This window comes from Embiotoca jacksoni, unplaced genomic scaffold (assembly GCF_022577435.1).
Source record: "Embiotoca jacksoni isolate LCO1_2020_lvr unplaced genomic scaffold, fEmbJac1.0.p SCAF_10, whole genome shotgun sequence".
In the NCBI taxonomy this organism is placed as follows: Eukaryota; Metazoa; Chordata; class Actinopteri; family Embiotocidae; genus Embiotoca; species Embiotoca jacksoni.
Window position 1 is genome coordinate 13,630,875 of NW_027185230.1, and position 144,179 is coordinate 13,775,053.

General features: G+C 43.1%; 4 protein-coding genes across 5 annotated transcripts; 2 read left to right on the plus strand and 2 right to left on the minus strand.

Moving 5' to 3' along the window:
* Window positions 1-2,591: 2,591 nt before the first annotated feature.
* foxd1 (forkhead box D1) lies at window positions 2,592-8,434 on the minus strand. Its single transcript, XM_069168394.1, has 2 exons — window positions 8,352-8,434; window positions 2,592-4,496 (listed from the first exon to the last, which is right to left on the minus strand). The coding sequence occupies exon 2, from the start codon at window positions 4,199-4,201 to the stop codon at window positions 3,143-3,145; it is 1,059 nt and encodes a 352-aa protein (XP_069024495.1). The 5' UTR covers window positions 4,202-4,496; window positions 8,352-8,434; the 3' UTR covers window positions 2,592-3,142.
* Window positions 8,435-11,615: 3,181 nt separating this feature from the next.
* Window positions 11,616-17,604, plus strand: btf3 (basic transcription factor 3). Of its 2 annotated transcripts, none has more exons than XM_069168419.1 (6): window positions 11,616-11,680; window positions 13,549-13,617; window positions 14,004-14,117; window positions 14,213-14,414; window positions 14,570-14,626; window positions 15,561-17,604. In XM_069168419.1, exons 2-6 carry the CDS (start codon window positions 13,549-13,551, stop codon window positions 15,605-15,607), a joined length of 489 nt encoding a protein of 162 aa, XP_069024520.1. In that variant the 5' UTR covers window positions 11,616-11,680; the 3' UTR covers window positions 15,608-17,604. The 2 variants fall into 2 exon arrangements, with proteins under 2 accessions (XP_069024520.1, XP_069024530.1); XM_069168429.1 differs by lacking the exon at window positions 11,616-11,680 and adding an exon at window positions 11,766-11,786.
* On the minus strand, window positions 16,944-20,560 carry ankra2 (ankyrin repeat, family A (RFXANK-like), 2). The gene is made up of 9 exons (XM_069168407.1): window positions 20,451-20,560; window positions 19,754-20,106; window positions 19,465-19,623; window positions 19,266-19,331; window positions 19,023-19,120; window positions 18,799-18,924; window positions 18,581-18,647; window positions 18,379-18,459; window positions 16,944-17,777 (listed from the first exon to the last, which is right to left on the minus strand). Exons 2-9 carry the CDS (start codon window positions 20,052-20,054, stop codon window positions 17,722-17,724), a joined length of 954 nt encoding a protein of 317 aa, XP_069024508.1. The 5' UTR covers window positions 20,055-20,106; window positions 20,451-20,560; the 3' UTR covers window positions 16,944-17,721.
* Window positions 20,561-26,561: 6,001 nt separating this feature from the next.
* On the plus strand, window positions 26,562-71,449 carry arhgef28a (Rho guanine nucleotide exchange factor (GEF) 28a). The gene is given in 38 exon segments (XM_069168443.1): window positions 26,562-26,795; window positions 29,932-29,986; window positions 35,881-36,025; window positions 36,136-36,498; window positions 39,867-40,056; window positions 40,892-41,081; window positions 41,704-41,776; window positions 43,764-43,810; window positions 43,962-44,031; window positions 47,270-47,379; window positions 47,485-47,756; window positions 47,841-48,012; window positions 48,215-48,326; window positions 49,000-49,086; window positions 50,346-50,388; window positions 52,117-52,218; window positions 52,869-52,992; window positions 53,780-53,915; window positions 53,999-54,054; window positions 54,140-54,200; window positions 54,331-54,466; window positions 54,569-54,684; window positions 55,695-55,835; window positions 56,068-56,318; window positions 57,099-57,224; window positions 57,317-57,434; window positions 57,555-57,809; window positions 57,923-57,999; window positions 58,102-58,280; window positions 58,874-58,965; window positions 59,092-59,277; window positions 59,652-59,893; window positions 60,564-60,611; window positions 61,183-61,518; window positions 61,520-61,702; window positions 64,098-64,383; window positions 69,488-69,558; window positions 69,560-71,449. Coding segments are annotated over 37 exon segments (5,340 nt in total). The 5' UTR covers window positions 26,562-26,795; window positions 29,932-29,938; the 3' UTR covers window positions 69,656-71,449.
* Window positions 71,450-144,179: the final 72,730 nt, after the last annotated feature.

The window sequence follows — 144,179 nt, forward strand, 5'->3', positions numbered from 1 at the left end:
AAATATAAATAATGTCACAATAATAATAATAATAGCCCTAATAATAATAATAAGGATGATAATAATATTTTTTTAAATGAACAACCGTGTTTGTCACTACACCACTTAAATTAACCAAACAAGTGCAGATAGATAGATAGATAGATAGATAGATAGATAGATAGATAGATAGATAGATAGATAGATAGATAGATAGATGCGCGCGCACTGCGTCTTTCTTTTTTCTTTTTTTTAACCTTGTCTCGCGTCTTTATTTATAAAGCCGCCTCACTATATCTTTGACAGGACAAAGAAAACAGCCTGATGGTTAAAATGGCAGCGGGGGGCTACAGTCTACACAGAGTAACTTAAATATATAATAACGTACAAACACAAATTGTGCTGAATGTGGCGTTTAAATGCTCGTTTCCAAACGGAGTATGACTTACTCCGACCCCACCCCCCCCCACCCCCATCATCCCCCCCCCCACCCCCTCCCCCCCTTGTGTGCCAAGCCTGGAAACTTAGCATGAACAGCCTCCAACTTCTCCTGTTTATGGGTTATTGTCAGAGCATTTACGCGGAGACAATGGGTGAAAAAGGGCTGCTAAACTGACTCTAAATGTAGTAGAACCCACAAGACGTCACAGCACCCGAAACACGCTCCACGATCCCACAGAGACAGAGAGAGAGAGAGAGAGAGAGATGATAGAAATGTCTCAAGAGAAGACCATCAGATGTGATAAAACACACGACAAGACTGCAGGACAACGAGAGAGGTCGTACTCATAACGAATACGCACAGGTAACACACACTGTTGGGCGTATCAAACTGATATATAAATAGAGATATGGCTACCAAAAACAAAAACAAAAAAAAGCACTACAGGCCTGAATTATAAACCACTGCTAACAGACGCAATATAAATCCTCAGAACTCTTGGAAATCGTTATTATTGCAGATATTCATCGCCTTCTCCTCGTTTCGCCTATTTGTAAACAAGTCCATACAGTACAACTGACCTCCTTCCCTGCCGCTCTCCCTACTCCCCGGTTATATGTGTAGGCCGGCGTGCGTGCGCGCGTATACGTGTGCTTGTGTGTGTGTGTGTGTGTGTGTGTGTGTGTGTGTGTGTGTGTGTGTGTGTGTGTGTGTGCGCGCGTCTCCCCTGTCTCTCGTTGCGTGTTACATCATCACGCAATCGCTGTCCTCTCGTGGCCTAGTGAACTGGCTCTAAGCGCTGCACCAATTTAGCCATCTACTACACACACACACACACACACACACACACACACACACACACACACACACACACACGCACGCACGTTGCTTTGAATCAGGGGGAGGCAGACACACGCAGTCGACGGGCGCACACATCCAGTCACGGAAAGCAAGCCCCCCGTACAGTATGTGGGCGACATATACACAGCTGATGAATAATTGAAAATAGGAGGGTCTGACCCCATGCAGCATCGCACGACAACGCAGGTGGCTGCAAAAGCCCCGAGCTCCACGGCTCCACTTTATAAAAAAAATAAAATAAAAAAAAATAAAAAAGGTTATCGGGTTTTTGGGGGTGTTTTTAAACGCGTAAAAAAAAAATTAAAAAAAAAAAAAAAAATACTACGTCGTTTGGCGTTTTATTCCAACGGTTTCCTGCATGGTAGAATTTCCATAAAGCCCCCCAAAACTTAAATGAGTGGATGAAGGTGATTTTTAACCTCCCAATATACATCCTCATCCACGAGCCTCCCTGTTGACCCCCGGAGGCGAAGACTTTACAGCAGCGACGTTATTTTTCTCTGACTGAGGGGATGGAGGGAGGAAATGGGGGGGGGGGGGGAGGCTAGACTGTGTCGAATAAGAGCAGATAATGAAATATTATGACGAGGAGTGTTTTCTCAAGAGGTGGCCAGCTGTCGACATCGGCACCGGTGTAATCACCGACCTGAAGCAGGCAAAAAAAAAAAAAAAAATACAGCCCCTGTTTCAACCCCTCTGACACCCACCCGTCCGCTCCGCGTAATTACGAGGATGAGTGTGAGAGAGGTCAGACGGACACACAGGAACCCGTGTGCGCATGTTCCAAAGTGTGCAACGTTGACATGAGAGCGTGCAAACATCTGAGCAAACAGTTTGATCACTGCAAATATTTTTGCGGCCCCTGACGGACACACACACACACACACACACACACACACACACACACACACACACACACACACACACACACACACACACACACACACGTGCGTTGTTGTTTTATAAAGGGGTGAAATCGTTTTTTAGCCTCCACTCAAAGCCATACAGCTGTTCTCCTCTCTATTTAGACTCATTCATTAACACAACAACAGTGTAAAGACACAATAACACCATTAACGTGCCCATCTTTTGGTGTGTTGGGTTTTTTTTGTTTTTTTTTGGCACCACGGTTTAGCCTCAGCACCCTGGAGTAGCAGTAAAGGCCCCCAGGAAAGGGGTCGACATGAATTAATAAATTTATGCCCAAACAAATTAGCTTTTTTTTTCTTCTTTTTTTTTTTTGTAAAACGAAATTTATTCTTGTTGAAAAACAAACTGTGTAAAAATATCACACTTCAATTACACAATACTTGCCAAAAAAATGTACAAGGTTTTATTACTGAAATAAACACACACTGCATATTATTATAAATGTATGACTTTGCTCTGTTTTCTTTTTTTCTTCTTCTTCTTAATACAAAGTTTAAACCAAAACCTTCAAAACCTTGTTTTGATTTGTCAATAGAAAAAACATGGATGTGTTTGACACAAATACATTATTAGCCTATTTCAAACATGTGATCATTTATAACCTGTCCATTAAAGTCGTTATATCCTGAGACGCCCTAAACAGTGACTGAAAACGAATCACTTCATGGAAAATACAAGGAGTTCAAAAGTCTGATTCAAAAAACAAAACAAAAAAATTAACATAAATATATCTTCATAGACAGCATGAATATAGGCACAAATAGTGTTTTTGTATGTCCATCATTCAGCTGCGTGCTATCAAACAAACATACAAAAATAATCCTACCTTCAAAGAGGGGCGTTTTTTGTTTTTGTTGCTGTTTCTTTTTTTTTGTCTTTTTTTTTTTGTTTTTTTTGTTAAGTTTCTTGGAAAGTTTGTAGTTAAGACATTTAACAAGCGCTCGTGCCGCTGACAACTCTGCTTGCAAAGTTTTCAGCCGGGTGTAAAACGGCTCCGGGATGCGCGCTCTGCAGCTGGCTGGCCGCGGGAGGCCCCAAAGCGGACGGTAAGACCGGGACAACGACCGGGGAAGTCCTGGAAGGGCTCAGCGACCCTCCGATGATACTCTCTATGGAGAAGGGGGACCGCTGCACCGGGGAGCCCGACTTCTGCACCGGGGACGCAGCCTGCACGCTGGCTGAGCCCAGACTGGAGCTCAACTGGGGATAAAACCTACTCCTGGCTAAGTCCGTGGTGCTGGCCATCAAAGACGGCGAGGGGATAATGGTTCCCGTGTGTGAATGTGAATGCCTGGAGTGCTGCTGCTGCTGCTGCTGCTGCTGCTGCTGGAAGGCAAAAAGCGCAGAGTGTGTGTGGTAGGACTGGAGCTGGATGCCGTATCCTCCGCAGCCGTACGGTCCGTAGCCGTACGCAGCGGCGGCGGGGATAAAACTGTTATGTTCCCGCAGTAAGTCCTGCGTCTGCTGCCGCTTGAAGCGTTTCCTCCGCCTCAGAAAGCTCCCGTTGTCAAACATATCAGCCGACTCCGGGTCCAAGGTCCAGTAGTTGCCTTTCCCGGGGTTCCCGGGCTCCCTCGGTATCTTAACGAAGCAGTCATTGAGGGATAAGTTGTGTCTGATGGAGTTCTGCCAGGCCGGGAACTTCTCCCTGTAGTACGGGAAGCGGTTGCTGATGAAGTCGCAGATCTCGCTCAGGGTGAGACGCTTTTTGGGGCTCTGCAGGATGGCCATGGTGATTAAGGCGATGTAGGAGTACGGGGGCTTCACCAGGGTGTTCTTGCCCGCCGGCTTGTAGGTATCCCTCGAGGAGGTGGAGCCGTCCAGGCACGGGGGAGGAGAGCCGGCCAGGAGGATGCCGTCGTGCATCTGCACCACCTCGTCCACGTAGGAGCGCGTCTGGTTGTCCCCATCCTCGCCCTCGCCGACCACGTCTATGTCGGTCTCTTCCGAAAGGATGGAGGCATCCGACATCTCTGAGCTCAGAGTCATGGCTCACACACACGGCTGTGCCCCTCCGACAGATGAGGAAGACGATGAGATGCACAAGCTGCCCTGCCCTCCCTCTTCAAAAACTCATATGAGGAGGGTGGAGAGGAGAGGAGCACGTGTCGCCGCCGCAGAGAAATGTCCCCCTGTTTCTTCCGCGCTATTTCCATATGTTTTCAGGTTTTTTTAATCGCCGACTGAAGGAGCGACCCTGCCGATTGCCGGGCTGAGAACTGAGCCGGGGGAACCTGCAAAAGGGCCAAACCTGAATCACACAGGGGGCGGATCCTCTCTCGGCCTTTATACCACCGGGGCGGTCACATGGTGAGGAAACGTCACCGAGACAAATGAAAAGGGAGAAAAAAAAAAAAAAAAAAAAAATTAAATAACAACAAAAAAAAAAAGGTCTTTGAAAATTAACTGCGAGTGGTTTTTGGAAAAAAGTTTGGTGTGGCCCACATCCTTTCTAGTGGTCATTCATGGTGGCCTGCAGTCCGCAAATGACTAATCTGAAGCTTTTATTCCACGCGATGTTTTGCGCAAAAATAGATTTTTTTTTTTTTAAAGAGACAAAAAAAGGTCTTTAGGAAAGTGTAATTGCTGGTGTGGTCACTGCTAAGAACGAAGCGGATATTTTGACAAGCTTTTTTTTTATTTATTTAGGCTTCTAATGCGATGCATTAAGGAAGCGCGTGCACCTCTTTATTTTATTATTATTATTATGTTTAATTTGCAGAAACATACCCCCCCCCCAAAGCACTTGGATGAAATACAAAATAAAGTTATGACGAAAATGGACTAATTTACATAAATATAATTTTTGCACAATATCATTTTATATTTAATAGGAACGCCTTATGAAATACTGACGGAGACTGGTGCACCATATCCAGGCAGCTCAGTTTGCGTGATCCGGTAGTTATCTAGATTATCCGCGAGCCATTTGTAATGGAAAAGAGTCAGCTGTTAACTCGAATCAGTCACGGGTCACGCAGAGCATGCGAGCCCCAGATATAAGGCCTCTGCGGTGCGTCTGGAGCATCATGCTGCGTGTGTGTGTCTGTGTGTGTGTGTGTGTGTGTGTGTGTGTGTGTGTGGTGTGTGTGTGTGTCTGTGTATGGATGTAGCCTATCTGTTAATTTCAATTTATTTTACTGGGTCAACGGATAGACTATTTTCATCGTGGTTCTTTAAAAAGTCACGAAAAACGACAATGAGTTTTGCAGTAAACACACAGGAGAAAAAAAAATAGTGTTAAGAAAGTGTTCATCTAATGTCAAGTGGAAATTGCACAACTTGTGTAAACCCATTAAAAAGCTTGATAATATATAATCGTCCGGGTTGAATATGACTTTAAATAACACACGTGTTCCTTGATTTTAAAAAATAGTTGTATGGTTCACAAAATTGAGAGTAAGTGAGGTATTAAAGTATGAATCTAGATTATGATTTATTCAGTTTTACCTCTGGGCGACCATCTTTCTGCAGCTCAGCCCTCAAATATGACAGTTTCACTCCTTGTCACTCTTTCCCCATTTCTGTTAAAAAAGGGATTACAGCAGATGGTGCTCCCGAATTTTTTTGACGAAATACATCGAACCAAGCAAACAAAATGATCAAAACACTGAGTTTAATCAACTTATTCATGAAGAAAAAAAATAAACTTTTGTTCATTTTAAATCTAAATTTTTCTGTCCTAAGAATTAGAAGTCAGCTTTAATAAATCCAGTTGGCCCCAAAAACACGTTTCGACGTATGATAGTCATATCAGACTGATGGATGTGTTAGTTAGGTGCTCTGTGTTCCCCTCTTTCCGGAGGTTCCCATTAGTCCAGCGCCATCTAGTGGTGAAATTACATCACGATTACCAAAAACACGTCTGGTCCATTAAAAATAGAAGCTGTTCCAGCTGTTGTGTCACAGCCAGAAACATGTAGCTAACTTTCCTTAAACTAACATTGTTTTAGAGAATAGAGGTTAGAGAGTATCGTGCTGGCATAAAACTATTCAAACAAACTCATCATTTATTTTTATACAAATAAGCACCAAGAGATGTTTGGCGGGAAAAAAAAAAAGGCCAACAGAATATAATTATTTATTCGGCTATTTATCATGTCTGTCTCTACTATCACCAAATCAGCAGAAGAAGAAGAGGATGAAGAAAAATATAAACAAAGAAAGTTAAATACACACACACACACACACACACACACACACACACACACACACACACATACACACACACACACACACACACACACACACACACACACACACACACACACACACTCCTAGGCAAGTACTGCATAAATTATTATCTAAAATAATGAATCACTGTTGTTTATAAATGCAGAGAAGAGTTAAGCTATTATTGTAAAAAAAAAAAAACAACTAATACTGGTTAATGCTGACTGAAGCTTTTTTTTTTAGTTGATTTTTCAGCAATTTTCCTCATGTGTTACCATTACCTCAATAATCACCTTACAGTTCAGAAGAATTGTGCCATGATTTCGTTTTGTATTTCATCCTGAATGATAAACATTCCAAGTTATCAATTAAAACACCATTAATAAAGTGTTCATGCGCCTGTTTTGTACAACTTTGAGAGGGATTTTTTTTTTTTTTTTTTTTTTCTATTCAATCATTCCGTTTCGGCTACGTTTGTCCTTTTATATCATTCCTCAGATTTTTAACGGACTCTCCAACGTTTGGAAACCCCCAAAACTTAACATCAGCAGATACGTTTTTCTGATGTTTTGCACCAGGGAGACAGTTCATCTGCGGAACTTATCCAAAAATTCCACAAGTGTATTCCAAAACCCAATAATTACCACAAAAAAAAAACCATACATTTATTCACGTTGGTAATCAACCCTCAGTGAGTTAATTGCCTCACACTATCAGAAAAGAAAATTTAAAAAAAACAACAACTCAGCATTAAATAAATGAGGACTGGCCTGTTTTATTACTTGACCCGAGGCTTCCAACAGCAGCCCTCGTATGCGGTAAACCACCTCCAAAGCGCGCCGACGGTGTCTCCGTGCCACGGGGTACCAAGAAAGCACTTCAGCTGTTTCAACGCGATGCCCTGCCTACCTGGCTGCTCTGACAACCCCTCCCTCCCCGAGTGTCACCACAACGGTCAGCCTGAGAGAGAGAGAGGGGGGGGGGGGGTGTCTGCGGGGCATGTGATCAGCTAATTAATCAATTAATTCCGCATGTGATTCACGTCACGAGCAGAACAAAAAAAAAAAAAAAAAAGGCGAGATAACTGAGCAGCAAAAGGTAATACTGGGCGTGGGGTGGACAGGAAGGAAGACGAGGAACATCAGAGTCAAACAGAATTAAATAAATAAAATACTTTTTTTTTTTTTTTTTTCATTAGTAAATCTAAATGGCAATGTTTTCAAATATTATTTCACTCCAAAAAAAAGATACAAACCGAATTTTATTTCCAACACCTATGCCAGTGGGGTTCAATATCTCCTGACTGTGGGGAAGTTTTAGTCATGGGGGTGGGGGGGCCATGTGATTATCATGGGGATGCACGAAGAAAACAGAAGGTAAGATGAATTAATATGTCAATTTTTGCATTGTATTTACAAATAAACATTTATGCTATACTGTCTGTTTAATTGGATTAGGTGAAAGTCTTCTATTTCCACATATGCATGTTTGTTTTTATTGTTATATATTGCTGGAATTCAGTGTTGGAGTGTGTGTGTGTGTGTGTGTGTGTGTGTGTGTGTGTGTGTGTGTGTGTGTGTGTGTGTGTGTGTGTGGGCGGGAGGGTGTTGAAGGCTGTAAGTACATCAGCAAAAACAGGGAAACATTTAATTTAGCAATTGTTATGCTTGTAAGAAGTGTATTGTGGTAATTTATTCCTGATTTATTTTGTTGTTGTTGTTTTTTCACAGAATATGTTTAAACGTGTGTAACTTTATTAAACAGCTCTTGCTTTACATTTTGCATTACCGGTGTTGTGATATCGTGTTCACAGGCCATAACTTGATGACAAAAATCCTTCGTCGCAGTTGTGTCGATTTGTAAAACCATCTTACAGACAGATCTTCAGAACCGCGATTCAGAGCGGACAGTTGAATAAGACACAGGTTTGTGATTTAAGAAAAAGATCCAAGTCTTCCCAACTTACCTCTCCCTCCTCTGTGTTGGAGGTGTCCGCCTGCTGGTCATCGGTTGAACCTGTCGAGGGCCTCGAGCCGAAAGGTCTGAAATTAAAGTTGTTCCACATACTGCGAGTGTTGGCAGAGTTTCCTTCCCTGCGTGTACTTCGGCAGTAGGTGAAGTTGTGTCACGAAAGTCTGCCCGGGAGATCCGATCACCACCTGAAAGACAAACACGCAACTAAATGAAACACTTGCTCGCACATTCACACACAAAAGAAAAAGCTGACAAAGCAACTCTGCGGTGAAATGAATGAGTAAAATGATGTGAGGTCAAATCATGTCCGTCTGTTTGACTCATCAGCAGAAGAAAGTCTTTTCATTCAGACATGTTTACTTCCCACCATAGCAAACATGAGAGCTTGGACTGAATGATGAGAGCTGGAAGGATTGCATGAAGGGGAAAGTTTTTTAATGAGATGACCAGTGTGCACATTTGGACGTGATGGACATAAGTTGATTTTATGTCCTAATGTAGTTTATGGAAAACAGAGCATAGGGATAATGATTAATTTGAGCTGTTTGGGATCACGACTCATCATGTCAGAAGCTACTAAAGGCGAACATGTATGTCTGTACTTTTGTTTTTTTCTGCCATGAAAAAAATACTGTATTGGAAAGTGGCTTGATAATTTAGGGTCTACCCGGAGTCGTTCCAAATTCAATTAATATCGAGCATCTCTAAAAATAACTTTTTGTTGCCGTAATTTAGCATATTTATACAGGCAACGTGTCAACACTGCATTGCTCGATGCAAATACACTTTTCTCGAAATAAAAATTGCTACTTCACTTGCAGGTGCCTCGCATCTTCCCGTCTGATGCCACATAGTGTCTCTGAAACAAACTGGCTCACCTACTTTTACAAAAAAAAAAACAACCCACAAACGAACAAGATGGTGGGAAGATTTCTCAGTGGTTTCTTTCTGATTCGCTCTTCCTTTGAAGGATGCCTGTAGATAGACTTGAGACCTTTTTAAATCATAGCCTTGTCATTTAACGAAGGGAGATGTTTTTCCCCCACAAAGGCAACTTTAAAAAAACATAAAAAAAACAACTGTGAATTTATAATCAGGATCCGGGTGGTCGGTCGGTTGGTCCCTCCCTCCCTCCAGAGGGTCAATGCCTTCAGTTGACTCTCTGGTGTATTTGGGTGGAATTGTGTGTTTGATGTGTAAACTTTTTTTAAATTTTTATTCCTTTAATGCAACAGTGTGAAAGGTTGCTCCATCAAGTTCCTTTTCCGTTCCCAGTGACTCCCAACTTGATTTTTTTTTTTTTTTTTTGCCATTTCTTGTTTTCTATCATTTTAATTGACTTAGTAGGGACTTTCCAGTCTCCAGAGGGCCCTACTTTTTTTTTGCTTTATTTTTTTTGCATCGCATGCAGGGCTTCTTCTTGATTTCCCAACTAGTGACCCCTATTTACCAGGTTTTGTGTTTTTTGGAAATGTAACATCCCCCTAAAAAAAAAAAAAAATCTAAAGATAAAACTTCTGCTCTGATAACCGTGCCATTAACTGATTTATGTCTATGGCCTAGAGGACCTCGACTCCCCATGTTTTCCTTGAGTGCACTACTTACAGGCTTGTCTTACTGCCCCAAGGTGTCCACCAATTAGCATCTCCCACTTTGAGGAATTTCTCCTTCAAGGTTGCAACTAATCCTGAACCAATTAATGGATCTTAAGCAGCAGTTTGGTTGTAATCCCTCATCTTTGTCTATCCGTTGCAATGACCTGACAGCAGAAAATAACCTAAAGATTTACGTTAGCCAAGCAATCAGCTCCCTTTTGAGGTTATCTCAAACATTTACGTACACTGCATCTGCTTCAGAGTATAAGACTTTTATCCTTAAAGGTGGAAAATCTGAGAAAAAGTAATAAATTCAGTGAGGAGGACTCACTCGGAGGCTGTGAGGCAGCTGAATGATATTGGTGGCCGTATAATGACAAAGGCATGAATATTTCTTGGTAAATCTAATCAGATTGTTCTGCTTTTAGGTCATTAAATCAATCTGTCAGACTGATGCACAGTAAGGACACATACACAAAGCCCAGTGAAGTTACAGTCCATTTTAGTCTTTCAAACTATGCAGATAAATTTAAAAACATACATTTTTGACCCAGAGGGAACGTTAAAATATCCATTGACTTATACGACAATGACAAAAACATAAGCAAACACAAGAAAAAAAGTGCATTCAAATGAAGTTCGGTGAGCAACCATGTCTCATTTGCTAAAAATCCTCTCCTCCCATTTCTGTTTGTGTTTTTGTGCTTACTATATTTGTGATACGAGATCTGATCACAGGTGGTCAATCGAGACGCATGTGGAGACCATTGACTGTATATAAAAGTGGACGTAGCTTCCAGGTCCGAAAAATGAGGTCAATGTGGAAAAGCCTTAAACTGCAATACCACGATGGCCACTAGAGGTTGGCTCCAAAAAGCCTCCCGCTCCATTGACTCCCATTCAAATTGTCTCATGAAATACAAAGTTCTTGTGATGTTGTTAGCTAAAGTCTCTCTTTCTTTTTAGTTTTTCAGCAGTCCATCTGAAAATAATCCCATTATTAATGGGAAAATAGGCCCCTTTTTTTTGGGGTGGAGGGGGGGGGGGGGTGGTCGTGTGTTTGATTGACAGGCTCGTGGTGCAGTTAGGTTTAGGCTATCGGTCGGAGGGACTTAATATCATTGGGTTTCCAATCAGATTGAGTCAGGTCCACCGCTCGTCCAAATGTGGTGACTTGTGGCCCGAAACTGCTCCAAGCTATGCCGGCAGCCAAAATCCGAAAACTCCAGGCCTCATAACGATAGTTCACAAACCAACGGGGTCAGCTTGGTGGAGACTCACAAACGCCAGGTGCGATCAGATCACACCGGGACAGATTGGTCATGCCAGGCGGTCTTATTGACATGCATTTGTTTGACGAAACACCAAACGGATCTTAAGTGCATCACACCGGTGCCATGAACCCAAAGCGAAGACAAATATCTTCAAATAAAAAGCGGCAAACCGCGGCCAGTGACTGACAGTCCGGCTGCCCGGCGATACAGTAAATATTGCACATTTTAATAAATAAATAAATACCAGATTAAAACAATTCTCTCATCTTGAGCTCTCGTGTTTTGTTTAAGGTGTGGCGAAAGCGTTGCCTGCCAAGCCAAACTCAGGGCAAAGAAAAAAAAAAAACCAACAACCCAAAACTCGCTGCACTTCTCGCCCTACGTCACTTCCTCCCTCCCTCTCCGCGCTTCCATCTTGCTTCCCCGCATGTTGTCTGCTGTTAAGTGTACAGGTCAGTGAGGAGCTTTAAATACCTTTCTTCCCTGCACTGTTTCTCCCCCCCCCCACCACCTCCCCGCACACCCTCCCCCCCCCCCCCCCCGGTCCGACGGCGAGAGGTAAAACGAAAGCCTTTTTTTTTTTTTTTTTTTCTGATTAAGACGGCGGAAATCCGCCGAGATGTGACCCTTAAACGCTCGCTGACGGGTTTTGGTGTGTGGCAAGTTGTGTGTGGGGGGGGGGGGGGCTTGTTGAGTGACAGGCCGTGCTCTGCACAGGGCTTCCCCGTTAGCTCGGGAGCTAAAGCCTTGAAGTTAGCCTGCAAAGTTGTTGCACGAAAAAGCTGAACCACGCCTCGTCTGGGGGGGGGGGGGTCAAATTAAAGCGACCCGGCGCCAGCTGAGGTGCATTTTTCTTTTTTTGGGGGGGGGGGGGGATCGTTTTGTTTGCTTATGTGTTATTTTGTCTTCGCTTTTTTTTTTTTTTTCTCTTTCTCCACAATATAGATATCAGCCGTTCGCTTGCGACAGCTGATGCACATATAAACTGAGCACCGTTTACTGACACTCTCCCATAATGACTTTTTTTTAAATTTCTGTTTATCGTTTTGAGTAAGATCTTGACGCCTATTACCACACCCTCACTGAAACTGCTGCTCCCTGCTTGTGTGTGTGTGTGTGTGTGTGCGTGCGTGTGCGTGTGCGTCTTTAAACTTCCGTTTTATCTTCTGCATCGTTTGGACACAATAAGCTTTTTGCGAGTTTTTAAGCCAAATTCCACACTCGCATATTGTCTGGATGTACATATTTTGTGAGCTGGTCATATTTAACTGGTGGTAGTAGTAGTAGTCGGGTCAGATAGGGATTCATATTAAATGAAAGGTAATATATATGTATTTTTTTGCTTCAATTCCCAGGGAAGCAGGTGTGTTAATGTGGTAGCAAAATAACTGCAAAGTTAAAGGCTGCAAATAGCGATTATTTTCACCATCAGTTAATGTGTCAATCATTTTTTTTTTTTTTGAAATATTCCCCAAATCTCAAAGGTGCAGCCTAAAGTGTTTTTTTTTTTGTCGGCATAATATTCAGTTTATCACAGAGGACTCGAGGAACTGCAGCGTATTTACATTTTAAAAGCTGGAATAAGAGAATTTGTATCATTGTTTTCCTCAAATAAATGACTCAAAACAGTTTTTGAAATAACTTCAGAAGAGATGTTGGTGGGGTGTTGGATATCCTGCTGGCAGTTATTAGTAGACATACATTTTGTGTGTGCTCGTTGTTTATTTTCGGTGAAAAGTATTCCAGCGTCGTAGTTTGAATGCATATTGGTTGGCGAGTTTAGAGTCTCCGGTCGGTGCATGGAAGAAAAAAAACACACACACACAAAAAAAACAGCTGTGCACCAGAAAGTTACCTTGTAAATAGCCGGGTAGATAAAAAAAAACCTTCAAAATTTTCAGGGACACAATTTTTCTGTTTTAAAGATTATACATGACAGTTTCTGCGAGGTGTGTAACAATGCGGCTTTGCGCGGTCGTGATATAGAGGCGATCACTTTGATTATAATCTGGGTCCAATGTCAACTCGCACAATAGGTTGTAATTGTTTCTAATTTGTTAAGATAACCATTTTGGAATTGGTACAAATGGGCACAAAGGTCTGACCATGTTCTCTCCTCAGCTGCGTGGTGTGCTTCGTGTCTCTGTGCCTGCTTTGTTTGTGTTGTTTTTGGCAACCGCATTTACTTTTTTAATAATATTAAATATGTACATTTAAAAAAAATAACAAAAATAAAGTGTCTTGACGTTGTTTGTGTGAAGATCAGCTGTTGAGGTGTCGTCACCAACATAACCGTATGTAATATTCTTTCTTTCTGCAGATGAAAGAAGCAATTATGAATCAAGAAAAACTCGCTAAACTACAAGCGCAAGTCCGCATCGGCGGAAAGGTAACTGGCAAAATGAACTGCTAGATTTTTTTTGCAAAGACCTTCCTCTGTGTTTTAAGACGCAATGCATCCGCATCAACTATCCTCACGAAGGCAGTGACGCCACTCCATACTTTAATCCACTCAAATAAATATGCAAATTATTGGCACAAAAAAAAAAAAAAAAGAAGAAAGTGTGTAAACATCTTTTCTATTGCTGGTCTCTATGACAACAAGCCATAGTATTGATGCATAGCGGCAGTAATCACAGGCAACGGAGCACTTTTGGGTCTTTTCGAAAGTCCCACATTCAACCTACAGGTTATGTTGGCTTCCAGAAAGCGACGCGTTGTCACCAAGAACTGACGTTTTAATGCCGAAACATGTTCGCGCGAATGTCGCCGCAGGGCACCGCTCGCAGAAAGAAGAAGGTCGTCCACAGAACGGCGACCGCAGACGACAAGAAGCTCCAGTTCTCCCTAAAGAAACTCGGCGTCAACAACATCTCTGGCATCGAGGAGGTAGGCGCGACGCTTCGTCTCCGACTCTGGCGCCGCCGCCGCGATTCCGGGAGTTAACCGCGTCGTCGACGCCGTGTGAATTTGGTCTCTTCCAGGTCAACATGTTTACAAATCAAGGGACGGTCATCCACTTCAACAATCCCAAAGTGCAGGCCTCGCTCGCGGCCAACACCTTCACCATCACCGGCCACGCCGAGACCAAGCAGCTGACGGAGATGCTGCCGGGCATCCTGAACCAGCTGGGAGCCGACAGCCTGACGAGCCTCCGGAGACTCGCCGAGGCGCTGCCCAAACAGGGTCGGTCACCTCAACGCCGTAGATTTAAAAACAAAACAAACAAACAAACAAACAAAAAAAAACCTGACTTCCAGAGATGACGTTTTGACTCCAGGATCGTTGTGATTGTTTTTCTGGCCACTTCAAGCTTCTCACATCTTTTTCTGTTCTTACAGTTGCGGACGGAAAAGCGCCGATTGCGACAGTAGAAGAAGAAGACGACGACGTTCCAGGTGGGTGCGCCGCCATTCAAAATGAGATCACTTCAACGTTTCGGAGGGGGAACAAACAAAAAAAAAAAAATCGAGCCGTCTCACGTGGAACTCGTTTTTGCCGCCTCATTTGGAAATTCTCCCGACACTTTTGTTCCCCTGCCTCTCCGTTAAATAACCGTTTGCTTTTCGTTCGGCCTGCTGAAGAGGAGTCACGCGAAGGGGATTCATCGGCTCCATCTGATGATGGTGCAACGCTGGGATTTTATTTTGTTTTAAATTCTCATGTTCATTGTTTATAAGATTGTAAGATTCGGTTTGCTTTTCTTTGCGAAGAAAACGGACCGAACACATGAGGTTGCCATTAGAATAATCTCATCTTTTCCCAGGCCTTCCCTCCCCCCTCCGTCTGGCCCCCCGAGTTCTCGCTAATGTAACAAACGATTACACATGTATTTGGCACTTGGAGCAGTTGAAGCCTGATGGCACCGAGGTTAAAAGCCACTGCCATCACATTGTTATTGGAGTTAAGTTTCCTTTTTGTTCTCCCACTGAAGGAACACGATTGCCCAGACCTTTCCAATTGTTTCCATTCTAACCCCCCGACCCCTCACTCAGATGGGACGATTTCTCACATTTCATGGCGTAATTGAAGCCAATTTCTTTCTCTTTTTTTTTTTTTTATGCTCTTCGCTGTCATTTTTACAGCTGCTTTGTGTGTGTGTGTGTGTGTGTGGGGGGGGGGTCCTCATATGTTGAGCACATTGGAGCGGGAGAGATGAGCAAAGACTCGCATTACACCTCGGATCGCGTTTCGGATAAACACACTTTTCCTGAATTGCGCTCCGGCACCTCTGAGAGTCATTTGCGCTGATGGACGTGCCTTTCTCTTTCGCCACTCCATCAATTCACCACTCCTGTCTTTTTTCTTTTTTTTTTTTCGTTGTTGTTTCAGATCTGGTGGAGAACTTTGACGAGGCATCCAAGGATGAGGCCAACTAGAGGGAAAATGGGGACTTCCCTGGAGTTTTGACAGGACCACAAGGGGCACAAGATGCTGTAATGTCTATTTCAAGAGGTGGAAAGTGTAACAGTTTAAAGTACTCGAGAAGATGAATAGTGCGTCAACTTTTCTTTGGCTGTGAGCATCCGTGATACGCGACACCTGAACAAAAGTACTTGCATACTCTTAAGTTGAGTTATTTGCGAGTAATTTTCTAGAATAGTGCTCTGATGTATTTAAGTGGAAGGTATTTTAGTACTCGTTCCACCTCTTCTTTTCCACCAGACTCTCCAAACGCTTTGTTGTGCTCTGTGTGTCCAGTTAAGAGTGATTGTGAGAGATTGTGTGAAATGTGGTGTTTAAAGCTCCTGCTGTGCATCTGTTTCCTCCATGTTACTGAACCTTAATTCTGTTGCCTCCAAAAAAAAACAAAAAAAAAAAATACCCAATCTGGAAATAAAACCTTTGCTACTGTCAACAAACAGCGAAAATCTTGTTTTTTTGGGGGTTTTAATACCAATTCCACGTTAAAATACCTATAAATTAGTTAAAAAGTAAGCAGGTTCATCTTTTTGTAAGATTGGTTTCCTCATCACAGCCTAATTACAGGAGAAAGAAAATTAGACACTATTTTCCTTAAGTGCGTCACGCTAAGATTTGCTGACATAGTATATTGTTAAGATTAAGTATTCTGCATTAAATAAGATAAGATATTTTAGTAATAACAAAATATATTATTTCATAATCAACAAATTTGTTGTAGGAAAAGAATACTTTTTTTTTTGCCAGACTGAAATATCTAAAAAAAAAAAAAAAAAGTTGGATTGCTATGAAATTTTCTACAGACAAACTACTGACTGGTGATCCTGACTTTTAATCTACTGCAGTCATAAAAAAATATCCCTGGTGAAATACCATTAATGATTTGAGTTTTTAAAAGATTTTTGGGATTATTTTCCAGCTTGGTTAAATGTTGCAGCTGAATTTAATCATAATGTTTTATTAAAAAAATTAACCATTTACCTGTGTAGGTAGTTCCTCCAAGAATTATGGTCAGTGGAGCACAGAAATATTTCCCTGCTATTGAAAGAAAAAAAACGTATTTGATTCTTGGCTCACAACTCCGTAATCTTAAGTGTTTCTCCCATAAATATGCTGTTGAATGCGATGTAAAACGACCGATCATTTAATTGAACAGCTTAATTTCAATGATTATAATCAGAAGTCTTACACTCGCAAACAGATAAATATCTGTACAGTTACATGACTGTCAATATTATTTTCTTGATACACCACTTCTTATGACACGAGGTAAAAAAAAAAAACACAAGCACCTTCATACACAATATCCGTGTGGGGATATTTAATTGCGGTTTGAGGTCTTTTAAAATTCAAAACACATCTGGACATTTATCAATACACAGACACACAAAACGGACTTCATAACAGTGTAAATGATTTAAATAAATAAATCCAGTACAATAAACGAGCTTGGCGACCTCATAAAAATCACAGTCTGCCTCAACGACTGTGCTCACGATGAAGACCAAACTGCATGGACACGAGGCAATTCAACCATTTACATTAAAATTCTTTTACTCTTCAAACCGGTTTGTTATTTATAATAGGTCGTTTTTTTTTTTATTTTTTTTTTAAACCACAATAATTGGAAGAGGATATTAAATTATTACAACGTTAAAAAGACAAAACCTCCATGCTTAGTTCAAGCAAAATCAAGTCCAAACTTCACTGCATTGTTTGGCAGCTTCTTACAGGTGGAGTGCAGTGTGTGCTGGGTTGTAGTGAAACATCTATGAAAACCAGTCACTGTGTCCTGATTAGATTTGCTACTCCACAATGTAAAAAGAAAAAAAAAAAGTGCAGAGTATAAGCTTCAAAAGGGTTAAAATTGAAAATGAACACGGCAAGAAAAAGCATTAGGCCCTCAAAATAAAATAAATAATATGATGTAATGCATTTGAAATGTCTCTTTTTTTTTTTTTTTAAAAAAGGAGCATAATTCACCTGTCGGCCGACAGCTTGGGCATGCTACATGATTGTCCCAGTACCCAGCAACATCCCTCCAGTATTTGTTCTCCTCAAGTGCAACGCTTCACTCTCGGATTCCCATCAGTAACTTCAGTAGGTGTGCCTCCATCACCTGTTGAACTAAACAGAGAAACACTGTGTGTTATTCAACACAGCTGAAGTGTTTCTGGAGAGAAACACATTGTGCACGGTCTACGCTCACTCAGGCATTACAATTGAATATTAATCCAAATATTTACATTCCCACTTGGCCATCTTTCACTCTGAAAATGGAGAAGGGGGGCGGGGGGGGAAGGAGGGACTTGCCAGGAAAAGCAACACTCTGTTTATCTTAGCAGCACTTTTTTTTTTACTTTTCTTGAAAGCACCAGCACTGTCGACGCTCTCCGACTCAGAGGTGTTGTTTTTAAAGGACTGGAGTTTGTCCCGTCTCACTTCATCGTGATCCCGAGTTCAGCAGCAGGTCAAAATGTCATTTTTGATAGGTTCATGTGATGATTTATAGATCGAAATACATATCCTCCAAGTGTGTCACTGCTGTCTTTAAGTTGTTATTCATTTAAATATCATCTAAAACATTTGTCTCTTTCCGATCTTTGATCGGACCTTCCGCCTTGATGACGCGAGGGAATGTTTCTGCACGATTCTCAGCCCGTTCGTCTCTACGTCTCTTTTAGCTCTAAAAGAAGGCATATACCAATTTTATGTATTTGTTGCGCACCATTTCGATGGCCCATAGCCACAGCCATGTCCATTGCATTGAAACCAGAATCGGACTCTATGGTGGGGTCGGCGCCGCTCTCTGGAAGACATAAAAAACATATAATTACTGTCAGACAGCACTTCCTCGACACAATGGCTGTGTTTATCCTTTTTAGAAATATTTAAACAGGTTTCTGACAAGTCAAAAGATTTACTCTCACCTAACAAGATTTCGACACAGCGCACGTGGTTGCCATGCACAGCGTAGAGCAAAGGGGCTCCTCCGTTCTGAAACCCACAGAGGTGACATCACTTCATACCAACGTTAATCCTCCGGAGTCAAAAAAAATAAATCTCTTTAAGAACAAATTAATTTTCCCGACATATTTTTTAGTTAACCAAGCCCAGTGAACTTTAAACGACAGCTTAGTATTCCTACCCAGTCATATTCATTGACGTCCACTCCGCAGTCAATCAGCATCTTCACGATATCTGTGTATCCCTTGCTGCAGGCCAACGACAACGCACTTTCCCTCCCTTTGGCCAGGAGGTTGGGGTCGGCACCCTGCGGTGAAAAGTGACGCAGAATGACTTAACAATAAATGAACAAATAAAGAAGGCTTACTCCATTGTAATAAATTAATCGAGTAAACGACACGGTACATTTTGGAGCAGAAACTCAACAACGGCGATTTGTCCGTGCGCAGCGGCCCACATCAAGGGGGTAAAGCCCTCCTCGTCTTGGAGATTGATTACAGTCTCTGATATAAAAGAAGATGTAAAACTCAATTATCCCTTGACGAGTTGAGGATGAAATCGGTCAAGTCACCGAAAGCTGAAATATTTGAAACGCAGCGGAGACGAATATTTCACAACTGCGTAACTATAAAGAACTTGAACGCCTACCTTGTTCAATCCTGCTGGCCAAAAACACCATTTCTCCTTGTGCTGCCAGCTGGTGAATGGACAGAGCTGAAAGGGGAGGAATTTTTTTTAAATTTTTTTTTGCACGAGTTACAATTACAATGCGAATATTTATTTAAACATTTAATTTTTAACTTTAAGTTTAAAAAAAAAAACAAAAAAAAAACACGGCGGTACTTACAATGGACCAAAAGAGGCGTGGAAGACACCTCGTTGCCGCGGTGTTTATTGGTGAGTGTGGTGGACTGTTTGATGGGGGAGAAATGTTTGGTGGTGGACGGCGTGTACACGTGGCGCACTTGTATGCCCGGCGAAGGCGAAGTCTGGATGTTGCACTCGGCTGAAATAAGGAAAAACAAAAATTTGACGAACAGGGGCGTTCGTTCCCCTTCCAGCACGCGGGGGTATCATCACGAGAGCCGGTCGGGCGGTCGCTTCGGAATAAACACGGATTCCGCCCCTTTTCTCACCTTTGAATAAAACAGAAGCCACCTCCAGGTCGGAGTTCACCTGGTCCTGGATGTTCTTGCTGTCCTCCTCGTTGAGCGACTTGACGAACCTGGAGCAGACGTTCATGTCGAAACGGTTGGGCAGGATGAACTTGATGCCCATGGCCACGTTCTGGGTGCCCGTGTTGTCCGGGCTCACGCCCATCGACTGCTCGGTCTTGATGGCGCTCAGGTCGGGCATTACGCAGATCCCCTCCATCTCCTCGGAGGCCGGAGGACACTCCGAGGGCCCCTCCGAGGTCGCCATGGTAACGTTGTTCATCTTCCAGTCGCGCTCACTGTCCCGCTGAGGTTACGCTGACGTCACTGCGCTCCTGAAAAAAAAATGTAACGACAATTTGAAATTGAAATCACAAACTGATATATATATAAAAAAAAAAATTAAAAAAAACCCTGAATTTTGAACCCGTCGTCATCTTTATTTAACTTTGCCGGCGGACTTATTGGACACGTAAAATGGTAAAAAAAAAAAAAAAAGAAGGTGCAAAATGTTAAATGTTCAAGAACGACTGGCTGTTAGCCACCAGGTAGCATGCTAGCTATTGTTATCGTAACCTTTCCGTTTGTCACACTAACTGTCTGGGGACGTGAAATTGTTGACACGGAAACACATTAAACGTTAATAAATGACAATTCACCAAAAACAACAGTTTCTTACTCCATAGAACATAGTTTTACGAGAATAATCTCATAAAATCATCCCTCTTCTATCGGTGTTTTGATATACTCGCACATGCGCACTCGGTCGTGTTTGCAACATCGGGTGCATCCGCTATCAACTTCCCCGTTTTTGGTTCCGGCCCAGTGTCACGCCGAGTTCTGCTTGCCCACCAGGTGAACCGCATTGCACCTTACATCTCTGTCAAGCATTTGCACTGTGATTTTATTTTTTTTCTGGAAATCTGCGACTCGTATCATTTTATCAGCACATACATTTGGCCATTTACTCAGTAAATGAATTCCATACATTATTACATTACATTTCATTTAGCTGACGCTTTTATCCAAAGCGACTTACAATTAAGTGCATTTCAACCACGAGGGTACAAATTCAGAACAACAACAATCAAGAAAGTACAATTTCTTCAAGAAAGCCAAACTTCAAAGTGCAATAAGTAAGTGCTACTAAAGTGCTACCTGTTCAAGGTATAGTCGGAAGAGGTGTGTTTTTAGTTTGGGGCGGAAGATGTATAGACTTTCTGCTGTCCTGATGTCATTGGGGAGCTCATTCCACCATTTAGGAGCCAGGACAGCAAACAGTCGTGATTTTGTTGAGTGTTTAGCTCGCAGTGAGGGAGCGACAAGCCGATTGGCAGATGCAGAGGCGAGTGAACGGGCTGGGGTGTAAGGTTTGACCATGTCCTGAATGTAGACTGGACCCGATCTGTTCACAGTATTACTCTGCAGCAACAATAAATTCCTCCAAATCATGCATGCACACCCACCCAACTAAGTAAAGACATTTTTAATCAAAGTTTGATGGGAATGAAATAGTTTTATCAGCGCACACTTTCCTTGATAAACTTTAACAGAGTAAATATTACACCCCAAATTCACCTAAAACTCTATTAATTCTTTCCATTTATTTTCAACAAGTTACATTAATTCTGCAGTCATTTTGTACCGCTAACTCTTTCAAGTGTTTCAGGAATATTAATTTATACATTTGGCATAACTTGAAGATGTCTTACCTGCAAAGTAAACAATCCAGTCTGTCTGTCCAGCCGGTGCTCCTCCTAAGGGGGTCCATGAAGTCAGTTTTTAACAAGTACATTTTACAACAGTGTTCCTCTAAGTTGCTCAGTACTCCAATGATTCAGTTTTCAAAGCCATCCAAAGGTTCAGCTTTCCAGTTTTTGTATAAGATCAGTTCCCGTCAAGTCCAAGTGCAAATGAGAAATTTGACAATTCTGCAGGTTTTTTTTGTATCTCCATGATCAAACGTTCCTTCTGTTAGCCAGTGAGAGAATACATATAGATCATATCTATTGTCGAACTTATGTGTGTATACAGATTTGTGATATCTGTAATTTTCAACTGGTTCTGCAGATTTTCAGAAACATTTTTAGCACTTGATGCGCTTATTATGATTAACACGCATCGCCAGGCCATTGAAATTCACACCATCTTCACCCAGAGTACAAAAAGGGTTTGCATCTAAAAATGTACCATCCACCCTGCAGCTCTGATGTAACTAGGGGACCTTGAAAATAAAAAATCTTCCAGGTCAGTAGCATCCAGGAAGTTACCTCGTTCTGTTGAATTCAAGATGGCATGCAGCTCTGGTCTCCATGTGAGCCTCTGTGTGTCAAACCTTACCCATTTTGCAATTCATTTAAGATATTTAAAACGATGCATGTGGAATAATATTTGAAAATCCTCCACATAGGGGCAGTATTGTAAGTTTATTTACTTTTAAATTACTTCTAAACGTTTGCCAACAGATGGCGCCGTCGTCTCATCAGTTATAGTTACAGTACTGGAAGTATTGTTGTTTTTATTCCTCTCCCGAATAGACTGTAATCCTTTCATCTTCCTAATTAAGCAAGAAAACACTTTCTGGTGGAAGTAGTAAAGTTAAGTGGGGTTGCTGACGGTGTTAAAAGTAAGTCTGCATTGTTGGATGTAGCCTGCCTGCTGTGACCTCCTTTCATTTAATCCATAGCTCATTATCACTCAGTGGGATAAGTCTGGCAGAGAAATGGTGAGAAAGTCTTCTTTTTGTTACTCATTATTGTAATTTATCTGTGAACGTCAGTCTTCTGTGTGTTTGACTCTGTGGATGAACTCCAACTGAAAAATGAAGGATGTTTATATAATGGAAGGGAATTGGGAAGTAAAGAATCACATGCAAATGTAACGCTGATATGAAACAGATATGCTTACTGCACTGCAGTTCTTTGTTTGAATTGAAAACCCTCATTCCAACATTTATGATCCTAATTCAAATTATATCCTTAGCATCATACCTTCATGTTATAGGTCACAAAAACTCCACATTTGCTGATGTAGTGATATCAGTTTTGAAAATACTTGATACCTTACCGTAAGGTCACTATTGATTGCTGCTGAATGCCCCCACATAGCAACATTTATAATGGCATAATGATTAATGCTAAAATAGTTTAGTTAAAATAGAGAAGAATCATAAGGTCAGCAAACTAACTCAGGACTATACAGCAGTATATCTTAAGTGTCCAAGCGGTAACTAACAAACACATAAATAGATACTTTTATTGAATTTTGAATATTTTATTTACAAAAAAAAAAAACAGTTTTCATTTATCTCGACATTTACTTGTGGTACTATAGTACAAAAAAAAAGAAGAAAACAAGATAATTCAATTGTTCTTTGAGGTGGATAAACGATGATTCTGCATGTAGCCTACCAGAAATGTCAAAATAATACAGTCGCCTATATACTGTAGATCTTTAAAACACTTGTAATGTACTCCCAAACGTATTAGACAAACAACAGAAATACTGTAATGAATGAAAATAATTGTAAAATTGCAGATTTTAATTAGTTACTAGTTTACTAAACTAGCCAGCGAAACTAGCAAACTAGAAACAGGTTAAAATTGGTTAGATGAAATAGTAACGCCTGTAAAGCTATATTTTACTTTTAGTGGCAAAGCACATGATACACTGGACTGTGATGATGCAACACAAAATAGCATTTGCAGTAAATTGCAGGGCTCGCGACATCCCGTCGTCCTGTGGGTATAAATAGGTTTGGGATGCGTGACACATAAATTGTCAAAGAGTTTGTAGTGTGAGGAGCCTTTAAAAAAAAAAAAAAAAAAAAAATAGACTAAATGAGCAAGCTACAACTGTAGGGGCCTGTCGTCAACGAGCAAAAACACCTGAGGCAGGTAACCTCAGTACATACTGCACCCTACTATGGAGTGTGGATCAGAATTACCCAGAAATACTTGATAATAGTGATACAGTGGGTACGGAAAGTATTCAGACCCCTTTACATTTTTCACTCTTTGTTTCATTGCAGCCATTTGCTAAAATCAAAAAAGTTCATTTTATTTCTCATTAATGTACACTCAGCACCCCATCTTGACAGAAAAAAACAGAAATGTAGAAATTTGTGCAAATTTATTAAAAAAGAAAAACTGAAATATCACATGGTCATAAGTATTCAGACCCTTTTGAGCTAGTACAGCCATGAGTCTTCTTGGGAATGATGCAACAAGCTTTTCACACCTGGATTTGGGGATCCTCTGCCATTCTTCCTTGCAGATCCTCTCCAGTTCCGTCAGGTTGGATGGTGAACGTTGGTGGACAGCCATTTTCAGGTCTCTCCAGAGATGCTCAATTGGGTTTAGGTCAGGGCTCTGGCTGGGCCAGTCAAGAATGGTCACAGAGTTGTTCCGAAGCCACTCCTTTGTTATTTTAGCTGTGTGCTTAGGGTCATTGTCTTGTTGGAAGGTGAACCTTCGGCCCAATCTGAGGTCCAGAGCACTCTGGAAGAGGTTTTCTTCCAGGATATCTCTGTACTTGGGTGCATTCATCTTTCCTTCAATTGCAACCAATCGTCCTGTCCCTGCAGCTGAAAAACACCCCCGTAGCATGATGCTGCCACCACCATGTTTCACTGTTGGGATTGTATTGGGCAGGTGATGAGCAGTGCCTGGTTTTCTCCACACATACCGCTTAGAATTAACGCCAAAAAGTTCAATCTTGGTCTCATCAGACCAGAGAATCTTATTTCTCATAGTCTGGGAGTCCTTCATGTGTTTTTTGGCAAACTCTATGCGGGCTTTCATATGTCTTGCACTGAGGAGAGGCTTCCGTCGGGCCACTCTGCCATAAAGCCCCGACTGGTGGAGGGCTACAGTGATAGTTGACTTTGTGGAACTTTCTCCCATCTCCCTACTGCATCTCTGGAGCTCAGCCACAGTGATCTTTGGGTTCTTCTTTACCTCTCTCACCAAGGCTCTTCTCCCACGATTGCTCAGTTTGGCTGGACGGCCAGGTCTAGGAAGAGTTCTGGTCGTCCCAAACTTCTTCCATTTAAGGATTATGGAGGCCACTGTGCTCTTAGGAACCTTGAGTGCTGCAGAAATTATTTTGTAACCTTGGCCAGATCTGTGCCTTGCCACAATTCTGTCTCTGAGCTCCTTGGACAGTTCCTTCGACCTCATGATTCTCATTTGCTCTGACATGCACTGCGAGCTGTAAGGTCTTATACAGACAGGTGTGTGCCTTTCCTAATCAAGTCCAATCAGTTTAATTAAACACAGCTGGACTCCAATGAAGGCGTAGAACCATCTCAAGGAGGATCAGAAGAAATGGACAGCGTGTGAGTTAAATATGAGTGTCACAGCAAAGGGTCTGTATACTTATGACCGTGTGATATTTCAGTTTTTCTTTTTCAATAAATTTGCACAAATTCCTACATTTCTGTTTTTTTCTGTCAAGATGGGGTGCTGAGTGTACATTAATGAGAAATAAAATGAACTTTTTTGATTTTAGCAAATGGCTGCAATGAAACAAAGAGTGAAAAATTTAAAGGGGTCTGAATACTTTCCGTACCCACTGTATATTTCACTGAGCACTAAATTCTTTTGACCAGGTCAATTTCTTTCAGATACTGGAATAGACTCCCCAACCTGGTGGTAAATATTTTTTAGACTCGGTTCTTCCTGTCCAAGCATACGGATTTCCCTCTTTAATGTTTCTCATTTTCATTTTGTCATTGAAACATTACATGCTCCACTGATTCTTCTGTTGAACAGTGCAGTATTTTTTTTTTAGTTTTCTGCATGTCCTGTCTTGACCCTCGTTAAAGTGTTCTCCTTTTTGGTGCTCCTTTTAACAATCCTCGCTGTGCCCACTTCTCATTTTATTGCATGAAGGAGTTGTCCTGTGTTTAAATGATGCGACTTCCTGTATCTTGTAAAAGCTAGTGTTTTATACAAGGTCCCGCCATGAACTAAATTTTGGCCTTGACACGTTTTCCCCTTGATTAAATAAACTGGTTGCGAACATAATCGAGAAAAAAACCCCTAAAATAACTAAAGTAGCTGAGCTGAATATTATTACATCTGCTGTATTGTTGGGTTGTTGTAATTGTTTAGCTTTATTGACAATAATATTCAACTTCTACTGTTGCTCCTGTTGTTTACACAGTCCACCAACCTCAACAAGAAGGTACACCATGTCCAACATTCGGATATGAAATAATAAGACTTTAAAAAAAAGTAAAAAGCTGTAACTAAATTCAAATACCTTCAGTACTCTATAATAATGCAGAACATTTTCATTTTTGATCAAATGTTCTGCACGTAAAATTTTAAACCGCAAAATGTTACACATATGTAAATGTGTGAAGTAGCCTACACATTGTGGAAAAAGAACTACAATATTTCTCACCAGTGCAGCTGTAGCACCTGCAATTTCTACTTGAGTACTTGAGCAAATGTGCTTTCCACCCCAGTGCTATTTGTTTGTATACAAACAAAGCCAAAGCCGCAGAGCGCGGGTCAGTGACGTCACTCCAGTTTGTCTCCGATTTGGAGGAAATTTAAATTACAACGGACCCGCGTTACAGCCGAACCTGTAATTAGGTACGCAGCTGTTACGCAGTAAATATAAACCAACGGAAAAAAAAAAAAAAGGTATGTTTAACGCATTAAATGTAAACATAAGCTCACAATCCCGTGGACGTAATGAATAATTTGGGCATGTGTCCGCGTCACGAGACTGGTCCTGCCTCCCCGACAGGCTTTTCAGCAGCCCCGGTGTGTGAGGGGGCTGGACCAGAAGGGCAGACCGCAGAGGAGAAACAAACTCCGGGCGACACCTGCAAATAAACTCCCAGCCGACTCTCTCTCGCGGAGCACAGGGGAGCGGGGAAGCTGAAAACAAACTCCTGCGGAATAAGGGGCGAGACAAGTGCCGTAAGTGCCGCTGCTGAGCGAGCGAGAAACATTTGAACGGGAGAAAGTCGCGGGACCGAGCGCCGATCGCCGAGAGACGACAGCAGGTAATGGCAAGCTGGTTCATCCTCAGCGGGGAAAAAGTTCTGCTGATAAACCGCTTTTAATGATATCTTTTAAGAGGGCTACACTTTGCAGTCTGTTATTAATTGATTTATAGATGGATCAAAATTGCTGGTGCGTTCACAGGTAAAAAAAAAAAATAAAAAAAAATAAACGTGGCAAGAATTTTTGGTCTTCAGCCCCGAACTCATAAAATGTTGTTGTTGTTTCGGTCTCCGTGTCGCAGTTGTGATCTTGCAAACATCTTTTTTTTTTTTAATGTATTTTCATCTCCGATGCATTTAGGGACTGTATTTGATTGTTGCATGCAGTGGTTTCACTTTCCCGTGAGAGCAGTAGAGGTCATTTATCGTTCCTGAAGGATACGTTTGAGGGCTGATAGTGTGAGTATTACTTGCCTCTTTGTGTGACCAGTGCTTCCAGCGAGGTTATTCCTTTAAATCCTAATGACAGGGTATGAAAAATGTAGCTTTAATCTATTGTTTACCTTTTGATTAAAGCCTTTTTTTTTTTTTTTTCTCCAAGGAAACTCTGTAATTGCTATTATAGGTTGTCTGAAAGGAAATATTCATACCGTTGCATCACATGTAGTTACAGTGGCACAGTTGAAAGGATGCAATGCTTAGTGGGATCTTTTTTTTTTTTTTTAGGTTTCCTGGGTGCATTGAGCATTTTCTCCTTGAAATGTGTGTAAAATGTACAGTAATGCATCTTCTCATCCAGCCTATGATTGCAGTTTTGTCATGTGAGAGGAATTAGATTATTCAATCTCATGCATCACCTGACAAAAATCTACGGACAGCAGGATGTGCCTGCTCACGTCTGTGAACATGTGCCTACTGTGTGTAGATGTCAAAGTGTTTCCCAAATGCTTTTTGACAGCGTGCGTTCTCTTGTTATGCGTAATCTCTTTTCTCACGCTCTGTTCTGGATCGCGTGGCCACGAGCCAGGTCAGGTTGTTCCTTCACACCGAAGATGTCAGCATCTGAAGTCAGGCTGAGGACAATGAGTGACACAAATTCTTTGCGGGACTATAAAAACTAGGCTATTAAAAACCTCCGATTTAACGTTCATCATCACAGGTGCTCTCGTCTCTGTTTGGTTTCCTGATGGCAGTATCTGTATTATATCTCTATTGTAACTGATAAATCACAAGTTGTTTTTGATCTCGAGAAGTTCAAGTCCAGACGGATCTCGATTGTTTCTACGTGTGTGTGCTCGGATTATGTGTTTCAACCTTTTCATAAAGGAGAGACAAGCACAATATTCACATTTGTTGACCTAATGGGGCGCGACCTGCCGACCTGGGACAATGTTTACTTTCCAGCATGGCACGTAAACCTGCTCCAGTTTCACACCACAATAGTGTAACCCCATTGACACAAGCGGGATTAAAAGCAGATAGACGCCCAGGCCTGTGGTGCTACGCTCTTCTTTTGATAACGTGTCCTTTGGACACAATGTTACAGTGTGCGAATGTGATAAGTGATATTACCGTGAGATAAACCCTCCGGACATCTGTCAGTGTGTTACTGTATAATGTAACTGGACCTGCTGTTAGGACATTTGATGGTCTGGTTGTTGAGTTTTTTTTGTGTGTACTTTCACAGGTTTATTTTCACATAATAACATAAAGTAATCTTTGCGTTTGACACCGATTCAGAGCAAAGTGCACTCTGCTATTAGAAGGATGATTTTACATTTCCTTGACTATTCATTTACATATAACTTATTTTTCGCCCCAGTGTGTAATACACCCGCCAGGCCACCAGAAGGTACTCTGTCACGTTGCTATGTGCTTTTTCGGACACAATTTGCTGTAGTAGACTGACGTGTGTACTACGCACTAACGCGGGATAGCTGGTTCTATTGTTGTTTGTTTGTGTGGTCGGCACAAACCGCTGAAGGTTTTTCCCTAGTTGCGGAATAATCGATTAGATTGACTTTATCAGGGTTAGCGCTAAAGCGATTAGTCCAATAATCGACTCGCAACTCGACAGAAAATGAATTCAACGCTTTTTATATAACTTAATTACCTCTATTATTAAACATTCTGTTATACCTGCTTCTCCTTTGTGAGGATTTTATGCTCATAATTGTGAGAAGATAAAAACTTTTGGGGGATTTTGGACTGTTGGTCAAAAAACGAAACATTTCAGGACATCATCCTGAGCTATGAGAAAATGTGATGGGCACTAATTGATTTATCAATTAATATAGGAAATTATTTATTGCTTGTTATTAGTTCCTAACTGGAACCTCGAAGATGAAAGAACATTCTTTTGCAGTAACTGTGTCCAGTATACGCGCAAAACAAACACGTAAACAAAAAGCAACCCGCTGGGCCGCAGCGTGAAGCCGTAATGGCTTGTTGGAGTGATGCCGGCTGATGCCGTCTAGACAAAGTGAGTCCTGCAGAGCTGACGCTGCCGTGCAGCTTTGAAGTCATGCACTATTCACAGCTGAGGGCGAAGTCCACGGCGGATCAAGTGTGCACTGATGATACAGTTACTCTTCCCACCGCTGCGGCGTGCTGCCTCGAGAGCTGGACTGCATGTACCTACTTGCGGCTTCATCCGCACAGGCGGTTAATCCCAGTGACCGAAAGGCTGTGAGCAGAGCGTCATTTACAGATTACACATCGCATCAGTTCAGGGAAAGTTAAAAGACAGTGATAAGAACTGCTTGACTTTCTATGACAGATGCGAGTAGTGTGAGCTTCATCGATTTGAAAATGCATACAGAAAAAAAAAAAAAAAAAAAAAAATGTGCACATGCTGCCAAATCTGTCGTGATACAAAATGTGTGTGTTGAGGCGCAGTTTGTTTTTGTTCACATGCAAGTAGATTAGCTGGTTTGGGTGGAGCTCAGCTACGTGAGTAAATTTTTATTAAACATGAGTAACCTTCAGAGGGGAAAAAAAAAAAAAGGTTAGAGACGCCTAGTTTACACCAAGCTGTCCAAGGCCTAATAAAGCAAAAAAAAAAAAAAATTAAATCAATGATTGTGTTTGTGTTTACTAATTACAGCACGGTTATAGATTAGAACATGTGTGTGAGCCACCCACTGGTGTTGTTGTTGACCTGCACATTGTCGTAACATGCCTACTTCCTGTCCAGGTATCTGATGGATGGAGAGAACATGGAGGTGAACAGAAGAGAGGTGCCTTTATATGTAAGTGACAGCATACGTCTTCTTTTTTTTTTCGCTCTACTCTCTCAAGTGCCTGATGTGTAGGTGGTCTGGTACAGCTGCTGATCTGTTTGGATGTTGTGGTTTTTTTGTGTGTTTTTTTTAGTTTTCTTAGAGGAAATAGAGTGCTCTAGCCTTCCTCTCTCTCTCTCTCTCTCTCTCAGTCCTGACTCTCCCTCTGTGCACTGGTTGACTGGTGAGCCTTGTGTCGCAGGTGAAACCCAAGCCAGGAGCATTTCAGTCCCCGGGGGAAGCCAGGCCTTTACACAGCCTGCTCACCAAAATGACAAGGGCCTCTGAAAGCATGGCCTCCACACTGCAGTGAACATGGGAGCTAAAACAGGAGAACCCGTTTGGTTGTTGGCCTTTTTATTTTTCAGAATTATACACGCCCCATTTAGTTAAAAAAATACACATTTTTCTTTATGAAATGCAGGGTGTGTTTGGATTTATGTTTTTGACATTTTGGAACGTTTGGTTCTCTCAACTGCTTTCATTTCTTCCATCTGTCTTCCTTTTCCTTGTCCGTCATCTCTCTCTCTTTCTCTCTCTCTCTCTCTCCATCTTTCTGGCTCTCTCTTGCCCCTATTCTCCCATGTGTGTGTCGAAGCCTGGGTGGGCCAGGCACCGAAGCGTTGCCAGATTTCTAGTAAGCAGAGTGTCTGCTTGTTTTGCTGTGTCACCAGTTTCAGAGGGGGGGGGGGGAGAGAGGATGGGAGGAAGGGGGGCTCGCTCCCAAACACCCCCCCCCCTCCCCGCTTTTCTTTTCTTTTCCTCGACTCGCTCGTATAGAGGCCGATGGATGGAGGACCGCTCTGAAAACCCAGACATGTGAATCATTACGAGCTCTACCACTCACACATACACCTCTCCATTGAGAGGAAGCGGCGACTCCACCCTCTAAGGTCACAGCTCAACAGCAGCAACTCTCGCTGCTGAATGAGATCCAGATTTCAATGCCGGGCTTTGTGCGGACAAGCTGTGGCACACTGCTGTGATTATAAAGGCTGCTATTGTAACACGGCTGGTAAACTTTTATGGTGCACCCTCCGCGCATGCAACATGGCGCGTCAGGCCCACAGCAGATACTGTTTGGCAAGATCAATGGATAAATGGCTGCATTGAAAGTGTTGGCGGTCCTGTGTTTAAGGAGGTTGTTTTAAGCAGTAGTGCCAGACTTCGTGTCGGAGGGATGTTGTTCGTCCAGGTGTGTGTGAGTGAGAAAAACAAATGCCTCAAACTATCAAGTGGGATGCCATGAAATGTCCCTATAGAATTTCATGGTTCCCAGAGGATGAATCAAAATTTCCCTCTAGTGCCAGTAGGTTGAAATTTGTTTTGTTTTTTTAGATTGAAAAATTCTGCTGTTGCAACTATTGAACAGATTACTCAAAATTTGGTTCAAACATTTGGGTTTCTCAAAGGATGAATTGTAATCTAACATTTGGTGAGCTATTAAACTTTCAGACAAAAGTTTTAGCTCATTCAATACTGTAAACCCAAATGGTGAGCACAATAAACATTTATACTTGCTCCACATCAGAATTAGGAAGGCCATCATGAGCATGTTAACACCGTAGACTGTATATAAAAGTGGATGTAGCCTCTGGGTCGGAAAAGTGAAGCCAACGTAGAAGTGCCTTAAAGTGCAATACCGCTGTGGGCCGCTAGGGCCTGGCTCACAAAACAAACCTTTGGCTCTAATAACTTCTATTTAAAAAGCATCAACTTCTCTCACAAAATACAAAGTCAGTTAATTATATTTACAAATAATACAATAAATGATGGTGTCATTTGCTAAGTGTACTCTTTCTGATCTGTGGTTTGGTCGCCGTTCTAAACATAATTCCATCATTAATTAAATGTTAGGCTTCAAAGAGAGGTATGTTTTCAGGCTTGTCTGGTTTAATGAACATACCTACAGTGCAGCCAGGTTTTCCGTATAAGTGGGCGGGACTAGTGTCCTTGGGTTCCCAGTGAGATCCACCCATTGCTCCTCCCATGTTCGTCCAAATATGGTCATCTTTTGGCTAATAAAAAAAAAAAAAAGAACAAAAATGCCAGACTTCTCGGTGGGTGGCCACTTTGTTAGCCAGGCTGATGTTGGCATTCAGTGTGAAAAGGTTGTATCCAAGTACAGTCTCCTACGCACAGCTCCAGATAGATGAGGTTGTGTCCTTTTGCTGTGCTGTTTGTTGAGTTGCTAATACGGTTTGATAGTGTTGGCTGTCTCCGTTCTCTTTCAGCGGGCGGATATCTCTTGTGCTGTGGTTATGACTTTTTATTCCCTCTAAGTGCTGCGGTGGTGATTGTGTTTATCAGTGTAGCGTCAGTCATAAAAGAGGAAAAACATCTTTTGCTCGGGCAAATAGACGTGTCCTCTCATCAGCGCAGATTTCTCAAACGTCGCAGGCTTCAAATAACAACACGAGTCTCGATTTAAAAAGAAAAAAAGGTCAGAACACGTACTTGTTGATATTATTATGTAACATTTAGGCAGCACACGGTACTTGTGGCACCGCACCAGTTTTACTCAGCCATATCTGACATGTGGACGAGTTATTAGTATCCCATTTGCACAGCAGATTGAATCGGAGGTATGCGTCTCAGCTGAGTCTGAGAAAAGGACTGCAGCACAGAGCTCGCTGTCAGCCTCGAAAAACTCCAGTTAAATCTCAGTTTGTTTTAGTTCAGAGCTGAACAGCATAATCACTGTGACATATCTGAAAATGTTTTCGCTTTGAAACTCTCTTTCGAGTTTGACAAATGCTTTGCTTGATGTGTTTGTGGAATTATTGGAGCATGTGGAAGTTAGCAGGCCGGTCCAAGCATGCAGCTTTTATCAGTCCTCTGTTGTATTTTTTTTTAATTTTTTTTTTTTTTGATCAAAGCAAAACCATTAAGTTACGATGATCTATAGTGACTGGAGCTGAATTCTTTTTTTCTTTTTTGGGAATTTCATATGAGGATTATGGAAAACTTCGTTGTGTTGCTTAATGAGACCAAATGACATTTGGATCTTCACTGAAATACTATCCTGCGAAAAGCTTGACGTCAGCAGGCTGTCTCCTCATTAAAGAGAACTGGCTGTTATTGGAGCTGTTTTTGTTGTCGCGGTGGCTCTGATCTCCCCTGACGTCACCTGCGCGTCGCACTCAGGAGATCGCGGCAAAGAGGTGGAGAGCCGACGACCGCCGGTTTCCTGGAGACAGGGGCCAGCGGATCTGATGTTGTTTTCCTCACTGAACGGACAACAATACGTGGAGGTTATAAAATCGGGTCAACGGTGTGTCCCTGGACATCGTGTTATAAAACAAACAATTATTTAACAGAATACCCACCAGTTATGCCACATTTTTAGATTCGTATCATGTTCGGACTGCATATGTAAAAAACAAAAAAAACAAAAACCTCCTCATGCTTATATTCCATAATTACACTCTGCCTAACCCCAAAACGGCCCATATGGGAGGCCTGAGGTAAAACTACAAGGTGTTTAATATTTCATTGTTACAGGATCAGGCTGTGTCATGATAACACTGCAGAGTAAAGGCCACAGATCACATCAGTCTGTCGTCGTATCGCCGCTCTGCCTTCCTCCTTCCTCCTTCTTCTTCCCCAAAGGCTCACAGGGGTGCAGTTTGGATCCAGCAAATTCTGTCTGATCCAATTGTGCCTGTGTAAAGCAACAATATCTGAGGCTGCTGCAGACTGTTGGGGGAACAAAAAAAACATGTCAAAACTATGGCCTCTGTGGAGAAGTGAAAACAAAGTCAAAAATATATAAGAAAGAAGCGTTAACATGCACTATGCTCCTGTGGTTTTTTTTTTTAAACGAATACCTGCAAGACAGTTAAAAACAATATGGATAAAACTCTTTGATCTTTATATAATTAATCAGTATATGACCCGTCTAATAATGATACTTGGGAAGAAAATGAAACGAGTCTGCATCCAAATGAATGCAAATACACAGCAGAAGAAATCCCACCAATGCCAAACGGTATTAAGTTATCATATATTGAACACGTTTAAAAAATATCCCATCCCCATTAAATACATATCAAATTCTACATTTACTTTCCTGAATCGTTATTAACGCCATGTGCCCATCTGGCCTTGTAAGGACTCGGGGAAACCTGCGCAAACCTCAGGCCGACGTCTTATCTTTTCTTTCTTACGTGGAAAAACAATTAGCGATAACGTAACTGTGCGCTAAGTGGTACTGCAGCTGACCACTTAGCGCACACAACAAGCTGTGAAACTGCAGCGTGAGTCATACCTCTTTATCAGTCCAAACCAACAGCCTTGCCAACAGGGAGGTCGTTTACATTTCAACCCTCCGAACCGCGATGGACGATGGGCTCAAGTGTCCAGAAACCTTCCAAGAGTTTAGGGGCGAAAAGAAAAAAAAAAAGGGTAAATACAAGGAGACTTTTTGTAGTTTTTTTTTTTTTTATTGACCGGTCGAAGGCTAAATAATCCATCTAAATAAGCAATCCTTTACCTGTAATTCAGGTGAATTAAGCTTCTCCTCCTAAAATGGTTTAAGACTAAGCGTGGCTCAGGGAAAGGCCATAAAAGCAGCGTCACGGCCTGAGACGGGAAAAAAAAGAAGACGCTTTTAGTGTTAAATTAAGCTGATGCCAGCACTAAAAATACATTAAAACGTGATTGATGCCCGAGCCAAAAGTATAACGATAACAAAAAAATAAAGGATGGCCCCCCCGTCCCCCATCAATCACGAGATAAAATCCGAGGCCTTTGCAAAAGAAAACAGAAGATAAGGATATTGCACAATCTTGGAACTTAAAATATGTGATCCCAGATTGGCTGCGCGTTAACCCTCTTTCAAAGGTCAATCACTGCTGAAAAATAATACAGTGCAGATTAACTAAGCGATGGGATTTTTCAGTGTTTAGCGATCTATATTGATACTGAGGACAGTGTCCGCGATTAAGAAGACCCAACAGTCGCTCTTTCAGCACATTTTCTTTTTGGTTCCTAGCTGATTTGGTGTCATCGCATCGCTGGTTAAATGCTGCAGAAGAGCCACTCTGTGAGAGTGATGGAGAGAAACTCTTGTTGTTTTGTTGTCTGTGGTTGTGTCTGTGTGTACACACACACACACACACACACACACACACACACACACACACACACATTGTTAGCTTTTATGCACTTAAATCTCTTTTGGGGTGATGGAGAAGAAAAAAACAAAAAACAGAGTGTAGTTGAGGTGAATGATGCAAAATAAATAATGGATCTCATTGTGACGGTGGATTGCAAAATCGCTCCTCAGTAGGGTGCAGTTCGCTCCCACTGTGCGAGAATAACTGGTGTCCTTCTTCCTGCTTTTTTTTTTTTTTCTTTTTTTTTTTTGGCGTGCTGCCCCATTTCTCCTTCTGCTATTCAGCGCAGCGAGTGCAGTGAACTTTGTGCAATTGACCTGAAGTTGTCTGCAGTGATCAAGAAAATTACCCATTTTCCCTCCACTGAAAGGGTGTTTTATATTTCAGGGCTCTTACAGTGGAAGTAATTCTGCCTGGTATCACGCCAAAGCTTTCGACGCACCCGTCCAGTCCACTAGATCATACCGCGTCATCGTCACGTTTTTCTTCGCCAAAGGCGTGAAAAGTACACATTTATAATGCAGACGTTCAAAGGTGGAGGTCATGTGACAAAGTACAAGGAGTGATAAAAGAGGATTAGAGCATCCGGTGGACTGATGGGTGTATTACCCGCTTCGACCTCCTAATACAGGGAGTTACACCGAGAGTGAGAAATAAAAAATAAAAATAAAAAAGGCCTCAATTCTGTTATCAATCACATATTATGGGTGTGTTGTAAAAGAGGTTTTATTTTTCTCATCTCAGGGACAAGTGGAGGCCCACGTGAGCTTACAAGCCAGAGCTCCCGAAGATGCGGAGTTTTACGTCATCGTACAAGGGTCAAGACTTGCACATGTGACCGCAGCCAAACGAGGCGAAGACGGGCTGACGCTCGGCTTCACAGTTCCAGGTGGGTCCTTCAGTCGACTTAGCAGCACCTCTCAGACTCAGAGTCTTTTCCTGTCATTGTCTCTCAAACATTTTAATGATGTTTTTTTTTCTTTCTTCTGTCTCCCACAGGCCATGACGTTGTGGAAGTTGTCTCTGTCACACCCTACTTTTACAAAGAGGACCAAGTCGTGCCGTGCGAGGGTGTAGCATCTCTTGAGTACCGCGGGGACGTTGCCCAGGAAGCCGCAGAGTATCTGAGTGCAAACAGGGACCAGCTCGGCCCGCGGAGCTACCAAGAAGTCCTGAAGAGGTTTCCTACGTGGGCGGCTGATGAGGAGCTCCGTGCGGACTGCGGCGAGCAGGAGGCGGGGCTCCGACAGAGCTCGGGCCATGAAGCCGGTCTGAGGCCGCTGGATGAGAAGATCACACAGGCTCTGGCTAACATAGATCACCCTCAGCAGTGGAAAAACACCGACAGCGAGCCGAGAGAAGGTAATGAAACAGGAAATGGGTGTGTAAATCACGAGCTGGGGTATTTTTTTTTTTTTTTAACAGAGTAAGTTTGTGGACCCTTCAGTCGCTGCCTGCCTGTCATTGATGCTTCGTGACACCTCTAAAGCACAACGGAGCTCATTCAGGAGGTCGACGTCTGTGGGGATTAAAGTCAGTCTCTCAGAAGAGTCGAGCATGTTTAGCCTCAAAATCCAGGAAGCCCTCAACTGGTCTCAACTCTCATGACCCAGTTTATGCTCTCCTACATCCTGGATCATCCGCAGAGGTCAAATGTCAGGGAATCCCCTCTGCTCAGCAGATGTGAGTTTTTGCATTTAGATGCAAAACTCTGCGACTCCTCGAGTTCCCAAGGATGTCACAAATGTTACGAGGATGCTTTTTAAAGAGGCATCTCAAAAGGTTTGTTCACCCAAATACAAAAAAAAAGAAAAAAAAAAAAGAAAAAGCAGATGATTTTCTAACTTGACTTTAATCATACTTTTGGTTTTATTTTCCCATGTTTTTAGATATTTGTTTTCATGTCGACTATTTCTTTAGTAGAAAGTGTCTGCATCAACCAACGATGCACAAGTACTTGAGACAAAAGACCAAGGTGAAAAAAAAAGGAGTAAAATCATACTTTTTTTCATTAATAATAAATATATACTACGCTACCTTCATTGATGTTACTCAAACTAATTATGCATTTCTTCACCAGTGCTATTTAAAGTCTGTAACGTGTCATTTTCACCATCAAATTATCAAACAGAGTCCATCTCCGCACGTTATGCTACTTAGCTTCAAAGCTAAGCTACTTGTATCGATAGATAGAAGCTGATGTTGCTCAGCTGTTTGATGATAATTTGATTGGAATAGCAGATTTACTTCATCAGATGCTAGTTTCAGTCGGTGATGTAAATCTTTCGGAGGTGAAAATATGCCTTTAGATATCAGATGCATCTGCACGAGTGAGGCGTAATGCCGTGTTCGGATGTGGCCCACAGTAAAAACTCTATACGGTAAATACCCTGACAAAAAGCATGCCTATTATTTTTCAACAAGAAATCTCAGACATGTAAAAAGCCTGAGCAGACTAAAACTATCTTACTAGCTTGAATATCAGGACAGTTAAAAGTGAGAAAAATAAATAAGATTATTTGGCATTTTGATTGACTTTTAACAAAAAAGCAGCAGTCCCTCAGGTTAATGCCGTTGCTATGGTGCTGTGGTGTTCAGTAATTTCAAACCCGATTCGATCTGACTGTGCAGCACAGCTCTCTCATCACATGACACACAGGACCAGCCAGCCGGGCAGAGGCCCGTGTGCTCCAAAAGACGGAGCAATTACTGCCATTATTCCTCTTCGGTCAGATTAGAGTTGTCTTTGCAGACCTCTGTGTCCGCCGACTCCCCTCCCACAGTCCTCCTCTGCACCACACTGCTTCACTCCACAGCTGTGTTTGAGTTGTTTCTGGCTTCTCGCCTCAGATTTAGTTATTTATGACGTTTCATTATTTTAAAGCCGTAAACTCTCCCTGTTGTTATTATTATTATTATTAAGAAAGTGGGTGAAAAGAAAACACTCAACAGTGTGACAAGGTACAAATTTAAGAGCTATCTTAATATGGGAAAGTACAGTGAGCTGATGGAGTCGGTGCAGATGCTTCACGTTCTCCTTACAATCCCAGACTGTTTGTATATTCAGCATGGGCAGAGAAAAAGGAAATGACACTGCAGACAGACCGGAGCCAACAAATTCGCATGTCCTGCCGAAGTCCGCGAACAGTCTCGGTGTGCGTCCTCTCATTTAGACGGCGGCGTATGTATCGTCGTGGGTTTGCTTAGGGGAAAAAAAAAAAAAAAAAAGGCAAATGTCCATGCAAAAAAAAAAAAAAATCACGTGGCAAGGTGCAAATGCAAAGTAGCTGCAGGGCCCGAGGCCCTATGTGCAATAACAACAATTTTGACAATGACATTCTTGTTTGGGGAACTTTGCACGAAGAGTATGTTCGGCATTCTGCTCCCCTCCGTTTGCTGAAAGTGGGTCACAATTAATGGCGCCATTGTGGAGGTGGCGGGGTGCGCGAGGTCACGTCGGGGCACAATTCAGAGGGGAAAAGTACGCGTCGGATTCTTCTGCGCATTATTTCTGGACGGGAACGATAGCACTTGGGCAGAACACCCAAGGATAAAGTACCTCTGGTCCTTTGTAAAACAGACTTTGTCCCGCTGTTTTCCAACGCAACGACGACGTAAATGGAAGAATATTGAGCCGCGGAAAAGTGTTGCAGCTGCTTTCCAGTCGACGGAGCGTATGCTGAAGCATCATTCAGAGTCACAGAGGAGAAGGATGGTTGATAGGCCTCCTTATACTTTACTGTTTACACTCCTTTATACTCCAGTGAACACGAGGGAAGGAGGCAGCAACCGTTTCCCAGCAGGTGTTGGTTAAGTGAAACATCCAGTTGTTTGAGGTTGTAATATCGTTGATATACTGCGAACCGTGCATAACTCGGGAGTCCTTCATTCCTCCATGTGCACCGTGTGCTGCTGCTGCTGCTGCACATTCCATACATACAGCAGATGAATGTGTTCACCTGCACAGAGCTAGAGGTAGCATGTGGAGAACATCACCTCACGAGCTACTTGAAGGTTGAAAGTTTACACAAGTGAAGAGTAGCAGGACCAAATCTGGATTTTCGAGGCTGATACTGATCTTGGTATTTGGGTGTTTTCATATGACGATAAAGTGAAAGTAACTTTCTTGTATAAACAACAATCTTGGAAGACACAAACTAAGAAAGCTATTTTACACTTGAAAAGTTATTTTGCTCGTGATGTTTGGACAAACTATATCGGTCAATCAATCAGACTTTATCTTCAGCGAACTTTTCATAGAAATACAATGCAACACGAACTGATTTACAATAAAAAAAACAAAACTGAACTGTACCTCCCCCTCCCCATTTACACTAAAACAGGAAACTACTATTTTAAAAAAAATATGTTATAGATAAGACTCAATAAAACGGGAGCAGAGAAACTCAGGAAATGCCATAAATCACACACATTAGTAATGAGGAAACATCAGAGGAAAATAAGAGTAAAAGGATATACTAAGAAGTAAAAGCAACTAAAATGTATAAATAGACAATTAATTAAATAAATAAAATACATATTGGTGACTCTTTTTCTTCTACATCAAACTCAGTTCGGTATTTCTGAACTGAAATGGCTCGTTAATAACACGTCTAAAAAGGTATTAAAATGTATTAATGTCAAATTTTGTTCAGGTAAACCGGCAGTTTTCAGTTTGTCTCTCCCGGCACGTGATTCCCTCCCTCATCCTTTTGTCTCTTTCTCTCCAGCTGACGAGCATCAGCCCAGAGAAACCCTCCTCCACCTCGCGGTGCGCTTGGGTTTGGTCCACCTCGCCCGCTTCTTGATCCACCAGCCGAGAGGTCAAAGGGCGTTGACCTCACCCAATCAGGAGGGAGACACGCCGCTCCAGCTGGCTCAGAAAGACGGACAGCATGCCATGTTCAGGGCGCTGGCAGCGTAAGTCTTATGATTTTATCGGAAGCGCCGTAATCGCTTACATGCGAGAGTATTACCGCAAAAGCGACATTCATATCACAATATGTTATTCTGTGGTTACTTGCACAAACACTTTTAATTGCTTCCAGCAGCCATTTTAAAGGAAAATTCTCAAACCTTTTAGGGAGTTTAAAGGCTTTCTGGAAGTTGATGCACTTAATTCCTCATTTGATGCTGGAATCAACACGCTGTTGACACATGAAGTAAAATCTTGTTTGTCATGGCTTCAATATTATTATTATTATTATTAGTGCAGGGATTTCTCCATTATGTCTCCACATAGAAAATATAACAGCCGAAAGTTCAGCGAGCACATGCTCATTCAAACATGTCTGTGTTATGACTTGATAAGAACCATTTCTCCTATGTAAATATTCCATTGGTAAATAACGGTATTGTATTATAATATTTTTCCATACTACTGAAATCTACTCATAGCATACTGTTTGTAGACCACACTCTAAATTTCTTCACATTACAAAGTATTATAGCTACCATTTGAAGATAACATGAGCTGCATGTAAATCGTTAATAAAGGAGGAAATAGACACAAACTACTGATGCATTAAATGTGAAGAATCTGCGTAATGCACGATCCGCCTGCAGTCGTAAAGTTGTACCAGTAAAGCTCGGGAACCTGTTGGTGGAGACGACACACACCAGTGAAGTAACAGCTGGAGCACATGAAGACAAAAAAAATACAGAGCGATTAAATGGGGAGGCTCCATCTTGTTCTCATTAAATTCCCTTCCGTCAACAGCGTCAGCGTCACACAGTGTCTCTTCCTCCCCATCAGTCCTCCAGGTCCCGCGCTCGGCCCGGTTCCCGGCGTGCGGCGCCTCTGGTCCGACAGCTCCCGCATGCTGACGTTCTGTCCCGGGACGGATTCTGTGACCTTCACGGTGCGGCAGGTTTCCGGTTGCTTCCCCCAGGACGGCGTCGCGGCCCTTCGAGAAAGACTAGGAGACCACAGCGTCCTCGAACAGGTGGGCTCAAACCACTGGGGAACAAAAAAAATCTTTTAATACGGTCATATCTGTTGCAAAAAAAATACCTAAAGAATATTCCCGTAGGTCTTTTGCATATCATGTAATGCGTCATTGCTGTTGAGATATTTGCATAGGTTATGTTTGGGCTTTAGCGTGCGATCAGATATTTAGCTGAGCAAGTAACAGTTAAACACACCTTTGCAAATAATGCAGCAAGTAAACGGACAGGTCAAGTTGTCGTGATATTAGCATGTGCACAATGCATGATGTTATTTCAATGTTTCAACAACCATGCAATTCAAAGTAGTCTGCATAAAAATATTAGAAGCGTTAAAACATCGAGCGAAAGAAACACACCATAAAAGACATTTACATTTTTTTTTTAAACAGCGATTTAAACATGACGATAAAAGAAACAAAAACAAGCTCAAATGGTCTAAAAGTTCAATTGCAGTAAGATGTGTATATCTATAATACAGAAATAAGTAGCAAGAAATTCATCAAGATCCTCAAATGTGGTTCAATGAAAAGCAAACAGAGAAGTTAGTCAGCAAATAATTGCATCGCATGTATTGTTTTGAATATGACGGTTTTAACATAATCAAACGTCCGATTTAAGATCAATGTGCTCCGGGCCGACACCGAGGTAGACGAGAGAGACAAAGAAGAAGGCCCCCCCCCGATCGACGAAGGTAAGGCGACGTTACGAAGTCTGTCTAACACGTTAGAACTGGAGATTTGAATTCGTGCTTATTTCCCTTCAGACATTTGAAAACATGCGACGTTGATTAACTGCAACGCTCCATCCAAACTGTCAGATTAGAGTCGCCGCTTTTTAAAGAGAAAGATTCCCGAAGCAGGTACTTTGATTCACACTTAATCATAAGTAAGTATTTGTACCGGTTGCGATCGAGCGTCTGTTTACCCGTGACGCCGCTGCATCAGGGACGGATGAGCTCGATCCGGACACGTGAGCTATCGACGTCTGCCCCTCAGGTGCCGCATGCTACCTCTCACACGGACGCTCCAGCTGTGTAACACGAGCTGAGAAAAACAAAAGCAAAGTCGCACGTGTGCCTAAAAACAAAACACGGAGACCTGAGTGCACACGAACTCGCAGGAAAAACATAAAAATCAACTGCTGGTTAAATGAGAATCGGTTCATATTTGTTATCATCTGTGAAGCAGTTTTTTTGTTGTTTTTTTTTTGGTGTCGCTCAGTGTTGTTTATGTTTTGACCGTTTTCTCAAACAGAACTTCTAATTCAAACGCTTCACCTGAAGTTGTGGGAAAATACTCTTTTTCAGACTTTTCTGAAACCTTAAAAGTCGACGTGATTATTGGATTCGTCAAAAATAATAATCAACGCCTTGTGCGATAACACAAATGATCATTTTATCCAGCTTTCCAGTATCGCCGTCGTACTGGTCTGTGCGCAAACAGCTCGTGCCGTATGTGTCGTGTGCGTGCGTGTGAGAGACTTTACTGTGGAGCAGTGGAAAAATGAACCTCCGCAGATTGTCTTGAGCAAACACTGCTATGGTCCGACATCCATCACGTCCAACCTAAAGAGACAAGAAAAACACTTCCAAGAGACTCCATAAAAGGCCCAACGCTCCTCTACATGACTGTTTGTTCTTCCTTTGAGACTACAGAGAAAACTGAAGGAGCAGATTGGTTGTTTTTTTTGCGTGTTTTTTTTTTCCCCCTCCCCTGGGTGACATGCTGGGGCTGGCATGCAACCACACACAGACTCGGTGGCAGCACTGAAGATCTGCAAAGATCTTTCTCTCTCGTGTCCAGACCGCGGGCAAATCGGATTTATTTCGTCCTCAAATCAGATCTTTAGGACGGACTGGATAGATCGGATTTGGTTCGACGTATCCGGACATCACCAGCCCTTTCTGCGTGGGTCGCTGTGGCAACGACGTTACGAAAAATCGACACTTCCTGATAGCGCTCTGTTAGCGGTAGCGTAGATTCTGCTCGCTCTGTCTCTCCGAAAATGACGTTGTCGCCGTTTGTTCGCGTTGCGTGTGACGCAAAAAAAAAAAAAAATCGTATCCGAGCCAGGAGAGCTGTAAAACAAGATCTGATTGGAATCGCATTTCAAAAACCGCCTGCGAATGTGGTTTGGATCCGGAATGCAAAAATCGCATTTCATGTGTTTTTGGTTTTTTTTTACATTTTTTTTTATGCTGTTCAGATAAAAAAAATAAATACACAAAAATCTGGATTTGACTAAAAATCGGATTTGGGCTGGCAATAAGTCTCTGGGTCTCCTCCTCACACACTCACGTTTTGTATCTCTCACCCAACCCGTGGCCACTCTTCTTGGTTACCATAGAGATGGCAGAAGGCAGTATCGACTCATAAAGGGAAGCAGGAAGTGTGCCTCAGTGTTGACCTTAACCCTGTCCCGACTTCAGCAGTCGTCCATTAGTCCTCTGGAGCTTCCCAGTAGGGAGCGTGTTGCTCTTTCTCTGGACCTGTTGCTTTGGACGAGCGCGGCGTCTGATTGGTTAATTTTCCATTCCTGGAGAGCAACAGTCCCATCCAGAGAACCTGATGTCCACACAACTCTCTGCTGGAGGAGGAGGAGGAGGAGGAGGAGGAGGAGGAGGAGGGTGTTACTGTGTCATGCGTCAACTTTTGGTTAAGTATTTTTCCTCCGCACAGGCGTCAGCAAGCAGCTCCATGCGGAAGAGCATCTGCTGGTGGACAACGTGAGTATTCTACAGATCTACGTGTTGTGTGCTGCAATGATTTATAGATTCGCCTCTCACGTATTTGTATTTGTGTTGTTTTCAAGGAAACAGTACTGAATCTTATTAAAAAGGGTGCTTGCTTTGTGCGTTTTCTCTGGATTGTTTCAAGGTTTTTGAAGAACAGCTCGTTCTGTCTTTGGATGATGACGAAGAAGAAGAGTACCCATCCTCATTATCTGGTAATGCTCCTGTCATGTCTTCTCTTGTCTCTTTTTCTCTTCCTTTTTCTTCTCTTCTCCTCTTTTTCTCTTCCTTTCTCTTCTCTTCTCTTCTCTTCTCTTCTCTTCTCTTCTCTTCTCTTCTCTTCTCTTCTCTTCTCTTCTCTTCTCTTCTCTTCTCCTGTCTTTTCTTTCTCTTCTTATTTCTCCTCTCCTCTCCTCTCCTCTCCCCTCCCCTCCCCTCCTCTCCCCTCCTCTCCTCTCCTCTCCCCTCCTCTCCTCTCCTCAATGAAGGATTTATTTTGCTCAGCAATCTGGCTCGGCAAACACAATAGCAACTCATCCAGACCAAAATACTTCTTTTCCATTTTAATATTATGGCAATAATATTCTGGCGGCTGGCTTCAATGATGAATGGGTAATCCATAAAAAAAAAAACACAATAACATATTTGTGGCTGCCCTGAACAGCAGGGTGTGGGAACAACACGACACATAATATAAGCTGTTTCTCATGCTGCACTGGCTCCATATGCAAAGCCATATTTTGAATCACATCGTTGGAAATCAATAGAGTTACTGCTTCACGGACACAAGACAGGGATGCACCTCTCAGTTTGCGGTACAGGGGCAGTTCTTTTTTCTTTTATTAAATGGAGGTATTAACCTTCAGGTCCTTGCCTCCACAATGACTCAGTCCGGGAGTCCAGGAATCTGCCCTGTCACGGGGACAAAGACAGGAATGGGGTCAGGCTCGTCCCACTCAAACTCTGTCTGAGATGATGCCCCCAAACTGGCCAGCCGCCCTGCCGTCCCCTCCCCCCTGCCCGATTCCTCCCCCCCCCCCCCCCCCCCCCCACCTCTGGGTCAGACAGTGGCGCTGTGTACTTGAAGCAGAAGAGATGGAATGTTAACAAGCTAAAACGTTGCGGGCTTACAAAAGTTGACATTTTAGACGAGACGCATGCATTAACCTTGAATTTCTTTTTCTTTTCTTTTTTTTTTTTTTTTTAAACACACCGGCGTGCACGCGAGACTGTATAAGCTTAGTGAGCGCAAACACTCACTGGCCAGTTAAAAAAAAAAAAAAAAAAAAACTTTGAGGAGGATGCTCGAATGTTTCAGGTGTTGCCACGGTTACGGTGAATGTTAATTTCCTGTGTGTTGTCGCGAAAGAATGAAGAGTTTGTTGTAAACTCTAGAGAGACTCCAGTGGCGGTGAATGGAGCTCGTAAACAGCTGTATCTATAAACTGAAGTGTGTGTGTGTGTGTGTGTGTGTGTGTGTGTGTGTGTGTGTGCGCGTGCACGTGTGTGAGTGTGTATGTATATCGTGAATGGGCGCGGATCTCTTCTGTATTGCTCAAATTATCAAGCTCATTGCTGGGCTGAATACTTGTGCTGTGATGACAGCGTCTCGAGGCCGCTGTGGTCAAAAGACAAAAAAAAAAACAACAAAAAAAATAATGTCATCCAGAGTTATTGTTTTTTCCAAATCTGTTGAAATGATCATAATAGTCTCTGGTTCCACTGACATAACTCACCAGTGTCAGTTATTGTTGGAGCTAGCCGGTGTGACAATTAGTCTAGCAGCTGACACTGGTGCTGCATCAATCTGTCACCACCCTTCAAGTTATCGTAAATACAGCTTTTCTACATCTGTGTGTGTAAACTTTGAGTTGACCAAATAAGATAAAAGCAGGCAGATAGAGACATGTAGAGAAGAACAAGATAAAAGAAATAAATGGGTATTCAAATTTTTTTTTATTTTTTTAAAGTCCATGCTTGGAGCTCCACCGTAACGTCTTCGCCGTGTGAGAGCGAGCAGAGAGGAAATGCCTCTGTGATGCCCAGGATTTCCCTTAACATTAGTGCAGCCGTGGCCGGTCCAGACATCAAAGTCTGGGTGGAAAGTGCACTCATCAAGGGAGGCAATTTTCCACATTGTCATAGCAGAAATAGCGTCCACCACTCCCATAGATATGCCCCCGGGACAAGCAGCAAGGTACATGCTGGATATACTGTACACTTCCCACTCGAGCAGTTTGTCTTTGTGAAAGTAGATTGCCTTTACTTTATGGTACTTCTTCATGGTGTTTACGATGTGTTGCTTTACAGATTTAAGATTTTATTCATGTCATAATATTTATAATGCATCGCTTTGGATGCACCCATCTCTACATAAAGGAGTTAAACCTCAGTCAGCTGCGACATTTAAAAATGACTGCGTTATTCCATATCGTGACATATTGTGTCGGCTTTTTAATACGAAGGAGATAAGTTTCGCAAGCCAACATGTTAATTGCAGCAACTTTTTTTTACCACGTTTATCAACTTTCTTTTATGCTAATATTCGATGATTAACACTAAACACAAGGTTTAGATAAAGCACCTGGGAATATCATTAGTTTTGTAGTTATTTGGTTAAAACCTAAAGTACTGGAATTAGTGAAATTTTGACACGATAAAGCTATTTACCTAGTTTGGCTAAAAAAAATAAATAAATAAAAAAAATACGATTCTGGGCTGAAGGTTTCTCCGTGATAATGATAAACACTAACTTTTTTTTTTTTTTTTTAAAGAGTTCAAACCTGAAAGTGTTTAAATCATGGACAATAGCCCATGAAAGCGAGAATACGACTCGACGTCAATAATCCACTCTTTCCCCGAAAACAGTCAGACAGCCTGCTGGTAACTGTGAAATGTGAGGGTTTCTACGAAAAACAAATCTTTTGAAAGGTCAAACATGAGTAGGTATGCAGTATCTCATCACATTTTCCTTTTTTTTACCACTCCAAGCTTTGACATTCGGGCTATAAAAGATGAATTACTAGAATGAAGTGGGAGAGAGCGAAGTAAATACGACTTGCCAGTCCGATATTATGACATGTTTGGTCATCCGTTTCCTTTTTTTTTTTTTTTTTTTTTGTTTTTACAGTTTTTGGCATGTCACTGTGAAACTTTCTAGATTAATTTGTTTAAATTTTTTTTTATTATAGGCTGTGTTATGAAATGTGTTGTCTGGATAAGTCGTTTGATTGTTTTACGCTCCTCTGAAAGCCGCTCTCTTTGTTCGCCCGGACGTTTAAGTATCTGGTTGATGCTGGGGATGAATTATGGTAATCACTAGTGGCTTCTCGCTGTGCTCCGTGACAGTAAATCATTTCGTGGTAAGGCGGGGGTGGTGGTAGAAGTAGTCTGTTTGACTTATTATAAACTATAGTGAAGCCATCCTGAGATCGCGGTGTGTGTTTATCACAGTGAATGGGCATCCCATGCCGTCCAGCGGAGTCCAGAGCCCGTCCACGCAGCAAGCTACGGATCCTGTGATGATCAACGGCGGCGATCGGACGGTCACGCAGCCAACGCAGGTCAGCCATCGTTTTATTTAAACCGAGACTAATCCGTTTTTCTTTTTCTTTTTTTGACTTTTTAAATGTTCGACTTCTTTTTCCGTTTTGTAATTTTCACCTCAGGCGGACGATCTCGACTTCAAGTACAGAGTCAGTGGAGCGGCGCGGGGCAGCACGGGGACGGACGGCGGTTTATGGGACATAGTGGACACGGAGGATCTTCTGCTAGCCACCGACACTCCTCCACCGTACTCGGAAGGCTTCTACCCTCCCTCCGTGCCCTGCTCTCCCCAACTCTCCCCCGTTGACCGGGCCCTCACCAGGCTGAACGGCCCTGCCTCCTCCGAGCGGACCAATCGGAGAGACAGTCCGCCGATGGACACCTGCGACCTCAGGTACTAAATATCTTCAGCGAGGTTTCTCCTGCGAGTTCTCGGCCCCCATTGTGTGTCTAACTAACTCGTTATTTATTCCTCCAGTCCCAGTCTGGTGGCTCTGGAAGTGGACAGTGAAGACGAGAGCGCTGAATCAAAGCCTCCACTTTCCCCGCCCTCCTCGGATGTGGAGAAAAGTGAAGACAAGAGGGAAACCTTTCCGGATCTCACCTGCACTCGCAGCCAGTCGGCCTCAGCCTGTGAACCCGCCTCAAAAGTACAATACCACCTCAGTTGTCACGTACCCTCATTAGCTCTCTATTGTCTCCAGACTGTTTCTCTCCGCTCTGTTGCATATTATATATGTACGGATTCCCTCAGAGAACCAAGATTACAATGTAACCACATGACACGTCCACTTTTCCTTCGAATTATTTTACGAAGTCTTTTACTTTAAATTCTGTTTTGTCCTTGTGTAGGAATCGGGCGACCAGGGGATTCGACTGCGCTCCTATTCCTACTCGTCCTCCAAAATCAGTTTGCGTTCTGCTCGTTTCACCCCGGACAACCACTCTTCAGACGTCAACCCTGGTCAGTAGCGCTCAAGACTGTTAACTACCTCGCATCGTTAGAAATCCACGCGACTAACAGCGTTTCCAACTAACTTTACCAGTGTTGTCTGTCACTAATGGCGTAACCTCACGTAACCGGTTGGAGCGTATTTTATGGTCTTTAATTCATAAACTAGCTTTCAAATGTCAGTAGCCTTTCTACTAATATAAAGTACAGTCAACTCCAAGTAAATGTTGCATTAGTGGTTTGACTTTCAGGGAAAATAGGTCCCTCAGTCCATCACATCAACTGTTTCAGAAAACCACAGCTTACCAGTTTTAAATAGTTATTTTTGTGTGGATTAAACAAAATTAGATGGATTTTTGTTCATTTTGAATAGAGCCATTCTTGCCGTTTCCTGTATATGCTAAAACTACGCTTACTGGCTGCTTGCTCCAGCTTCATACTAAAGGGACAGACATGAGCTCAGTTAACAGCCAAGAAAGCAAATAAGTATAGTTTCCAAAATGTGAATTATTCCTTTAGCAGTTGTCTTCAAATAGGGAGGGTTTCTAGTTTTATTTTTATTCAAGTTTGTATTCCCAATAACAGCCGTTTAGCAGCTCTCGGCTCAGAGTTGACTGTACTTGGTGATAGTTTGCAGCCTCTGTAGCCGATGTGTGAGCAGCCCTGTGTCCACTGTGCCCCGTAGATGCCGCTCTCCACAGTGTCAGCCACAGCCGATCTCTCCTTCAGGCCCTCTCTCTGTCTAAATCTCTGTCTCTGCTCCACCCTGGTAGTAAGTACTGGATACCTGCCGCCGTCACACTGCGCTCTCAGGCCCAGCACACCTGGCACGCCACTGTCACTGTCAGCGCTAATGTGTGTGTGTGTGTGTGTGTGTGTCAAGGTTATTATTGTAAACTGATTCATCTGTTTAAAAAAAATTGGAAGTCGAATCAAATCCAAAATCTATGTTTTCCATCTCATGGCTATTCGTAATGAGGGAACTGTTGCCCGTAGTGACAGAGACTCGCCCACCTCTGCGGTTCCTCTCAGCATTATGGAGCTCTATAGCACATTTTAGCAGATTGTTTTTTTTTTTTTTTAAACTTAATTTCCAGCTTTCTTTTTTTTTTTTTTTTTTTTTTTTGTGAAGAAAAAGATCTGATGAACACACTGACGCCACCTTACCGGTGCTACACAGCAGACACGCAAAGTTAGCAACTAACTAGTAAACACAGGGAAGCATTAGGGCGTTAATGAGCAAAATATTTTCTTCAGAAGTTGGTGGAGACCAAAACAGACCTGGAATGAGGCCGAATATTGGACTTCCATTCATCGTGTGGCCAGAAATACAACTTTAAGATCATGCTGATGTTGCTTTTGTGTCTGCCGAATATGTAAATAAACAAGCTGGCTCGCCACGGCCATTGTTCCTCTAATGGTCTTAAATGGAAATTGTGACTTTCTAAGTGGGGGAAAATGGCTCATGATAAAGAAAAGTGAAAGCTAAAAATTTTTTAAAATAGAAAGGAGAATTGAAACTCCTGACGTAAGAACGAAATGAGAATCGCAAAACCGTAATAACCTTGGCATGTGCTTATATGGCTTACCTAATCGTGACTCGGCTTTATTGGATGAAATCAGCTTTGCATTGATGAAAGGAAACGTTAACTGATTGCCTTGCAGCCTGTGACACCATGTGAGGAGTCTCTGAGGGGTCATCGCTGTGTTTCTGTCTACGCTGCTGCTTTCATACGTATCGTCCTGCCCTCATTATTACCGTCTTTGTCACTTTGCATATGATTTGTGGTCGTATGCAGATGTCATCATATCAGCCTGTTCAGAGGGGAAAACAGCTCCTCTGGCATGTAAATGAAACCTGTTCAGGCTTTTTCTATATTCTCTTTAAATCTCGTTCCCTTTTCTGATTGAATTGTCTTCCTTCTGCTTCCTTTCTCCTTCATCTCAAAGGAAGTCATCTTTCATGTACTTCTCCTTTCCTTATTAAGCAATTACGTCACCAACATGTTCCTATTCTTTTTATCTTCACAGAGCAAAGAGCCTCCGGTATATCCGATCAGTCCCACGAAAAAAGGTATTTATTCTTTACAAGTAATTAATTCAAGTGTTATCTGGATTACTTTGTATTCCAGATTCTCTCTTTTTTTTTTTTTTTTTTCTCTCTCTCTCTCTTTCCAGTATCTCGGGGGTTTTTGCTCTTAATTAAAATCACTGTATGTTTCATCAGACAGATAATCGCTAGTGCCAAGGGTAACATATGTGGGGTATCCACGGTGACCAGGTTGCTTGGTGACAGCTGGCCTTCTCTGAAGTTTTCTGTTCTTTTTTTTTTATGAGGCTGTTTAGTCGTGATGCAGAGCTGTTTTTTTTTTGTTTGTGTTACTGGTGTTTTGATCCCCCCCCCCCCCCCCCCCCCCCCCCCCAGAGACAACAGAGGTAGTGACAGATATCAATGTTACCCTGTTATTTTGGTATTGAACAAGGATTTCACCCTGTTTTTCATCTCGGGCTCATCATGCCTCTGTGTTCCTTATTTTCAAATATGACGTGCTTTATCACGGACACGGACGCATGTTGATGCATATTTTGTGATTTGAATGAAAAACACGTCCGTGTTGGAGGTTTTATGTGGCCTCTGTCTTCCTCTAAGAGAAGTGGCAAGGATATTGTTTCCCCTTCCTGCTCCACTCCTGCTATTTTCGCTCTTGTTCTTTTAGGAACTAGAACAGCACTCAGAAAGCGCTGACCTCTGCCAAAACCAACAGTCCCTTCTTCTATGATATCCACATCTGCAACTGCTTCCCATTATGCTCGTTCCAAAAACTCGTGCCTCACTTAAACCTCACATCTCAGCTGTGAAACCATGGATCCCAGGTGCTCCATAACGACTGCTTCCAGTAATAAGTTTGAAAAAAAAAAGTACATGTTTGTGCGCCAGCTTGTGTCTCATCAACGAATGGTAGATGATAAAATGGTCTGCACTTCTGTATCGTGCCTTTTTACCTCAGTGGACTTTACAATTTGCCTCCTATTCACACACACATTCACACACCAATGGCTCGCCACTTAACTTTGGGTTCAGCGCCTTGCCCGTGGACATTTTGGCATGTTGACAGGAGGAAGTCGGGATTTGAACTGCCAACCTTACGATGAGTGGATAACCCGCTCTACCATCTGAATCACAGCCGATATGGAGTCTCGGCCTTTCTGTTATGGCCTGTGTTTTTCCTGTTATTGAACTTCACGACCATCTACTGAATTTTAAAGATGTATGGCATTTGTAAGGCCGAATGCTGTGTCTCGCATGTTAAGGCGAATGAAAAATAATTACTGGGCCGATCCACTTCATTATTTATTGGGTTCTTCCTTGACCCATGCTGCACGCTTCTGCCAAGTTTCCTTCTAATCCGACCGGTCATTTTTCTGTAACCCTGCCAACAAACACGAAATCAAACCGCAGTAAAAAAAATAAAATAAACACATCCCCCTTGGCGGAGGTAATGCTATTTGGCATCATTACCTCCGCCAAGGAGGTTATGTTTATTCTTTTTCATCTGGTTATTCCTCCATTGAACTGCCACATCTCAGCAGCTCCCCCTTGTGGAAGATACCCGACAGCGTCCGGGCTGAAAAAGAATCGCGGAAAAAGCTGAAACGGCTAGCGGCGTTTCTTATTATTTCCCATTGATTGAGTTGAGCATTTGATGTTTGTTTTGTTGTGTGTTGGTTGAACAAGCAGACATTTATGGCTTCCCGTCTGTGATAAAACAGTGTGTTTGTGTGTGCGCGCTGTTCTTTCCAGGGAGATTAAGTTCCGTAAGCGCGCCCAGTCAGCTGATGAAGAGGGCAGCATGGAGCTGGCCGAGTCCCTCCAACATCTCACCCTGTCTGAGTTTCTCAAAGAGTACGTGGGGGCGTGGGGGGGGATTGACCTTTTCCAAGCTACCCCTGACTGTCCGGTCCAAACGAACTAACCCGAAACAAAACTTGCGGCACGATTCCCTCCTCACAAACCTTCCCGCAGCTCCTCTAACAGCAGAACGATATCGTTTCGGCATGTCTGTTGCGTCTAACAATTTCATGAATTTTGACTTGCTTTCACAGCGCAGAGTTGCAGAGAACAAACACCGTTTTTTTTTTTTTTTTTTTTTTTTTTTTTTGCACTGTTTTAGCGACTAACAAAGAATCTTTATGATCACAATTTTGATTTCAGTTGCTTCCCCTTAACATTTTATGTTTTACCAAAAACAACCAGCTGCAGATGAAATTATAATTCTTGGTAAACTGTTGCGGTTTGAACTAACCACATTGTGAATCACTCACTGTATGTTTGTGTACTGTAAGCGTGTAAGAATACACAGCTGTGTACTCGTACTCACATGGACGCGCCGCCTGCGCCTTCCACAAGCCTGTTGCTTTGTTGTCTTGTCCGACTCGCCGAGAAGAAAATCAGGATGTTGTGACTAATGCCTGTCTGCAAACCCGACTGCTATTGTTTTAAGCGCACGAATCCGAAAGTAACAAAATGCCGCTGATGATTTCAAATTTTCACAGAATTGAAGAGGAGGAGTTGGATAAGTACAACATCCCGACCAAGGCAGAGTCGGAGAAGTACAAAGTCATTCGCACCTTCAGTTTTCTCAAGAGCAGGATGTCCAGTACACGCAACAAGACCAAGGTAAACCCAGACTACAAACAGTCCACTCCTTAGCTGCTGCACCTATCAATGAAACTCAGAAATAAAAGTAGAATATAAGGAATAACTGGTCTAACTTCATCTTGTTGTGAACAAATCTAGCAAAAACAACAACAACAACAACTAAGCTTTAAATCAGCTTTCAACCTAATTTAATAACTTCAAAATACATTTCCAAATGTGTGCTCTATAGGTACAGGTGTGCTGATGCATATAAAGTTCAATTTAGCTATTCATTCCCGTAGAAGTATTAATAATGTCGGACATTTAGAGACACTTTTTGGAAGGCCGAGACTCAGGTATGAAGTACGTGACTCCTTCTCTGCCTTCTGGGACACACAACCAGGAAAATGTTTCTGGGAATAACTCAAGGTCGCGGTGACAGACCAAACATGGTGTCTGGCCTCCTTCCTTTTTTAATGATTAATTCCCCCCCGCCTTCGTTGTTGAGTCAGCACAGAGACCGACCGGGAGCCCTCCCCGACATGCATCTGTTATTTACGCTACGCTCCCATTTCCGTGTCAGTGGACTTTCTTACGGTTAGGGGGTAGAGGGGGGGGAAGGCAGGCGCTCCTTTCACACTCATTTATCTACTTGAATGCGGGAAAGTTTGCTGCGCAAATAGAAGCTTTACAAAGATCTGGTTAATAGAAGTCTGAACTGAGGCTTGTGTTGACCGGAGTTCAGCTGTCAAACAGCTGTTTTTTTTTTTTGTGTGTTCATATGGCCTCTTTGCTAACGCCAATGTCTCTGGCGTGGTTTTCAAAGGGGAAAGGGAAGGACAGGGAAGCCAAGGACAGGCAGCTGAATGGACACCGGTTTGCGACAGGTTCCTGTTTAGGCCCTACAATGTGTGTCGTGTGTGACAAACCGGCGTCTGGAAAGGACCTTCTGCACTGCTCGGGTAAGTAAAAGTTTACATTTATAGTTCTTGGAACAAATCCATTAAATACAACTTTAAAAAAAAAAGATATGCCTCTGTCCCAGGTTGCACTGCCATTGTCCACAAGGGCTGTAAGGAATCTCTCCCCCCGTGTTTGAAGGTGAGTCTTGCTCGTCTCGACTGGACTCCGTCCCCGCGTCTTGTTGTTTGTGCTCTAACCAGACGCTCTCATTTGTATTACTTAGAAACTTCAGGACAAATATGCCGTGACCATGGTGAAGAACAGAACAGCATCCCTCCCACAGAGTGAGTTTAAAAAAAGTCAGGTCGCCGACGATTAAGGTCACATCGCGCGAGAAGTTTCCTGTTTGTTCCGCTTTTCACTGCGGCAGCACCGGACGGGGCGATTAATCGTCTCTTTTGTTTTTGCCTCAAGACTTCACAGTGAGAGACAGTCCGCCTCAGTCTGCGAGCCCCATCTCTACCTCTCTGCCCATCACGACCCCTAAAGAGAGGAGGGACGCCGGGACGCAGTCGCTCTCTCTCTCTGGAAGTTTCCCCAACAGTGACGGGTCATTAAGAACTTTAAAAAAAAAAAAAAAAGCAACATAATGTGGTGTGAGGATATTGGTCACAATCGGTGTAATGACGGCGTGTGTTTCTCGATGATACAGCCGCCTCAGTGAGAGTTCAGAGACGGAGTCTGATGCCCTGAAGTCGACCAGCCAATCGGAAGAGCTCCTCCCGACTCCAGTGTCCTCCACCTCCACTGACTCATCCTTCGGAGAGGGTATGAGATGTTGTTATTAAAATACCCCAAAAAGAAACAGATCAGTTAGTCAAGTATTACGCAGATTTGAATGTCCCCCATGTGGCCAAATGTTGTGTTCCTGCTGCGAGAAGATGCTGATGAATGTGGCTTATATGGTCATCTTGGGATAAAATTGTCCAGAAATAGAAAAGTGGAGAGGAAATGTAAATCAGCTGCAGAGTAGAGATCATAGTCCCACAGTCCTGTCAGTTACAAAACAGGAAATGGTTGAAAAGAAAATTCACTTTTCCCCTTTTTTCTCAGATTATATTCAAATTCTTTTTTTTTAATGGATTTCATCTTTTTAACTCTCCAAACAGACTTTTTAAAAAAAATAAGGAATTCTATTTTGTGAACTTACTAGTGACAAATGAGACACAAATTCAAACAAAATTTACAAATGTGTTAAAAAATAACTTGTGTGTAATAATAATCAATGTAAAAACACTATTTTGAATGTTGATCCAAGAGTTTGATCAAAAGGAAACTGAGCTATTGTATGTTTTGGGAAAAAAAAACGCCTTATCTACTTTGACATTCCACAAGAATTCGGTGGGGAAAAAACAGACATCTGAGTTTTCCACCAGCACTTGAATGCAACATGTTTGTGGATCATAGACTGCAAAAAACCAACTTAAATGTTACCCAGTCCAGCCACGTATAAATAGTTTACAAATATGTTTAGACTTTAATATGCACAATAAATGATACTGCGAATCTGAAGTAGAAAACCGACTTTTAAGTTGTTTGTATTCATTTAAAAAAAAAAAAAAAAAAAAAAAAAAAAAGGTTTAAAATTTATCAGAACATGATTTTTGAGTTTGAGGAGTGAAAAAAAACAAATTTCTAAAAACCATAAACGGCTCTCAAATGTTTACAACATATTTGTAAAGCTTCTTTTTGTTTGTGCGAGATGAAATATGTGCTTTGGCACCTCTCTCTCTCTCTCTCTCTCTCTCTCTCTCTCTCTCTCTCTCTCCCCCCCGCAGACTGCGTGGACTCGTATATCCACGCCGACATCTCGGCTGATTCTGTGGATTATGAGGCCGAGTCGTGGAGTCTGACGGTGGAGCACAAGTTCTGCAAGAAGCAAGACAAGCGAGCTGTCAAGAGGCAGGATGTTATCTACGGTGAGCAGATTGTGTGTGTGTGTGTGTGTGTGTGTGTGTGTGTGTGTGTGTTGTGAAAGACAACCACTGGAATGTGTCGTTTCCAGCAAGTCTCACTGTGATTAAAAAAAAAATGACTCACCGGATAGCAATTTTAAAAAACGATTATAAGATTGAGTAACAGCTGATAAAATGCGCGTCTTTTTTTTTTAATGCGACGCACTAATTTGAGTGTCTTTTATCGCCGGCGCAGAGCTGATGCAGACGGAGCTCCACCACCTGCAGACGCTGCACATCATGGCCGAGGTTTTCCGGCGCGGCATGAAAGAAGACGTGCAGCTGGACACCGACGCGGTGGAGCGGGTCTTCCCCTGTCTGGACCAGCTGCTCCTCTTCCACCACGCCTTCTTCGCCGCCATGAAGGAGCGGCGACACGGCTCGGCCCAGCCGCCGGGACACCGGAACTACCTCATCCGGCGGATAGGAGACGTCTTGCTCCAACAGGTGAGCCGGGACTTCTACTTTGATCTTTTTTGGAGCGGAAAACAAACGACTCTCTCCGTAGACTTCAACGTAAAAAAAATAGCGTTACAAAACCAATGCGTTTTAAAACACCGGATCGAAATGACTTTAGAAATGACCACCATGTCTCGGGGTTATATTTCCACTCTGCCTGCCACAGAACACGCTGGACAGATACAAAAAAATGTTGTCCCACGTCTATCGAGTGGTGCCATAGAGCCCTTCTATCAGGATCTTTTTTTTTTTTTTTCACATCATTGTTGGTCCAACTAACTACACAGCAAACTCTTCGACGTGGCGTTATTGTTTAAACCGGTTAGTTTAAAGCAGACGTTTGGAGTGGGAGAAATCACCTGAGCACCTGTCGAACTGGGAATTTCCCAGTAGGAAAGTGTGAGTTTATTGAGAGCTCGGAGAAGTCGGTCTGACGTCCACATGGCAACATCAGGGGTGAAAGGTGGAGATACACTTGTTCAGCCCAAAAATAAGTCACTTCCTGGTTTATTTAGGTTATGAAATAATAATGACTCCATTTCGTCCCTGCGATGGTCTACATCTGTGACGACGAGGTTGTTTGTCACTCTTCTGTATTCAGAAAGCAGATAGCGCAGATTTCCTGGAGGCTGCCACGTTGCCGCTTTTTGTTGTTGTCGCGTAAACGCTCTCAACCGGGAAGTCGGAGGTTACCAAATCGGAACTTTCCCCGCTAAGTACAAGTACAGGAATCTGGTGCGGTTGTGAGTCACAGTTTTTTTTCTGCAGTTTTCAGACGAGAACGGAGACAAAATGAAGCAGGTGTACGGAGACTTCTGCAGTCGTCATAACGAAGCGGTCAGCTTTTTCAAAGAGCTGCAGCAGCACAACAAGAGATTTCAGAGCTTCATTAAGGTATTTTAACCTTTTGTGTAAAGATTTTTTTTTTTTTAGATGCGAGCATTGCAGCCGTTCTGCAGCGTAACTATTCATCTTACTTTTTCAAGCTACAAGGTAATAATTATTTGGTGCGACGGAGGGAGATCCCAGAGTGCATCTTGCTGGTAACCCAGAGGATTACAAAATACCCAGTGCTGCTGGAGAGGATCCTTCAATACACTCAAGGTCAGTCGTCTGCTGCCCTCTGCTGGCGGTTGCAAAAAACAGCCCAATAAAAACACAGAAAATATACAAAGTGAAACAAAATATCCGTTTCAGTTTTCTTATATTTTTTTCCCCCCTCAGAGGAAACACAGGAGCACGCCGACCTTTCCAAGGCCCTGGCCCAGATCCGAGAGGCGATAGCAGCCGTGGACCTGAGGGTCAGCGAGTACGAGCAGCACCAGCGGCTACAGGAAGTGTGGAACCGCATGGAGAACCGCACCTCCGCCAAGCTGAAGAACGGACACACCTTCCGCAAGCAGGACATGATGGGGCCGGGCCAAACGCTCAAACACCAGGGCCTGCTTCTGTGGAAGACGGCCACCGGTCGACTCAAAGGTGCCACTTTATAGCATTCTTTTTAAAAAATTTTTTATTATTTTTTAACAAAGGAAACAAACGATCAAGACCAGTGATGTAACCGTTTCCCTTCTTCTTTCTGACTTCCACAGACGTCCTGGCTCTCCTTCTCACAGACGCACTCATCTTCCTTCAGGAAAAAGACCAGAAGTATACATTTGCTGCTGTGGTAGGCATTCAGTGATCAACCATACAGGTACTCGGGTGTAGCAGTAATCGGCAAGTGAGACAGATGTGTGTGTTTTTTTTTTTTTTTTTAAACGCCCTTCAGGACCAGAAGCCGCCCGTCATCGCCCTGCAGAAGCTAATCGTTCGTGAAGTGGCAAACGAAGAGAGAGGGATGTTTCTGATCAGCGCCTCGGCCGCCGGGCCGGAAATGTACGAAGTCCACACGTCGTCCAAAGAGGAGCGAAACACCTGGATGAGGCTCATCAGAGAGGCTGTAGAGAGGTGCGTGTATACGTCTGTGTTTTATGGGTATTCTGAGGAAAAGGAGGCTGTTGACGGCTGAATATTCCGATTTTATCGCGCGCAAACATTTCTGCTGGATACAATTTTGCCACGTTACTATTTTTACATAATTTTTTCCATTGTTGGGATTATATTTGTCTTCCACCTACTGGCACTTTTTGCACTTAATTGTCCTTAAATGTAGCTCTTATTGCGTGTCTAGCTTTGGGATCTACATTATTGACATCAGTTGCTGATAAATATAATGTTATGAGATTTTACGAGCCTCCCTTCGTCCAAAGGGGCGTGCCCTTTTCAGGTGGACTCGTGCTGAATCATTGCTGATTGGACATTTTGTCTCTATATAGCCTGTCATTTCCACATGTGTTGTTAACGCTGATGATGGCTTGTGGCTGAAAGGAGTCTGTTTTTTTTTTTTGCCCACAATAAAGTAATAACAATAAAGAGTTGCCGCTATTCTACAGTTTTTTTCATTCTCGTCTTAAACCGTGCTCCCGTCTTGTTTCCCGACTTGCGAGTTGTTGCGTGCCAATTCTCGACAAACACTTCTCTAACCTCCGTTCACCGTTCAGCTGTCCGGAGGAAGAGGAGGAATACACAAGTGAATCTGAAGAGGAGAGGCGAGCTGCCGAGGCCCGTTTCCAGAAGATCCACAAGCTACAAGGTCATTCATCTATTTATATTTCCATCATTGTCTCTCTATTATTTAGACTGTTTTATAAAATAGAATGTTTATAACCTGGGAGTTAACGCTGTCCAATCCCCGGGTCTATGTCAACGTGCGCATCAGAGATTCTGATGAATCGGGACCAGCAGATCTGCACCAGCCTGGAGGAGAAGCTGCACATCTACGCCGAGCTCTCGGCCATGAGCTGGAGGACGGACGCGGCGCTGGTCGAACCGCGTCTGCTGGTCCAGCCGCACTCGGAGGAGCTGCCGCAGGCCGCCCTGCTGCTGGCTGCCGCTCTGCAAGAGGGTGAGCGGTTTAATAGATGACAGAATAGATATAGATGTCTCTCCGAGATCTTTTGCGGTTTGTCGTCATCAAAAATGTCTGAATATTCTGCAGATTTTCTCAAAGACACTTCGATTCGCCGAAATTCAACAAAATTGCAAGCTGTTGCTTCGATTAGTTCAATTTGCGTGAAGTATCGCAATCGCAAGATGTAGTTCCAGAATTCTGGAGGGACTGACATAGTAAATGCTGTTGTAAGCGGGCATTTACGTATTGATGGACGATGTTAGTGAAACATTGATAACTTCTCCTATGACGACATATTTTCAAGAGTTACAAGGTTTGAACTTCTTTTAAAACTGCTTAGTTGTTTTTTTTGTTTTTTTTTTCCGTAGCCGATAAGCTGAAAGCCACGCTGTCATCCAAGCCCGACTCTCCATGGAGTCCCGGCCAGGGCTCCGACACGGACTCCGTGTTTCCCGTCAGCCCTGCTGCACCCGCAGAGTCCGGCTCGGACTCCTCTGAGGCCTCGCCTGAAAACCCCGAGGCCAGCGAGGGGAGCTGTTCTGCCTCTTTTCTACCGCAGCTCCTTTCAGCTGACTTGCAAAAAAACAATACGAGTGACGTCGACTTCAAGGTACATATTCTTGGCAATTACAAAAGAGAAAGAAAAAAAGGGGAGATTGTAAATTAAATGGATTTTCAAGTTAAATATTGATGCAGCTATATGGTGTAATACTTTCCCGTAGCTGTTGTGGTGGAGGTCCAGATGTATTTCCCACGAGTTATAGCATCTGAATGTCACCTCTTCACAGATGTGCGGCTCATGATTGCCAACAGTTGTTTTAATAATTCAGCGCGGCCTATTAGGATTACATTTCGGCCTTAATGCAATGAATCATTGATAAGACCATAATAAAGGAAGTCCATTTAGTTCCCAAAGGTACTGCAGCATTAAAAATGGATATGGAGACTTATTCAATTTACCATGCCACAGCCGTGCCTCCAGTTTGCAGCACTTTGTGGACCTGCCAGGTAAATTACTCCGATAAGAGAGAGTCATTTTCTCATCAGCTGCTGTGTTAATTGAACCCGAAACAGTGTTATAGAGAAGCAAGCGGCCTCCAGGGGGCGCAAATGTTGCACGAGTGCAAGCTCAAAGGTGGATTTTCCACTCCGCTCAATAACAGGAAAATACTCTTAATTATTTAGCTGTAAAATTCGTGCATTTACATGCAGAGCATGCACGAAAAACACAGGAAATATATGTAATCGATATTTTGTTTGTGATTTTTCTCCATTTACAGGTCGCTCAAAGTGTCCAAAACCTGACTCGGTTGCTGTTCAGTCTGCAGGTAAGTGAGAGCACCGCAGCCCCTAGTCTGTGTTAAGTCATCAAACAAAACAAGCCTCGCCTGTTCTCGGTATGAACAGATACATGCTGCATCGGTTGCAGACTCAGCTGGGATGCCGGCTTTAATATGTCTGCACACTTCAGCTTGCGTAAACAGAGAAGCGGCGCTCTGCTCGGCTGTTTGAAGCCGAAGGTAGCGAAACGCAGAAGCTCGTCCTACTGATCTTGCCTGCTGAGAGACACAGAAAGGCCTTTTGTTTCGCTCTTCGTTGGTATAAAATGTAAATTTGCGTGAGGAAAAAACATAATGTATGCGTATTTGCATACGGCAGGTGTGTATGTGCAGGTGTGCGGGTGCTCATATTCAAACTTTTTTTTGTATTCGTTCCACTGTTAGCGTTTGGATCCTTTAAAAAAAAAAAAAAAAAAAAAAAAAAAAAATCCAGGCCAGCCGTTGAGCCCAATCGTGATTTCCGTCCCATTTTGTAGCTTTTTTTTGTTTTGTTTTTGTTTTTTGCGATGATGCACCTGGTGGTGAAAATGTGTCCCCTCTCTCCCTGTCTGCGGGCCAGGCTGCGGTGACCATCCAGGACAGCAGCTACGAAGTCCAGAGGCTCCTCCTCCACGAGAGCGGGCGCCCGTCTCCCCGCGCCCAGCGGCCGCACCCGCCCAGCGTCCGCGGCAACACCTTGCAGGAGCAGGAAAAGCAGCGCAACCTGGAGAAGCGGAAGGAGGAGGTGGCGGCGGCGCAGCGGCTCCAGGACCGGCTGCGGCAGGAGAAGGAGCGCTGGGAGCGGCAGTGCCAGGCCAGGGAGAGCCAGCAGGGGGAGCAGGAGAGCCGGCTGGAGGAGAGGGAGCGGCAGTGCCAGCTGGCGGCGGAGAGGCTGAGGCGCGAGCGGGAGGCGCTGGTACGAACAGCTGGAGGAGTACCAGCAGAGCCTGGAGCGGCTCAGGGAGGGCCAGAGGAGCGTGGAGAGGGAGCGCGAGCGTCTGGAGAACCAGCAGAAGCTGCTCCAGACCTGGAGGCACGGCCGGCAGAGCAGCCTGCCCGTGGTGATCCCTCACATGGTCATCCCTCTGGACGGACAGCAGGTAAGGGGGGCGGAGCTCAAGTGATAACCGTTTTCTTCTGCCGGTGGATTTCAAAATAGTCTCCTCTGTGGAATCAAGAGGGTTCGATAACGCTCCTCACCGAAGCTCTTGACCCTGACGGACGCGCAGTGTTTACGGAGTATTTCTCTGCTAAAATAATTAACTAGAAGCTTCTTTTTTTTTTTTCTTCCCTCGGACAACTCTGAGCCCGAGTTACGCCGGTCCACTCATTTACACCGAGCAGTTCAATCCCCTCTTGATGTACAACCCGCGATAATGAGAGCAATTCCAGCGTCATTTGTCTTGGTGCTCCAGCAGCTTCGCTCACCAATAAACATCTTCATGATTGATGATAATTAAAGCGCCCGCAAATAAAAGCCCCAACAAAATAATTAAAACCAGAGGCACGCGTCCCGAGGAGCCGATCAATCGTGCCGGAAAGGACTTAAATTATCGACACTTTGTTTGGAAAAGCACTACAGTGAAATGTCGTCTCACCCTCTCAACCCCCCCCCCCCCCCCCCCCCCCCCCGACCCCCGCAGCTGCACGTAGGATAAAGGGTGCACTGTTCTCCGTGCCCTTTAAGTCCCCGATGTAAATCACAGTGAGCAGCAGCAGCAGCAGCAGCAGCAAACGGTGAAACTAATACAGCAGAAACATCCATGTGCCGGTTTGTGCTGCTCGGTTCAGCAGGTGTGACTGTTCAAAAGACACCCCCGAACGGACGGACAAATGAGCCGACTCATGTTACCCTCCCTCCCTCATTAATTTACAACACCACCTTAGGGTTGGTTTTTTTTTTGGTTTTTTTTCTTTCCTGGCCAGACGTGATGAGTCTCTCCTGGCCTTTTCAGACTTATTTATTTCCATTCATCTATTTCAGTCGGTGTGGAGGCTGCTTTAATAATATGACAAAAGCGTGCGGAGGAGGCAGTGGAGGTCCTAATGTTTCCCCTGGTAATGTTTTGGCCAGAGGCAGCAGTTCACGGTGGTCAGACACAGATCGAATGACTGACGCACGCACGCACGCACGCACTCACACACACACACACACACACACACACACACACACACACACACACACACACACACACACACCAGCTCTGAGGTCGTTTCTAATTAGCTGTGCTGCCTCCTCTCAGTAGAGGAAAGGCCGTGTTGATGTGAAGACGGGACGTGAGGGAAGAGGGGTGGGAGGAGGGTCTCTAAGCAACCTGCGTTGATCATACGTTAAAGGCTCAGTTCACCCAAACGACTCCTAAAATTTGACGTACTTAACTCGAGTTAAATCTGCCCCTTATTTATTTTTTATTTTTTTTCTTAGTTTGTGGTCGTATTAAGAGTTTGAGATATCTTTCTCTGCTCCTGAATTAAGAACCACCAATAAACCATTGCACTGTTCTCTCAGTGTTCTTTTTTTTTTTTTTTTTTTTTTTTTTTTTTCAGAAACGGCCTCCATTTTAGGGACAAACTACAGAAGACACTGGGAAGAGTTTTCATGGAAACTGCTCTCCATTAAAGAAATAATCAACAAAAAAACCCCAACTCGCTGTAAATTCTTTATAATATCCAGAATACGTATTTCTTGGGTGTTGTGAGCCTCAAAAATGAAATTTCATCCACTTCTGTTATATTGAGGAAGAGGCTAATATCTCCAAACTTACCTGTACATTTACTACAGATAAGTGGGGGGAAATAGATTTTTGTGCGACTCACCTTTATTATTCTCTCTTTAAATTTTTTTTTAAATTAAATTAAACACAAAACAAAACATCTCCTGAAAAGCAACAAATGCAGTAATACAATTTAAAACAAATCCATAACATCAAACACAAACACATATATACACGTGCATCTCATCAAATCAAGCCTAGTGTTGTAATAATACTAAAAAAGTATCATACTAAATCAAATTTAATGCCACAGCTAAAAGAAAATAGAAAAAAAAGATTTCATATGGATGTCAGAAATAATCATAACTCAGTGTCCCAAATCTTTTCTTTGAGGAGAAATTCATTATGAAAGGTAAACCAATGTAATAATGTTTAAGATATAGAATAAAGGAGTCCACAGCCTACTTTTTTTGAGGAGTTGAATATGTGGAACCTTTGTTATTCTTTTCAAGAGTTTGATCTCAAAAAAAGATGGTTATAATTCAGTGTTATACTTTTTGTCAGGTAAACCATGTTTGACTGCTGTGTTTCCTGATCCCACATGCAAATGCCTGAGTGCATTTCAAAGGTGCATCGTTGAAAGGTTTCACAGGTGTGGACACCACCCAACCATCAACATCCTTCCGCCGAATGTCTGCTCTCGCCGCTCTTGATATCCATCTCGCAGGCCTGAATGTTAAAGCGTGTGACGTTTCGCTCTCTGTCTCTCTTCCTCTTGAAGGACTCGGCTCCCAGCCCGTCCAGAGACCACGGCGGTAACGGCTCCGTGTTCGTGAACGAGGCTGCGTTCGCCAGCGCCACCATCAACAACCGCCACGTCCACCACAAAAGAAACGACCCCAGCGCCCACAACTGTCTGAACACCCTGCTGGCCAGAACCAGCAGCAGGCAGCCTCCCGTGGCTAAGGCTCCCCACGGCCAGCGCTCGGACTCCCAGGGATGGGTGATGGGGACCGGATACTTCTACAGCCCTGCAGGACGGCTCGGCCTGCAGCACACAGCCAGCGGTAACAATTACGTCGCCCCCCCCCCCCCCCCCCCCCCCCCCCAAAAAAAAAAAAAAAAAAATAGAGGCAAAACTATGAGATATTGCGACCCAACAGCTCTTTTTCACAGTAGTCATTTTAACAGCAGGGAAAGGACCGGTATGTTGATGATGGCTCAGCTCCCTTAAGCGTCCCCAGGAAGCAATGACGGTGAGCCAGCGTGCACAAAAGCAGGACCTCCCATTTAATGGAAGGCGGCCATCATAACTACATCTACGCTTTCCTTACCGGGAGAATTCAAAATGTCTGCGGTGAAAGATCCTCCTGTTGGGATAAACTAAAAATAAGAGCAAACATTACATTTTGTGTCAAACTCTGAAAAAAAATCCAATTACAGCCCTTGAAACGCTTCCGAAAATCTACAGCAGCAAAAATAATGAGCCGGTCAGACTGCCCCTAAAATGAGGATGCATTCAAAACAGAGGGTCAACGTTCAAGACGGACCCCGACAGAAAAAGCACGAGTTTCCCATGTTTTCCACATACGACACGTTTACCACATGTTGGAACACATGATAACGTGGGGAAGATTATGTAGGAAAGTTTTCACATGAGAATCTACATGAAGCTTCACACATTGCACCATGAAAATGTTCCAAAACCACATGTTTTCCAATGAGCAAAATACATGTTTCTCGTGCACGATCACATGAGTTTTTTTTTGCACATGCGAAATTCATGTTGTTGGGTTTTTTTTTCTGGAAGTGGAAGAAGGCGCATCAGGTCAGGAGGGCAAGCAGGTGGATTTTGCAGGTTTGTGCACCATGAATTCGTCCCCCCAGAGTCAGACTGTCAACACCGAGTTCTACTGTGTCGCTCGGAGGTGTCTGAGGGGGGAAAAAAAAAAACATTATTTTTGGCGTGATGACACTTTGGTTCCACACCATGACAACGGGGTCGGTTACAGCGCTTTGAAAATGTGCGAATTTCTCGCCAACAGCAACACAGTCGCCGCCCCCACCCCACCCCACCCCACTCCAACCCTATCTGCCGGATTTAGCTCCTCGTGACATCTTTCGGTTTCCGCCCCAAAAATTTGACACAAATTGTGAATGTGTGCTCTCTGCTCAAGTCTCAGATCCATTATGAAATGAGACCAGTGGTCACAAATAACGCTTTGCAGCACGGGTGCTTCTGTTGATGGTTTTCCTTGAAAAATCACGTTAACATTTAAGTTATTATCAAGGTTTTTTTTTTTTTCTTTTTTTTTTTTCTTTTTTTTTTAAAGCTGGAAACCGAAGCTGCAGAGTGAAGGATCTGATTCGATCTCGGGAGTATTTTCTCAGGTCCATTAAGCAGCTCAATTACTACATATCACTCCGACTAATGTTTTAGTATGTTCTAGTATTTATCTAATGTGTGCTAATGGCAGTAACGTGCTGCCTTATCGTGCTGTGAATGCAAATGAGAAATCTGCTACCTGTGAGAATGTAAACAAACTCTGCGCCTGCACTGGTTTCACCCCCACCCCCCTACCCCCCGTGTGTGTGTGTGTGTGTGTGTGTGTGTGCACTGTACACACAAGCCCGCTCTGCTCTCATGGCCATTTCCCTGGTGAGGCCTTGTCTGTCCTTCCTCTCAACCCTCCCTCCTCCTCCGCCTCCACCTGCACCACCACCAGGCGAGCGAGCCGGGGGCCCCTTTCGCCCCCCCCGTCAAAGGAAAAAAGAAAATCGATGGTTTCCCTATCTATTGACCGGAGGCGTAGACAACAGCATGTGAATCACAGTTCACAGGCGATGGCTGACTGATTGGGACATCGATCTAAAAAAAAAAAAAAAAAATCTTTACAAAACTCATTACAGCATGACTTGCCATGGCGTCGGGCTTAAAAAAAATAAATAAAAAAAAATAAAAAAAAAGTGTGTGCGGAGTAACGAGCGACGCAGACGCGAATGAATCCGTGGTTCACTCGGGAGGTGTCAGGTGCGTTCTCACAATTTCGCCCATCCCCATTCCTGATCCACTCATGCAGCAGCTCTCGCTCATATTTTACAGCAGGTGTGTGTGTGTGTGTGTGTGTGTGTGTGTGTGTGTGTGTGTGTGTGTGGGAAAGGGTGGGGCAGTGAATAAAATGTCCTATCTTCACATAATTTCCTGCTTTCATTTTAGCCCCGACAAAGAGTCATGTTCATATTTTATGCGCAGATCTAAAGAGCTCCTGTGCGACCTCATAACGGATCACCGGCACCTGCTCTCTCTCTCTCTCTTATAAAACACAATACAAAGAGGAATCTCTTTTCAAATGCAAATTCTCCAGTCAGTCAGTCAGACAGATCAAAAAATATGATCTCATTTCTTTTCCTCACCTGAGCATGTGAACATTTCTTCTTGTGCACACACACCAACGCACACACACTTTTTTTTTTTTTTTGTTTTTTTTTTTTTTTCCTTCTAATCAGCGGATTTCCATAATTTGTCCCCGCACAATGTAATCTCGGGGAACCAGTTGGATGGAATTTTTTTTTTACTGAAGTGACGCTTCATCTGATGAGTCACATCAGTTTTTTTTTGTGTGTGTTTTTGTTGCCCACCTTTTCATACGAGGGATGAGAGCATTGTGAGTAGGCTGCAGATGTATGTGATGCACAAACCTGCTTCGCGAGTTTCCAACAAAGCCTCGGGGTGGACGAGTAATGGCCGAGTGATACTAAAGAATATAAGGAAAGCAATGTGTGTGACTCGGGTGAGTCATCGACAGCATATGCGCAAAAGAAATGAAATCTCCCTTCGCGGTGACTTTTTACTGTTGTTGTGTATGTATGTCGTCCCCCCCCCCCCCCCCCCCCCCCCCCCCCAAAAAAAAAAAAAAAAAAAAAAGATTCAAAGTGAAGGAGACGTTCGCTGTCATCATCGACCAAGCTTTCCTGGACACAATACTGTTTTACAGACGATACATCCTCATACTGAAACATCGGCAGACGGCGATTTCCACTGACTCCCAAAATGACGCGCGCGCGTTTTAAGCGCCCCCTGCAGGAAAGACAATGTCTCTCATCCAGAGACACGTTTCGCGTATATAACAAGACTATTTGACCCGACAAACATAAACGAATACGAAATCGCATATTACATCAGACGTAAAAATTGTTGGAGGGACCTTCCCTGACCTCGGTCTGCTGCGTGTGTCTTGGTGCCGTTTTAAATTGTTCATCTCGAGTACAACAACGCTGCGCAAGTGCAACGCCAAATCGGTTAACAGTTTATATATCGACTGATTATGACCTACAATTTTTTTTGTTGACGCTAATTGGCATTCGAGCTCGATTTACACGAATCTTCGGGGGGGGGGGGGGAGGGGATCCCAGTTCTCACAGAACGGTCCAACTGAAAGTCACATCATCATCATTTTGAAACAGCTCGCTTCTTCCTGTAGGTGCATTTCACTGGTGTAGACAGAAAATAATAATTGCCTGTAAAAACAAACAAACAAAAAACAAACTTTTTCTTTTTTTTTTTTGCTCTTCAGATGTTTAACAGCCCCAATTTTGTGTTGCCTTTCTATAAATAGCTCGCATTAGCATTTGTGTTGAAACGCCTTGTTAATGCTAAAACCGTGTTACCTCTCGGATGAAGCCCCGCGACGGAGAGATGGAGTGTTTTATATCGTCTGGCTGCACGCTCGGCGTTTCATCCATCAGAGGTCCGGGGCCTGTGCGGTGGCTAACAGAGCCACTCCGACAGACTCTTATATAATTAATCAAACAGAGACACTTTCCTACAGGGACACAATGAGGCAATTTATAGTTCGTGCCATCTGTTACCATGACAGCACACCTGCCCTGAGACGAGACGGCGCCCGCCGTGCGCGCGGATGTACGAATGCGAGCAACGCCGCGCACACTCGGCCGTGCACCGCCCGCAGGAGCGTGCTCTCTCTAACATCTTATTTAAATGGCTGATAATGTCATCGATCCTTGAAAGGGGGGAGGCGGGGGGGGGCGTGCCGCGGCCTGGTGGGGATACACGCTTGCGCGCTACTCTGGGCTGTTCCGACCCACAATCCTCTGCTTCGTCCTCTTCCACTTCTTCTTCTTCTGCTTTTTCCTTCTTCTTCGTCTCCTCCTTCTTCCTTCTTCCTTTTGCGGGCGGGGCATTATCGCAAAGGATTGTGGGTCGGAACAGTCCGACGTAGCATGCTGACCTGCAGACTGCCCCCCAAAAAAAATACGACCAGATGAAGCAGGACAATCCTGGTAGTTTTGGCGTCCTACGTAAATCATTTTCTGGCACACTAAATAATGTGTTGATGCGGATTTAGTTCTCTTCTCGTCAAATAGGACGTACGACCCAGAGGGGTCAAAGTTCAAGGCATTTCATTTTTATGATGAAGTAGAATATCCTAGTTGTGTACATACTACACGCAACAGGACATCATTTGTAAGTGTAGCTGCAGTACGTACCTAAAAGCAGAAAGAAACGGTTTGCGGACCGTAACGCAGGGAAAATATTAGTTTTTTTTTTTGTTTTTTTTTACGAAACACTTCAGCCGATCATATCTTCGCCGACTGGAGGGCCCGAATCTTCGTTCCCATCTCGGTCGTTCTTCATCTCCAATTTTTTTTTTTCCGGCCGCTCGTTTTCCTCATCTCTTCAGCTGTCAAGTGTGTGTGTGTGTGTGTGTGTGTGTGTGTGTGTGTGTGTGTGTGTGAGAGTGGGTGGAGGCAGGGGCCGTTTGAATCCTGACAATTGATTATGTTGACAAATAATAATGATAAAAGTGACACCCTTAATGTATTGTGTGTGTGTGTGTGTGTGTGGGGGGGGGGTTGATGGATAGCTTGAAATTCTTTTTTTTTTTTGTTTGTTTGTTTGTTTTCCGCCTCGTGCTCGGGTGCGGGGAGGGAGGGAGGGAGGCAGCAGACTGATCTGTACGCTGTTAGTGATTTAGATAAGTGGGCTGAACAATTAGATGGAGCTCATTAAACGTGTGGCTACGCGTCCCATCCTGGTGATTTATTTATCAGCAAACGATGAAAGTGTCTTCGGTGGATATATCGTCTGTATTTCTTCTTCATAAAATTGAAATGTTTTCATTTTTTTGTTGCTTTTTGTTTGTTTTTCAGATCACAGCTACGACCGGGAGACGTGGTCGTCGACGGCGACCGGCGCCGGCCCGTATCCCGTGCTCCCCGCTTCCCGGTGACCCCCGGCTGGACCTCAGTGCGCTGGTTTCCCTGGAGACGGACAGCGGCGGGGAGGAGGGCGGCGAGGAAACCATTGTGTACCTCTGAATGTTGATAAATTTCTGACTCCGGGGGGGGGGAGGGGGGAGCCGACGCGGAACGACATTAATGGATCCCCGGCGTCGTCGCCGGATCGTCTTTCGTCGTGTCTTTTTGTATTTTTGAAAGGTTGTTTCTTTTTTTGGTCTCTTTTTTTGTTGTTGTTGTTGTTGTTGTTGTAAGGAGTTGCTGGAAACGTGGAGAGATAAAAAAAAAAAAAAAAACTGTCTCGCATACATCATGCACCTTAGCTTCAGGCACCTCCGGGTGTTCAGTGTCTTTTCTCTTTCTCTTTCTGTCTGTGTGGTCGTATATTGACTGTCTGGTTCCCTGCATCCCCCCCACCCCCACCTCACCTCTCCCTCCTCCCTCCCCCCTCTCATCTCCCACATATCTCACCCCCTTAACTTATATTAAATCAGCCACCGAGGGAGGAAAAAGCCCTCCCACCTTTTACAGCGGTGACGCATCTCCCCCGGCGGCTGATTGTCTCTTGGTAAACCTGCTTTATCCGCAGCGCGCTTTCGTGGGTTAAAAGAAATAAGCACCAGATACGTTTCCCATCGTGTTAACGTGTCCGTTTGGTGATGGAGTGGAGATTTTCAAAAGCCCCGGGGAAAAAAAAAAAAAAAAAAAAATCCTTTGAGAATTTATGACCATAAAATGAAGTTGTTGTTGTTTCATCGCGGCCCCCGACGACGATCAGCTGGTCGATGAGTCCGACCCCCCCTTTTGATCCCGCTTAAAATATCCTAAAAACCTGTTACTATATACTATTAAATTTGATTTAAAAAAACAAAAAAAAAACACTTACCGTCCCCCGAGGATTTCAAATCCCCTCGTGAAATTCGAGGTCGCGAATGAAACGTCTCGACGACTACGGGATGGATCGTCATTGACATTTCGGTACAAACATGAATCGTCCCCTCGGGGTGGCGGGTGGGGGGGGGTAAATCGTAATGAGTGCGGTGGTCCTTTGTTCGGGTCACGCGTTTCATTTGTCCAATAATTTAGTTTGTGAACAAATCCAATCAAAAAGAAAAAAAAAAACGGTGACATTCCCATTAACTTTGCCTGTAATTGATGTTTAATGCTAATTTGCTGACGTGCCGAGACACTAAAGCAAAGGCGACAAACATGGTCAACATTGTACCTGCTCAACATCCCCGTGTTTGCGTGGCGTTTTAGCATATTCGCATTTCGCTTAAAAGTCACAGCGCTGCTAGTGTTTTTGATTTTATTTGTTTATCTTCTACTTTCAAAAAAAAAAGAAAAAGCCTCAAAAGGCGGGAAATGTCTTGAGAACATCCTCGCGAGCGCCCAGAGCAACATAAAATTGCCTCACCGACGCCTTAGCGCTTAATGCTGAACTATTAAACTTGAATATTCATGAAGCGTATTTGCATATTATCCCTCCTAAGCATCCCCCCCCCCCCCTTCATAGATCGCCGTGCCAACGCTTTAGGTTGTCTCCCGGTGTTTCCACAGATGCTGCAAAAAGAAAGATCTGGTTTTTAATTACTCTCGTAGTTTCCCTAATAGGACAATAAGGCGGCGGCAGTATTTCGATGCGACTTCAGTCCCGTGTACATACGAGTTCGTTCGTGCTTTTATTTATTTATTACAAAAGAGATTTCAAGTTGTTTTTTTGTTGTTGTTGTTTTTTTTCTCGTACTTTGTGAAGGGTTGTGTTGTACATAGAAGTGTGTAAACGGATAAACAGGTGTGTTTTCTCGTCGTGAGCTCGTGTTATATATGCAGACATTTACTGAATTCATAAAACTACCTTCAATGCACTTGAAACTGCTGGTTTTTGTTTTTGTGTGTGTTTTGTGATATAAAATTGGGCTTTTTTTTTTTTTTTTTGGAAGGAGGAAACACAAATTTCACCTCCGGCACAAACATCACACTTCGGGGTTTTGACGCCCTCGCTCTGAATGCGCGGCGTCTCGTAGCGGCGCAAACAGATGCGTGAGCGAGCCGCTCGGTCGGCGACAGGTGGCGCGACCGGGTGCGTGACCGTCAATGACTTCCTGTCTGAATCGGAATCGTTAAAAAACAAAAAAACAACATCATCGGTGTCTGGGGCGAGACTTTTTTTTTTTAATGGGCGTAAAAGATTCAAAAACGCTTTGGACGGGAGGTGCCGGGCGTTCCCTGACAGCGGTAATGTATTTTCATACGCTCCACCTGCGTCTCTGCTGCTGTCTCAAAATTGTTTTCAACACAAGGAGCAGATGCCAGGGATCAACAAGGTCCACTGCTTTTTCACCCCCCCCCCCCCCGCTCCAATATGCGTCTTATTATTTCATGGAATATATATATATATAAAAAACGCCCACTCTGTTCCCCGTCAGCTCCCGAGTCTCCTTTCTGGATGATCGAATGTTGCTTTCATTAAACATAACTGCCGGGAATGCCGGTGCGATTCGTGGTAATATTACAACGCGCATCGATTACAATGTATTAATTTGAATTAAACTCAAAACCTTCATTGGATCTTATTCTGATTTCATTAACTCCTTGCAAATACAATCTAATGAATCAGGTTAGACTGAATGAGATGAAATAGACGAGCAGTTTTCAAAAAAAGAAAATTAATTCGTTATCTATCTTTCATTTGTTTAAACTTTTTGCTTCATTCACGATGAATATTTTCTGCATATTTTAGGGTTATGTACGTCTACTGGACACACTCGATCCAGCGCAACCGCTCTGCCGCAGGTTTTACCTTTTTAAGAAGCTTAAAATGCCTTCAGCTATAAGTTTATCACTGCGGTCGTAGTTTGCGGTACTCGGCCGGTGGAGTTGCGCTCGACTGCGTTCTGAAATAAGTTTTTTAATATTATTCTTTCTTCGGTTTTGTAAATGGGGTCTGGCAAAAACACCAAATACGATCAATATTAATGCAGTCCAGTTCGACAAGACTGCAAACCGCAACGTCATATTCAAAAATACAGAACATCAAAGCGGAACATGATGAAGTTCAAATTAATGCACGAGTTGTCGTATAAGATTTTTTTTAGGTGTACCCGATGAGGCGGGAAGTGGATTTGCCTATTTCTTGGACATGAAGAATAGTTAAGATTTGTTCATAGTAATACAAAAAATCCACAAGCCTTCGGTTTGGAAAATATAGCGAGAATTAATTAGTAAAGTTTTCTATTAATATAATTTGGCGGGATGGACTCCGGTTATTGTGTTTTTGCACCCTACAATCAGATTTATTATAAATCCATATAACTCTTGATTGACTTAATAGCAATTTTTTTTAAATTTATTTTTTTAAAGGACTTGCAGCCGTTACTCGTCATTCTCCAGTTTAAGGTTAGCGACTGGTTGAATAGGTTTTTAATGCCGGCGAAGGCTTCCGACATGCGCAACGTCAAGTGCGCACGTTAGAAAAACAACAACGTGAAATGATGTCATTTAGAGCACTTTAAACAAATACGTGCGCAAAATACAATAACCGAAACGCTTTTCGGCGCTCGTGTCACTTTTGTTTGAATTTAATTTATGAAGCGGGAAATCACGACGGGAAGTCGTCTCAAGGCGTTTTAACACGGCGAAGTCTCTTACCGCGTCGCAGAGCGAACAATTGAGCGACGCCTGGTTGACGACCGCAGACCGGAAACGTGCGGCTCCGGAGATACCCGCGTGTAAAAGAGCACAAAACTACACGAGCAAAAAAAACAAAACAAACAACAACAAAAAAAAAAACAACTGCACGGAGAGATAACGAACCATGCTCCAAACTGAGGGAAATAAGAGTTAGTCGGATGCATCGGTTATGAATGCGTGGAGGCTGAAAGAAACGGGGAAGAGGAGAGCAGCTCGGTGCGTCATCCCCCCCCCCGCCCCCCCCTCTATCCTCCCCCCTCCCCTGGCAGAATGGGCCTTTAAGCAACATCACTAAACAGGTTGACTCGGGGTCACCTTGAAAGCAGCACTAACTAAACACTCCGTCAAATAGTACCGTTTTTGAAGCCTGATCTTAAAAAGTAGAGAGAGGGAGTAAAGGCTCTGCCTCTCCCCCCCCCCCTTTGCAAAAAAAACAAAAAAACCCTGCAAAACTTTGATCTGCTTCGGTGTTACAACCTCTTGCAGGTCGCCTGGGACTGCTTTGACTCCCGAGGTTTAAAGTGAAATGTAGTGAAGCCGCCTTTTTAATTTCTTCCCACCACAAATCTGGAGAAAGTTACTGCAGAAAACTTTTTTTTTTTTTTTTTTTTTTCTTTTTTCTTCCAATCTCGCCTCTTCTAAATCGATGTTTCTGCTTCAAACGGTAAAAACAACAACAAAAAAAACACCGATTTTGAAAGGTAAGTTAACTGTTTGTTCGCCGCGTAGATGAACACGCTGGCTTTTATGTTTATATTTAATGTTGAACTCACTTTATTTAAATCAAATATGGTTTATTTTACTCAACCTGCTGGCTGTACGGCCCAGTGGAAAATGGTTGGTGATAATTGTCATTTTTCTTTAATCATATAATTATTAGAACTCGTAAAAAAAAAAAAAAAAAGTGTTGCCTTGAGCTGGTTGAGCTTGGCAAAGATGTGTGCACGTGATCAGGATCGTACCACCCTGGAAAAAAACCCTGGTTTTCCTCCTACTTTGTTAAATTTAGGCGTGTTCCCCGATAAGTTGTAAGCTCTTGGTGTTGCCTCGACTCTTTCACTCTGACCTTTAGCAGACAACATCTGGAGATGCGGTCGGACCCGCGTTTTAATTCTACTTCCAGCGGCCCGTCGAGGATCCGTTGTACTCACCGCCTCTGCTGTTAAAATGGAGATTAGACTCGCTTCCGTCAGGTCTGTTGGAAAACATCCCCCTTTAATCACTTTTGAACCACTTAACACGCCTCAGTGAGCCGTAGCTTCCTCCCCCTCCTCCCCCACACGCACTCCAATCATTTAATGGACCGCATACCGTCGTTTGCGTTGCCTCTGATCCAGATGTTAAATGTGCTCCGGTTTGAAGGAAACCTGAACAGCTGTTTTGAGGAGTGTGTGTGTGTGTGTGTGTGTGTGTGTGTGTGTGTGTGTGTAAGATGGTAGAAAAGGTGTGGAAAAAGATAGCAGGGAGTGTTATTGTACTGTGTAGCATGTTTGTAATATGCGTGTCACGGAGACGTGCCCGTGTACGTACCTGCCTGTTCCGTGTTTGACAGCCGCTCTTCGCTCGTGCGGCCGCATGTGCCGTCGCTGTGATATAAATGTCATGTCAGCCGTCTGTCAACTGACAAGTCTCCGATATTAATCGCTGATAACAATACAAAGGCTTTTCATTTCCTGTGGATACTTTTTTTTTTTTTTTTTTTAATTATTATTACAAACTTAACTGATCCTGATGTCTTAAAAAAAAAAAAAAAAAAGTTGGAATATCCTGAAGTGCATTTTGTCCTCCATTAAACCTCAACCGAAATAGCGCTAAATACTTAATAGGTCTTTCGTGGCTTTGCTCCCTCGGGCTTCTCTTCTGTGTGGATTCAATAATTAAAAGTTGCTCTTTCATCGCTACACTGTAAAGAAACCCCGCTATGTGGCCGCTGTCAGTCTCCCTTAGTTGCTTTTTAACGACCCCTGTGGAAGGTGACCAATAACACCAAAGGGGAAAAAAAAAAAAAAAAGATGTAGGTGTGGGGTGGGGTAGGGGGGTATTATCGTTGAGTTATCTGACCGAGTGAAACAGGCGTCGCTACGGGGGGGGGGGGGGGGGGGGGGGGGGGTGGTGGTGGTGGGGGGGTGTATAATGATTTCTGTAGGCGCGCAGAATAAACCTGCCCGGCCACAAATATAAATAATGGCCATTAAAGCTTATCCCAGTGAGGCATGCTTTTATGAGAAACCTGAACAATATACAGCATATACACAGGTTATTAGATTTCTCCTGGGCTGAAATATGACGACAGGCCATGACTCAATATATATATATACAGACGGCTCACAAGCACGCCTCGAGGGGGGAATCTACAACCGTTACAACCTAATGTGTATTTGTTTGACTTTCAATGCTTCTTCAGGTGTTCTTTTTTTTTTTTTTCGGTCTCCCTGTCTATCAGTATTAAATTCAACCGTTTCTCTGTGCAGCCATTTTTGCACTCGTTGCAAAGAATGAAATGTTATGGTTTTTTTTTGAAGTGGCTTTTTGAAAGTGGCACATTTCTCTGATCTTTTTACTCTTGACCCTGGTTTTTTTTTTTTTTTAATTTTATTTTTTAAATTGGTCGCGCTCATCACGTCCCTTTTTTAAAGTCACGCTCGTCTCCCGCAGCCGCTTCAAAGCCGGTGGCGACGCTGCTTGACCCCAAAATAAATGTTAATTACGGCACTGACATATAAAACAGCTTCAATGTCACAGCTGCAAGTCCAGAGCCTCAAAGGAAAGGGCCGGCGGGTCAGGTGTGGCCCCGGTTTATAACGTCGATTTGGACTACAGCAGCTAAAGTTAAATCCTTTATTTACTTTTTAGCAACTTGAGTCAGAAAATTCTTTACTCTTAAATACATTTTTGCACTTCCTGGTGGCTCTAAAATGATATTATAAGTTGGGTTCTTGGTATAGTTTGACTGGTTTCACAAAAAAAATGTTGATAAATTGAAATTTGTCCAGAAATGAATAGTTTTTCAAGCATTGAAGCTCTTCTGACAGTATTTTAGTCTGAAATGATTGTGTGAAGGCAAAGAATTAGGAAAAGAGAAAATTTCATCTTTTAAATTTTTTTTTTTTTTTTTTTTTTTAAAGCTATTTGTTTGCTTCTTTGGTCATTTCCATATTATGCAAAGCCAGGTGTGATAAGTCAGAGCTTTCAGACAAAAAAAAAGCATTCATCGGATGGCCGCAGTTACGACTTGGCTGTCGGTTTTATGAGCTGGAAAATGGTGAACGTGTTCCCGCCGTGTGACGTGACCGCAGCCTTCAGCAGGCTCGCCGGCATTGTGATCGGGCGACCGCTTTGCCAATTTCTCGCATCCTACATGAGGCTCATCAGCAGTTTGTTTCCTTCTTCTTCTTCTTCTTCTCCATCCAGGCCCACCTCTGAACTCCACGCTCATCCGTGCAGTATTTAACCACCATCTGCTCTAAAGAGACCGCCAGCAATTATCTGACAATACTGACGAGGCGCTTTTTCGGCCACATCTGAGGCACATCTGCGTCTGCTCTCCCAGACTGAGGTGGGACGGGCCCGCTGGTTGAAAGACGACGATGCGACACGGCGGAGAGAGGCGAAACGCAAACGCATGTCCTCCCTCGCTGAGAAACAAAACGCAATCGCAAGCAACATGACTCCCTTTTCCGCGAGACAAACTCGATATGGTGTTTACAGTGACCGGTTTTTGTCATCTACCCGTCAGGCAGATGTGGAGCGACGTTGGCATTCGTTGTATTGATCCTCATTTTAGCTCCGATTTGGTCTCCACCAGCGCCTGAAGGAAATATATTTCTCTTTTGCTCTTAAATGCTCCACAATTTTCACAAGCTCGTCACTAACTTTGTGTTTTTGTCATTTGTTGCTGTGTAGGCGGTACACACTTGGGAGCTTTTTTTATTTATTTATTTTTTTTAATTAGAAACGGCTTTTTATTGGGGTTGTAAAACGCAGTACGAGTGCGGCGAGACGCGCAACATTCTCAGGGTTGAAAAACAAAGCAGTTATAGTTATAATATTAGTAATGAACTTAATTTATACAGGACCTTTCATACAAAAAAATGCAGCTCAAAAGTGCTTTACAGCCAGAAAATAACATGCAGCGTTTCACATAAAAACAGATATAAAAGGAGCATAAAAACTAAAAGTAAATTAAAAGTATAAAAAAAAAGACATAAATGCATGACGGATCAAATTTAACACAAGGAAATTTATTATTGACGTTAATATGATAGAAGGGAAAGTGTGAGAGAATTTTTAGGCGTAGCTAGTTAAAGGCTGAAGTAAATAGATGTGTTTTGAGTTTTCTTTTCAAAGTATTTATTGAGTTTCAGCATCTTTTAGTCCACTGAACGTAGCAATCAGCAACCCACATGATCTCAGCCACTGTTAATATGACATTATTGATTATAGATCATTTTGTAAAACCTGCTGTTTGTTTCCTTTTTCACATTAATTTGCATTAAATCTGTACATTCACTTTACAAGTTAACAGACAAGTACAGGGGATGACAGTTATAGTTTATGATACCGTGCAGCCATTTTTGTGTGTTTGAGGTCTCGACGCTGTCCGTTAGCCGTTCCTAGGGCTACACTCGCCTTGTAGTTGCCATGTAACTGTTGCGGTAACTCCGCCCTCTTCAGTCCCCGCCCTTTTCTTTGCCACCGTGCGGCAGCGCTGACGCCCTGGCGGTAGATTCCTGGCACGGTGGATCAGTGCATTGATGTGGTGTACGCAGCTTGATGTCATGCATGTCTGCAGGAGGTGACAGTCGAGTCACGCTGCTTCTGCGTCTGCATCCACTCTTTGCACTGATGCTGCTGAGGAGGGTTGAGGAACAGCTGGGCATCACTCCGGCATGTGCTGCACTTGTTTGGTGACTCGGTGTCGGCGTCCGGTGCCGTTCTCCACAGCTGGACGGAGTTGTTGACGAAGGTTGTCGGCGTCCTGTCGGTCCTGTGCGGTGCCAAACACGCCAGCGTCCGTGTGTGACTCGGAGGCTTCCTCTCTCGACCCGTGGTCGGGTGCCATCTGGTTCTGCGACACTGCGCTCAGTATCTCCGGGCTGCTCGGTGGCGTTGTACTCTGCTGATGTCGGAGTCCTGGTTCCCCAACATCTGGACCTCGGCTTGTGCAGCATCAAGGGTCAAAGTCAGGTGACCCTCGCCAAAGGCTTTGACCTCCCTCGATCTGCTGATCGACCAGCTGCTGTACATGAGCTGTGTGTGTGTGTGTGTGTGTGTGTGTGTGTGTGTGTGTGTATTTTCTTATCGAAGTGTTAATAATGAAGAGAATATTGACACTGTGATTTCTCCGCTTCATCGGAGGTAAATCTGGAGCTTGTTTCCGACATTTGTGATTGGTGGTGCCGCGATAGATAAAGTTGATACTGAGGACACGAACGCGTGTATTCACCCTCATTGCAAATCAGTCACAGGCAAATCATTTTGAAGAAATACTTCATATCAATGCTCAGGATATGTCAAACAGAGTTGCAATAGATAATCAATTTGACTTCCAGCAGCTTCCAAATACCTCACTGGCAGAGTGTAAATACAAATCAGTACACGCGTGATCCATATATTGGAAATTTGCATTTCTGTTTCTTCTGTCTCTTCCCACTCGGGGTCTGTCATGTCGTATTGTTCATGATATCGACATTTTTACATGATTACTGCTGTATTCTTTCGGTTTTCATCTCGGTGTTGCAGTTAAAACGGTCGTGCTATTTCCCTTCTCTGTGTGCTTCACGACAGGGAGGCTCCGCCCCCGCTCGGCGGAGCTCCACCCACACGGGGCGACGGAAAACCTCCGGACGTCACTGTGTCACTGTAAGCGGGCGGGAGGGGGGGGGGGAAGTGCAACGGAAGCCCAAAATTGAGTTATTAATGGACAAACGTCGACCTCAAACATCGTCGAATCAGAGGAAGTAATCAGAAGCTGTGCCGTGACGTTCATTTTGTTGAAATTGAATGTTATCAAAATGATTCATCTCGATTCTTTTCTGCATTTTGTCACATCATCAAAAATATCGTTGTCGCAAATATATCCAGACGTATCGTGATATTTTATATTATCGCCCACCTCTGCTTCACTCAGTACTCCCACTTGTCTACCCTGGCTTGCTAAGACCGCGTATACGACTAGTTTATACCGTATACTTTATGATTTTTGTTTTTGTTTTTCAAATGGAGACACTCTCTGCCAGCACACGCGGCGTCTGTCGTGTCACCTGTCGGAGGCGTTCCCGCCACGAACGGCGTGTCATTTTTCATCGCGCCTTGCGCCTCCGCACAAGTGCGCTGACCGCCTGCCGTCCTGTCGGCGCCGCCCCGTTTCTTTCCGTCGTCGCCGTCGTCGGTTGTTCCTGTGATGTTGTTGGCATAACAGCCTGGTTACCGAGGCGTGCGTGAGGCTCGATTGCGAGGAAGAACGGCGCAGTCAGTCGCGCGTGCTCGGTCGCGGAGCATCGGCGTCGCCCGCGGCGTTTTCCAAACATAAAACTCACAAAAGAAACTGAGCGGCTGTTGTTGTTGTTTTTTTTTGTTTTGTTTTTTTCAAATCGTGACGTGAGAGATAACGGCCATTTTTAAAACGCCTCTTGTCGGTTGTTGTCTCGGTGGTTTCGCACCGGGACGGAGGGGAGCGATGATTCTGTCGGGCGTACCGTGACACGCCAGAGGCCCCCCCGTACCTGTCAGCGCTCGATGAGTGCGAGACACGCATGGCGTTGCCGTTTCGTGAGAAGAGCTGTTCACTGCGATCCTGCACCGTGACAGCGCGGCCACTCCCAAACAATAGGCTCACTCATTAGGTCGACCCACCCAGCCGCCTCTCAATAGGACCCTCATTTTCCGTCTTTGTCCTGCTAAATTACAGAGGACTGTCAGGTGTCCGCGTGTCATGAGCATGAGTAAGAGCCAGTGTAATTATTGGGCAATGGATAATGGATAAGTAGGGTGTTGTGTGGGGTGGTAACCCATAGGATGATTAAATGTAGCTTAGCCTGTGGTCACGGATTAGTAAGGAGACACCAGTGTGATCTCCAGGATGTGTTGGAACCCTTCACGGATTTGAATAGTCGTCTGACTTTGTTCTTTTGGGAGGGATTATTTAAATGGAACTGCAAAAAATGTTTTGAATAGAAGATCCTTCATCTTGCAATATTTTTTTGGTCTCGACCTTTGACTGTACATAAAAGTAGATGTAGCTTGTGGCTCTAAAAAGAATAAGGCCAATGCGAAAGTGACCTTAAACTGCAATACCACCGAGTGCCACTAGAGGGTCGGCTCCAAAAAAGCCTCCGGCTCCATGGACTCCCATTCGACTTAACTCATGAAATACAGTTATTTCGGTGTTTTTAGCTGAAGTCGCTCCATCTTATTCGATTTCTGGTGGTCCATTTGAAAATAATCCCGTCGTTGATTTGAAAATAAGCCTCAAAAAGATGTGGGTTTTTTTTAGGGGCATGTCTGTTTGATTGACAGGCCTGTGGTGCAGTCAGGTGTCCGCTTTAGGACTGTCACGTTTTTCCAAAAGTGACTTTCAAACGAATATCGACTGACGCGTTATTCGTTTAAATGAATTAAGTCATGAATACAACGGAAACTTAAAATTGTGATAACGCCGCAATGACATGAATGCAGCACATAATTAAACCACGGGTTCTGGGAACTGTTCACAACTGACCGTCTGGGTTTTCATTTTACTGTTAAATTTTACTATCGCAATGTTTTGTGATCATTACTTTTTACGGCGCACATTGACAATTATTCTTTTTATGATGATTGTCCAAAATTATGTGGAAATGCATCGTTTTTAAACTAACCCAGGTTTAAATTGACAGCAATAATACCTGGTTCACCTGAATGCACACGCATACGCACAGTCTCTTCTGTCCCTGAAGGCGTATCTATTTTTTTTTTGTCCAGTGGACCGTGAGCTCTCTTCTCGGTGTCGGTCTTTCCCTCTGCTTCCCTTTGATAACGTTCCTCCCGACATCAGAGGTGGCAGCGGTTAGCAGACCCTCCTCGACGGACGCCCGGCCATTAACACGAGGTGAAACCCAGGTCAGCACGCACCTCCGCCTGGCCGCGCACAAAGAGGAACGCACAATTCGAGCTTTTCAGGCCTCGTTTGCTTTCGGCCACGGGCGCTTCGTCCTCGTCATTGTGTTTATGTCGAACACGGTTTTTGTTCACTCCTCTGCTGCGGTCAGCGCTCGGCACGAATCCTTCTTTACTTTGTTTGTTTTTCCAAGTGTTATTCCAAGCGGCCATCGCCTTCAAAGCTCGGTGCATCCCGCGTTGCATTTAGCTTTATGTCGCGTCATCACCAAACAACAGCCCTAATGGCAGGGCAGCGGTGCAAACGCACTCTTAAATCTTTGAAGTGTTTCAAGTTAAATTAAAAAGCCATATTCTTCATTTCAGGATGGGGGAGGAAAAAAAAAAAAAGGAGCAAAGCGGGAGAAATCGCGGCCTTTCATTCTGATTTTCCAGCAACATCGTACCGTCACTTAAGCTCCGGCGGCCATTGCTCAACAGGTCGCTTGCATGTTGGTTGTATTGCAAACCAAGTGGAGCGATGTAATGCTTTGTTTAAGCAAATGACTCTTTTAGCTGACCTGCTTCTCACTCGGTCGTGAAACAAGGATCCACAGACGACGCGTTAGTGGTTGGACAGCTTTAGAAACTGAAGTGATAAAAGATGATCGGCTCGTTCCAGCGTGGAGAACTGGTTCCCAGACTGATCCGGGTTACCCGCTGTTTATTCTCTGGGGACCATTAATCTCTGTTCGTTTGCAAAGGTAATTAGTTAAAACCAGTAATGTCAAAAGTGTGACTTGGCATACTGTATTGTATTGGATCCATGAATGTTGGCGCTAAACTTTGAGCCAGTCCAGCGAGATCATTATTTTTAGTTTTTGGGAATATCTGTAAGTTTTGTGGCAATCGGTCGTTAAAAACGTATGACATTTTGGGACTCTCGTGTCACCTCGCGGTGGCGCTAGAGGAAAAATCGAACGGCAATCCATCCATTATCCGTTGAAATATTTTGTCGTCAACCCACGTAGTCGACTCACCGACCGACAAATGGATGGCGTTGGTAAAAAAATGTTTTTTATTGACGTTTACATACATGCTTGTATCGCCATTGATGACGCATTATCAATATTACTCCGGTTTACAGTCACCGAAACATCTGCTTTCCCGTCTCCTCAGGAAATTCCACTCCATAATAATAATAATAATGATAAAATCTATTTGGATCGCAGTTTTCAAAACGGAGTTAAAATGTTTGGTTTTTTTTTTAGCTCGAAACTTGATGAAATAGTACAAACGATCAAAATAGAGCATAAATAACAATGTGACGACAGATTTACTTTTTTTTTTTTTTTTTTTTTTTAAAGCCTTCATTTTAAAGTCAGTTTTGAGGAGTGATGTGAAAGAAGGTGTCGCGTTAGGTCACCACAGTCACAGTTGTGGGGCTCCGACAGGAAATCCCTGGTTTTCTTTGGTAGTGAGTTGAGGGAACAGTTAACTCTTCTGTGTGGAAAAAAGGTAAAAAAAACATTGCCTTGTTATGAAGCTGTTTGCTCGCCGAGCACAGACCAACTGCCAAAGAGTGTGTCTCTGTGTGTGTGTGTGTGTGTGTGTGTGTGTTCGTGTTCAGGCTAACTGACGCCCGTTAAATAATTTTGGACGCTTCCTCTGTGGAATAGTTATTTTAGTTGTCGGCACTCTATTTACTGTTGCAGTAAGATTAAATAGCTTGTTATTAATGAAGCACGCCGGCCTGGAAACATGGCGTATAAAAAAAAAAAAAAAAAAAAATACAAAATCTTAAACTACAACTTATTCAGGTTTTATATCCTGGCGGGATGTGGCTTAGTGGAAGCTCAAAGGTTGTCAGGTGCAATATGGTGGACACAACGTTTTTTTTTGTTTTTGTTTTTTTTAAGAGCTCAGCTGCAAGTGTAGCATTAATAATGTTGTGTTGGTCGTGGGAGATAATACTCAATAATGCTCCTCGTTTTCAGTCTTTTGATGTTTTTGGATTTGATTTCTCTTCCAGAAAAGATGACGGGAGGGGTGGGGGGGAAAGTGCACAGTACACACACACACACACACACACACAAACACACACACACACACACACAAACACACACACACAAACACAAACACAAACACAGTTCTATCCATAACTCTGGCAGTTAGGGCACGAGTTGAAAGCATTTGGTCTCATTAAAACATTTTGGGGGATACGGAGGAAGCGGGATCAGATTTTTATTGGATGGCCCCGGGGGGGTGTTGGGGAGCAGAGTGCTTCAGTCGCAGAACAATCGCTTTCAAACTCGCTGCCTTTTCTTTCTGTGTTTGCTTTGCCCTCCCCGCAGCTAAACTGCTGAGGCGCGATGTGCGTTTGTTGTTCACGCTGCCATCGATGATTGATGCCGGTGTGGTACGCTCCGAGGCCGTAATCAAATGTAATTTCTCTGAAATTAAAGACACATTTGAGAGCTTTAAAGCGCTGGAAGTGGTATTTATTCGTCAGTCAGCTGGCAGCGGTTGTTTAGATGCACTCCACGATGATGACCGGCGTCATAAATCTTTATAGTTTTACTGTTTATGAAGATTTGAATGTTTCATCTGGCACATCTACGGGGAGTTTAGTTAATGATCGGTGGGAAGAAATCATTACAGCATTGTATTGTCGCATTTTGCGTGGCAATATTGTATCAATGTTTAATTATATAATACAAAATACGTTTGTCACTTGCATGTAACATTCATGACTGTTTTTATGAGAGTGCTGGTCTGCTTCACAATCCCATTTAGTCGCAATAAAATTGATTAAAATGAGATGAGCAGAGTGAAAAAAAAATTTTTGGGGAGAAAACGGATGCTAACAAAGGTTTTTGTTAATGGGGACATAAGTTAAAAAAAAAAAAAAAAAAAAAAAAAAGGTAATAAATCACTATCACAACAGACATCATCGCAATAGCATATTGGAAAATGTTTAAAATTGCAATAATATCATTTTGTTACTTAAGTGTCATGACAATATAACATAACATAAACATAATATAAACATGTATAACATAATGTAGGTCTCTACAGGTTTGTTATTTTCAGATTTGATCATTGAAACCTATTTTTTTTTAACTAGGTTGTATGTTTGGTTATATTTTCTAACCCATTAATTCAAATTTATGTCCTTAGGATTTATAAATTACCCATATTTTCATGCAGAAAGTTCTCGTTATATTCCTAATTTTGCTCAAAAGAATATTGATTCCAGAAGAGAATTAGAGATTCAAGATTCCCTTAAATTGCCATGCAGAAAATGCATATTGGTCATTTTTGACCCACTTAGAGAACATTAGGGTAGTGATATTAAGCTCATGGATTTTGCAGGAGTGGGTTAGTGGTTTTTTTTTGTGATTAAAAAAAAAAATCCCCACAGAGTGTTTTGATGACCACCTCACCCTCAACAGTTTTAGTTTAGTGGAACTTGGGCGGCTACCAGTGTTTAAAAAAAAAAAACCAACCACAAGCTCACATTGTTCCATTTCTGTTAAATATACAAAGCCAGTTCTATACTCGCCTGCAGCCATTTGATTGAAAACTTTATCTTTAATCGAAACAAAATGTTGTTTCAGACGCTCCAAAACCTGCCCGGCTACACGGAGGGGGAAGAAAATGACTAAGAGAATTTACAATGGCCGGCTTTGTTTCCCCGACAAGTGCGAAGGCCAGAATAAATAGTAAACCTAAGCTTTGGCTTCAGCAGTAGATGAACAGCTAACAGGATGCGAGCGTTACTCAACTGACCCGAGGACTGTGAGAATCCTTTTTTCAGGGTCGATGTGGACAAACGGGGGCTGATACTGAAACCCGGAGACAACAACTTGATCATGTTTAATCCGTTTTAAAGAATTTAGTCCAAAAAAAACAAATCTAAACTAAGATGAAGTCAGGATTGTCCACCTCTGTAGGGCCCTGACAGATTTGGTACTTTAGGCTGTTTATATTTTTAAATTATGAAAGTAAAGCATGAGAGCAAAAATTGAAAGTGTTAAATGTAGAACATTGGGGAAACATGTTGACTGTTGTATTTGATGTTTTTTTTTTGTGTGTGTGTGTGTGTCCATTTTCTACATCAATTAAATTGATTAAAAACCCCTCTCAACAGCAAATTCCCTGTTGTTTTATAGTTGACAGGTATTAGTTTGATTATTTCACAGGTTTGAAGTCGACAGAGCTTGTTTCAGTGTCCCAACGCAGCATGTTTTTCCCCACAGGCCCACTTGGACAGTAGATGAGAGTTGTTGTGTTTTTTTTTCCACTGCCACTGCAGCCAAAAAATAAAAAATAAAACAATCCTTTCTTCTTTTTTTTTTTCCTTTTCTCCATCATTTTGGTGATTTATTATACATAACATGCACCACGGTGACAACTCATTTGCGAGACATTGTTGTGAAGGCTGCAAATGCAACCTAACAGACTACGAAGAATTGATTACACACACACACACACACACACACACACACACACACACACACATTCGAGATGAAATGACAGCATGAATAACAGTACTGTTTTTGGATCGGCCATGTTCTAAGTCAACTTGGTAAGTAAGTCTTGTTTGTTTTTCGCAGACCGTTAAGGACGGTTAGGCTGACACGCCCATCCCATAATGCATTTCGTCGTCCTCGGTGTACTTCCTCTTAAAAAAAAAAACCTATCTTGAAAACAATGACATCATCTGAAAACACGCCCGTCACTCGTCAGTAACTCCTGTGAATACGCCTGCAGATAAATTGTGTTTTTGGTGTCACGCTTGCATCCAAAACATGGACATCATCTTCACGGTTAAAAGAAACCAGCCTCTTGTTGGAAGCCGCCTTTCTGTTTACGCCCACAGATTAAAAAAAAAAAAGTTCTAACCATGTGTCTGCAAAAAGTCATCTGCATCAACCACTTCGCTGCAGAGCACAGTCATCATTTGCACATTCAAAGGATGTCGCTTTCCGGTGAAAAATGTGTGAACAAATGACAAATGGTGCTGTATTTCTGGAAATGATGCTGCAGATTGCCTGCTGCTTATTATTCATAAAAGGCCGGGACGTTTTGGTTTGATCCCCGTCTCCTCCTGTGTCTTGACACTGATCCCAAATTGTTGTTACCGGCCGGGCCTGATTCTTGTGTCGCAGCCTCCATCGCCGCTGTTGTATGAATACAGAAACGAGAGGGAATTTGCAAAGTTAGAAATGTGCGATGTACGTATGATTGCTGCGATCCAAAAGTGCTTGATTTTTGCGGCGGATTTTCTCCCCAAAAAACTTTTGTTTTAAGGGAGTTGTTTTTTTTTTCCAGTAAATTTGCGGAAATTGTTTTTGTTTTTCTTCAAACAAGTACCTTGCAAAGAGTAATATGGAATCACTTCCCATGATAATAAGCACGCGGCATATCGCAGACATCATAGAACGATGGGGCTCAAAGTTGCAGAAAAATCCATAAAAGTGACGTAGCTTTGCAAAATAGACAATCTGTGACTGTAATGAGAATACAAAGGCTACGTCTGCTGTCAAAATAAGAGCTTTAAATGATGCTTAATTAACATTAATTCCACACTTAGGCCTATTGCATGTATGTACTAAAACAAAGTGCAATCTCTTACGACTGGAAGTGTCTATAAAACCAATCTAACGTGCAGAATTCCTCATTTTAATCGTAAGACCGCGTTTCCCACGAACGCCCCCCCCCCCCCCCGTTACCTCGGTTTCGTCCTCTTTTTCCGGGTAGCTACCGAAAGTTACGAAAGACAACTTCTTTATGCCGTAATACGTTCAGCAGATCTTCTGTTTGGGACATTTGTTTTGCGGAAAAATTGCAAGCTCGGGAAAATATTGAGGCGATTGCTTGAATTTGAATTAATTTACTAATCAGTGAATAAGTCTAATTATCATTAATCCGTGTACAACAAGTCTCCACATGGCAGCGCCCCCCCCCCCCCACACACACACACACAGCCACTACCAATTATTTCTAAGAGAAGGAATGCAGCAAAATCTATTTACATGGTTTGCTGCATTATCAATAGCCAGCGATTTCTCTTGGAGAGTAAGTGAATGCTCTGCTGCTGCTGACACTTCAAGATGGATCCTGAGAGAACCCCGCATCCCCCCCCGGCCCCCCCCACCCCACCCTCTCTGAGACCACCTCCCCTTCCCCTCCCGCCCCCCATACTCCCATGTGTGCATCCACCCTCACACGGACACACTCCCTAACCCCCTGAGCCCCGATGAATTTTAATTTCAGGAGGGTCGAGCAGTGAAGTGCAAATTCCGACGCAACGCCGACAATTACCGGGCCTCGCGGCGGTTTTCAGGGGCCCAATTAGTCGCAGAGAGAGCAGCTTTCTCTCCGCTAACAAGTGGCGTGTGACAAAGGTGAAAGAGCTCGCAACAGAGCCTCCTTTTGGATAATTAATCTGACGGTTCAAAAATGCGCGATACAGGAAAGCTGCTTCCGTCTCTTACAGTCATCTCATAAAAAAAAACAACAACAAAAGAACACAATGAATTTTTAATGGTGACGATGTAAGACTCTAAATACATTTTTACCGCGGGGAAACGCTTAAAACTCCCACGTGATGGAAACCCTCCCAGCGTGACTCATGTATACGCTTTAACTTGGTGACATTTAATGAGGGGGAAAAAAAAAAAAGAAGCATTTAACACTCACTGGAGAGAAAAAAAAGAAAAAAAAAAAAGAAAAAGAAAAAAGGCCCTTAAAACTCCAGTAAGAAAGAAACTTTGATGTGCAAAGTTGTCACCTATTAATGTTTTCTTACATAAGGATCCTCATTTAATGACAAATGGACACCCACTTGGTCACGGATGACTTCACTTCTGGCTTGAAGGAGCGACTTTTTTTTTTTTTTTTTTAACGGGCGAGTGCTCCTCCCCCTCGAAAGAAACAAACAAAATCAGTCAAACCAAGCAGTGTAAGAAAGAGTATCGAGTATGCAGCAAAAAAAAAAAAAAAACACGTCTTCCTCAGAGCCTCCACTTTTCATCCTGAGTCACATGTTACTTCTAATTTGTGCCAAATGTTGCCGCTGATCTGAGACGATTCGCTCGTGCACCACGCAGCGCCCGGTAATCCTGCCGGAAAGCTGCGTTGTCTCCAGCACAACAACAAAAAAAAAAAAGAGCATCTGCATTTCATTATACCCAAAGAAGGTATGGAAATCCAATAGCAGTTGATCCTCTGTGGGTGTCTGCGTATGTGTGTGTGTGTGTGTGTGTGGGGATACACACCTGGCACACATTACATGTTTCTGCATTTTTGTTGTTGCGCTTGTTAGGAAAAACACAGTTGTTTTCCAGGGAAGAGAAGCACTTTGTGTGTCTGTGTGTGTGCGCGTCCTGCATTCCTGTGTCTCTATTAGCGGTCACGAGTGGTACCCTGAAAACCAGATTTATTCTTGAAGAACATAATAATCAGAAAAAAAGAAAAAAAAAAAAAAAAAGTGGGGGAGGAGGGAGGGAGGGAGGTGGGGGATGGGTGGGGGGGAGGAGGGGGGGGGGTGGAAACTTCTTCCTGAGCGGCGCCGGGCCGCTGCACGTCCTCGTGCCTCAGCGGAGGAGACGCAGATGGATCCGCTCGCTCCGAAACACGGCGACTGACAGCTTCTGTTCTCCGTCTGCATTTCATTTACACTCGGCGCCGTCTCACACTGATAACTCTCGGCGATGCAGCTGATGGAGGAGAGGAAAGAGGAGAGGAGAGAGGAGAGGAGAGGGGAGGAGAGGAGAGGAGAGGAGGAGGAGAGGAGGAGGAGGAGGAGGAGAAGAAGTGCTTTTAATTGTGATTCATCTGGTGGTCACTCGTCAGCCGGAGGCTCGTCGGGGAGGACAGGTCGGCCGGGTTTCGGCCGATGATAGATCACGGATAATGAGAGTGCGAGTAGTTCATGTCATACGAGTCATCGGGGGCCTTTTTTTTTTGGTTTTTTTGTTTCCTGCTTCCTCCGGAGTTGGTGAATCACCTCCATTTTATTTATTTTTTTGTGTAGCGAAAGAAGGAAACGCAGCGGAGACAAAGACAAAGACACTCCCGGTTCGTTTGTGAGGGAGAGGGCTGCCTGTATTCTGTCAGAATAAATGCTCGGCAATAACGATCGAACGCCGCACACACACACACACACACACACACACACACACGCACGCAATGAAACGGAAGAGGTGTTGGGGGAGTCGGTCGTCGGTGAGTGATAAATGCTGGCGAGGAGCACAAGGGGAGGAGGGAGGGAGGGAGGGGCAGAAATGTCAAAAATGCCAAAAATGCCACTGCTTGTTAAAACATACTGTAAGGTGTCATAACCAGGCCCGACCTGAGATTGAATTTGAATTGTGTGGGGTGTCCGAGGATGGATTACTGACGATGACCGGTTACTAGAGACTTTCGTTGTGTGCACTCGTGGATTTTTATTTCACTAATAGCAGATTTTTTTAATTTATTTTTTTGTCCAATGTGGCCCCTCAAGGAAGTGACCTTTGGCTCCCGGACTTTCCGCCGCCCTTTAGGTCTCCAACCACACGACCTGAACTGCTTTCTTACACTTGAAAAAAAAAACAATGCAGATGTCTGTTTACTCCAATAGGTGTAAATAATTAGTTCGTTACTTTTTTTTTTCATTTGGATACAATACAAACTGGCAGCCGGACGATAGCTTTCGGGGAGGGGGGGGGGGGTCAGAAAATCAAAAAATAACAACAACATATACGCACAGGCAGAAGTGTTGTCACTCTGTTAACGTGAGCTTTCATACCGAGGTTTCAAAGCAGCAACAGAATCAAAGGTCAAAGGTCAAAGGTTGTTCCAGAGCCGAGGACTGCGGCTCAAAGTAAACCAGGAAGTCGGTCTCTAAATCGGCATCGATGTTTTACGACAGAAAACTTTGAGGGAAAAATGACACGGTTTTTCCATGAATCGTTTTTGTTGTTGTGATTTGGGGGTATTTTGGGAGTTTTCTTTAAGCGCCCATAAAGCTTACATGTTGGTCATATTTGCCACATTGGACTTTCTATGTCAAAACGCTCCCAGAGAGCAACAGTTAACTTTGATGAGTTCAAAGGTTATCAGAATAGGGAGGAATAATGGTCTAGACTATGAAAATAAGACTTGAATAAATGATAGAATAAAGCAGAGTTATCCTTTACAGAGTAAGGCCGGCGATATTATGTCATTTCGTTGGCTTCCCTGCCCTCCCTTCGGTTCTGATCTTATACCGAGTGATTAAGTCTTCAGAAACGGATTGAGAATATCGACTTTCGTTGTTTTAAAGGGATTGAACAATTCTATGGAACGGCTCGGTGCTGTCGCTGTAAACGTACATCTCTCAAACGGGAGCGAACATTACATTTGCTGGAGATTCCTCAGATTTGGTGCACCGGCGAGTGCTTGCACCGTGTTCACCAATGGAGGAACGACGTGTCCCCGGGTGTAATAGTACACAACGACGGTTACATTTCATGACCAAAAGGGAATAACGGAGAACATTACCGGTCGTTAATTGTTTGTCAGTGTAGTGGTGACAGCTGTGTACAGGATATCTGCACCGTAATAGGTCTTAATGTGTTCCGCGCATCTAAGCAAGAGTAATGACGCACCTGCGATGCTCTAATTGTATCTGTAGACGGCGTGTCTGTCGCTCCAAGTTGTGACAGATCGCCTTTTAACAGTGGGTTGTCGGGCGGCGAGTACGTCGTTCGGCTTCGTCCGACTCAAAGTCCACAAAGACCGTCGGCACCGCGGCTGGGGTCGACAAAGCTCGGAGACCCGCGGACAAGGAGACGCGATGCAATTCGAGCTCTTGCGGCCTCGGGGGAGGCGGGGGGAGGAGGGGTCGGTTGCACTGCGGAGCTTTTTTTTTATTAAAACGCAGGAAGAATAAAAGAGTCGTGGCGGATAACGCGCTGCGGTTTTTGACATGTCTTATGCGGCCCGGGTAATACGATCCTACGCACCCGCGCGTCTGTCGTAGAAGTGGAAAATGAGTTTCAGGGTCGAGCCGTTATGACAAGAGGTGCTCTGTGTATTTTTTTTTTTTTTTTTTTTTTTTTTTACATTCATACATGACAGAGATGACATACGAAAAAGAAACGGTAATTGCATTTTGTCCCCCCCCCTCCCCCCTCCCCTTCTCCCCCCCTCCCCTCCAAGCTCATATTACAGGGGGAATATGAGAAGTGCTGCGTCCAGTGGCAGGTTTGACAGCCAATTTAGTCCTGCAGAAACAGACCTGTCCTCCAGGACCGGGGGGCGAGAACTGTCATCCGGTGCGCTCCCCTGGAGAAGACCTCTTTCCCTCTCTCTTCCTTTTTTTTTTTTTTTTTTTTTAAACCCCGTCTCCGACCCTTTTCCGTCTGCCGTCGTCTCGGCTTGATTAGAGGCAAATTGGAATTCCTCGCAAGACACCTGCTGTGTAGTATGTATGTTTTCTTTCACCGGCAGCTGTATCGAATCTGCACCGTTTTTGTTTTGTACTTTGAGGAAAAGTTTAGAAGATGAGATGAAAAAAAAAAAAAAAAAAAAAACTCTGGACCACTCAATGGTTTCATATTTTGAAATATATCCATTTTGGGAGGGGGCGGGGGGATTTGTGGACTTTTATGACTTTTATTATGCTGCTTAAGGGCAATACGGTATATCGGCCTGTTGCAATTATTACATTATCTCTTAATTGCAATTATTTGAGCTGACTGCATTCATTAAGCATAACTGTTGACATCGTTCCCATTAATCTGTATAAAAACAACCGGATGAAATGAACAAAAATGTCATGTTTCCATCACTTTTATTGTGTAATTTTACGGTTTAATTGGATCTCTTTTAATGGCATCATCTCATTGCGCCTTCTTCTTTTTCTTCTTCTGCTGTAGTTTAATGGCACGAGTAAAAAAAAAAATAGCACCGACACCTCTTCTTTTTTTTTTTTTTGAGGCACTTAACTTCTACTATTCAACCGACCGCATTTCAATGAACTTCTTTGGCATTAACATCATGGATTTATCTGCAAAGCCGAACAACACATCCAATAAATGTCAAATTTTCTACTTTAAAAGTTGTATTATCAAGCCTTGATAAGGTTTGTACTATAACAGTGGCAGAAAATGAGCAGAAAAAGACTATTAAACTGTTAGTTGCAAAGAAAAAAGTAGGATCGTGACAGTTCGGGGAAGGTCATCAACTTTTCCCAGTTTAAGCAGAGTAAAATAACAACAATGATACTTTTTTTTTGTATGTGCTATTCATTAGAATAGATTTTTTTTTTTTGTCATTGGTTAATCTTAAGAGAAAATCTCAACTTTGGGAAAAAAAGGTATATTAAGCTTTTTTTCCCCTCAAAGTTATATGAGAAAATTGATGCCGCTCTGTGCATCAACTATGCGAGCTATGGCCGAGAGTTAATTAGCTCAGCTTAGCATTAAGTACCTCCAACAGACGGAACAGAAGAGACTGACGGTTCCAGTGCGGTTACCCTGTGCAGCTTCTCTCCCCGACGGCCCTTTGCCCTTCAGGCGAGGTTGCATAAATGTCGGTACATTCACATGTCTTGCGCATGTATACGTTGATGCAACTGCGGGCGAGTATTAGCGAGCTTTACTCTGTCATCATCACTTCCGCACGAGTGAGACCTCATCGGTCTCTCCTCTCCGGGTGTGTGTACATTTTGTAGGGATTTAATTGAATGCAACACACACACGCACGCGCTCACCGCTACGGGGTCAAAGGTCAATGAAATTGCCTGCCGCCGTATTGTCAAAGGCAGCTACCTGCTCATTTAGCCTTTTCCAAATTACGCCGCCGGCAACCTGCATGCTTATGTGCAAATCAGCGCACACTGCTGACACGCCAACATACAAAAGACACTGATGCTGGCACGGACACACACACACAAACTCGCGGTCTACACGGGCTTATCTTTTGAACGATGCCTTTTGTTTTTTGTTGAAATGAAACACAAATCCGTGAGCCGCACGAACAATAGCAGCGTGACAACCACAGAGGATATTTACAAACACTTTGCACAATCCACAAGCTGCGTTCAGAACAAGTCTGAGGTCAGGAGTGAATACGGTACAAAAGCCAGAGTTTGTCCGTGTAACGCCGGCTTTACTCCACATGAAATGGCACAACCGCTGTCAGCGATTTACTATAGTACTCTTTTTTTTCTTCTTCTTCTTCTTCTTTGTACCAAAGAACATTGAACACAACATAACGTTTTTTGTTTTTTTTTAATTATTATTACTCCGATAAGAAGTTAGACCAGAAACCAGACTCGGTGTTTTCTGTACCAACCCGGTGCGGTGCTTCCCATGTTGGGAATGCCTGAAAGGAAAGTCAAACCTGTTGGGCCGGCGCACGGACGGTGAATGCAGCGCGTGGCTCTCTCCGCCTCCAGCAGGAATGTACCCGAACGTACCGCAGCTGAATATCTGGAGTATAATGGCCCGCTTGCTGATACGTATCGACATCCAGCTGGACGAGCCGACGCGAAAAGGGGACTTCTCCGTTTCGCGTTTACCTGTCGAGATGAACCCGAAGCTCGTTTAGGACGGCTCTAGGTAATCCGAGTTTGAAAGCTGTCGCGTAGCAGAAAAAAAAAAACAAAGATCGTTTTTTAATCCGCTCGCGCTCGGATTGCGACAATTTAGCAGTTTCTGTTACAAGTGAACGAGTTGCGCCGGCGGCTCGCTGCCGTCTCGGGTGACGGCGGCACGCGTTCCCCCGTCGGTTCCAAGTAATGATAAGTGTGGAGCGGGGCGGTCGTGTCGGTGCATGCACCGTGAAGGGATTCATCATGTCACAGGGAATGTTTCCCACCCCTGCTGTAAATATTAAAGACAATTTTCCCTCTGGCTCATACGACCATTTTTTTTTTATATATATATAACCCTCCTGTCTTGGTTACAGTTGATAAGGAACGACTTACACCTGCTCCGCAGAAATAATCATTTTATTTGAAGTCGTATTTTTTTTGCTCTTTGTTCTAACTAGCCGGCACACTGCAACCAATTTTCACTGGATTATACCAGCATGACCCCACTCCAACCGGTTGAATCCGGACTGCAAACCTTTAATATAGCTCTTTTTTTTTTTTTTTCTTTCCAATGTAAACACAAAGTAGAAGTAGTGCTTTAAAATACAGCAACCAGAAGTTGTTGAATTCATCTTATGTATTTAATAAAACCATGCTGCTGCACCCTGTAAACGTTCAGGAATTCTGCACCCGCTAAAAAAAACGCCGCACAAAAGAAAGTGAAGCACATAATTAGTAAGCGTTCAGTAGAAACAGGTTTTTGTTATTGTCAGTGCTTCAATGTTCATTATCTGCAAGGGGGGGAGAGGACATTTAAAAAGAAAAAAGAAGCGGTCGCCTGTCAGTGCGGCTGCTCAAAAGCCATTCCAGCTCCGACACAAACAAACGCTCCTGATATTGTTTGGCGAAAATTGCATAGATGGAGAGGCGCGAGCGGCAGCCACATATTCAAATTTGCTCAGTCAAACAACAATAACCGCCCACACATGTCTGCGCTGTAGCTACAAGAAAGGACAGAGTGGGAGAGAGAATATGTGTTTACTCTGGCTGTTTGTAAAATCCTTTGTTTTAGAGCTTCAGTTGCTTTTGAGAAACCAAACCGAGCTCGAGCGTTACGCGACGTGCTTTTTGCACGTCGCGTAACGCTCGAGCTCGTTTTGTGAACGTCCGTTATGACGCCTCGAGTTCGGAATTTGCCCCGGCGCCGTCTTGCTGGTTCGGAGCCGGTAGTGACCATAGTTGGGACGACCTGGGAGGGATCTGACTCGATGTGATTGGAAACCCGACGATACTGCGTCCCCCCGCCCACCGATAGCTGTAAAGTGACTGCGCCGCAGGCCTGTCAATCAAAGTGACACTCCCCCTCCCCCAAAACGCGGATGTTTTAGGCTTATTTTCTGTCAACTAATGACGGGATTATTTTCAGATGGACCGCCTGAAAGCTAATAAGAAGGAGCGACTTCAGCTAACAACGCCGAGATAGCTCGTGGAGTAATTTTTTATTGTCTTTTGAATTTCACGAGACCGGTTGGATGGGAGTCTATGGAGCCGGATACCTCTGGTGGCATCCGGTGGTATTGCAGCTTCGGGCACTTCCGCATCGGCCTAAATTTTCAGAGCCGGGCGCTACGTCCGCTTTTACACGCAATGTCTGTGGACATCCTTAAAGCTTTGCTGACCAGACGGAGGTTGAATAGACAGAATGATGCGTTCAAGGAACATCACATCAACAGGCTTCAGAAAACCTGCAGCCGTGGCTCTCTCAGAGGCGACAATCACCACAGAGCAGAGGTCTCACGGCGGTAGTTCAAGCGATCATCGACCGGCGCGGCTCGGAGCAGCTCAGACAATCAGCAACGGCGGAGATGAGATGATTTATCTGTTTAATACAACTTTTGTATCGGCTCCTGACAACTCTGTTCTGCCAATCTGGCCAGGGGTCTCGGGAGAGCAAAAAAAAAAAAAAAGAAAAGAAAACGATCCTCCTCTTTTTCCTCTCGGGGTTGCTCTGTCGGGCAACGCGGCTGCAGTGTGGGTTCTTTTATTTATCACGGTTGTCACCGCGGTTCGCTAATAAAACGGCTCCACACGGGGAACGGGGCGCTCTAAAACTGTCGGAGTTAAATTGGAATATATAAACTCTCCAGCAGCTCCCGCCGCATCTACAGCTTTAAGATTTCTAATCTAGCTTTTCTGCTTTGAAAATCGAATGTAAAACAAATCCGACGTGATGCGAGGTGTTGCGGCTGTCGTGTTTACTCGATATGCCAAAAGCTAGTCAAACACATTTATATGGAAAATCTGTGTAATACGAACCACGAGCCCCCTCTAATTGATGATGTAATGTTTTTTTTTTTCCTGTTTTTTTTTTTTTTCTTTCTTTTACAGTAACACTCTCAAAACTGATCTTAACACCCGTGACTTCATTACCGCGATCCCAGCTGTAGGGCTGGATGCTGCAGTGAGGTCATTCGCTGCAATATGGCTTTTATTTACCGCTGAATTATTAACAGTAAACCAATGAGACTGTCACGGTTATGCGCCGTTATAATAGAGCGAAGCAACAAAAAAAAAAACTCGAGTTCAAAATGACGGGTCAGCTCATGATGTCACCCTGATCTGTCAGCGCTCACAGGGGGTTGACTCACTCAAAGTCTGCCAAGTAGCCAGAGCTGCATCGGTAAATGAATCATGCTCGGAGCCTTTTTTTTTTTTTTTCTTTCTTTCTCACTTCTCACAAACCTCCATAAAAATATGGACGGATGACAGTGTTTTCTACATACTGTGTGCGCGTGTCTGAATTTACAAGTTCCCGTGACACAGACAGCATGTAAATTCAGAGGTCAGCGGTTGAGCTGGTTATGATGCTGCTGCAGAGAGGGAGTCAAATGGATTGTCATTCAAACGTCAAGAATAGGTACAGGAGTGAGACACGCGCGCACGCACGCACACACGCACACACACACACACACACACGCGCGCGCGCACGCAGACAAGGAGTCTCGGACGGTGTGATACACAGCGCAAGAGGATGACCTTTCTCTGAGCCGACGTCCAGAGAGGGAGTGAAGGAGTCCGCAGAGTCGGAGTGACCTTCAAGCTGTGCTGCGCTTTGTTCATCCCTCTTTATCTGTGTGTGTGTGTGTGTGTGTGTGTGTGTGTGTGTGTGTGTGTGTGTGTGGTTTCCCACGTTGGTTCAGTCAGAGTAGCAGGCCTGGTCACACTCTTTGTGTGGCAGGAAACGGGAATAATTACGTGCACCGGAGGAACCTGGAGATCCTTCAATTTTACTCTGAAGTGACGACTGGGTGGGGGGGCGGGGGGGGGGGGGATTTCCCATTTTGGCGATTCGTGAATGCTCACGTTATTTTCAACTCAAACGTGGCAGCTGACGATTGCGCTCCCGCTTCTTATTGATTACTGCAGACTGCGACAGCTCCATCGAATTGAATGGTTTGTAAATTTTTTTTTTTTTTTTTGAGGTGACACATTTTCTGCTCTGATTTCTGCCTTCGGTACTTTTATGGCGCCGACTGAATTCGATATTATCTTCTACCAAAAAAAAAAAAAAAAATGCCGTTTGGTATGAAATGGCGATAGCAAGGCTACACCCACAGCAACACGTTTTTTTTTGTTTTAACACGCTTATCATTTTCTGATCGGCATCGGTGCAATCCACTCGGTTTCAACTTAAGTAACTTTTACTTTAGGACGCTGTACGTCGCTCACATTCACATTCTTTTCCCCACAGCTGTCTTTGAGCTGCCGGTGCCGGAGCAGCTGGAGGTTTCTGCGCAGCCGGCTGCCTCGCGTACACCGATGCATGCGAGGTCCTTATCGGCAAATTGCAGCGCTATCGATGCAGCTCGCACGCGAGTCGTTCGTGGGACGTCTGTAAATTGTAGCTACAGGAAAAAAAACAACAACAACAACAAAAACGTGGGTTGCGCCGTCCCCTCTAAACTGCCAAAAAAACCTAAAGATTTGTGCTATAGTGTGTAATGTAATTTTCAGTTTTTAAAGATGGAACCAGTGGCGAAGTCTCAAGGTAGTTGATATCTGAAACATCTGAACGATACCCGGCCCCGGCCTTCCAAAGACCCTTTCAAATAACCGCTGCAAAACTAGAAAATAGGTTCCCAAGACACAATACTTTTTGGATGATGTGTTCAATTAAAGTTGCTCGGTGCAGGCCCCTCCAGACACGACGCAATTTCCGCTGTGCTTGCAGCTTGGTTCGGCGCCCATCCGACTGGGGGTTTGGAGAAGTTACAAAGTAGTTTTTCAACTCCTAGATTGTCTGAGCTATTGAGGGAAACACTCAGTAACCCATATAACAAAACTTAAGCGATGTTTATTACACAACGCAAGCCGCACGGCCATTAAAACATGCCCGGTATGGCTACTTGGTCGGAAAGGTGTCCAAAATCGGACTTTCCTCTTGAGGTCCTGATACAAACGCAGACTCGTGTTGCGCTATTCAGGGAATTCAGACGCGCAATATCTTTTTTTTGTGCTTGCTTTCCGTGCCCGGCTTACTCCCCCCCCCCCCCATATCCATCGACCTCGTGAGTATCTATCTTAAATGCTCGCTGACCGACGCGTCCACATCCCTCGACTGAACAGCCGTGATTGCGCGGCACAAGCCTTGGGAAATGATCGGCTTTTGTACCCAGCGGTACAATCCAATCAGATACTTATATTTATGTAACTGCTATTGAAATATGCATCCCGTGCACTCGAATTAAAGCTGCAACCTGACACGACTGTTTCAAAAAGAAGTTCTGTAAACTTGATGCACTGATGAAAGTTCAACTTGGAGAACTCGGGAAGCCGCAGAGACGTCACGTGACTTCGTTGGGAGATTACAGAAAACGTCTTGTGGTCGTACAGCAGCGTTTCAGCCTCTCACAAACAAGAGCACGGACTGCCGAGAGCACACAAACCAAACAACAGTCGAGCTTTCCTTTGGCACCGTCATCGAGAAGAAAAAAAAGAAGTCGCTCCCCGATTGTTTTGCACGCTGATCTTTTCTAATAAACGAGACGCAGGAGAGACAATGATTTCGTTAACCTTTTGGAGCTTTTCGCCAGCCACGATGTCACGTCAGCGGTGTGACCGGATCATTTTCCAGATTCACACGCTGTAATATTCGATCTCATGTGCAGTAAAAACGCTCACAGCGCAGAGAGAGAAGTGCAGGAGGGCGGAACGCCGACAGGCTGAGGGCCGACAACACGCGGTGGAATACAAAATGGCAAGGATTGTATTTTGATTAGCTTCAGTTTAGGCGTACGCCTGGATCGAAGGCCGTAGGGGCAGCTCGGGACATCTCTGCTGCGTGCCAACCATCGTCCTTGGATGCCTAAGAAATATGTGCAAATTTCATGACTCATAAAACATTTGAAAAGCAGATTTTTTTTTTTTAATTTTTTTTTTTTTTTGGACTATTTTTATCCAACGTTTGCCACCTTGTCGTCATTTTCTTTGACTGTTTGGCAACCGGTTACTTCTGTGTGAATATTGACACGATGTACTGCTGTGATTTTTTTTTTTTTTTTCCTTTCCTGTTTCCATGGCTTTCTATTTTAAATATCGAATCCATATTCCATTTTCGTCCTTAATTTCCTTCCATCTAAAAAGACGAAGCAGTGACATGGTGTTACATTTCCGAATACAATCAGTGTTAACTGGGGTCCCCCCCACCCCCACCCCTCACCCCCCCCACCCCCGACATCCGAGGTCAAACAGAAGTGGCTGTACGTGCAACAGCTATTCATGAGTCTACCCTCTCACCTCTGTTGGTCTGCCTCGTTTTCACGCTGGGGGCTCTTTGTTTATCAGGACATGTATTTCATTTCAGGAGGCAGACGGTTGTACACTGTGTCAGGAGGAGGTGGGGGGGGGGGGGCAGCCTATTGAGCCTGATGAATGGAGCGTCATGGGGACGCCGAAAGGGTGGCACCCACGGTATATTCATAACACATGAACCTCAACGGCCTCGCATGCTCATATTGTAAATAATTATCTCTCCCTAGATTAAAAATATGTTCTCGCCAGTTTAGAAGTTTAGGCTTATTGTAATTGCATTGACATTTTAAACTTTTAAAGTCGTTTGTACTCATTGAATTGATGTTCCTCTCGAGCGCTTTCATTAAGTCAATAGAACTCGGCAAAAGTACAAATCACAGCGTGGAAGCCTTTCAGGTCTGCTGCTCAACCCTCACACTGTTTGCAAGAGAACATCCACTTAACTCGCTTTTTGTTCGCTTTTTCGGAGAGATGTTTTTTTTGTTTGTGTGTGATGAAATGAGCTCAGAGCACAAAAAAACCCCAAAGCATCTTTTCACTTAGTAAAAGGATTCGAAGACAAAGGTATGCTGAATATCGAACGCACACCACAGGTAGCGCTGTATTAACTCGCCGCCTGCTTCTGTGATGCTTTTGCAAACTCGTAAAAACTTTAAAACTCCTAAAAGCTTTTTTTTTTTTTTAATCAGCTTCTTACAGTGTGTGACGGGATCCCACGTAAAGATACCGTTTTTTTCCAAAGACAGAGTAGCTTTAGTTCTTTCAAAGGAGATTTTTCTACGCGTTTTCTTTTCTCTTCACTCAATACGTCAAAAGTAAATGGTTGAAACTCACCTGGGAAAAGGTGATGCCACTGCACCAATCAGGATTTGGTAGTTTGGTGGGTTGTAACTAAATTGTCTGTAAATGTTGAACTTTTAGTAAACCCAAAGATGTTTTCCAACCATTATTGCTTCGTTTGCTGTTAATGTTAAGTGTTGTAGAGATGTGCTGATGATTTGTTACTGTCACTTTGTGGCCTGATATTTCACTGAGAAAAATTCCTCTGTTCTGTTTTCTCCTTTAATCTTTTGATAGCAGATGAAACTTGCTTACTCGCTTTCCACCAAACTTAGTTTTGGTTTTTGGCTTGTGCAAGTATCGGTTTGCATTTGGTTCAACTTGTAAACCTTCTAAGACTGTTTGCTTTTCCATGGCCTACAGAGCCTTGTCATTACGTCACTGTATACATCTCCATTTTTTTCAACCTCTGACATCAACTGTTCTTGGTTCGAGACTTGCCGAGCTTTGGTGCCGCTTTGGAACCAGTCCTCCTGGCCGAAAGCCAGTTCTTTTGCTGTCGAAATGTAAAAGAACTGCTTCTAGATTAGGCACCAGCTCCGAACTGCCTCTTGTTAGAAAAGAAGTGGCTGTTGCCTCCATTTTCTGACCTTAACTGCTCAAATACTCGCAACAAATAGGGTAAAATCCCTTTTGAACGTTGCTGCTTCGACAAGTTGGTGTGGGTTCCCAGAAAATTGTATAAAATCAAAAATGGCAATTAGGTCTACAGGTCTGTCTCGGTGTAATGTGAACAACATCCACTAAACACAATAGAGGCATCTTCACTTATAGGTATTGTGTTCTCTGGGCTGTCTTGATTTTAATGCTCAAACATACTCTTTTTACACAATGTGGTTCGTCTAACCTTTCTTAATACGCCAGTTAATGCAAGAAACTTGGTTCTACTTTGTAAAGAATAGTTTTGTTTTAAGGTTTTTGGTATAACATCAGCGCAATGACCCATTTATTAGCCTTCAACCACACCCAACCGTCAATCTGCATCAGTCGCCTACTTTTATTTGAACAACTTTAACCTCTGCTTTAATTAGTTGTTTTTTAGGAATGCAGATCTGTTGCCAGGTATGAAGTATTTGGCCCTGCCTAAATTTTAACCAGCTCAATTTCTAGTTGCTTCACCTTAAACAACCATGTTGCAAAACCTGATTATAAACTGATCATTAAACCTAAAAGTACAACATTGTTTTCAAGGCCCCAAACTTAATTGCTAACCTTTAAACTAGCCTTTCCCTTTTTCTACTATATCTATTTTTGTGAAATATAACATTTAAACATATCTTGGAGAGCCGACGCTGTGATTTTTGGGCTTTTCTGTCCAAACCCATACGTCTCCTTGTAAAGAGGACAGATTGATGTTCCCTTTCAAGTCGAGGTAATTACATATTCACCATCCTCTGCCTAAGCATGAGCATTGGAGGAAGTCGCTGATGTGTCTGTTGAGTCGAATCAAACGCTCCTTCATGATGCTTCTCGCTGTGTTTTGGTTTGCTGCCTGTTTATGTGCATAAGCTAACAAAGTGACATCCTGAATGAATGCTTACTTTGAAGATTCCACCATGTTTTTCTTATGGGAGTTGTTTTTCTCTGTCACGCACTGTCTGTATATACGTACGAGAAAGTGTACGACTATACAGCGTATGCACTGTGCGAGCTGTTGTAAAGAAGATGAAGGCTTTGCACATGCTTCTCTGTGATCCTCATGTCAAGAATAAGCAACGTACGTGAAAACATCAGCGACCTGTGCATCTCATCAGTGCCATACAAAACATACCGATTATTTCCAGCCATGGAGGAATAATATTCACATGATAAAATTCTGCGCCCCACAAATCACATAAAATGCCAGTGTTCAGATTTGCAATTAATTTCCGACCATAATTATGATTGCGGCCTTTATCAAATATTTAATTTGCCTGATACCGATCATACACCGACACCAACATAATTATGAATGGCCAATATTTTTCTTGGAACCCGTCCCCCAAATGTTCCATGCACAAGTGCACTAGTTAGGCGTGTCACAATTATTACATAATCACCTGAGCTGACCGCGCTCATTTTGCGCAATCGGTAGAATCGTTTCTCTTCATATTTCTTAAAACAACTTTGAGACTCATCGAAATATCATGTTATATAAATAAACAAAATACAATATGCTAATTCCAGTCTTTATTCAGAGCTATGCCATCCAACCCCGAGCTGTAGTCATTTCCAACCCAATCGTACTATAGTTGCCATGTGCAGATTTTGTCAAAAGTGAGGAGATCTACGTTGGACATAGTTTGCCGTTTTTGCAGAATTGTTCATACCGATTTTCTTGTCTGGTGATTTGCGTCGTTCAAACTCCACAGTACATGCATATAGGTTACAGCACGTTGCCCTGTCACAGGGTTGTCATATGTCTTTGCATGTACATGTAGCCATGCGTATATTTGTTTTTGCCCTTGAGTGTGCCCCATAAACTGCTTCACCAGCTTATCGTGACCTTGCAGTCTCATGGCAGCAGGTTGAGTTAGTGCTTCATTATGGAAACCACCGGCAGCAGGTCCCTCGGTGTTACACACACTGTCCACCAAGGAGTTTAAATCACCTTGGCGCACAGGGAAAGCATTTAAGCCGTCTTTAATAATGATTAATACACCTCCACCACAACACAAAATAGGCCTCCGTACACCATCATCCATCACCAATATGAAACCCCATCCTCTATAACACTTAAATTACATTCATTAGCAAAGCCCGCGGCACCGCGGCTGCCTGGGAGGTAGTCTGGGCAGTGGTAATTGTTCTTATATCAATCAGTTTTGTGATTGGAAAATAAAACAAAATAAATTAGGAAAAATGAGAGTGGGAGTTGGTTTCACAGCGAATCCGATGAACAGTGAGAAAGAGAACAGACATTTAATACCTTTTCTTTACCGAAGCTCCACGTTTCCCAACACAAAGCTGACCCATGTGGGACCTTTTTCTGCAAACCAGTGAATTTAAGTTTCTCTGAGGTCCAACAGTTAATCTGTCATTGACCTTTTATTTATTTATTTTTGTTCTAACAAGCGAACCGCATTAAATTCCCATCTTCAAGTATGTCCTTGAGTTGATTGTGTATGCACTTTAATGAGGCTCTTAACCTGTTTACAGCTTCGTATAAAAAAAAAAAAAATTAAAAAAACCCTCTTACTCACATGCACCCTCTTCTGTAAACACACGCTTTAATCATTGATTGTCCACAAATATACCCGTGGCTATGTGTGGAAAATGGAGTCAATAATGAACTTCAAGCAGTATTTATGTCGATGTCGGGTTTGGGGGAGGAATCCAATTTTATTATTTGTATTGGATCACCCAATACATGAATATGTATGAAAAAACAGACACATGAATGCTATTTTTCATCCAACCACATGTTGTATTCGTGAGATGTACTGGCTCAGTTTGAATTACAGATCTGTATCATGTTTGTTTTTGTTGCTTTTGTATATGTCCGTATAATTTAACTTTAGTTCTGCGACCGTGGCTGCCAATTGTGTGTGTTTGTGTACAATTATGTGGTAATTCCAGGCCCTTAATCAGGTGCTATGATAAGTTCATGTGTGCTGGTGCCAGTACCAGTAACAGTTACAGCTTTTTTTTTTTGTATAACCTTAAAGGTCCTGGAGGTGAGCCCAACCGATCTTTCTCCGTCGGTCCGGTACATCTGGTCCCTGTTTGAGATGTGGCTTTGTCTCCCAAATCAGAATCTGGTGTGATGTGCTGCTGATGGTGCTAAATAATGCAGTGGGAATAGCAGTGGACGCGGTGTCATTTATGGTAAAACGGCAGTGGAGTAAAAACAAAGTGAATCTCGGAAAGCTGGGGCTTTTAAGGATTAGTTTGACATTTTTTGGAAATATGTGTATCCCCCTTGTTGAAGGGAGTTCAGTTGGCGAGTCAGATAGGCCAGGTGGACATCACGCTTGTGTCTGTTGTGCCTCGTATGATCCAAAAGACTGGAAGAATTTGGCTTTTGTTAGTTGAAGCTGGGGAATCAACTGAGCTCGGCCTTTTCAACAGGTGCATTTACTTTGTCAAAAACTTTCAACAGTGGAGTGCTGCTTGGGTGTGAATTGTTGTCCCTCTGGTGCTCTTCAGTTTGGGGATCAAACCGTTTGACTTGAAAACTTGAAAAGATTTGAGTCGCTCAAGAGGGTGATTAAATAAAAAGACTTTAATCGATCATGGCTACTCAATTACAGTAAAAACTCGCGCCGAAGCGTTTCAGCCTCTAAGGCCTTCATCAGGGCATCAAGTACAAACAAGCTGCCTTTGGTTGGGCTGTTCCTTTATATCTGTTGGCCTGTGGTCATATGACCACTATGGACCAATGAACTGTCACCCAGTACATGGGAGCAGGCAAAGACACATGGTAGGAAAGATAATGTCCGGATTATAAACCAAATGCAGCTACAAATAAAAAAATAAAAAAAAATCTTAAAATCACTTAATAGTTTAACATACATTTAACCATTAAGTGGCAAGTAGCATTTAAACTGACCCAGTTGTCAGTGCATTTGTTTGGGTGCGTTTACTTCTCCAGTCAATTGTACGCATCTGTTGGATTATGTATGAGGGTGCGTCAAAAAGTTCAGGGATCGCTCCCGGTGGCTCATTGCTTCGTTGCCGTAGACTTTCTAAAACATTTCAACGGTATTCAAATTTGAAGTGCACTCTCTGCTCAAGATTACGGATGAGTCGTGGTTTTAGAATATTGGAAAAGTCGTTGTAATATAGAAAAAAAAAAATCGATTCGTTTGTTGCGATCATTCTTCCGTATTTCCCGTTTTTGGTAATGCGTTAATACGGTCAGAAGGTGGCGGTAATGCGCCTAAAATCGTGTGTAACGTATGCTAGGCACATTATTGAAATTCAGAAAACGTCAGGCTAGTTGTTTACCCCTGTTTACGCTGTTTCTGCCAGGCTAACCTAACCAAAGCACCTTTTAGTTGTCCAAAAAAAAATTTCAGTAGTATCTATTTCTCAACCAACTGATGAGTGATTTTCCCCAAATATTTGAGCTATACTTTTAAGGTTCATTGAATAAAACGTTAACCTCGCAATTACAAAGTCTTGAAAGAGATTTGAAATGTAATCTGTTTTTGTTTTATTTGTCTGCGTTTTCCTGGACTGAAGTTTTTTTTGGGTTGTTTTTTTTTTGCATTTGCCAACAGGTCGTTTGGGAACATTTCATGAAACCTGTCGACATACCACACCGTTCGATCAAAAGACGCCCTCTCGTAGCTGTTACGGGAATCACTTTGTGCCGGTTTGATAAGGCCCGGCTAAATATCACACCCGGGGTTCCAAATTCCTGAACTTCATCCTGAAACGAGTTGGAGGCGCATGATAATGATCCAGAGCATCTCGCAGACGGAGCTGCAGACAAGTGAGCAGAAAACTTTGCGCAAAATCGCTGAGGGAGACAGAAACAATGAATCGGCTCGGCGGCTTTTGATGCTGTTGTTGTTCCCCCCCGTGCTTCATCCTTCCTTTTGATCCGCCCTGAGAAAAAAAAAAAAAAAAAAATCCCGAGAGGTGTTTTGGTGGATTGCCACAGCTGTTTCGCCATTAGCCCTGGGTGGTTCAACACCTCCGTTGAAACCCGTAAACAGCCGCCAACACACACACGCACACACACACACACACACACAAACACACAGCCCACTGCATTTCACCACCGTCCTCCGCCTCTGACACACACCGACAAACACAAACCCGGGAAGACACACAAAGCTGCCTCACTTTCAAAGACACTTGTAAGAACAGTTGTATAAACACGCCAACACACACACACACACACACACACACACACACACACACACACACTCACAGTTTGTTCCGCAGGAATGTGTCGGACTCGTGGGGTTTGACACCTCACCCCTACTTTTTTTTTTGTTTCAATTTCTTCTACCTCCACACACACACACACACACACACACACACACACAGTGAGTGTGGCATATTTTTTTTTATATCACTTATATAATACCTTAAATCATAAGAAAGCATCTGTTTTGGCTTGGTGTTGTCCGGTAGTGGTGGTTATTATTATTTTTTTTTTTTATCACAACACAACCATAACATAACTCGCTCGTGTTTTTCCCCTTTCTGTAACCCGTCCGAGCTGCAGTGCGGTCAGCCCAACTAGTCAGACATTTTTGTGCTTTGTGCCAGGAAACCATAAAAGGTATTTTCAAGTACCATTTCACGCCCCGTTCCCCGTGACCGGGCCCGTCGCCGCGGCGGCCCCCGTAAAGAGAGCGCGCCGTCTTCCCTGTCATTACCGCAGACGTGTTACGTGACGTTCCCCTCCGATGTAAACATGGGAGCGTCCGTGTTAGGAGTGATGAAAACTCTCATCGCCTGACCACCGAGAGAGGGCTGATGTTTTTAGCCGCTGTTGCCATGGGAACAAACATTTTTGTAGCGGGGAGCAGCTACATGTTGTTGTTGTCGTCGTCGTTTTTTTTTTCTGGCCCTCCCATCACTGTGGGGAAATATTAGTTAAAGGTGACGACACAAAACACACGTGTGCTAATCAGATACACACACCTGCAGCGGCCCTGTATCATATTCAGCTGATCAGCCTCTTTTGACTAATCAGCATTTTTGCTGATTTTTTGCTGAATCAGCATTTTTGCTGATTAGTCAGAACGCTGCAATGCCGAGGGCGGGGTGGGTAATATTGATTTAGATGTAAAACAGGGGAAGCATCATTGTGCCTGAAGTGCCGAGGCGAAGCAACATTTGATGACTCGATGTGCAACATATAAACGAGAGTCTAAATCTATCTGCTCTCTCTGCCACTGTGCATCTTTTACCCGGCCACTCACAGAGGCAGTTCGGTGATGGTAATAAAACATGAGCTCACTGCATAATTTAAATAAGGTCCAGCGCCTATTCAGTCGCTAGACCCGTAGCCGTGGGCTTAATCCACTCTTATTACTAGTTTAATAGAGAACCCAAGTCTGCATTTGAACCTTTGCTTGATCGGTCGTTTTGTATGGATCTTTAGTTTCCATATTTGACCCCTTAAATGGAAAAGGTCTTACATTTTCAAAAACACAAGACTTACAGTGTAAGTGCCGGTCTTCTCAGATACTGTCAAATACGCCCACATATAGCAGCAACGTCAAAAAGGCACTTTTCGATCAGAGTCTTTATGTTCGCGCTGTCAGACCATGACACATTTTCGGATTGAAGGGCTGATGGCAGTCGCCCTGGAGTTACTGTTGGCTTCGGTCAGCAGGACGTATTTATGACCCTCAATCAAATCATTGTTTAATGACCGTGAAGGCCTTTTAAAACGGAGATATATCAGCGGCAGCATCGGCGATATGTGGTCGGCTGTATTGAAACATAAAAATAAGTCATCACAGAGCATGACGCCAACGGACTGAAGTTTTAACTGGAGGTGGTTTCACTCTTGGCACTTTTTAGTCCGGTTAAATCGATTCGTTTTCAGCACTTGGTGCAAATTGTGTGGCCAGGTGGGGACGTATTAAAACACACTCGGCCCTGGACTAAAATAACTGCACCGTATGACCCTTGATAAGACGCGGTCCCGGTCCCGGTCCGAAACCAACTCTGGAGGTGGTCCGTTTTGCGGAAGGAGTCCAAGCCAGCTGCCATGTGTACGCCGCGGGATCAGAGCTTAACGGCTTTCAAACGGTTAACATGTTGCTGTTTAGGCTTAATATGAGCTCCCACTTTCTGCTCGGTAGTCTGAAGGTAAATTCCCCAGATAATTACCATGGTTACGAGCAAATGACATCACGTTAAATTTCATAGCAATGAAGAAATATCCACTCGTCCAGAATGGCCGGATCTTCTTCCTTCTTCTTCTTTTACCTTTCCCGCTCCCGCCTCAGACACGAATGACCAATAAGCCTGAACAATGTCAACGTAGTTTGTAGTGATATATTTTGGTTTGCTTGGATTTGTCTCTGTGTGAAAAGGGGAAAACACTCCCAAGTTTACGAACTCATGAACTGATTGGGACCTAAGTGTCTACCCACCGCAAAGTCGCCTCGTTGGTCTTTCGGAGTCAGAAGGGACCATTTTTTTTTTTGGACGAGCTGGCGAGAAGCAAAGTGGTGAATCGGACTCAAGCTGACTGAGAACCCCCAAGATGTCATTTTGTCGATCAAACATAGCTCTCTTTGAGAGGCCTAATGCCGAATTGATTATGGACGCTTTTCGAATGGGAAACCATTGGAGCCCAGAGGTTATTGGGAACCAGCCCCTAGTGGCCCTCAGTGGTATTTGCACTTTAAGGCACTCTCCCGTTGGCTTTACATTTCAGACTACCATCCTGTTTGATACGCAGTCCATGTTCGACCCAGACGTGAAAACGCCCTTAGCATTTAGGTGGTGTCTGTCAAAACAATCTAATTCAGTCCCTCTTCCACGTTCAACGTTGTTATTTGCAACGACAGAAGAGTCAGGAATTTAACCGTCTTGACGTTTCATGTGTGGACGTTGCGTCCTGCTGAACTTTTCAGACATCTGTCCGAAGGCCACGAAATGTGGGCAGAAAACAATTGTTTGAGATTAATCTACATGGACATGGCTCTCTTGGGCATGAGGCAAAAAAAAAAAAAACAAGCTCCGCAGACCGAGATAATCCCTCTCAACAAACACAAAGCCAATAATTGGCTTTTCTGTTCCCGTGTTGTTGTTATTTCATTGTACCTGAGCTGTTTTCATATCACTGCGTGCAAATACGTTACGCTCTGTTTACTGTCAATCACCTGACGTCCAATGGACATAAATGGAAAATAATCTCTCAAAACACTCGACAGATAAATAAAAGTAACATTAAAACCACATCACCGTAAAATGTGCTTATTAGGAAAGTCGTTTTTATCTGCAAAAAGTCACTCTTCTATTATTATTATTATTATGAACCTTTTTCCCACCGTATTAGATATAACATTTCTCTCCACGCACACGTGTGGACGTTGCTCTTCAATGGGTGGGAAGTGAAAGTGGGAAAGACAACAAGATCAAGGTTTCCTGTCTGACTTCCCAAGCAGCGGAGGTCACTTCCAGCAGCTGTTTATTGATGTGAGATTGCTGGTGGAGAAATTTGAGCCCATTTTTTCCCCCAACATAATTTGGAAGCATCACGAACATCCCATATTGAACCAGTATGTGCTAACAGAAACAAACACGGGGCTTGGGCTTCATCCCACAGTATCCATATACACTAATGCTGTCCAGACATATACGTGTTTGTACGTTGTTGTTGTTTTTTTTCTCCATGAATTGAATATGAGTAACATAGTTCCAGTGTAAAATCCTGAGGACCCAGGAAAGTGCCCGTTTGCATCTCTTTTGATTTGATTGACGCTTTTCATATTACTTATGGGAAACCTGTCTGCGGTCTCTTCGGATGAGTGTCGTGCTGTGCCAAGGAAGTCTCTCCGAGTGTTTTTGAAAGGATCAGTCAGAAAATATGTCCGTCTCAGTTCATAATCTTCGTGAAAGCAGCGTGGAAATGAGGTGAGGGCCCGTCATTTCCTACTTTCATGTTTCTACAAACGTGGGCCGAGGACAAATAAATTATCTCACCGCGCACATATCCAACCACTACACTCCGCTCGGCCTCAAATGGTTTGTGTTAACATGCTCCCCACATCCTGATTCACTGCTGTGAGAGTGATTGAAGCAGCTGAAGTAGTTTATTAAAGGGAAATGAGAATAAGATCTGAAGATTAAAACAAAAATTGACTTTTTATTTATTTATTTATTTATTTATTTTACTCTTCTAATATTTAATGCAGCAGCACTGCCAGATGTTTAATAATGTTCAGGAGCAAAATTGCATCAGTGCAAATTATTTAGGGAACATTGCTCGATTAAAACAAAGAGCTTTTTCTCCCTCAGGCCACTTACTTTTAAAACTAGCGAGGAGTTCCAAAGTGTTTAATCACCGTGTTCAGCAAATGCAATTTATTTCTACTGATAGTAACTCGTGCAGAATATATTGTGTAAATAAAGAAAGCTATTATTTAGCAAATACCTCTCGTAGCTTCAAGCCTCAATTTATAATTTTTTTTTATTTTACATTAGCGTTCCACAAATTATATTACTGTGGCCAAGCTCAGTGATGGCCAAAAGTTAATTTAAATTAATAGAAGACTGAACCAGCGTGGCCTTAAAATAAAGGGACTGTGAATTTACTGACGCAAATGATTTATAAAAGTGTGTTGATTCCCACGTAGCATTATGGATGGAAAATAAGGCGGCTCGATCAAAGAACGAAACCCCAACTTTGTGGGTGCTTATACGCTGCGTATGATAAATTTGCACCACGACTGAGCACACCTCCTCCCAACTCCTCTGCTGTTCGCGTCGCAAAAGTATTTCGCACCCCGTGTTCACTAACATCGTCACCATCCTTAAAGACGTGGTAAAAATGTGCACCAAAATCCAGTTGGTACAGTTCTCGCAGCTAACTTTAGAACGGGGCACTTGTGAAAATGCACAACTTTCGAGCCCCCGACAACACAATCGTCGCCCTCCACAACCCCTTGCCCGCCGGATGCTCACACGAAGCCCGTGTCACTCAGTTGCTGATTTTGATCAAGCGACCGAACTCGTTGCACCTGATTGGAGCTTCTCCGCGTTCTGTGAATTGTTCTCGCGCAACGGGAGCAGTCTCCAAACCTTTTGATCCACCCTTGTACTGTTTCACATTTCCGCTGCTTTTGTTTTGGGTGCACAGACAAAAAGGACCCTGAAAGCATTCTTGACTGTCTTTAAAAACCTCCTCTGCCGTGCAAGGAGGTGGATGCGAGTGTTGAAATCTGCCTGCTTTACACCGATTTCAGAGAAGACGGGTGTTGCAGAGGACCACTTTTTTTTTTTTTTTTTTTTGACAATATCCTCAATAGCTAGTATGGTTCTTGATAGTGGTACAGCTGGGGTTAACACCAGATGCGTAGGGCACCGTGGTACGCTGATTCTGGACCTGCTTCTCCCAAATGGACCCGGGTTCAAATCCCGGCACGATGCAACGATTTGTACCCGGGTCCTCTGTTTCCTTTGAGCTCAAAGTCCGCCTTTGAGCTCAAACAAAACAGAGTACCAAAGTCAATAAAAACTCCTCAGTAACACAGGTATTTATAATGTTGTCTCAACCAAAATGCACAAACATATTGTCCAATTAAACCTGGCACAGTTTGTGAAAGAAGCCATCATATCCTCATTCTTTCTCCCCTTCGTTTGGCATTGCTGCTGCATTTTATAGGCGCTTCTCCATCTGTCGCTTCTGTCTTTTTGAAGTCGAACCTGCTCCAAATGAACTGTTCCCCCAAGGACCGCTTTTATTACACTTCACATTAGTGGTCATAAAACAACCCTTTCATGCAACCTTGATGCCATTCATTAGATAACATCTTTATCTCGTTATTGGCAGGAACTCAGAGAAACATGGTTTCTTTGGACAAGTACAATACCTGATGCTTTGTAGTGATTCATTAGGCTGTAAATCTCCAGGTTGTGTAACACTCTTTCAGATTCGCTCCATCATCTTATCAAGTAATGGGGACACCCTGGACATTTCATGATTAAGCTTTTATTTATTTATAGCTTGATTAGCTATATAATTGTGGGGTTTTTTTGCCAGTAGTGTTCACATTTTTTATCATGTTTTTACACATGATCACATATTTTCAAAGAAATTGAAAAGCAAGAGATATAATATGGATAGGAATCTCTCATTTCTACTCAAAACATTTATTCATATTTTCGAATAATTTGTGTAAATGGTTCAAATATAGAATTGTTTTTGTTGGCAGCTAAATGCATTAACATATTCAGTATGTATGACAAAGTAAATTTTATACAGAAAAGTAGCAGATAAAACGAATGACAATATCCTCCATTGGTATGCATTAGGGATGGACGTTTTTCAGCAAAAATGCTATTTGAAATTTGCGCTGATCTATTGTCGTCCAACTTCTAAAACCGTTGCCTTGGAAAGAGCTGATTAGAAGCATGTCTTTAGTTGTAGATATATATAGATAGCAGCTTTTCATTACACCTTTGAGTTCAGAAGGCTATTTTATCTCACTGTAACACCGGTGTGTAGAAGTATTCGACTCTATTCGCATCTACGATTCGCATCATAGTTTAGTTAAAAGCTCTAACAATCAGTTGCATTTTTTGAAAATATGTCTTCCTTTAAGTCCTGCCTTGTTCAAATATTCTTCACCATGTTGGATGAATGGGAATTTTCTTTCTGGGTCTTGAATAAAGTATATTAGAAAGAGATCAATATCCCAATAAGAGGCCTTTGGGTTTACAGGGGTCACTTGGGCGGCCCTTCAGGAGCCCCCTGGGCTCAGTAGGGCTGTTTGCTGTTGTTTTTTTTATCGTGCTGGGGTTGACCCCGCTTCGGGATTGTGTTGTTGTTGGATACACCGGCTTAAAGCTGCAGGTCGAGGCGCTCTGCTCAAGTACGACTGGACTCAGGTCCAATTTCATGCCGGTGAAAATTAAATCTTTGGAGCAGAACGGCTTCCAACCCGAGAAACGAGACGAGACGGGGGAGACCTCCCACCACCAACCGTAATAATTCTGCGCCCCACAAAATACCATTTAGTGTAATATAAGGAGAAGCTCATGGGTATGGCTGGTTCATTATTCATAATTAACATCAAGGCAGGCATTTATGTGGCGTGTATACACTACCTATAATTTTTAGAGGCTGTTTAGTGCTGAAGATGCAGATTTTTTTATTTTGTTTTTCCCTTCAGCTGGCTGACTAGCTCTGCTCATTTTGACCATGTCCAGGCCATTCCATATTTACATCTTTTCAAATTTCGAGTGCACATAGGGACCTGCAGGCATTGTTGAGAGATGGAGAAGTGTTTCTCGTTTCACAGGCGGCATGGGAAACAAACTTTAACCACAGCTTGTAGTCTCTGGGCTCCCACCAGCATTTTATTTACTATAACAATTTCTGCTCCCTTGCGAAAGCAGTTTTCTGAGAGTAGCGGAGCACTATTTCATTTTTAATGGTTACCTTTGGGGTCAGGGCTGAGTAGTCTTCACATAATCATTCGTGGGCATGTTTGTATTGTTTATAGATTTCTTTTATTTTTTTCTGCCTGTACAGGGAGTCTGAGTCATTCATAGCAGGCAGCTCGCTGAGATCGTCTCTATAAATACTGCATCTAGTTAATGCCTTTTTGCGGACTATTGATTAGCGCCAGCATAATGCTTGCATCACTGAATCGATCCTGAACTGTACAAAAGAGGCATCGAGATAGTTGTCGAAAAACAAACAAAACATAAAAACGCATAAGCCATTAAACAGTCACTGGAAAATTGAGTACACTATTACTTTTTAAACAGAGATCTTTCATTTTCGAGGCCAGGAGTACGCTGTGGATATTGTAAAAATCCAATTTGCTTTGTTTGCACGACCAAAAAGAATGAAGAAAGTTGGTTTGCAAACAATAATGGGCGCCAAAATGGGGACTCGCTGGCAGACTGTACCACATGTCAAAGTACATTGTCACCAGTTAAGAGCGCTAAACGTACATTATACAAGAGGTCGTTCCGACCGAGAAATCTGATTGGTCAACTGAACATTTGGAACGTGCTCAAATCGGCATGACATCATTAGAAAATATCACTCCGCCGTCATTGGATCATATCAGCTGTGCCAGTGAGTGGATGACACAGTGCTACTATCTAAAAAAATACAGGATTGAGCGAGCTAAGCACTTTCTTGTTTCTATATGTGTTATTTATTCGGTTTGAAAAAAAAAATCCCAAGATCTCTAGAAAGCAATAAAACGGACTAGAAATCGTCTCTGTTGCTAGGTCGTTGCTAAAGGTCGCCCTACTTCCTGGAGTAGTGAAATATTGCGTACATTACATTTCGCTTATACTGACACGATTGATTGTTTTCCAGTTGTTAGTCATACCCCACGTGTTGCCATGGAAACGGAGATCACACTCACCAAAAGTTGTACATATTGAGAGCGAATTGCCCCACAATATGAATACATTTTGATTACATATTTTATTGAGTTGGTAACTTGTTATGTTAGCAGCGAACATATTTACAGCTCACTTCAATATATCTTAATTTTTGTCTTAAGCCATCCTTAATAGACAAACCACGAGTGACAGTGACGCCTTATACAGCACAGTTCCAGCAAACATATTGCGCCGTAATCTCTAAAGAACAACACAGTCATGGAAAATTTAAATAAATAATTTACAATGTTTTAAAACCGTAACTCCAAGAAACAGAAATGTATTCTTAAAAAAAAAAAAAAAATGAAATGACTCTTTCATCATTGTTTTTTTTCCATAAACAAAGCCCCTGTAGAAATGTCCGGTCAGAGGGTTCAGTTATGCAGGAAAGCAACTATCTTGATCCTGTGTTTGCATTTCTCTCTCGGCGTTTGAAGTGGGTAATATGCATTTGGTTGAGGCCCAAAGTCTGGATGGTAATTACCTTGTTCTCTCTCTGACTCTCATAATTTCATGCCTCCAGGGGACCATTACAGAAGCCTCTACATCTAATTCTGCTGAATTAAAGAAAGGAAGAAATGAGAAGGGAAATATCGCTCGAAGCACCGCAGTTCAGGTTTAATGTCAAGAAATGGAAGAAATAAAATATTTACTTTTGATTGCTTCAGAGGAAGACAAATTATATGTGTTTATTTGAAACTTATTTACTAATTTGTCTACGAGCCCCATTCGGAAGATAGAAAAGTCTCTTTGAATTAGATATTAATGTAATGTGTTTAGTGCAATTATTTTTCTATACAGCCAGTCATCTAAATGAAACACAGAGACTGTACAAATTGGCAAAAGCTAAATATATTTTGTGTTAATTAGTGAGCTTTAGACTCGGGTGGATTTTGTCACTACTAAACTAGGGTTGTCAGTTTTCTAGGTGAACAGCGGGGCCGGCACTATGACTAACTGAGTGACTGATCAAGTTACACCATTGGTCAGCTGTATGCCGCAACTTCCTGTATCAGCGTGAAATTAAAAGCCACCGTTTCAAATTAAAAGCCCTCTCGTGTTTCATACACGGTTCGGACATATACCAGGTTTTGACCTAGTCTTGGTTCCTGGAGGTTTCGCCCCAAGATTAACTGATATGTTGTGTTTAGCAGAAAACACCAGAGATTATTTAGGAAATAATCATTTTTGCCGTAATTTTGGGTGAACTATCTCTTATAATATCTGAAGAGGCGAGAGATTACAGTATATTTTAGGTAAATGCGAACTAAGGCCACGCAAACTGTCTCTTTTGTGCTTTTTGTAATGTTTATGGACCAATATCAGTGCTGTAATTTAGAAACCTGATTTTCTAACAAAAGCTTTTTTTAATGTATAAATATATTCTTTGATTACAGAGTCTCTTTGAGGCATCATCCTTCCGATTTATTCAGTTCTCGGGAAAGAGAGCCCGAAAGTCGGTGTCTCACGAGGTGGTGTCCGAGTTAGCATCCTTGCAGGAGACGGCGCTACGCCGGCCGTTCACTTAACAAACTTCTTATATTTAACAGAAGGAAATGAGAGTGGTTTCAGTTTTGTCATGTCACTCTTGGGAAGAAAGCTAATAACTATCTTTATCAAAATGTCACCCCATTCACGTAAGGCTAAAACATGTCCGGATGTTCGCAAATGTACACAGGTGTACCTCAGGGATGTCTGCGTGGCTTCTTTCCTTTTATACTTGTAAGAATTTCAGTATTAAGAACTACGTTTTTTTTTAACCCATAACGCTCATCTGTGTGTAGCTCACAGGGACATATTCCTGTATTACATGTAATTGCATTCATTTGTGTCGCCATTCACCATCACTTTCATCCATCTCATCTTTTTAAACTGCTTGCACTGCTCAATGTTATACTAATGCAAAATACAGATGATGCACTGTACAACGTCGCACTTGCATAACCCAACATAGCAGTAATAAATATTTAACAATGACATATTTCTTAAACGCTACGACCTCTTCAACGCATTACGATGATGAGTGTTTTACATCTGGCCAAAATGCTTTCAAGTCGACACTTTGTCAGGATGAGTGAAAACTGCTCGGGTAGGAACTTGATCAGTCGAGGGTGGGCAGGGCGGTAACACCCTACCTCACTCATTCAAGGCCAATTACAGTTTTAAGTGTGCTTTGATGTTTTCTCAAACACGCTGACAGACGCGTTCTATTTAAGAAAAAAAAAAAGTCCCTTATGAGAGATAAATTACTTGATAATATATGAAAATACTGCTGTGTTTTTCTGAAATCGCAGCACTTCTAGTAAACGAGCACAAAAAGAGGAAATAGATGAGGATGCTCGCTCTCTATTTGGGCTGTGCGGAGAGTCAGCAGGAAAGTTTGCTTTTATACAACGTGGAGCCATTTCGTATATCTGCATAGAGCATTCATCAACCGAGACAGGGTTATTATCCACGGCGTAACACAAGACAGAGAAGAAACGCAAATCCATAAATTATTTTACAGTGGAGTCGGGATCTCAGACCTCCCCAGAATTTCACCTCCCTGACTGTATGCGGCATGAGTCAGAGTGAGTCATTACCAGCCCAGCTCATTGGCCAGAGGATAGACGGTGTGGAGTCTGCTGAATATTATATCGATTATATCTGACTGTTCTTCAGGTCAGCTCGAACCAGAGCTGAACTGATGTAACCCCGACTGTGTCACTGTGTTTCTGGTTCGGTGGAAAGAGATTTCACAGTTCAACATGCTGAGGCCCGATGTCTGAGCGACATTCTTGCTCCGTGACATCAAGGTGGATAGGGAATTTTTTTTGATGCTCTCATTGCGCATGGAGGAAGTGAGGAGAGGTATTTGCTCTAATAGGCACATATCTTTTCTAGCTCGCAATTACTTAGCAGGTGCTAAGTGCGTGTTTACAATGGCGATGTAGCCGTCATGCTACCGTTGCCTGTAGAAAGTACATTACCTTGAAAAGTCAGTCAGCCTTGTGTCTTCCGATACTGGCTGTAATATTATTCATCGTGCATATTCATAGCCGCAGCACTGACAGACGGGAACGATTTTTAGCCCGAGATCAATGTTGTTCCCAAACGTTGATCATTTCAAAGATCAATTAGCAGAAAAATACAACACAAGGCCGTCTGCTTTTAGAGGCCTTGTGTAAAATATATTTCCTCGCATTCGCAGTAACATTTGAAGGAAGGTTTACCATACTTTTTCACTGCCGACTGACTGGTCTTAATGGTTGAATTGCTGATCTGACAAACCACCTTCAGCGTGTGTCTCCTCCGGTTAACCAAATCTATGAGTACAGCTTCTACCACCTTTCCAGAATGACTCCATTATGTAAACATCAAATCACAAGTGCTAATTTTGTCTTTGGACGTCCAGACCAAACAATACTTCTCACTTTAAGCATTTCAGAAAGCCTTTCTTCTTCTAAATATGTTTTTAAGCCACTAGTTTGCCCTGCCGAATACATTTTGGAAGAAACATATCGCAGTTGGGATTACGTTTACACGTTTGTTTGTCTTTAAATCCAGTAAATTTGGAAGCCTTGATTGAGGTGGATGTTTAGGCAAACGAAAGACAGGACTTTGACACAAGTGACGAGAGGTTCATGTCCTATGATCCTTGTTTTTCAGGGTGGAAGTAACTACAACATGGTAGCGGTTTGATGGTTAATTATAATACAATTTGGTACAAAGACTCATGGACCCGGGAGGATAGTTATTCTGACTTTGGCAATGCCTCACCTTTTTTTTTTTTTTTTATCTCGCGCAATCATCAGGTCAAAATTTTAAAGGGTCCAGTACTACTTACCTACAAAACTAATGACTTTCTCATTAGTCAAAGCTGTTCTCTGTGTTATTTTAACTTTCCACTTTAAAGCATGAGAGGGATGGTCAACGTTAACTTGTTAACAACAACATGTTAACGCTGTCATATGTGGCATATTAGCATGTTGAGTACACACACAGATCTGCTAGCAAGATATTGACAGGTTTTTCAGATATATTTAGATTGATCAAAAACACAAAATAGCAAGCATTACGTTTCCTTTTAGAGGTAAGTATCTGCTGGTGCAAATTACGATAATCAAGCCTTGCTAAATTCCTATTTCCTATAATATCTTGTACTCAATAAAAGCATCCACCTTAGTCAGTAGAAAACCGAAAAGGTTCGGTTTATAACAAAAAGTATCTCTCTGGAGCCTGAATGTGACCAGTAAACAGCGAAATAAGGCTAATATCTCAAATGTTAAAAAAAAATGTTGCACTCAACACAGGAGCTTTACGAACAGAAATTTCTCTCTTGTCTTCACCTGAGTTCAGGCAGGTTGGACGTGTTCAGCCCTTGCTGCTGATACTGAACCGGCAGTACAGAAATCCCCAACTGTCAGACTGCGGTGGTTTAATGCAACACAGCGCGGCTATAACGAACCAACCCAGACTAGTGGGGGAAAAAACCTGAATAAGCGTACAGTGTACGAATGTAAAATGTATTGCAGGACACTGGGTTGCTTCTGCCGAGAGGAAACTCTAATACCACTAATGAATGTAAAATGAAGCAGCGGTGATTGGGACACTGTGTCTGTATACCTGGGAATAGCTGCAGAAGCTCATTTAGCCTGAAAATGAACAACACTTGCAGTGACCGTCTTGCGGACATCAATTGAGGGCTGTAATGGGCTCTCTGGGTTCCTCTCCAGTGACAGCTCTGACTGGTCTGACAATGGTATCCTCTGAAGACCTAATTAGCCTGACCATTAAGCCTGAAGGATGATGGAAGGAGCCGAAGAAAACATTGCAAAGCAAAAAAATTTTTTAAAAAAAGACCATTTATTCGTTAAAATAAGTACAAACATGTTGCCTCGCTAGATTGCAAAATTGTATTCTATTTAAATGAATTAACTCCGCTGGGTTGCATCATGCTGCGTTCTGTTGTTGTTGTGATCTCAAACTTCATATATTGTTTTGCATGAAATTGTCTAATAACCTGTCGTAATCCTCGCCATTGGGCAGAAGTGTGTACTCCAACCAGCGTGTGTGTGTGTGTGTGTGTGTGTGTGTGTGTGTGTGTGTGTGTGTGTGTGTGTCAGGGGAAGGAGGGAGTTGTTGCTGAATTCCTCTGAGGCGAATGAGGAGGGGAATTCAGGAAAGGAAAAGAAAAGATGTAATCCCTGAAACACCCGAGTGCTTGACATAAACAAACACGCGGGGGGAATTTCAAAGGGATGGCTGCTCACCGGGAGTCCTCTCATGTGCCGATGGGAGATAAGGAAGCAAATGCAGTGCACAGAGGTATGAAGACATACCGTCTGCCCACACACACACACACACACACACACACACACACACACACACACACACACGCACACGCACACACACAGACACACACAGACAGTGCAAAGGGCCCCTTTCTCTTTCATGTGTTATCAGGCAAAGATTCGGTTGTTTGTTTACCGTCAATTTCTCCTGTCACCGGCCCACAGATCCATATCAATGCCGAGCCAGAAATGTAACCGCGTACCGTGGGGGAATTTCCCCCAAGTGTTGCTGATAAGCTCGGCGAAGCTTGCCTTGTCTTGCATTTGGAAAACATCTGTTGAATTCTTTGGTCATAATGCAAACAGCTTGTGCTTCAGTCAGTGTGAGGTAATGGGGATGCAAAGTGTGTTGCAAATACCTGTGTACATGTCAGCACAAACATACGGGGGGGGCGGACATAATGGTGCAAACACCTGATGCAATGCATTACGCAATTCAGTTCAAAAGCCCCCAACAGATGCTGTATTGTCATGTTATATTTTCTAGGTGGTGTGGCCATTGGTGCATATGTGAATGTGTGAATGAGACATATTGTAATCTGCTTTGTCTTTTAAGATGGAGAAGTGCTTTATAAATCCAGTCTGTTTACTATACACAATTCTATATAGTTTTATGAGCACCTGTGATCATTGAGTTGAACTACACCTTTATGGGGCAAGTGTTTTAGTTTAAAACAATCAGAAATTAACTAAAATTATCAGAAGAATGTGAAGAAATAAACAGTTTTGACATTTGTTGCAGACATATCTACTGAAATTAGCACGCTAACCAGCTATGTTCATCCTGTAATACCACTTTGTACCTCAAGAGGCGATGGTGAGTCACTGTAGCATCCAGTCTGCTCTCAGTCCGACATGAGAGGACTCCCAACAAGAAACCGTGTTTGGCGGCAAAGAACGAAGTGATAGAAATAGAAACAAGAGTTAACATTGGCGTTGCTCGGCGACCAAAGGAATTCAGTTGAATGTTGAACTCGCAATGTTTCTTCTAACTGAACAATCACCAGTTATCAAATAAAACGTAGTCCTTAATAACGTCAGGGCAAAAAAAATACTCCAAATTCAACCAAACTGCCAAAACTGAGAGCCAGACTGAAGAACGAACGGACACTACAGTGACTCACTATCGCCTCGTGACACACAAATGACTATCACAGGACAAGACCGAAATACATACAGCGCCTTTAACAAAAAGCTTTTCATATGAAGCCGTTTTTGCAGATGATGCATTGGTGTAATTTATGTTGTACTGTTTTGTATGTTATCATTATTATCGTACAAATTTGAATAGTAATCTCATAAAATTTTCATGCTCCAGGAAAGATTGGACAGTGACGGGTTTGTTCTTCCCTCCTGCACCATTGACAGCTTTTTCTGTGACGGGCAGCTCACGGCACTAAAAGTAAAGTAAGGGGAGAAGTTCAGTAACTATGAAAACTTTGTATTTATCGCTCAAATTCATACGTGCAGTAAACTAAATATTAATGAAAGTATTTCTGTAGTCCAGGCAAGCGCTGAGCGATTCAGTGAAGTTCATGAGAGTAAAACTTTGACGGGTCACGTCACCTTTGCTGTCAGTTCTTTTCTGTACCTTATATGGACGCCGTCAGGCTCGCTGGCAGCATTTTTTATCACAACTACAAAGCAGACTCGGCAGAACGTTGGAGCTGGAGTACACAGTGCGCTCTGATTTAAGCCTGCTTCAAGCCTGGGACCCTCCGATGTTGGAATTCAGCCTAGGGCATTCAGTGTAGCCTCTTCCACTTGTCCATTATTTACCACTTCACTGTGCATTAGAAATGAGGATATGGTGTCAAGTGCGTACTCCAAAAAGCTGGAGAGCTCCCAACTAACAGTTTGGTTAACTTTCATTTCCACAAAAACACTCACAGAGCATGTTGTAAAAAATTTTTTTATCTGTTGAAGCAGTCAAAAACTTTGAAACCTCACAAAAATAAACTCTGTTTTTGCAAGTGTCCTGCAGCTGGCTTGCAAGAGCGGTTACTCCATTGGATTTTTCTGATACGCCTCTATGACTCGTGCACAAAAACACATGTCGAGAGATGTTGTTTAACAAGGCATTCAAAAATACACTCTATTTCTAGAAGGATGACACAATTAACTTAATGATCTCTGAGTTTTTCTCTGAAAAATTGAGCATCTGAAAAGCAGCAGGAGTAGTTTGTAGATATACGCTCTGCAGGAATTGCAATGGAACCAGAAGATAAGCTTTTCTGTGAGGATACAGAATATTCTCGGCACAGGAAAATGATCTAAACACGGCAAGTCCAAACAAAACTGAAATCAAACACACAATGTCTTTGATCTATTCAATGGGCTTAGGAAGATTAATATTAACAAAAGCTTTCGGCTTTGCGGTAATCTTTTTCAAGGTGATTCAAAGAAAAAGAGAGAGGCGCTGTTCACACCTGGCATTAAGATGCGTCTTGGGTGATCCGATCACAACTTGACAGCTGTAAATACAGGTGTGAATGAACCCAAGAAGCATTGAAGACGTGTTGTGATTCCGTAGTTCGAACGACATTTGGAGGTGGCCTGGGCTGCACATGGTCACATTCTTGTTGTGCTGTGTACATGAACGTGTCTTGAGCCACACCGAAAGATTGCCGAGGTACTCGCACCAACTGGGTTTAATGACACAAGACGAATCCAGCTGTTTTCATTTTTTCTCCTTTTAATTTCCAGCAGATTAGACACAGGAAGAGCGTTGATGCCTCACGGTGGTTACAACACATTTGGTCTTTGCAACGGAAATGATGTAGGTGTTTTATTTGCTTATAGAGCGGGGGGGAGGGGGAGTGAGATGTGATCACAAGGAGACGCATGTGGAGACCACAGACTGTATAAATATGGAAGTAGCTTCAGTTTCTGGAAAATGAGTGCAGCAGCGCCTTAAAGTGCAATATCACTGAGTGCCACTAGGGGTTGGCTCCAAAAAAGGCTCCGGCTCCATAGACTCCCATTCAACCTATCTCATCAAATTCAAAGTCGATACATTTTTTTCACGTTATTTCGGTTTTGTTGGCTAAAGTCACTCTTTAGTTTAATGGCGTCCCATCTGAAATTAAAAAAAAAAAAAAGCGTCGAAAAGCCGTGTTTTTTGGCGGCGTGTCTGTTTGATTGACAGGCCTGTGGTGCAGTCAGGTTACGGCTATCAGTGGGCGGGATGTAGTATCGTCGTCTTTCCAATCGGATCGAGTCAGATCGTCCGCTCGCTCCTGCACAGCTCGTCCAAATATGGTCACTTCTGGTTCCAAACCGCTCCGAACTCGAGGCTTTATAACGGCTGTTCACGTACCAATGGGCGACGTCGCTGTCGGTTGCCATTGGTTGGAGACGCATTCTAATACCAGTTGTAAACTGACGCGCGTAGAGATCTCCACTTGTGATCGAAAAACACATGTTGATGTCAGGTGTGAACTGGTCCATTCCAGGAAAAGGACAATGGTGATACCCAAAACTACTAAGTGGAAAGGTGCGCACCTATATATATACCCTGATATATCTTATACTTTCTGGCCATTAATTAGAATTTAGAAATGGCATCAGTTAGAAAGAAAAAAAAGAAGCTGACCAACCTTTTGTGTGCAATTTAAAGATCTAATGTACAGCAGACCAGAGGCGGCCTCCTCTTTTAGCCTCTTCCTAATTTTAGACCATCTAGTCATCCCCTGCCAAAGACCTTTGACACCATTTGTCTTCTGCACCACTCTCTCCTGCTGTGTGTTGTCATGGGTTGAAAGCTGCTTCCCTCCCTTTATTCTCTGAACTTTTGTACTCTGTTGGCACAGATGTTTTACTCCACATCACAAGTTCCTCACGGATTTCCTGGTATTTCAAATGTGCTGAAGACTTCCATTTTTTTTCCTTCCCACACCACAAGTCATTTATTTTTCTCCTGTCAGATGATCTCTTCCTTCCACGGTTGCCTGACCTCTCTCTTCCCTCCACATTCTGTAAGTTTCACTCACAACTCCGTCCATTGGGAAACGCTTTGAGTTGGGATTTCTTCGACTGAATTAAGATGTTTTATCAGCCTTGAACCTCACCATTATATCGACTTTCAATCTTTTTGGTCACTCCGATTCTTTACGTGGCTCTTCAGTCAAATCCAAAACAAGAAAACTTTTTTTTTTTTTTTTAATTGACCCCGAAAACACCAAACAAATTACTTAGATACGATTTATTTTTGCAATAGATACCACATTATTATATCTTGCGGCTGTCCATTCAAGTAATCACCGCTATAAGAGCACCTGGAAACAGCTGGTAATGATGGCTTAAAAATCATTAAACAACCATCATTAAGCCATTAATCTTCATATTTATAATTCTATGAGTGCATTGATAACATGATTAATATTGCTGGATAGCAGAATTGCCTCAACCTCCTCTTGAAACCAACACATGAAACTGGAATTAACATGTCCTTTTAATGGAAATAGATGAAGACTGATATGGCAAATAGCTCTTATGGTGGCAGTAATTAACAATGGAGAGATTTCCAGAATGTAACTGAATGTGGGTTAAATGTACCTTTTGAGTTTTTTGAGTGACTTAATTTGAACCTGACAGGCGTTGGTGAGGACACAATGCTATTTGTTTTTCCTTTTATGAATGTTATGGATTCCTGCGTCAGTTGAGATGTGGGCCTGAAATAACTGACTACATGTCTGAATAGAAAAACAGCCCTCCCTGCATATTTCCTTGTCTAATTTTTCATGGCTTCAGTCAGCCAGCACTCGAGCAGAGACACAGCAAACAGCTCGTGAGTAATTTCGGCAGCCAGGTAAGGTGCCAGCTGGCTGGGGATGACATAACGGATGGACTTGTTAAAAAGGAAGAACTGGATACAGTCTTCATATTCAGCCGCTACAAATGAAGATTAGTGTTTCAGTTCGGATGGAGCGTTGACGTTGCGCAGATTGGCATCAACGGTTGGCCGCGTGCTTCACAATCATTGGTAAAGTAACAATTACATTCAGGCAGGTGTAGAGTGAAGACATCTTCTCACAACATCATCCAAACCTCCCCTTTATGTGGTGTTTCATGTTGATTTAACCAAGATTTATGGTCCTGTATGTTCTTAATAACAGGGATTAGTTCTCTAAAGGTGGGTACGTGTAACAACTGATTATGATTATGGTTTTAGGCTGATTGGCCCAATTTGGACAAACTCTGTTCTAATGAGTATCCGTTGGTTTTGGCAGCAGGCAGATGAAATCATATTGTGCCAGTTTGTTCAAATTAGGGATGGACATTTCAAGCTGAAAATACTGATCCGAGTAACTCGATTATGTATCAACTATTCTCTTTCACTTTCCTCCCCCCGTACACCGCAGGAGAGACTCACTAATCGATTGTTTTATATTTTAATGACCATTCGAATATTTGCAAACCATTGTCCCATCCCTAGTTAGGATTCTTTTCTTAGATCTTAGCTATGTTTAGAAAATATTTGATTCTTCCGACTGATATCAGCAGTATTTTCATTAGTTGAAATTGCTGTCTGCACTAAACCTTATCCTTACTTCATACCCATTTTTCTCTTGCGTGTCACTCCATTCATCCCTCTTCTGCTACTTTTATATTTCCCTCTGGCATCTTGTCATTTGATCAACTCCCCATTTGAAAATCAGCAAAACAATGTTTGTTTAAGTTTTCCTCTGAGGCATAGACCAACCTTTTGAAATCTGGTTTATCAAATGATATCTGGCATTTTTCAATCCCCGCATCTTTCTGTTTTCTTTCACTCCGTTGCACCAAACAGACACTCTCATCAGGGATTGAAGAGATCCTTTATGCATTCACCACAGCACACTCTCCACGGGGTTCCTTTTGATTTTCCCCCAACTATGCACATGTTTGCTGCGCCATCAAGTTCCATGTCTGCAATAATAATTGCTATGCTGATGACGCTCAACTGTACCCTTCTTTTCCTTTTTTTTTTTTTTTTTTTTTTAAACCACTGCTTGATGTGCGCAGTATGCTTGTCTGGACGGCCTCTCCGGCTGGATGTCTGCCCCGCACCTCAAGCTCAGTCTTGACAAGACTGAGCAGCAATTCCTCTGCAGTCGAACATGCCCTCTGCTCTCTATCGCCATCCACATCACCACAATGCCTGCTGTCGAAACTAACAAGTGTCTAGATGTGAGCCCTGACAACTGTCATGGATCAAAAAATTAAGCTTGAGGAGTTTCTGGTAGAATAAAAAAAATAAAAGATTTTATTTGTCTAGAGGAGTCAGCAGTTGACTGACATTCAGTCTGTCTGAAGTTTTATTTACTCTGTTTTACTGTGGGAATTTAAACTACAGGAATCTATTTGAAAATGTTTTCCACAAAACTATTTCAAAACAACATTTGTGCTAAAAGAAACGTAGACAGTCTTAGAATTAAATGATCAAGAATAAATTGTAAATTTCAAGAAGTGATTAATAAGACTATGTATATGATATCCACAGTAGCATTGATTGCATTACTACACGCATAAAATAACAAGCAACAAAGGAGACAAATGACGTGATGAATTTCTTTAAAGAAATCTCTTCCTAACCCTAATCACGTTTATTTTTACGAGAGGCTGAAGCAAAGATTCTGTTGTTCTTTTCTTCAGAGTGTTTTTTTCCTTCAAGGTTATGAAGATATTTAGTTTGGTTATGAAATTTTCCGATATGCCCCTCCTACCTCATTTTTGAATTATTTAGCATCGCCCTTATAATATGTAATATAGCTGTAAACAAGCAAGTAAATATGTTTTTTGAAGGCATCTGGTCGGCTCGATATCCAGACACATTACTAAAAACCTTTATTATTTGATGGCTTATAAACTATTTACGTATCCACCCAAAAGATTAAAATTCAGTTACCGAATACAGAGAACAAACAATACAAAGTGTATTTTTGAGTGAGTTAAATACAGGTATTATATGTGTTTCCCTGCATTTACATTTGCTTGTAAATGTCCATCTGTGTGCGCTGCTTTGCTTTATGTTTCAAGAACACACACCTTTCTGTATATGTGCTGCGAGCGGTGATGTCCCATCAGTCCTTGAACACTGACCCAATGTCCTGTATGTGAATTGGCCATTTCTCCCGGCTCTGACAGCTGGGGGGGGGGCGGCGAATCGCCGCCTGCCCGGGGAGACAGCTGCTCCTTTCCCTCGTCCTGCCCTCCAAACAGTGGAGCCTTGTGCGGCGTCCACCTCGCCTGAATGTCAGCACTCATGTAACTGTGTACCTCGCGCTCACATCACAGGCTGGGCGCGTTTCGCCTCACCCCCACGTCTGTCCGCGAGCTCGCTCTCTCTAACTCCCAGCGGGACGGTCTGTTTATGTGTCGCACATTTGCACCTCGGATTTGTTTACGTTTCCCATCGTCTCTACTTTCCGCGAGAATGCCGGCAGGTTATAAGCTCCACCGCTGCAGAGTGAGAACTTTGCTTCATCGTAAACATCCCGCCACATTCCCACACACACCTACACGAGTCATAAATCATCATCTTTTACTTTTACCATATACTAAAACATCCCTCTCAAAAAAAGACGAATAAGCTGTTTTGGATTTTTCCGAAGAAATAGCAATTTCTTTGACATGACTGTAAACGCATATTCAGTACACACCCATTCTCAAAGATACTTGTGGTATTGGGTGGGTGTGATATTCTAACCTCCATATTTAGGAATGCAGCCTCTGTGTATTTTTGTTATGAGGGAAAATTATCTTGTGGGTGAAAATAAGTACCTTGGACATGGTTGAACTTGCGCTCAGGAGCGTGACTCCGTGTCGCGTCCAGTCGAGGAATGCCGAGGAATGCTAACGCAGGAGGGCACTTCAGCTAAGTTTGGCTCCCACATCAAGACGTGAGGGATGGGCCCGTCCCGTCAGCTCGCCTTCAGAGCGGGAGGCTGCTTGCAACGTGACTGATCTCAGGGGTCAGACGACGGCGCTGTAAAAGGCTTTCGAGTGGAATAAAGATGCACCGACGCAGCTGCGGGGGAGGGGGGGTGTGTGTGCAGTGATTCATCCCTTGGCATAAATATGGAGCAGGATGAAAGAAAATGAAAATATCAATCAGGCATAATAGAAACAAATTAATCCCGTCACACGCAGGGGGGGGTTTCAATTATGGCAAATGATCAATGAATCTATACAGGAGTCGCTGAAGAATGCACAACTTCATATACAGTATAAAGTTCTCAATGGCAAACATAGACACAAATTCAAGGGTTGTGCCAAATGTCTCTTGGCACGGTATGTCTGATGTTGGTGAGGGACGGCGCACTATTTAATCCAATTAAATTAAATTGTATGTTATGCATGAGCACATCTTTCATCTTTTTATTTCTAAATGTTACATGTCTCATTATAAAGTGTTCCGTCGCAAAAGTGTGCAGAACTACCCACAGGGAATTTTTTTTTTTACCGCAGATATTTGGTTTGATTTCACCAACTCATAATGAACCATTTAAATGCACACTAAAACCTACACTCAAGTTTATTTGCATTTGAATTGATGTTAGCAGTTTATACTTGCAATTTATTGTCCCATGAAACCGACAGATATTGCATCACACACCAATTTAATTGCAAATACAATTTGAAGGAGATTGATTTGCGTCAGGATTAAGTTTTCTTCGTATGTAATGGTGAAACGTTAATCAACGTATTTGGCAAGAAGCAAATATGTTGATGCGACTTTTATCAATAATATGTTTGATATTTTTTAATGCTCAAGTATCTGACTTTTGCAGTAAAATATCCACTTGCAGTGACTACAGCAGAAAGATTATGGTCTGGTTTAATACAGAACTAAAATTACCGCGTTGCAGTTGTACGACTTAGCGAACCACTCAAGTTGTAGTTTACATCCATATCTGTCCAGGCTGATATAATACATGTAGTGAAGACTTTAAAGCAATCCTTAGTGTGTTCTCATGCTTGGCCAGGAAAGCTGATTGACAATAGACAATGTGTCAAATATAGATGTTGCTGCAAAGAAGCTATAAATTTTAAAACGTGTATGCTTCACAGATATCCTGGATCCTGACAGCACAGCATATCTATACAACATCACAGCTTCTAGAGTCCCTGGAGTCGTGTCACCAATTCAGCATCTGACATAAATGTGAAATATGGTAACAATTCCCCCTTTTGTTCCTCAGTTATGGTGCTGAATAATGGCCAGAGAAGTGTTTTTGCAGATCAATATAATGTCACAGTCAAGGTGACCTTTTGAATATAAAATGTCATCACTCTCCCTTTTATCCTTTTATATATTCGTGTAAAACATTGTCCTAATTAGCGTACAAATGATTGAGTTATGGCCACAAACGGGATTTGTGACCTTTGACCACCAACTTCTAATCACTTCATCCTCATCCTTGGGTTTAAGGGAATGTAAGTGCCAAAATTTCAAGAAATTCCCTCAAGGCGTTCTTGAGATATCGTATTCATGAGAGTGGGATGGATGGGAGAGACGTGAGGTCACAGTAACCTTGAACTTTGACCTTTGACTACCAAACGCCAGTCAAATCCTCCTTGGGGTCAGGCAAACGTTGGTGCCAAATTTGAAGGAATTCCCTGCAGGCACTCCTGACATATCGCATTGAATTGAGGTTATTTGACCCCCAAATTTAAATCAGTTCTTCCTCGGGACCAAGTGAACATGTGTGCCAAGGTTGAAGAAATTACCTTAAAGCATTTTTGAGATATTGCTTTCACAAGGACGGGAATAGCGAGCGGACAACCTGAAAACGTGTTGCCGAAATGGAGGCATAGAAATGGAGGCATAGAAATTAAACAGCAGGCTCATTTAACCCAACGTGCTTTTGTTGCCTTAAAGTCCGGATGCAAAACAATCATTGTGATCATTGATCCCAATCACCTCCTGTTGATTACAAAGCAATTCCTAAATGTGGCACCTCCATTCATTCATGAAAAAAAACAATCTCTGCATCCAGTCATCTATTATGTTGCACCTAAACTCGGTGAGAAACAAGTTTAGTAGAAAGATACTTGCTTTAAGAAACTCTGGAAGCCCGACGTGACCTAAAAGCAGCACAAAACTGAGGTTATTGTATTGAAAGGACATGTTTTAATTTTCCTTACCTCCTTGACTCCTTGTGTGTTGCAGAGCTAGTTGTGACTGCGCAGAACACTGCGGTGGAAAATTTAAGAGGATTTGTACCCATGTCAGTGGCATGTTTCTAGACAGGGATGGCAAATTCAGCAGGTCAATTCACCTCTTTGGTCCACATTCATATCTCAAAAACTGTTGGATTACCATAACATTTGTTAAACACATTCATTGTTTCCCAGTTTATGAAACCTGTTGACTTTGGTGATCCCTAGATCCCCTGTAGTTTACATTAGTAAAACCCTGTGGTTGATATTTTTGGGTTTAAGTGTCACATCTTGACAGCTATTGTCCGATTTGATATTCATGCCCCCCCCCTAAGGATTTAGTGTAATTACGTCGGTTGATCCCTTAGCTTCTCACCTAGCGTCATCATCGGCTCTAAACTTCAAGCGAGGGTTTTGGTTCGAGACTAAATACATGCAAAAACACGCATTTCCCGTTAACTTCAGCTGTGCTTTGTGTTTCAGCAAACATAGAGAGGCTGAGCTACTAACACGCTGAAGTAGTCTGAGCAAAGGAAAAACTGACTAATACTATCTGAAAATACACTATAGCATTACTGTTCCTGAATAATCAGGGCATTTAACACATTCGGTAAACGATTAAAATGAAACCCGTATTTGCATAGCTGAATTCACACTTTTCACACACACGTATTACGTCTATATTCAAAACCTGTAATCCTCCTTCCCTAACCTCTCTTTCTGAAACCAGTAGAGATCACATGTTGGCAGAAATTGAGATGCTCCTGCCCACACGTACAGCAGAGTGTGACAGAAACAATTAGAGAAGAATGAGCGCCTAGAAGCTTCAAAATGTCAGGCCCTGTCTCTAAACCTTGATTTCTAAAAATGCAAATCCCCCCTAGAGGTCATGTGTGTTTGTACGCATGAGAGCATTTTTCATTTTTTCTCATTTTCAGCTTCTTTTTTTTTTTTTTTTTTTTTTTAATACTTTAAAAGTCAGATATTTTGTGTGTGTGTGTGTGTGCACGTGTGTGTGGAATCTGGTTATTGTTTTGTTCCGTGTCTTTGTGTGCGAAAGTTTAGTGGCTTGTTTTGGTGCCAATGCCAACTGGTCGATCCAGCTTTTTTCTTTCCAGGCTGCTCATTCAGAGGAAGCGTCTTTTATGCGAATTGTGGTTTCACCATCTCCCACGCTGCATTGAGCATCTTGTTTTTATTTGCAAGCAGCACACGTTCTCCCCCCCCCCCCCTCCCCGAGACAATACCGCCTATTCACTGGTGCACTAAAAAACCTTTATAAACCCCGGTGTGAAAAAAGACGAAAAAAAAAAAAAAAAAACCTGCCACACGGCTCATCATAACTGCGTGTGTGATTTCCAGGATGACAGTGAAATATTGCGGTGGCAGTTTCTCTGCACATCCCCCACTGTTTAGACTTTATTCTTCGTTCTCTATTATCCCGCACGGCTTCAACCTCTCCCGCGAGCGAATTTGGAATGTAAACGATCAGCCCGAGGGTCAAAAGGAAAAGGTCATCTATTTTCATGCAATGCTCAATATGCAAATTTCCAGGCAAATATCAGGATCTTGCAGCCGGCAGGCACACAATTAAGTAACCTAGATTCCTCAGTGGGAGCAGCAGGAAGAGGATTATAATTACTTTAATTTCTCTATTAAGAATAGACCTTCTCACGCACCAACGCTGAGAGACAACGATGCACATAATGTGCATGTAACTATAAAAGATTCTTTCTTTTTGTCCTCCTAACAACTAATTTCACAAATTTTTACGATGCTGCAGCTCAGGAAGAAAAAGAAAAAAAGAAGAAGATCGCTTCGTGTTTTGCTGTCACTCGTGTTTATGTGCTGGTTTGAAGAATTTCTCTTTCCCTCTCAGGTGCAGGGAGGTATGTAGTCGTGTGTTTATGGAGCTTCCTGCAGAGTAGATTGGGGGGTCATTACACATCTAAAGCCCCTCAAATAACAACATGCTCTTTGTCCCACCGACAGTGTGCCTCGCGGGTGGTGGGGGTGGTGGGGGGAGGAGGGAAGGGGGGGGGTCACGGAGTGCGAGGAGGCAAAAACAGTCGGAGGATCAGATTTAAATGTCTGTTGTCACATTCAAGACAGCAGTGCACAGGTGGGGGCGTGAACTCGGGAGATACAGGACGTTTTATTACGCGTTTGGTCAGTAAAGGAACGAATCTGAATGTTGCTTCTTTTCAATTTTTGTATTTTTATTTTGAGCTTTAGTGTAACTGCAACGCGTAAAAAAAAAAAAAAATCTCGCTTGCGTTTTGCCCTGCGAGGTCGACAGTGGGTGGCATTTGTATGAGCAAATGTCAGAGATGTGCTGTAATCACAACAGGAAAGTGAAAACATTGAGAAACTCACTGAAAAAATGAATGATTCCAGTTGCCAGTTGCCAGAAGACCTCACTTTTATTTTTATTTTTTTTAAAGGTCAGGCTGATACTGGAGAGAGAAAAGTTACTAAGCAGCACTAAAACATGTTTTTCACTGAGTTGTGGACGAAAACAGATGTTACAACCTACGTCTTTACTTCTGCTATAGCATGCCGTCTCCACTCCGACTCGCTGGGGAATCACGACATCGCCAAGTTGGGTAATTATTGAAACCATTATGACCAGCAGAGAGAAAATTTGAGAAATATTTGGTAATATCATGCCAAACATTTAGGCGCTGCTTTATACAAACACATCTATTCTAAGCTGCTGTATGTTTTCTGTTCACTCTCCTGTTGCGTCATTGTCCTGGTAGTGATGATACAATCTTGCATGTAAAACGTTTGTCGACCAACCGTTACCGCACTCAGAAAATTGCCTTACCACTACTACCATTAGCATCCATTTGCAACCAGGGAAACAGATTATAGGGTAGGGTTTTACGATGTTTATTTTATTAAAAAACTATCGTGGCACGTATGCAAATAATTGCGGGAGAATACGATGGAAGTAAAGCTGAAGGAAGATAAATGTAAAATAGACTAGTTGCTGAAATTGCAGTATGTGAATAACACGGGAAAAAACCCCAAAATATAAATGTTGCAGGGACCTCAATTTGAGTATCTTGGAAGTACCTCTGTGTTTTTCCAATAGTCTGAACGTCCTGGTGAAACACGCCGGCTGTAGCCCTCTAACAGCAAACTAGACCTGATCTGACTCATCAACTATCGGCACTGAGCTGATGCTGCTTTAAAGCACCTTTATATCATCTCCCCAAAACGCAACAAAGAGCAGGTTAGGAGCTTTTTTTTAATTCCTAAGATTTGCATTCATCCAGCATATTTCCTGATTATCTCTGCATGTGACAGTAAATCTCGCACGCATCACTGGATCTGCAAACAACCATGTATAGAAAGTGTGTCGGCGTCAACGAGCACCGATTTAAAAAAAAAAAAAAAAAAAAAAAAATCTATTCTCTATTGCAGAGGGAGAATTGAGGAGGGCCCATGAAAACATGACTCCAGCTTTGGTGATTCTTTTTTTTTTTTTTTTTTATGTTTTGACTTCAGCCGAAGAATTACATGCCCCTCTGAAGCTCGAGAAACCTCTACCACATTTGGTCTTATGAAACCCTTTGAAATCCCGCTGGATAAACTGAAAAATATGCTCGGTGGTCACGCAGAAATCACGGCAGCTTTTTCTTTAGCCCTGCAAAGTTAGAATTTTGGAAGCTTTTCACTCGACGCCGGCGACATGTGCTATTCCAAAGCTCTTTGAAATTAGATGAGAGACATACAGTATACGTTAAGCAGAAGTGTCATTATCCCTTTTTGCTGGTAGTTACCACCAAAACATATTTAGAGACAGGATGTGACACGTGACAACACAAAATTCTGCCTCGTGCGGGGAGAAAACGTGTTATCAGATTTGTGAGAAGAGAAAAAACAAAAACAAAAACAGTCATAAATAGTTTGTAAAGTGATTGCGGCCGTCGTGTTTCGATACCCGTCCAGCTGGCCGAGACGCGGGTTTGTTGTGACAAGCGACGTTGTAGAGTTACGTCAGCTGTCCGAACTCTATACCGTCACGGTGCCTCCGAGGGAAACACAATGCCGTCCGTGATCTACTGCCGGCAAACAGTCGCCAGGTCTCAGGTTTTTAGGGTCAGTGGGTGAAAATGATCGAGAGGGAGAAACGCAAGAGAGCATAAATCGGAGTAAATAAACGTCAAGAGGGGTGAGGGGAAACTGGGAAAACACTAAGGGGAGAGAGGGAAACTGGGAAAATGAGGGGGGAAGAAAAAGAATTAGAAAATAGGGCAGCGGTGGCTGCTGGCGTGGAAAGAGCCATCTTTGTATTCGTTACCCCCCACTTCAGGGCAGGTGGCTCTCACAATAAGACCCGCTGAGTGAAGTACTTGTGCGAGATTAATAGTTGCGATAAGGCTGTAATGAGAGAGCAGAAGGGACGATGAGGAGGAGGAGGAGGTGGGCGGAGGGGAGGGGAGATGGACTGAGAAAGAGAGGACAAGAGGGACAAACTTTTCAGAGGAAAACCCACCTGGCCGTCTGCCAGCCGGACGTCAGCGGCCTCTAGATTAGTGGCTATACATTACCCCGACCCATTCAAATATTACGCGCACTGATTGACGCTGACAGCCCGACCAGAGGGTTTGGTGGCCGTGTGGGTAAATGTGTCCGTCTTCATTTAGGCCCGGACTGCTTTTCTGAATCCCATTTCTGTCGTGGAAAGCCCGTCGAATGTTCTCGGGGCGAAATGTATACGACGCGGACTCGCCAAAGAGGAAGCAGACGATCGGCGCGCTTCCACCGCCCTTCAGAAGGCGACGACTTTCTCCGTGGATTTCAATTTGCGAAGCGCGTCGTCTCCGCTGTTCCTTTTGGCTGGTAGCGGCCCGAGGTCGGAGGGTAGGGGGTGACGCCGGCCACCGACACGTGACCGTCCTCTCTTCTAATAAACTCCGGGGATCCCATCCACCTCCACCCCTCTTTTAACTCGCACCCATTTTGAACTTGAAAGCTCCGTCGGCCAGATCAGTAAATAATTACAGGCAGCCAGGCGGGCGACGCCATAATTGAACGTACGGCGAGCGGAGATACGGTGACGGACAGATTTCCCATTAAACCAAATCCACCTCGTCGCGGCTCTCCCGGGGGGAGGGGGAGGGGGGGGCAAGTTCTGTTCGAACAGAAACTAATCCACCTTACGGAGCGGTCCGACGCCCTCGCCGACGAAGCAATCCAAGAGACGGACGGCGTCGTTCAGAGCAGCGTGGTTTTGTTCTTGTTGTTTTGTACCTTGTCCTTGACCAGGTAGACGCCGCATGCATTAGGTGTAATTCTGCTGAAGCCGTTTGTGTCTGTGTGTGTGTGTGTGTGTGTCTGTGTTCCTCGAGGCTGAAGGAGGCACCCCCCCACCACCGCCACCACCACCCACCCCACTTCCCTCAAACACCAACCAACTGTCGTCAGCGCCGCCTTTCACTCCGAACACTTTAACGCGTGGCTCTTTTGATGAGGTGTGCTTGTTTGAACTCGTGCCCCCCCCCCCCCCCCTCCCGGTCTTCGCGCACACCCTCATTCCAGCTGAGTGACCCTGCCTGGGGGGTTGGGGGGGGTGGGGGAGGAGTTCAAGGGAAGCGGTGCAACACGTACAGTAGACGGTCCTGTCGCATCAGCTGTGAAGGGCGGATCATTTACCGCTCCGCTCGAGATTAAATTCTGCAGCCTGTCATGTACAATGGCTGTATTATATAAGCCCCCACAGCAAGTTGATTAATGTGAGATGTGGCCAATGGAGAAGAAAAAGCCTGACTTCATTAAGATGTAGATGTGGGGGGGGGGGTGGACAAAATAATGTCAACGCTTCATGAAAAAGGACTAAACAGCAGGATTTGTCAACATCTTGCTTGTTATATCTGTTTTAACTCAGATTTTTTTTTTTTTTTTTTTTTTTTTTTTTTGAACACCAGCATTATCCTTTAGGCAAACACTTAAAATGCACGAATGAACTACATTTTTAACCACTACATGTTTGCCAATGTGATAGATCCATTTTCTGTGTATAAAAAAAAATGGCCGTAGCCACAGTGATGTCACCCTCAAGAGCGGTTTTGGAGCTCAGTTCTTAACTTACTGCCAGCTTATCCAAAAAATGGGCAAAGAGGTGATGCGTGGAAAGAGCTGAGGCGGGCCGAATGAGGTCTGGTTGCTGAAACCTTTAAGGCACCTATCCAACCGTCACTTCACCCACCTGTCACTCAAAGCAGCGCCGTCCTTAATTAGGCCTAACTTTAAGCCTAAATTCAATTTAAATGGGTGAGTTATATTAAAGTTCAGCCTCCATACAGTTGTTTTGAACATTTATTTACTATATATATCATGAGAGAAGTTGAATGGAAGTTTATGGAAACAGAGGCCTTTTTCGAGCCAACCTCTAGTGGCCCTCGGTGGTACTGCAGTTTAAGGCACATCTGCATTAGCCACATTTTTCCTACCAGGGAGCAAGTCCACTTTTACATACAGTCAATGGAATTGACTCGCTTTTTGGAGCCAGCATCAGGTGGCCATCTGAGGAACTGCAGTTTTTGGCACTACCATGATGGCTTAATTTTTTTTCAGCCTTTTGAGGTTGGTGCTGGGCTAAAGCCGAAGACTTTCATTTGTCCCATCTTGGATGAGAATGACCTGTTACATTGCTTCGGGTTTTAGTTTCAAAACCGCTTATTTTACCATATTTATAATTGGTGTTTTCGTGGTGTATGTTTGCACAGCTAATTTGGCCTCTTGCAGTAGTCGTCACCGCCACACCTCATTTATAGTGATTGACATTCTACCTCAGATTACCGGTGTCCTTTTTCATGCAGCGTCATATTATTTTCTCTGTTTTAGTCCGATGTGGTTGTGAGGCAGGTCTGTATGGACAAAACACAAAGCCTGTTGTTGTGTTTATGTTTACCTCTCATCCTGTATGTGTAGGTGTGTGTTTGTGTGGGCAGATAAATACATTCTCAGACACTGTCCGTCTGCGGACTTGTTGAAATCCACCCGTGAAGGCTGTCTGTCTGAAAGTGTAATCCAGTGTGCGATAGTAGTAAGGTGATAGCAGAGAGTATCTCCTGTTTCCCAGTGGGATCCATTAGGAGCGACAGCATTAAACTCCGGAGTGCTCTCAGACACAACAAAACATCAGCGTAATGGGGAAAAAAAGGAATTAAATGAGTTGTGTATTTTTCTGCACATTGTCACTTCATTCTCCAGCTAGTAGTTTAAAACCTCTTGTAATTATATTGACGAGGACGTGGAGGGTGATGTTCATAAACACCTTATTACCATTAGAGCTACAGATTAGTGTGCAGCAGAAGTTTTCATGTGTCTGTTTTGTATTTGTGTATCTCTTTTTTTTTTGTTTTGTTTGTGTGTCTCTGAGTATTCATGTTGTGTGCCTGTGGAACAGATGCTGTCGCCTCCGACCGCCGTACGTGTCCTATGGGAGTCCTTCATGTTTATTTCATCAGTTCTAGGATTGCAGAAGTATCACCTCACCCAGCTCTTAGGACACCGTGCAAAGGGTCATGCGCTTTACTGCGTTGATGCCTTGTTTGAACACACACACACACACACACACACGCACACACACACACACACACACACACACTCACACTGTTCTGTGAAGATGGCAGCAACTTGTTTCTCTCATAGACTGTTTATAAAAGTTGCTGTAGCTTCCAGGTCTAAGAAATGAGGCTGCTGTGGAAGTACATTAAACTGCAGTACCACGGAAGGCCACTAGAGGTTGGCTCCAAGAAGGCTCTGGCTCCATAGACTCCCATTCAACTTCTCTCATGCAATACAAAGTCAAAAAACAAAAATTCCACGAGCCAATTTGGTGTTGTTCGCAAAAGTCACGACTTATTATTAGTTTTCTGGCGGTCTATCTGCAAAGGATGCCATCATTAATTAGATATAAGGCCTCAAAAAAGGGGTGTTTTTGGGGAGGCGTATCTGGTTGATTGACAGGCCTGTGGTGCTATGCCCTGGATTACAACGGTTAGTCCACAGACCTTCATGTCAAATGTTTTACTGCGACTTTTTTGAAGAACTCTTAGAAGAGCTTGGATAGATACCACTAGCTTGATGTTACAGACCCAAGTTCACTGCATGAATATATGCGTCTGGGCACACTCCATTGAGGATTGTTTCCAGTCGTGGCATCCTGATTTGTTTAGACGTTTGGTTTATTTTGATTTATTGGAGCAGGCTTTAACAAATTGGTGTTTGTTGTGCGCCGAAACTCCACCACCTCTGCCATTGTTGGAACTACATTTAGAAACAAATGCTTGACTTTAATGTCATTGCACTTTTGCATTTAGCCCCCCTCACTGGTTGCTGATTGGTCCGCCCTTCAGAGTGGCTGAGCAAACCTTCATTTGAAGGGATTTCCAGAGTAAAATCACATTGAGGAAACTGAATCTGTAAGCAATAGTCAAGGGCAATACCAGTGGTGTGTGTGTGTGTGTGTGTGTGTGTGTAGGGAGGGGGGGGGGGGGGTTGTGATATGGGTGAACTGACCCTTTAATAACCTTTCTCACACTAATTCCTGTGGTGAGTGTCTGTTAAACCACGTGAAGCATTTACATTAAGAGTCAATAAGAATATGTACCGCTGTGTCAGTCAGATATTTTTGGCAGAAGTGCTGGAAAAAGGCCCGTATGTGGTTCTTTCATGGCTGGCCCCCTCTTTGCCGAACAGTGATATGCTTCTCTATAATCCGTCAAGCTGTGAATCAGGTGGACCTGGGAAGAAAGAGCTCCAAACAAAAACACACAAATGAAACCTAAATTCCAAGCATAGCTCAGTCATGTGTGGCATGAGTCACCACAATGGGCGCGAAGACACGGAAAGCTACAGCTAAGTCCTCGCACGCCATTGCAAGCATCTGAGCTTCCTGCACGACTTGGTGGGGAAAGGAGCACGATGCAGAAATATCAGCCTTTTAAGAGGTTGCGTAGGAAGCGGGCTGAATTCAGAATCACGTCTATATCATCAGCTTGAACAACGACGGGGACCTAAGACATTACCAGGAAATGTGTTCTGCACAATTTGTGACAAAGCTCAGTTTAAATGAACATACTACTGTACGACTGTCCATTTTAAAAACACAACATACTGTATTCTTCCTTCTATTTGTCTTAATTCAAACAGCTATTGTGCAGGGAACTTAATGAAACTTGTTTCCGGACATATTCAGTGAGCCAAGCTTGCCAATATTGATTCCCACTGGACAGTGCTTCCCAGCGATGTTATTTTAACACCTGCTGGGCCACTGGCAGCTCTTCTCTTTCACGAGTCCAGTTGTGGCAGTTGCAAATGAGCAGACTGTCAAAACTCACAGCAATGGGGTTGTCCTGTAACCTTAGCTCCCCATATGCTGCCCACTGATTCGGATCGTGACACGCAGGCTCGCGGTGGCTCGTCCTCGCCATCTGGTTAACTGCCAGAGTGACTGCAGGACCTAAAGTCATGTCACAAACTTATTTCTAAGTGCCACCCACACATTTATTGGAATAAATTAAAGTAAAAACTTCAATTTTGACCAGATAAGCACGCAAGCAGACTGTTTTTTTTTTATGTGCTCGCATAGAAACACTAAACTGCTTAGCTAGCTTATTCCTAAACTATCCGCTGTAAAAAGATATCGATGGACTCGTGTATTTTTACGATTTTAGCACGGTGTCGTGTGTTAAAACCAAACCGGTCAAACTATCCACCGCTAGGGTTTTGAGTGCGCGACTATCCGTGGTGTTACGGTACGGGTGCTCGAATGGGTCACATTTAATGGACCTATAACAAGTAAAAACAACACTATATTTCATGTTATGTGAAATTCAATTCCAATTTTGTATTCCCATTGAGAAGGCGGAGTGATATTTCTAGCGATGAGCATCATGCTGATTTGAGCCAAATGTTCAGTTGACCAATCAGATCTCTGGGTCGGAACTACTTGTTGTATATTTTCCAATAGCATCATCTTCCACTCAATCTTTTGTGAAATTTTGTGAAACAAGAGAGAAGATCCTCTAGAATTAAAGGAAATGACACTCGGTTTCAACACCTAGTTTGTGCAAAATGTTGCGTCTGCGTTATTACAAGACTCTATCGGCTAAGCCTGAATCTACTTAAATTATACTTTGAACTGCTTCTGTGAGGCCGGCGCACATCTGCTCTGTCTGTGTTTACAGAAAGGTACAGTCAACCATCTGGAGTCATCTGCTCCATTTCCAGCGCATACATTAAGGTCAGGAGATGTATGCTGTCCAAAACCTGCGTGAGCCCATCAGATAGCAGATCAACCTCCATGCTGTACTTGAGGGACAGATAGGAGGAATTCAGACGACACTAATTATAGTTTTCTTTTTAATCTCTGTGTGGAATGTGGATGAGCTAACCTCTAAACGCGTTGCTACGCATACATTCGGTGACCTATTAAAAAAAAAAAAAAAAGCAAGTTGAGGATAGAGAGAGTCAGACATGGGAAATGAAGGAGGGGACTAGACTTGGCAAAGATTAATGTGGGAAACCAACATTTATCTCTGATCCTTTGATTTACACTCAAAGTGTTGTTTTTTTTCTCATTACGATATCAATCTGTTTCTGTGACAATCATCCACATCTGCAGGTGCTATTTTGTTGTTGGCGTCTCTCCCGGCCATATGTCCGTGTTTGTGTCTCCTTGAAATTGTCCTCACCAGAAAAACAACAGCAGCGGAGGTTTGTTCCAGCACTTAAAACGACCAAATGGTGCACAAAGTATGTGACTTTGACTCTGAAGTCTGCTGCTCGCGTCACGTCTCTCACCAACTGTTAATGTTGGTGTCTTTTAGTCATGACCTCGAGCTTTGTCTGACCTCAACCGAGGAGTCATTCTTTAACGTGATCATGTTTTATCCCCAAACTAAACCAAGTCTTAGTAGCTTAAACAGACCTCAAGCATAGAAAACACATTCAATCAAGTCATTATGGTGATATGTGTCAAGGAAACTATTGTTTAGGCCTGACATACTATGAGACTCCTCTGACTCCCTGAATGTGGGGTAAAGGTCCCATAAAAGACATCGCAATCTCAGGAACTAACTGTCCATGATCAGTGTTGATTGTTGTCACCCAGAACGGTCTCCTCTGCCTACTTCACCTCATCTCCACGATTTCCATCACAATACGTATCATTTCGGAAGGCAAAAGCCGTTATTGTTCAGGCAAAAAAAAAAAAAAAGGAATCAAATTCAAGCGATAAAAGGCCTGTTTTGTTATAGGTCAAAGGAATCGAGGTTCCCTAAACGACTCACGTGGCAATCTGGTATCACACATAAGCATTTAATACATCCATCTGCAGTGACAGGTTTTGCCTCGTCTAGGCGCGAAAAAAAACCCCACATGATTTAGGACAAAAAACACGTGGTTATGGTTAGGAAGAGATTTCTTTTAAAGACAAAGACAAATCGATGTTGCTTTCTCACAGATTCCAACCCAAGTCTCCTGGGTGAAAGTTCTAGATACGATCCATCCGATCACACCTCCCCACTCACACTTTAACACTCCTGCACTTCATTAAATGACCTCCTTCTTTGACCCTGGTTGTGCGTGTGTGTGTACCTTTTTTAATGTCGAGGCAAATCAAAATGGGACTCTTGACGGGTGCGTTACACGCTCTGGGGCGATACGAGACTGCACATGGAGGTTATTGCTAGACACTGCAATTTACCAATGTTCCCTAAACTCCTCATATGCATTCAGTAGATGCTCGCTAGCTGGCTACGCATAGAGGACCCCACTGTTATTGCAGTGCATGCAACTCAGACTACCCATAAAATACCAGACCCAAATTCACTGCGTGAACACGTGGGTCTGGAGACCTTCGTTAAGGACTCGTTTGCATTTGTTGCGTCCCACTAGACGTAGACCTCGGGTTAATTTTGAAACAATTGGAGTAGCTTTAATCAATCGGTATGTGCCGAAACAGTTCGAAACTCTACCACCGCTGCAACCACATTTAAAAAACAAAACAAACACTGGACTTCAACATCATCGCTCTTCACCACGGACACTGGTCGCTTATCAGTGCACCCATCAGAGTGGCTAAGCGAACATTAACGCAAACGGGTTGTCCAGCCTATAATCACAGCATTGATGAGCTTTACACCTGCGTGAACATAGAAAAAGGTATGAGTTTTGAAAACATTTTTGTTTGGTTGTAAAATGGGTATCGAAAGTTGGCACCGAACGAAAAGGTGTTTTTCAGGGGAAGATGGTGTCCAGGAAATTCGGTCGGTACCATCGGAATACGAAAGTTGGTAAAGCAACTCTAACATTGTCACTTCATACATTGTCATAATAATAATGATGTTAGCTGCTTTAAGACTTTAAAAAAATATGATGACCCTATCCTTTACTTGGACTTGTTGCCATGGTCTGGTAGGAATGTTTTGGCCTGATGTTTTTTTTGACTTTTTGAATAAATCGGCTGCTGCCGACATCAAAGAGTAAAATCTGTGGTATCTTTTACTATAAACTCTGCTTTTCTATGTGTAACCCCCCCCCCCCCCACACACACACACACACACACACACACGCACACACACACACACGCACACACCTCCAGACAGACATCAGGTCAGCTGTACAGCTCAGCCTCTTTGTTGATAGTAAGATGTTACAGGGAACATCGTTGTGTCTCCTCTCAACTACCTCTTTGCTGTATTAGTATTCAGCCAACGTCTCAACTCTGGCAAGACCAAAGTGAAAGGATTATGTCGGAGCTTATTAGATTGAATCGGACAGGTTGGGTTTCGCAGCTGTCTTTGAAGATACAAAGCATCCTCGCAGATTCTCCGGCACAGATAAGGGAGGTTGTTTTTTTTACCTTTATAAAAAAAAAAAAAAAAAAAAAAAAAAAAATCTTCAATAACCTTTCATATCTTATCTCTCTTCCCAAACATGCATGTATTTTACGAACAGCTCGAGCCTTTATTCTCTGATTTCCGTCCACATTTCGCTCACTTTCCCAACCCCTGTTCCCACTCTCGGCCCGAAATCGACGTCCCGTCAATACGAAAGTATTTTTGTCGAGTTCCTCGTCTCTCTGCCGCTCTGTGGGTGTACGGACCTCGAGTGGGAATGGTTCAGAGACTTGCTCTCCCCCTGCTAAATGATATGAGCGCCGCCTTCTCCAGGAGAGGCAGATAAGAGTTTAATGCATTACCCCGCAGAGCAGCGTCCGGCGTTGGCCTCATAAATCACATCGCGGTTGTACTTGAGCGTTGACTCGAGTGTTCTCGTAGTGAAGGTGTGATCACGAGACATGCATTTATATGCTCGATGATATATCGCAAACGCACACGGTGCTGTATGTTGATGTCGAATTGATTTTTTTTTTTTTTTCCCCCCTCGCCCCTCAATAGCTCTCTTCATCAGGGCGGTTATAACCGTGCGATTCGTTTCACCTCTCCGATGACTAAAAGCACTTTCTCGGGAAGTGGCTGACGAATTAAAACGGGGGGGAAAAAAAAAAAAAAAAAATTAGCTCTTGAAGTCGCCATCTATCATCGCAGGTTGTGTGGCCGCAGGAGACGGAGGCAGACATTGTTGACGGCGCCCGAAAGCACGACCCGGAATGGAAATGAGCCGACGGGCACAGAGGGACCTGACGAGCGTCACCTCGGCCTCTGAATAAAGATTTGTGGAGCAAAATGTCATTCTTAGTGCGGAGTACATGATGGCAATTTATTCCCAGGCCAAGTTCAGACTGACTGAAAGACTCAGCTTCCACCCCCCCCCCCCCTCCTCCCACTTTATTTATTTAATTAGGTCACACAAAAGAACGCAGTGTCCTCTGGAAAATTGATTGAACCTTCATTAACTTTTTGCTGGACCGTGACACGGCATCATCTTGCAGGAGACGGCGGAGGCCAAAAAAAACCGACTCGGTACATCGTGTCTTCACTGGTGACCTCGCAGTTTTCAATTGTTACGAAAGATCAAATTCTTACGTTATTCTGAAAGTGTACAGTCTTCTCTCGTGCAGAGAAAAGATTGTAGGTAACGTCAAAATGTGCGATCTTTCACTCAAATTGGA

Excerpts from the sequence above, each read along its gene's own strand:
- foxd1 (XM_069168394.1), bottom strand. The coding sequence starts at position 4,201 with ATGACTCTGAGCTCAGAGATGTCGGATGCCTCCATCCTTTCGGAAGAG.
- btf3 (XM_069168419.1), top strand. The coding sequence starts at position 13,549 with ATGAAAGAAGCAATTATGAATCAAGAAAAACTCGCTAAACTACAAGCG. Across the intron at positions 13,618-14,003 it reads AAGTCCGCATCGGCGGAAAG|GGCACCGCTCGCAGAAAGAA; the intron begins GTAACTGGCAAA and ends ATGTCGCCGCAG. Across the intron at positions 14,118-14,212 it reads ACATCTCTGGCATCGAGGAG|GTCAACATGTTTACAAATCA; the intron begins GTAGGCGCGACG and ends GGTCTCTTCCAG.
- ankra2 (XM_069168407.1), bottom strand. The coding sequence starts at position 20,054 with ATGAACAACGTTACCATGGCGACCTCGGAGGGGCCCTCGGAGTGTCCT. Across the intron at positions 18,925-19,022 it reads TTGAGTTTCTGCTCCAAAAT|GGTGCCGACCCCAACCTCCT; the intron begins GTACCGTGTCGT and ends TTTTCACCGCAG. Across the intron at positions 18,460-18,580 it reads CTGTGTCGAAATCTTGTTAG|AGAGCGGCGCCGACCCCACC; the intron begins GTGAGAGTAAAT and ends TATGTCTTCCAG.